General features: G+C 40.5%; 1 protein-coding gene across 1 annotated transcript; it reads right to left on the bottom strand.

The window, feature by feature from the left end:
• Window positions 1-80,201: 80,201 nt before the first annotated feature.
• EFHB (EF-hand domain family member B) lies at window positions 80,202-136,534 on the bottom strand. The gene is made up of 13 exons (XM_075828616.1): window positions 136,173-136,534; window positions 113,625-113,687; window positions 112,693-112,836; window positions 112,274-112,454; window positions 110,863-110,973; window positions 108,243-108,372; window positions 107,769-107,852; window positions 92,813-92,880; window positions 85,990-86,144; window positions 84,380-84,566; window positions 81,931-82,089; window positions 81,603-81,784; window positions 80,202-80,424 (listed from the first exon to the last, which is right to left on the bottom strand). Exons 1-13 carry the CDS (start codon window positions 136,248-136,250, stop codon window positions 80,293-80,295), a joined length of 1,674 nt encoding a protein of 557 aa, XP_075684731.1. The 5' UTR covers window positions 136,251-136,534; the 3' UTR covers window positions 80,202-80,292.
• Window positions 136,535-144,179: the final 7,645 nt, after the last annotated feature.

The raw sequence follows: 144,179 nt of genomic DNA, 5'->3' as shown, positions 1-144,179 counted from the left end.
GTTGACACAACACTGGCAGTGAAAATTTGGGGAATCACTCTTCATTTATGAGTGATCAGGATTCCACCTCTCCTCAAACACAGATAAGTTTGGCGAGCATGTGGAGCCGTTTGGAGGTTTTGTTAAAAACACTCCTCTTGCTAATGCACATCTTATCATGCGCATAAGACTCGTCCAGCAGTGTGGACCACAGCATTCCTGCTGACTTGTATGCAGTGGGTGATACTAGGTTGAATGAACTATGTTTAGCAAGTCGTTTGAGTGTGGGGAAGTCCATACTCACTCTATCAGAAGTCATCTTGGTCAGTGTTGTCCTCCTTGTTCCTTGCTGCATGAAAAAGGTTATTTTACGCCGGAACGCTTTTTCCCAACCAGCTGGATTTCACACAAAGGACACAGATGTCGATACTGCTGAAGACTCTAATGTGTTGCACGATCGCCCGACGATTCGTCGCCGTAGAGCAGCACACTGCAAAGCAAAATAAAAACATTAATACCTTGGAAAAAAAATAAAAAAAATAACTAGGTTCGCTGTTCTCAATTGTATCCTGTATTAAGCCTTAAATAAAACTGCGTTACTCATCCAAACTTGAAGGTCTAGTCGCACAGTATAACACAACACTTCACCGTGTATGTATGTATGTTATCTGTCCACGCCTCTTCGCCTATCTTAGTTCACGTTTTAACAGAATTTTATTGTACAAAACACAGAAATAAATTGAAAACAGTTCGGGCCTTCGCTCCTCATATGTTAAAGGACTGGTATGATAGCGGGGTTCACCTACTCATGTCACCCACTATTACTACCTCCTTTATAATCAGGGTCACTAGAGTTATGCCTAGTTCCCCTACCTTTTTCTTGTATTAACGTAGTCTACTTGCTTAGCTACTAAGTAAGCGTATAAGACCGCATAGTAAATACAATTGTATAGTAAATAAAGGGTAATATTTATTACTAACAATAATCACACTTACACATAATACGCCAAACACAGAACACAGTAACTGATCACAGTATAGTATCAGTATACCCCAATACATATAACAAGTTAATATATACTGAGTATACTCACAATAAATGTAGTACAGTATTACAATCCTACTTTATACCACCACCCACTTACCTAAACATACAGTGCATTCACTCATGTTTGCTTCTGTGAGGCCCTCCTCCACCTGGCTCTAACTAAAATGCATAGAAGTTACGTTACAATACAATACACATGCTCACTGTTTCTGTTCCACTTCCTCCTAGCAATAACTGTCCCTTTGCACTAAAGGGTTAACATGGGATAAGGAGGATAAAGGGTTAACAAGGGGAATGGGTTGCTGTGTACCAGGGGATAGCAGGTAAATGGTGGGAAAGGGTTAAACAGGTACCAGGGGATGTACAGGTACCAGGAGATATGCAGGTAAAGGGTTGAAGTAAGGAGGGGGGAGAGGGTTATGTGTAGCTGATGCTACATGTGGATACTTATAACACCAAAACAAGAACCCACGGAGTCTATAAGTCAAATGTAAAAACACAATCTTTTTATTCCATAAATTACATATACACAATATTAAAAATGAATCACAGATAACAAGAGGATTGCCAAAAAAGAGTAAGTGTTCAGCAGATATTTGATTATACCAGAACAGATATCAATATGGGCGACAAAAAAAAAAGTGCATAGTGCAAAGGAGAAGTCAAGCATAGTGTGCATACTCTAAACTCTGTATATGGGCTTGTATTATTGGCAGTTACTATAGATAGTTGAATATAGAACCCATACTACTGATTCCATTGAATTTACAACTACCGATCATAAAGTGCTAAGTGCAAAAGGTTTTCAGGGGAATGCTAAAGTGGAGAATAGAGTACTGACCCATGTGGCTGGAACTCAAGAATGGTGACCTGCCCCTGTGGATACTTAGTGGTTTATGTGGTCCAAAGTTGGTGAGTTGGTGTGTCTTGAGGGAGGCAGGAACAAGAGGGAAGAGACAAGATACAGAAGTGTGGGACAGTTTGTCCTTTTAAACCCTCCTGTGCACATATGTGTGACATCACATGCAAAAAAGGAAAAATAAATGATCCAGCGCTGTGTGAAGTTTGTGTCTTTTGTGTTAAAATTGTTTGTTGTATATTGAAGAGTGTCTTCATGGCTATGTGTGCCTGTGCTCTTTCTTTGCTTCGTTGGTGAAAGACCATACAAATGGATACTACAATTTTTTTTACATGAATTTATCAGTGACAGTCCCAGCATCTACTCTATGCATATTTTTCCCTATTTTGGTCAAATTATTATCAAAATAATTCTATACGTATTAGATAATATCAACAAACCTTACTCACTTTTGAACCATACGGGGCCACTCCTTTACTAATGACCTTCACCAATCACTGACGTCCAATTACCAACCCGCCTCAATCACCAATGATGCATATAAATGAGACAGACACATAGGGTTCTCACATTCTTTGCCATGAATAAGAACACTGCACGTGTTCGAAACGCGTAGGCTCGGGTTCCAACCTGCACTACTCTCCACCTTGAGACTGCGTCTCTGCTCTATTTTTAATTATTTTTCTGCAAATAAAAGTGGGAACAGAGTATCCCTTTTAACTTCACACAGCGCTGGATCATTTCTTTTTCCTTTTCTCCATTACTTACCGTGGGCCGTCGCGGGGATCCAAGCGAGGTGTTTTGAGACACAGAACCGGTGAGCTGGAGGTTTCCTCCCTTTTCTACTTTCTCCATGTGACATCACATGCTCATGCATGTGCAAGTGGGGGGAGGCCATGTGACTGTTTATGGCTCCCCCCATGGAATCTCCTTACCTGGTGAGGGGGGAAGGACAGGCATTGAGAATGCATTGGATGTGTCCAATGTCTTCCCCCCTCCCCCAGAGGGCAGAGATACACACATAACTAATATCTGACATAGAAAACACTTCCCTTTACACATATATATGCCAATACATACATGGCATACTGGTTTTTGTCTTCCATCTCATCATCCAATGGTGCAACTTCATTAAAACTGTCCTTTTTTTAATTACTTTACTATATTTATGCATCATAATACTTCTGTTATTTACTTCTGCATACATTAGTGTCATATTTCTAATTAAACTAACCTCTACGTAAATTGGATTAATGTGGAAGGAAATGAACTGTCATGTGTCCTTTGCATTATACTCACATGGCAACTATATGCAAAATTATGAACATTTTATGCATGCATCAAAACAAACAAAATAAAGTCCCATGGCATAAATAACAAACCTTTTGACAAAACTTGTTAGAAGCAATAAATCTATAATGTTGACTGACACAGAGTAGGCATGCAAATACTAAAAGATTTTACAAGCTCATTGTATCCCAGTACAAACCTTATTTGTATGCAACGCAGTTTCTCTGGATGTAATGATGAATCTCTGGGGATACAAGCAGTTAGTAAGTTTAATGAAAATCAATTACAAAGACAAGAATTCAAAACATAATTCTCAGTATTAGGGTCCTGTTTTAAAACACATTTAGTGGCATTTATAAAAGATCATGTATTTAAAATTATCAAATAGATAAAAAGTATCAAACCAAGTAAAACATTTATAATAGTAATAGAAACATTTTTTGTAGGTAGGGATTTGTTGCAAATATTTTTATGGGCCTTAGTTTGTTTTTACAAAACTCACTTACAAATTTACAAAAAAATACCTTATTTCTGCACTACTAATTTGCAGTATATTAGAAACAATGGAAAAATTCTAAAACATAATATTTTATTTAATACATCTAGTAACCTAAGGGTATGTTCACACGATGAGAGGCATTTACGTGTGAAAAGACAGACTGTTAACAGCTGCCTCGTTTCACACGTAAATGCTCCTCCTCGCATTTTGCGAGCCGTCTGAGACGCTCGTAAATCTTGAGCTGCTCTTCATTGAGTTCAATGAAGAACAGCTCAAATTACGTGGCAAAGAAGTGTCCTGCACTTCTTTGCCGAGACAGTCCATTTACGCGTCATCGTTTGACAGCTGTCAAACGACGACGCGTAAATTACAGGTCGTCTGCACAATACGTCGGCAAACCCATTCAAATGAATGGGCAGATGTTTGCCGACGTATTGTAGCCCTATTTTCAGGCGTAAAACGAGGCATAATACGCCTCGTTTACGCCTGAAAATAGGTCGTGTGAACCCAGCCTTACACTTATTTTCAAAGGTATACAAGAGTACTGTCATCTAACAATTAACACTGTGGTGTATTGATTCTGACATTTCTGTATAAGTATTGCACCATAACTAATGTTAGACCGTGCAGTACTATAATAGGCCGATAGAAGGGGAATGTATCTGCAGTACGCTATGAATACAGTAGCTCCTGTATTGGTTAAAAAGCTGCATCAGTGCCCCACCCCCACATGTTTCGCAGTGGAACCGGCATCTTCAGGGGTACTGGGCAATGCACAGTGAGATGCCGTGACAGTAGCTTATAAGACCTCGGATTACGTCACAACAAAGGATTTCCCTACCGCTGACCAATCAGCGTACTCATCTAGAAAAATAAAATTATTGACAATAGGTTTTTTTTCAAACCTCATGAGATAATGTGCCACTTTTTTTATTAAAGTGTCCAAAAAGCATCTTTTTGTGACGTCATCCTCATGTCATCCAGTCACATACCATTTTTATGTCACCTCTTTTAAGTTGTTTATAAGTCCAGATTTAAACATTGATAATCTATTCTTAAACTTAATGTATGATTGATGGGTGTTTGTTCCTCAGGAGGATCTCCAACAATCACCATAGCAAAGAGTCGTGCTGTTCAAACAGTGATTTTCTTGTCTTTGTGGCTGCAATCTACTACTGTTGCTCAACCAGGGCTGTGTCAGCTACTGCGGTGAAAGGGCTCCTTCCGACTCCCGGGAGCCCCACCAATCACTCATTGATGGACTATTAATGTTAGATGGCATCAATGCTGAAGGTGTTTAACGATCTTTAAAAATTATGTGCAGATGGTTTAACTGCAGAGATTAGTCACTAATTCATGTGATGTTTGTAGCTGAAAGGCCATTGTAAGCCAGTCACATAACTATGCTACTGGTGTTTATCTCCTTCTTTTGTGGAGATCCGCACACTCGACATGTCACACATCCTATGCCTCTTATCTTCACTGCTTCCTGCTCTACACCCACCTCTGTCTCTGGAAGGATTGTGTTTCACATGCTGGGCAGAGCTGTGTCTCAGTAGAAAATAGTTATTACTGCATTACCTTGCAACCTGTAATAGTGGGATATGCAGGCAGCTGTAAATTTAGGCAAAGTCTAGGTTAGGGTAGAGAAAATATGGGACTGTAATCCTCTACATAGCAATCCCACCCACAGAAAGCACTGACAGCATCAAAACAGAGATGCTGTACAGAGCTGAGTAAGATAATGAAAATTAACCCCTTGCCGACGTTAGTTTTTTAATTTTCGCTTTTCTTTTCTCCTTGCCTTAACTTTTTCATTTTTTGTTGAGCCAACAAAAAACTATGAGGGCTTGTTTTTTGCGGGATGGGTTGTGGTTTTTATTGGAACCATTTAATGTACCATATAATGTACTTGGAAACGGAAAAAACAAATAGTTGGTTGGAATGAGAGAAAACAGCTAATCCTCCATTGTTTTTTGGATTTCGTTTTTGCGGTGTTCACATGCGGTTAAAAACTGTATGACTTTATTCTGCGTGTCAATATGATTATGGCTATATACGATAATATAGTTTTTTTCTGATGTACTAATTTTATAAGGAAAAAACTATTTGTAAAATAAGATTTTTTTGTGTGTCTCTATTTTCTGAGAGCCATAACTTTTTTATTTTTCTATCGATAGAGCAGTGTGAGGCTTCTCTTTTGAGGGTTGAGTTGTCATTTTTTTCGGGTACATATGACGATTTATGGTTTTAAATAAAGATATATTGTAATAATTCAAGGCTTTTACGCATGCGGCGATATTATGTATATTTTTTATATTATTTAGGGGAAAATTGTAAAAGTTTTTTTTTATCTTTAATATGTTTTATTTTTTTGGACGTTACTTAAAACTTTATTTAACTACTTTTTTTTAAAACTTTTTCTAGTCCCTCTGTGGGCCTTGAACTAGCGATTGTTTGGTTGCTGGTACAATACACTGCAATACCTATGTATTGCAGTGTATTGTAATTTTTTACAGGCTCCTATTAAGTCCTGCCTGTGGTAGGGCTTAAAGGGGTTTTCCCACGAGGGACATTTATGACATATCCACAGGATATCCTCAGAAAAAGCATGGTTTAACAGCAGCACACGTCTCCCAAATTTCAATCAATATGTTCTTTTATTGGTCAAACATCCAGTAAAAAATAGCAACGTTTCAACCCGTGACAAGTGGAGGGTCTTTCTCAAGGCTTGAGAAAGACCCTCCACTTGTCACGGGTCGAAATGTTGCTATTTTTTACTGGATGTTTGACCACCAAAAGAACATATTGATTGAAATTTGTGAGACGTGTGCTGCTGTTAAACTATGCTTTTTCTGAGGATTACATTACATCAGACTGGGTTTGTCTGATTTTACAGCGTGACATGACGTGACGTGCGCCGCATGACCTACTCGGCTACTCCGGTAAGTCACATAAGGCAGAGCGGAGAGTGGTAGCGGTAGGCTACCGCTCACCGCTCTGTTTACAGTGTGGCACTAAGTACAAGGGGAGAGTGTGGCGCTATTTAAAAGGGGAGAATGTGGTGCTATTTACAGGGGGGGAGTGTGGCACTATCTACAAGGGGGGCTGTGTCGCGCTATGTACAAGGGGGGCTGTGTGGCGCTATCTACAACAGGGGGCTGTGTGGCGTTAACTACAAGGGGGCTGTGTGTGGCGCTATCTACAGGGTGCTGTGTGTGGCCTCTTTAATTTATTTTATTTTAATTTATTTTTATGTTAACTACGTTATATAACAATATCGCTTCTAAAATGTAGAAATGCTTTTATGCTCAAGTTACATAAAAAAAATTGTGAAAAAAAAATTGCACCTCATTGATTGGTAGAGAAAGCAAACATGGCGAGGGGGAAGGAGATGTCAAGAAATGAGTTTGGGGGGAGCGTCAATCTGAATCTTTGCCCCGGGTGCAGGAAAACCTAGCTACGCCTCTGCGCAGGATGCTAAGACAGCGTCACGGGCAGGCCGATTGGATGACAGAGAAGTTCCCCCTCTTTCTAATTGTTTAAATGCCGCAGTCGCTTTTGACTGCAGAGTCTATGTGGCTAAACGGACAAGATCTGTCTTATTGATCCCGGCCATTTCGTGGTTAAGCGGCTTAAAAATCTGACTCAAGCTCATATTAGAATGAGAGAAAAGCAAAGTTCCCAAAATTAATTTTGGGTCCGATTCGGTCGAACCGGCCATTAGATTAGATTTGATCAGAATAATTTTGGCGCAAATTGAAAGTGCCCCAATTGCACAAAAAAGTAATGTATGACACTCTGAGGTCTTCTAGGACTGTATCCAACCACTTTCAAGCTCTTTAAAGCCAAGACAGTATTAGCAATGTGGAAGTGACTGCAACATATAAGGCTAAGGGTAAACGGAAGGTAGTCATTGTCTGATTTTTTTTCTGCTTTTTTTAATTAAAAAAATGGTCCAAAAATTATCCCTTTTGTGGAAGATGCTGGCAGTGTTTATTAACACACGGTGGTATCAGAAGAAGCAATGGCTTTTTAACAATCTGTCCAAAAATTATTCCTTTTTGGGGTCAAATGCCTGTTGACGTTTATACACACACACACACACACACACACACACAGTGTTATCGGAAGAGGCAATGACTTTTTAACAATTTTAGTGTTATTTCGAAAAAAAAAAGTATATATATTTATATATAAATAAATAAATATATATATAAAATCCACCACTTCCACCGCCGCAACTACATGCTTCCTCCTCTCCTGCTCTGGGCCAGCAGGGATCACGCGCATGCTCTTGCTGTGTCTTAAGAGGCCATCGGGCACCAGTAAAAGTGTCCCCAGCCTATCCCCTACTTTATAAGTAAGCCTGCCCTCTGTCCCAGTGCCAGAGAAATGTTGGACAAATCTTGTGTTATCCTGCGAAAGTTCCCGTATCCTGTTTCCCGTATCATTTGTCTGTTACCAGTAATCAGGTATTGGCCTGTGTCCAATAATCCGGTTCCATTCCGTATCCAGTAATCCGGTTCCTGTCTGTGTGCAATAATCCACTTCCTGCCTGTATCTAGTAATCCGGTACCAGCCTGCATCCAATAAACCGGTTCCTGCCTGTAATCAGTAATTTGGTTCCTGCATGTATCCGGTGTTCTGGTTCCTGCCTATATCCAGTAATCTGGTTCATGCCTGTATCCAGTGATCCAGTTCCTGCCTGTATCCAGTAATCCAGATCCTGCCTATATCCAGTAAACTGGTTCCTGCCTGTATCCAGTAATCCGGTTCCTGCCTGTATCCAGTAATCCGGCACCGGCCTGTGTTCAGTAATCCAGCACCAGCCTATATCCAGTAACCAGCACCAGCCTGTATCCAGTATTCGTGCTACCAGTTGCCTGCCCGTATCCTGCGACCAGCTACCTGCCTGTGGCCTTTTATCTGCTGCCAGCTGCTACTTTCATCTGTGGAGTAGTCCAGAGGGTCCACAACCCAGTGGACGTTACACTTGTCCTGGTATCCTGACAAGTGAAGAAGCAATGGGTTTTAATTCTGTTTATTTATTAAAAAATGTTACTCGGACACAGATTGATGAATAATGGCGCTGTATAACTGCTTGACGCAGATTAATACACCAATTTCACATGGCACTATTATTAGGAATTAGATATATGCAAAACAATGAGTGACATCACGTCCATGACATCTATATCAGCAGGCAGCGGCATGCTTTAAAGATTTAAATTTAAATTAACATCTATAAATTTGAAAAAAAAATTGCCACTTGGACAAAGACTGAAGTATAACGGCACTGTATAAATACTTGACGCGGAACAATATGCCAATTTTTGGTAGCACTATTGGATATATGCAAAACAATGAGTGACGTCACATCTGTGACGTCTGTTTCAGAAGGCAGAGGCACACTATCAGCACCAGGATTAATATTATTGAAGAAGATTTCTGAATGATGGGATGAAAATTGGTGATTTACAAATTAATATAAGAATTGCAGCAGAACTCACAGCAACGGCTGACTCATATCTCTCTAAAATCTATCTCTCTATCAAATTATTGTAAATCTAACTATCTAGTTTATTCTTCTCTCTATGAAACATACTCACTGACACTAATCCACTGTCTATCTCTATTCTGTGTTTTACCATCTCTCACCCTCTGTCTGATGTCCTCTCTCTTCTCTGTATCCCCATGGGGCACCAGCATTTCTTGGTTGGGCTGTTTATAGTGGCTATGACTCATATGACTGTCATCCACTGATTCATCAGTGACACACACCTATATCCCTCATGATTGACTGTGCTAGAGGGTGGACTGCCTGCAAGGCATTATATGAAAGCCTGCCGTGCTGCCTGCCGGGCAGCCGCCCGTGGTCATCAGATCCTTCTTTTGTGTCTTCTTCTGATCTGCAAAATGGCACCTGCCATTTTGAGTGATTCGAGCGGGACAAATCACATACCCCTAAATCACATACAGCAGTCCATGGTATCTAGGCAATGTGTGTGTATTTTTTTAAATAGATAAAATGTTACAGTATCTTGAAGTAAACAAGAAAAAAATAAAACAATATAATATTTTATTTTTGACAAATACCAAAACAGTTCTTGTTTTGACATTTGACTTTACTACTATTGACTTGTCCCATATGGTTGTAATGTATGCCTCTTTTCAAATGACTTCCTAATGGGACATAAAAAGCTCAGTGGCTGTGACACCCCCAACTGCTGCCGCCTGTTTTTGTAATTTACTCTAAGCAGCAGTTCATTCTGAAAGTAACTGCAGTGCCAATAAATGTGCTGGTCTTTTTTCCTAACAGAACCAAGTTTTATGCTATTCCTGAACAAGATCAGTTCAAAAAGCAAAACAAATAGTATCGATGTATGTAGGAAAATGATACAAATGTGTATCGAGTATATTTCTATAGTATATTAATTGTGTCTGTCGGGTGTGCCCCCAAATCCACTTCTGTATATATGTTAAGCACCTAATGTTATGTTATGTAATGCAACTGGATTTGTATTAGGAGAACAGGTTCTTTTCCATAGAGCATTATATATTTTGCATGAACGGGACTCTGTGAAGGCGGATTATCGTCAGAGGTCAGTTGTGGCGTGCAGCCCCTTTTAAAAAAATGGGAGGAGCCTAGTCTTAAAAAAAGAATAACTATTTTTTTATAGTGACAGTTGGTGAGTGATGGAGGAGAGAGACAGAAAGAGTGGCATGTGTGGCATAAACAGGAGAGGGAGAAAGAAGTCAGTACAAATTGGGTGGATTTGCCGAGTGGGGCGTGAGCCGTTGTTTGATAGCCGGGCAGGGCGAGAGCTGCCAGATTGTATAGCCGGGCATGGCGAAAGCTGCCAGATTGGATAGCCGGGCAGGGCGAGAGCTGCCAGATTGGATTGGCAGGCAGGGCGAGAGCTGCCAGATTGGATAGCCGAGCAGGGCGAGAGCTGCCAGATTGGATAGCCGGACAGGGCGAGAGCTGTCAGATTGGATAGCCGGGCAGGGCGAGAGCTGCTGGATTGGATAGCCGGGCAGAGCGAGAGCTGCCAGATTGAATATCCGGGCAGGGCGAGAGCTGCCAGATTGGATAGCCGGGCAGGACGAGAGATTGAGAATGCCAAGTAGGGCGCAAGATACCAAGTGACTGATCCACCAAAAAGACTCTGTATTGCTAGGCTGACTGGCGTATCGCTAGCTCAGCACTTCATATGAGAACAAAGATCCCCTGCACCACAAGTTTAACTTGAGACTGAACCATTAGCCAACATAATGTCCCGTTCCCACCAGTTAAATCAGAAACTGCCAAGTATAGAGCCTATTTATTAGTGAGACCGTCAAGCTTAAGTTCCAAATATTGTAACCATGAAGATTGTGCCTCTGTTGGAGCAAAGTTCTGTTCAGGATCTTATACCTGTGTCGTCTGAAGTTCTTGCTGTGAAATTTTCTCTGCGGGGCAGTAGCCATAACTAAACCTTCTCCCACCTGTTACATGTCTTTGTACTAAAAGTTGTTTGTTTTTTTGCTTTACTTTCATTGTTCTTGTTATATGTAACACAAGTTATTGAAAAAATAGAGTTTTACATGATTAGTAAAGAGAATTAAAAGAAAGTCCATCTAACTCATCTCATCGTAAGTGCTGAATTCTGCCTGTCTGAAAGAGTATGAACATTGCTGGTTTATAAGAGGAGTCAATCAGTTAACTTGTTTGGTCCTATATCTGGTGCCTATGGCTAAATGACTTTTGCTACTAGTAGCCATAATAGACTATCTGTAAAGTTAGGGTTAGGGATACTATATAAATGGTGCTGATTATATGGAGGCATGCTGGCAATACAGGTGTATGTAAAGTTGTATGTAAGGATAAACTGTAATTGAGGCAAAATTAAAGCGTACCTAACTTTTCAGGGGACTTTTCAGAATAAGCTGCCATATGTGTGTACATGAGAAATAACACTATTTCTGGTCATTATGACTTGCATTTTGCATTTTTAGCAGTTTTCCCATCTGCAGGCTCTATCTCTAATTCTCAGTTGTCATAAAGCTAGTGGGCAGAGCCTAATGGCCATCATGTCTTCTATAGCAGCACACATAGTAGAGGAGAATCCTTCTCTCCTATCTCTATCTATCACATATAAAGAAGCTGCAGCAGCATGGAGGAGATTTTACAGCAGTAATGAGCAGTGTAGCTGAGAACTCAGCACTGGGGTGATGTAAAAATATTTCCAGCAGCCGGCAGCAAATTCTCGGTGAGCTTCTCACAGTGCTCCTGTTCCTCCCCCTCCATAGACTTACATGCAGCGTGTGTTGCTGAGTTACACTCTCTCTCTCTCTCTCTCTCTCTCTCAGCTCCCTCCTCCTGCTCCCCCTCCCTTATATCCAGGCATTGAAGAAACACACCCTCACCTTCTGTAGCCTGTCTGTAACTAGGGATGGTCAATGCTTGACAACAGGGGGTGGACAGCAGATTACAGGAAGGGAGACACCTAGTGGCAGTAACTTCACACAGAATTTGTATGGATAAAACAACTGAAATTAAGCAGTAATTAAATTACAAAGTTGTTTTATATTAGGTATACTATTAAATCAGCATAAGTTGTTTAAAAAGTTAGTGTCCATTTAAGTATTCCTGGATAAAGCTCTTGAAGACCTATAAGTCGATATTTACCATGAATCAGTGGCAAGTATCGGTGGTATTGTGAAATTAGAAAATGATGGAGTTTTGCTGGGTCAGGCATCCACAAGTATCTATTAATAGAAATATAACAAACTATGTATGAACAGCACAGAAGAATAAAGGAAATGTATTACTTTTTACTTACACACAATGTAGCTTGCATTAGCAGATAAAACTATCCCTGGAGACCTTTTTCTCTCCATTGGTTTGATAAAGAGCTTCACATCCCAGCTGACAAATGATCATTACATGGCACCATGCTTGGCATCCAGCGCAAACAGCCATATTGTGATCCTAGTGTGACAAGAAATGTAATTAGTACTGTTGTCAGCATTCTGTGCGTTATAAAAGGAACCTGCTATACTCTAAAAGCCTCTGAACTTGATGTGATGATTCTTTAATATAGAAAGAAACTTAAATACCAATGATTCACCAGGGAGTGGGAGACATTATTACTGCCATATTCATCTGCCCTGTTCAGTTCAATAGTGTAAAAAGTATCAAGGTGGCACTGATGCTATTAATGTTAATTAAACTCAATTTTCTCCATTTTACGATTGAATGCAAATTGTCATTAGCATTAGTATATTTCAGTCAAAACTTAATAACATGTTACATTTGCCAATTATGAAGATTTTAGTTCTATTTTGTATCAAATGTATTATCTAAAATTCTCCTCTAAAGTGCTTGGTCAACGACTGATCACATATAACCTTGCCAGCAGCTAAGTGAATAAATAAAGATCAGTGAAAAAAATACCATTATAAGTTGTAGTGCTACATAGGGGTGGAAATATTTGTACCTACTGCAAATACATAAATACGATGTTAAAATGGAAACAGTGAAAATCAAAGGGTTGTTCCATGGGTCCAAGTTTATAAACTACAAAGGGCCATACATATAAATTGATTTGGCTGACTATGGACAGGCCAGGTCCACCAGAGCAGGAGATGTTCTTTTTTAGCAGCTCTCCACTCTGGCTAATATGGATGGGGCCCGAGCAGGGGAACTGTCCTCTTATAACGTCTATATGCCCTAGTAGAGCATATGGCAAGGAGATGTCTTCATGAGACAACCCCTTTAAATTATGCTTATTATTACATTCATATGATTGTCTACAAAGGCTAATGGTTATTATCATATTGTTTTGAACTTTAGAAAAAGATGATACATTTTCTACCTTTTGAACATTAGTCGGACCTATTCACATACATGCTTCGTTTTTAACATCCGTACAGTATCTATATATAAATAGTAATACCCTTACATCCTGACTAGAACATGTTCTCCTGTGAGTACAAACATTTCTATCCTGACAGTTCATTGCTGTTGGTGATGTGTCATGTCCTGGCATTATGGCGCCCATTGCATTCATGCCAGGAATACAACACATGACCACTGAGCTCTCTGATTGGCTGCTGTGGTCACATGCTGCCTGTATGTAAACTAACCCCCGAGGACCGCAGGCGCATCAGTGCTGGATCGCCGGTGGAAAAAATAGGTGAGTATTGATTGTTCTTTTATTTTGGGACATTTGCAGGTGTTTGATTTTTTTTAACAAACCATAAAAACCCCTTTAAAAATATTGAGTAGATACAAATCATCATCCACATCGATGTCCACATACTATGTGTTTTTAATAGTTGTATTTAGAATGTGGACATTGACATGGATAAGGATTTAAATCCACATAATGTCCCAATGATAGCTCTGAACTACGAGGGTACAGGATGCATTGTCATGAGGATGATGAACGAGGGTGATGCAGGCTTTGGGCCCATAAGTTGTGGCATTTGATTTTCATGAAATCACGGTAACTTCAAAATGCTACAATGGAGATTACAACAGCTACAGGTGTTGCCACATCTACTGATATTGCCATAACGTCAAAGAATTGCTTTTTCTATGGGATATATGTGGAGGTGGTAGATGGTAGAGATGCCTGATATAACAGGTCATCACATCGTCCTGTATAAAGTAGGCGGACATTGATTGTTTTACTAGGTACTGTACTTTGATGTATTTATTTACGCATTTCTTTATGTATTTTGCATTAAAGACCATATTCTAACTGTTAGGCTGGATTCACACGAGCATGTTCGGTCCGTAAAGGACGGAACGTATTTCGGACACAAGTCCCGGACCGAACACACTGCAGGGAGCCGGGCTCCTAGAATCATAGTTATGTACAATGCTAGCAGTCCCTGCCTCGCTGCGGGACAACTGTCCCGTACTGTAATCATGTTTTCAGTATGGGACAGTATTTCCACGGAGAGGCAGGGACTTCTAGCGTCGTACAAAACTATGATGCTAGGAGCCCGGCTCCCTGCAGTGTGTTCGGTCTGGGACTTGCGGCCGAAATACGTTCCGTCCTTTACAAACCGAACATGCTCGTGTGAATCCAGCCTTAGGGTCAGTTCACGGCGCTTTTTTTGACACGGAGTTCGCGTCGGAATGAGGACCAAAAAACACCCCAAATTGCCTCCCCATTGATTTCAAAGGGAGGCAAAGGTATTTTTTTCTCAGGCGGCTTTGGACCACTCGTGGGGAAAAAAAGCAGCATGATCTTTTTTGTAGCGGTTTCCGTCTCTGACCTCCCATTGAAATCAATGGAAGGCAGAACATTTTGAAGTGTTTTTTTGGCATGGTTCTTATAGTTTGATTTGTTTAACCCCTGACCAACCCCTTAATGACCAGGCTATTTTTTAAGTTTTTCCATCATCACGTTCCAAGAGCTATAACTTTTTTTTTTTCGACATAGCTGTATAAGGCCTTTATTTTTTGGGGGACAAGTTGTGTCTTTTAATAGCACCATTTTGGGGTACATATAATTTATTGATTAACTTTTATTAACTTTTTTGAGGGGTAATGGAAAAAATTTAGCCTCACTATTTTGCATCTTAGATTTGCACCGTTTACTGTGTGGTATAAATAACATAATTACTTTATTCAGTGGGTCATTATGATTGCAACGATACCAACTAAATATAGATTTTGTATGTATTACTACTTTTACACAGAAAACACACTTTTTTTTCAAAATTATTTGAGCCATAATGTTTTTATTTTTACGCCGATGCAGCTGTGTGAGGGCTTGTTTTTTGTGGGATCACTTCTAGTTTTTATTGGTACCATTTTGGAGTACATGCGACTTTTTGATCACTTTTTATAAAAAAATTTAAAGGTAGGATGATCAGAAAACTGCAATTCTGGCATTGTTTTTTAATTTATTTTTTACAGTGTTCACCTTGCGGGTTAAATAACATAATAGCTTTATAAGTGAGGTCGTTACGGATGCAGCGATACGAAATATATGTAATGTTTTTTTAAAAAAAATAGTTTTTTCATATTAAAGTATTTTATAAGGGAAAAGGTGGGTATTTAATTTTTCTTATTTGGGATTTTCATTTATTTATTATTAACTTAATTAAACTTTTTGATATCTTTATTTTTAATCCAACTAGGGGACTTCTGATTGCTTTTATAATACACTGCAATACTTCTGTATTGCAGCGTATTATTCCCTATCAGTGTAAAACTGACAGGCACCTGCTGGGTCATGCGTCAGGCATGTCCTAGCAGGCATTCACTACAGGCAGATCTGGGGGCCATCGGCACACTGGAATTGCAATTGCAGGGTGCCGATGGGGTGAGAGAGCACCGCATCTAAGAGGTTAAATGGGTGAGATCAATGTTGATATCGATCCCGCCCATTAGAGCAGGTGCCCGGCTGTCTTAGACCGCTAGACACCTGCTTTAGCCAGCACAAGACACCGGTGCCGGGCTTATGTCAGAGCGCCGTGAAAAGGCGGCGCTCTAGCACCAGTACCCTTAAGGGCCGCCATGAAAAGGCGTATTTGCAGTCGTTAAGGGGTTAAAAAAAAGCCTAACAAAAACTGCGACAAAAAACGCAGCAAAAAAAGCAGCAAAAAATGCTGGCATTTCAAGATCTGCCTCCAAAATCCTGAAGGAATTTTGAGGCAGATTATTTCTGCCTAAAAAAATCCTCCAAGTGAACTGACCCTTAAATACAATAAAAAAAAAAAACAGAACTGGAGTTACGCACGACAGCAATATATTACTTAAATATTATTCATGTTTTCAATGCTTTCATTTTACAAATTGGTTTTACTTTTTAAGTCTTACTCCTGGCAAAATATGTTATGATTTTTTTAAGTAGTAAGTCTGACTTTTTTTGTTCATGTATTTTGGCATCATTATGCAAATATTCACAATTGTACCACAGAGAAATTAACATGGAACATTACTTTTTCTACCCGCTATTAATTGGACTTGTCACTTTGTGTTTTAAAAGAAAAGGCAAGAATGCTGTTTTATAAGATAATTTCTAATTTATGCTGTTTGATAGGGTAAACATTTGCATTTTAGCAAAGAAGAGTGTATGTAGCATTATGTTATGTGTCAAATTCAAGATATGTGAACAACAGCCCCTCCTCCCTCCCTAAGCGTCCCCAGCTGGCTTGAAATTAATATCCTACATACTTGTTATATACTAGTCCTTCTCAATGAATTAGAATATCATCCAAAAGTTAATTTATTTCAGTAATTCAATTCAAAAAGTAAAACTCATATATTATATAGATTCATTACACACAGAGTGATCTATTTCCAGCATTTTTTCTTTTAATGTTGATGATTATGGCTAACAGTTAATGACAACTCAAAATTTAGTGTCTCAGAAAATGTTAATATTATATAAGCCCAATTTCAAAAAATTATTTTTAATACCGAAATGTTGGCCTACTGAAAAGTATGTACAGTATATGCACTCAATACTTGGTCGGGGCTTCTTTTGCACAAATGACTGCATCAATGCAGCGTGGCATGGATGCGATCAGCCTGTGGCACTGCTGAGGTGTTATGGAGGCCCAGGTTGCTTTGATAGCGGCCCTCAGCTCGTCTGCATTGTTGGGTCTGGTGTCTCTCATCTTCCGCTTGACAATACCCCATAGATTCTCTACAGGGTTTAGGTCAGGTGAGTTTGCTGGCCAATCAAGCACAGTGATACTGTGGTTATTAAACCAGGTATTAGTACTTTTGGCAGTGTGGGCAGGTGCCAAGTCCTGCTGGAAAATGAAATCAGCATCTCCATAAAGCTTGTCACCAGAGGGAAGCATGAAGTGCTCTAAAACTTCCTGGTAGACGGCTGCGTTGACTCTGAACTTGATATAACACAGTGGACCAACACTGTTGCTCAGTGGTCCAAAGTCCTGTTTTCAGATGAAAGTAAATTTTGCATTTCATCGGGAAATCAAGGTCCCAGAGTCTGGAGGAAGAAGGGAGAGGCACTCAATCCAAGTTGCTTGCGGTCCAGTGGGAAGTTTCCACAGTCAGTCATGGTTTGGGGAGCCATGTCATCTGCTGGTGTTGGTAGTTCGTGTTGACATTGGCAGAAGTGCTGGAGTACCGAGGCAGTGCATCAGCTCGGAAACTCCAGCAATAGGAAACCCGTGAACCGACCAAATATGGACGTCGGGAGCAGGGCTGGAGTCCCGAGCAAAGCGCTAGCTGATGCTCTGCTCGGGACTCCAGCAATAGGCAATGTGACAGCCCCTTGCTGTCATGTTCACGAACAGCACATGAAGCAAGCACTCAGTCACGTGGGGCCGAGTTGGAGCGTCATCATTATTAGAAAAGCTCCAGCACTCCCGGGAGCAATTCACGAGGTTTGAACTGCACCATTCAGTATAGAATTTGATATTAAAGTAAGGTATGTTGCTTCATTTCAAATAAATATATTATTGCAATGCAATTTTTGCTCCCCGGATAACCCCTTTAATGAGATGAACCCAATGATAAAACAGCATTCAGTAAGCTCCTTCTATTGATGGCTGCAGGGAGCCAGAATGTTATGTTTTAGCTCTATGTCTATGCAAGTGATTTGGAGCTCTGACCACTAGAAATATTTATTAAGCACAGCATTTCAGACCTAAAAACGATATAGTGTTAAAAAGTATAGAGTCGCTTTAAGAGCCACATACTTGAGTTTGTCCCCTTTGCCAAATTTTACAAGTCCACCACTGTTTTCCTTTTAACATAAACTTAAGCCAGTTGCTTTGAATATATTAAATCTTTTCTAAATCTAGTCTAACCAACTTTTTTTGGGGGGAGGGGTGGAGGGGAGTTGGAGCTCATTCAACCGGTTACCCTAGTATGCCTGAAGTACGCCATAAATGTACAATAAAATCTCTATAGAGTATTTCTATACCCGTGTAGTTAAGACTTGTTCTTTTCTAGCTTAAAGAGGCTCTGTCACCAGATTTTGCAACCCCTATCTGCTATTGCAGCAGATCGGCGCTGCAATGTAGATAAGAGTAACGTTTTTATTTTTAAAAAATGAGCATTTTTGGCCAAGTTATGACCATTTTTGTATTTATGCAAATGAGGCTTGCTAAAGTCCAACTGGGCGTGTTTAAAGTAAAAGTCCAACTGGGCGTGTATTATGTGCGTATATCGGGGCGTTTTTAATTCTTTTACTAGCTGGGCGTTGGGAATGGGAGTGTATGATGCTGACGAATCAGCATCATCCACTTCTGTTCGTTAACGCCCAGCTTCTGGCAGTGCAGAGACACAGCGTGTTCTCGAGAGATCACGCTGTGTCGTTACTCACTTCCTGCCCCAGGTCCTGCATCGTGTCGGACGAGCGAGGACACATCTGCACCAGAGGCTACAGTTGATTCTGCAGCAGCATCGGCGTTTACAGGTAAGTCGATGTAGCTACTTACCTGCAAACGCTGATGCTGCTGCAGAATCAACTGTAGCCTCTGGTGCCGATGTGGCCGACACGATGCAGGACCTGGGGCAGGAAGTGAGTGACGACACAGCGTGATCTCTCGAGAACACGCTGTGTCTGTGCACTGCCACAAGCTGGGCGTTCTGAAGAGAAGTGGATGATACTTCTCGTCAGAACGCCAAGCTAGTAAAAGAAGTAAACACGCCCAGATGTAACACACATAATACACGCCCAGTTGTACTTTTACTGTAAACACGCCCAGTTGTACTTTAGAAAGCCTCATTTACATAAATATAAAAATGGCCATAACTTGGCCAAAAATGCTCGTTTAAAAAAAAAAAAAAACGTTACTCATCTCCATTGCAGCGCCGATCTGCTGCAATAGGAGATAGGGGTTGCAAAATCTGGTGACAGAGCCTCTTCAAAGGGTTTTTCCAGCCGATAAAAATTGATGGCCAATCCTCAGGATAGGCCATCAATAGCTCATGGGTCGGTGTCCGACTCCCGGGACCCCCGCTGGTCAGTTGTTTAGAAGGGGCCGCAGTGCTCGTACTGCTTCCCCTTCATTTCTTCCTGCTCACTGTGAATGTTCGACGCGCATTTAGTGGTGATTAACAGGTATTGCAGTATTTTCCCCCATTGAAGTGACCGGTAGAAAAAGCTGCAATACTTGTGAATTGTCATAAAATTTGTGTGTCGAACATTCACAGTGAGCAAGAAGAAATGAAAGGGGAAGCAGCACTCGTAACGAGCGCTGCAGCCCCTTCAAAACAGCTGATCAGCGGAAGTCACAGGAGACGGACCGCCGACCCATCAGCTATTGATAGCCTATCCTGAGATTTTTATTGGCTGGAAAAATGTGCTTTTCACGTCTAACCCACATCTGGTAAGTAACAAACGAGGGAAATGTTGTACATTTGTCACCTTTACTTAAATAGATTTTAAAAAAAAGTTTGTTTGAGAAAGCCACAAGACAGAATAATGGTACATGTGATTCTGGGGCAGCGCTTTTACATTTTCACAATTTATACTTTTTGGCCAAAAAAAACGAAAACACAAAAAATAATTAAGGAGCGGACGAGCCGCATGTTGTGTCAGAAACGCACATCACATGACAAGGCTTGTGATCTAGAGTAGCTGAGTTAAAGGAAGCTCCAGGTCACATACAATAGGAACTGATTAGGCTTCCATTCTGAGACATATCCATAGCTAGAGGAAGAGCAAGATAATAATGACCTGTCACAAACTAACAGGCTGTCATCATGAGGTAATCCCAGATTAAACAGTACAGATACAGTATCACAAGCTCATAAAAGGACAATGAATCCGCCAAGCTTTAAGATTTGGAATAAAAGTGTTGTGGGAGACACAATTAACTTAAGAGTCTGCCATTTATCCTTCAATAACGGATAATTTAATGATAACATTAATATCTTGTAATGCTATTCTATAATGATAAAGAATTCTCAACTGAACATTCTTTAGAAAGGGACATGTAGTGGGTGGAAGTAAAGGAACATGCTCTCCTAGGTGACAAATGTACATGTAATACCAGAATATCTAAGTAAAAAAAGAATGTGCAAGGATATAACTATCAAAGTTATACTGATATACCTACAGACAATATTTTTTTTAGTATGTCCCAACAAGGCAGGTACTTTATTTCAGAACAAATATCTGAGCACCATTAGTTTAGTATCCGTATGGCTTATAATTGTCTAAAAAAGCATCAACCCTATTTTAAGGCACATAATTAGGAGAAAGTCTAATCTGCAATATAAATACATTTTTTATTTTTTATTTACCTATTTACAGTAACCGCATCCATCTCATTGATGTCATCCAGTTTTACCACTTCTCCACCTCTCGTCATAGGAACACTTATTTGTCACATGAACACGCAATTAAAAGGTTGGGTACAACAGTTTATGTATATACAGTATAGAGGGTCTTTTTACTCAACATTGATGCAGTAAAAAAAACAAAAAAAAAAACTTGCTAACAACACTAATAAAAAAGGCTTCTATATTCTTCCATATTTTATTGGACACATTAAATGACCTTTTCCCCTTTGTGAGCTTAATCTAAGTGAACAATTTGTGGTAGGTAAGGAGTATGCTGTGAGGTAGAAGAATTCTCATTACTCTCCTTTTTCTACAACTGACACCAAGCAAGCGTTTGCTTTCTCTTGCATTTAATCTCATTCATTTCTAAGTAAAGTGTGACTTTAAAAGGGTTATTACATTTTGGAGAACTACTTCTAAATTGTTCTTTAGACATTTCCACCTAATGGGTAAGCTAATTTCAACTTGTAATCTAACCACTGCCTAGGGTACCATTCTGTGGCTGACTTGCAAAACCTGACAAAGCCCAAAGCAGACCTTTTATTCTAATTACAGACAACCCCTTTAAGTTGTACCTCCTCTTTTAAAGGGTAACTAAACTTTCAAAAAACTTCTGACAGTTCATAGTGACTTGCCAGAAGTTGTGATTGGTGGGGGTCCGAGCACTGATACCCTCCACTGATCGCTAAAACAAAGCGGCAGAAGCATACCGGTGAGCGCTGAGCCGCTTAATTTTTGATCGGCTTTTCTCGGAAAGCCAGGGGTTATTGGTGTACAGGCCCAATAGAATGTCTATGGGTCCCCCACCGATCAAAACTTCTGACATGTCCCTATGACATGTCAGATGTTTTTTGAAAGTTTAGTTACCCTTTAAGCACATCTTGGGTTTAATGCAAAATTTTGAACAATATTTAATCTAACATGTGATACACAAACTTTAGAGCTTGAAATTGTTAATATTTCATTTACCTTGAGGGTTATTTATCAACACTTGCTAAAAATCCAATTGTAGAATATTGCATTATATTTATCAAAAAGAAAAATACCACTACTTTAGGTTAAGTAATGTTTCACTGGTAGTGAGGAAACGTGATGAATGCCCTAGAGAGAGGGCTGCATATATCAGAGCAAACAAATGTTTTTTGTGTACAGTGTACTGCTCTGTTTTCTGTTTCAATTTCCTACATTTTTTTGGCAAAGTAATTCATTGAGTTCCAGGGAACGTTTAACTGTAAACAAAAGAGAAAAACAGATGATGTATACAGTAATTTTTATAATTTTTCATTTATTCCCTCATTCCCTTGATTCCTACAGAACACAGACATTCCCCCTACACTAATCTACTAATGTGTTTTTGCCACCCTTAAACAGTATATACAGTGAAGGAAATAAGTATTTGATCCCTTGCTGATTTTGTAAGTTTGCCCACTGTCAAAGACATGAACAGTCTAGAATTTTTAGGCTAGGTTAATTTTACCAGTGAGAGATAGATTATATTAAAAAAAAAAAAAGAAAATCACATAGTCAAAATTATATATATTTATTTGCATTGTGCACAGAGAAATAAGTATTTGATCCCCTACCAACCATTAAGAGTTCAGCCTCCTCCAGACCAGTTACACGCTCCAAATCAACTTGGTGCCTGCATTAAAGACAGCTGTCTTAAATGGTCACCTGTATAAAAGACTCCTGTCCACAGACTCAATTAATCAGTCTGACTCTAACCTCTACAACATGGGCAAGACCAAAGAGCTTTCTATGGATCTCAGGGTCAAGATCATAGACCTGCACAAGGCTGGAATGGGCTACAAAACCATACGTAAGACGCTGGGTGAGAAGGAGACAGCTGTTGGTGCAATAGTAAGAAAATGGAAGACGTACAAAATGACTGTCAATCGACATCGATCTGGGGCTCCATGCAAAATCTCACCTCGTGGGGTATCCTTGATCCTGAGGAAGGTGAGAGCTCAGCCGAAAACTACACGGGGGGAACTTGTTAATGATCTCAAGGCAGCTGGGACCACAGTCACCAAGAAAACCATTGGTAACACGTTACGCCGTAATGGATTAAAATCCTGCAGTGCCCGGAAGGTCCCCCTGCTCAAGAAGGCACATGTTAAGGCCCGTCTGAAGTTTGCAAATGAAAATCTGGATGATTCTGAGAGTGATTGGGAGAAGGTGCTGTAGTCAGATGAGACTAAAATTGAGCTCTTTGGCATTAACTCAACTTGCCGTGTTTAGAGGAAGAGAAATGCTGCCTATGACCCAAAGAACACCATCCCCACTGTCAAGCATGGAGGTGGAAACATTATGTTTTGGGGGTGTTTCTCTGCTAAGGGCACAGGGCTACTTCACCGCATCAATGGGAGAATGGATGGAGCCATTGACCGTCAAATCCTGAGTGACAACCTCCTTCCCTCCACCAGGATATTATAAATGTCTCGTGGCTGGGTCTTCCAGCACGACAATTACCCGAAACATACAGCCAAGGCAACAAAGGAGTGGCTCAAAAAGAAGCACATTAAGGTCATGGAGTGGCCTAGCCCGTCTCCAGACCTTAATCCCATCGAAAACTTATGGAGGGAGCTGAAGATCTGAGTTGCCAAGCGACAGCCTCGAAATCTTAATGACTTACAGATGATCTGCAAAGAGGAGTGGGTCAAAATTCCATCTAACATGTGTGCAAACCTCATCATCAACTACAAATAACGTCTGACCGCTGTGCTTGCCAACAAGGGTTTTGCCACCAAGTATTAAGTCTTGTTTGCCAAAGGGATCAAATACTTATTTCTCTGTGCACAATGCAAATAAATATATATAATTTTGACAATGTGATTTTCTGTTTTTTTTAAAATATAATCTATCACTCACTGGTAAAATTAACCTAGCCTAAAAATTCTAGACTGCTCATGTCTTTCACAGTGGGCAAACTTACAAAATCAGCAAGGGATCAAATACTTATTTCCTTCACTGTACTTTTAACAGTCATCTGAATTCTGAAAGTGTTTTGTAATGACACTGATACAAAGATAAAAGAGTGGAAAAAGTCTGGCAGCTTGTTCTTTTCACTGATAAGACCACCTTTCCCCATAAATTTATTTTCCGGTCAAAAGTTCTTTGTTGAACATTAATAAATATAAGGATCCCTTAACCCAGATGCATTGTTACCTTGAGGAAAAATAGGTTTTATTTAACAAGCAGCTTATGGCTTCGTTCACATCCGCCTGCTGCGCTATTGTTTCCAATTAAACCATGGGCATACCAACGGACACCCAACGGAACCCCTTAAAGTTAATTCAATGAGTTCCACCGGCTGCGAGTGGCCATCTCCAAGAAGATATTAGGTGACCAAAGAGGGAATACAAATTACAGTATGATGAAAGGAATGAGGTTGAGGACACATTGAAGTATATATGTGGACAGCGATGTCAGGAGATTCCACAAAGTCCCGGAGCAGAGCCTATACTAGCGCTCTGCACGGGACTCTGCTCTGGGGAAGACCCTGACAACACTGTCCCTATTTGGACAGCGATGTCAGGGAATTCCACAGAGTCCCGGAGCAGAGCCTGCACTAGCGGCTATGTGTCCCGCGGGCCGCAGATGACAGCCCCAGGGGCCGCATGCGGCCCGGGGGCCTTGTGCTTGAGACCCCTGCTCTATAACATACACACACAATAAATATTATGTCATAGAAGACCTAGCCAAATAAAATTTATCTTTATGTTAAAACATACAATAGTCAAAAGCCAAAGCTAAAATAAAATAACATTAATATGTTTTAGAAGAGAGTGAACTGGAAAACCACATAAGTATAAAAATAAAGAAATAGAAATGACTTCGAAGAGATGCAAAAGAAAAAAAGCAAAGCATCCATGCAGATTAGGCTTTAAACAGACACTGACAAATGCAGTACGTTGCTATGTCTGGAATGAATTATGAGGCCGGAAGCCATTGAAATAGCATGGGAGGACAGCTTGAGACAGCAGACACAGATGGAGGAAATGGATCAATGAAGTTATGAAGTTTCTGAAGAGATTATTTTAGTTACTAGTCAATAAAAGTATTCAGAATCCTGACACTTCACTAACGTTTGTGTGAGATTTACAGCAAGGCAAGCGTAATCTTGTTTCAAATGACAGTTTACAGCATAATCTCGCGAGATTACACTTGCCTTGCTGTAAATCTCACACAAACGTTAGCGAAGTGTCAGGATTCTGAATAGACATCACGTACTGGCTTTTAGTGATGTCTATTCACTGTCAGGATACTTCAGTAACGTTAATGTGTGTGTACGTGGCTGCACATAGTGATCTAGCTAGATCCCTATGTGCTGTGTAAATGAATGGAAAGAAGTGTATGACGCTGATTGGTCACTGATTGGTCAGCGTCATACACTTCTCTCCACAACGCCCACTTGGTCAAAAAGTAAAACACGACCAGTTGTCCATTAAGATAGTCATTAGCATAAAGCTAAAATAGGTCATAACTCCATCAAAAATTATCGTTTTTCTAAATAAAAAACACTGCTGTAATCTACATTACAGCACCGATCACATTATATACAAGATAGGGCTCTGTCACATAATGGTGACAGAGCCTCTTTAACCAAGGTTCTTGGTAGAGCACATGTATATATCAGAATACACAAATGATTAATAACATTACAAAATTAAAGGGGTTGTTCATTTTTTAACTTAAATTGATGAGTGTGTCCTGCTGCTGGGACACTAAGCCATAAGATGACATCTGTGGGGGCACCTGCTAAGGGTTTAAGTTTCCTATAATGCCAACACAGGGGAAATTAAGCATTACACAGTTCCCATTCAAATCAATGTGCTGTCCATGTAATGCACAGATGTGCTGATCCTCCAGAACAACAAATGTTCTTTGTACTGTAGTCATTTTCCACTCTGGCTAATGGATGGTAGACCACTCTATTAACTATTTCCAATGTATCTTATGTTTATACATTATTGATCAAAAAAATATATTACATTTTTGTTTATTATCAACAGGAAGTTTGTTTAAATTCACATGATCCCTCATAGTCAGACAGCAGCTCTGAAAAGTATTATGTGACATACACTACATGACTCCTTAGAAACAGGACACAGACTGCATCATATGATTCTTTTTATAGAGCAACTGATTTGCTAAGAGGGATCATGTGATGCACCATGTGATGCCACAGAACCAGGAAGTGCTTTTTTTCAGCCCCTTTATTTGACACTTTGAGGGGCTGTTTAGTGGGTGTAATTGTGTTCACTAGTATAACTACATTAAGGCATTAAGCTGATGTTTTATTTTAATAGGTCTGACATAGTGACGGGGTCTATTTTACCCTTCCCTCCTTCTTCTTCGAAAAAACAAAATACACATATTTGGTATCACCGCCTCTGTAAAAAACTGTAAAATGATCACATTATTTATCCCGTACAGTGAACTTCATAAAAAAACAATCCCTGAAATACAATGTCAGAATTGCTGTTTTAGGTTTATTTCGGCCCCACCCCACACAAAAAAAATTAATCAAAAGTGATCTAAAAGTGTATTTATTGTGCAAAAGTAATAATTGTACTGACCTGCAGATTAAAGTTAACATGTCATTTAAACAACATGGTGAATGCTATAAAAACAATACCCAAAAAACAATGGCATCATTGATGGTTTTTTTTCTTCTACCTTCCTTCAATTTTTTTTTATTAAAGGTATACAAGTATATATATACACACACATATATATATATATATATATATGTCTTGCAAAAAGAAAAACTCTCAAATATTGATGTAAAAATCAAAAAGTTATGTCTCTTGCAATACAACGATAATGCGTCCCTAAGGGGTTAAATAGAATAGAAATTAATAAAATGAATCTCTTGGTCATATGAAGATATTTTAGATTTCAAAGGCTCACAATTTTTTTCCAAGTATAACAATTTTTATCTGTAGCATGAGAAAAATTGTGGTTGGGCCCTTAGCTACGATTGATCTTATCAATGTAAAATACCAGCTGTTCTCTCCTACTCCCTGTATAATTAATTGACCACAAGTTTGATAAATGGAGACAATAACTTGTTTACTATTTAGCAGGGTATGTATCTGTATGCCAGTGTACCGTAAACATAAGAGCCAACTGACATGAGCTGAGAATAAATTGTCAATCCTACATTAATATGAAACGGAACAGCATGATAAAAGTTACTTTTCAAATCAAAACAGATGGTGAATCACATCATTAAATGTAAAAAGTGCATTTTTTATTTTTTTGGGGATTGATGCGGTTTGGATGACCTTCAAATCACATTAAGTTGGGCAAAGAATTAAATTCAAAACCAAATCTAAGCCTTGATCATTAGAATCTGTTAGACCAGAGGTATCCAAGCAAGAATATTTGTTTGTAATTCTTCAAAATTGTCAGGATCTGTAAATGTTCAAGTACATTATACTGAAATATTTTGTATCTAAATGAAAAGCATAATAAGTGAAACCTCTCTAAGCCAACCACCCAATATTGCATCGAAAAATTATCTCAAAGAAAAAAGTACACAGACTGCAGGTTAAAGTGTGTAATGCAGTCAGCACACAAATTAAAATCTTTCTCATTCTTGGTCTCCAAAATGGCTCCCCTTCTCACTCTTAGTACTTAGCATGGCTACCCTCTCATTTGTACTCTCCAGTATGGCTCAATTGTTATTCCTAGTCCCCAGCATAGCTTCCCTCTCATTCCTAGTCACCAACATGGTTCCCCTCTCATTCCTAGTCCCCAACATGGCTTTAATATGGAGTTGGATCCTGACCCATCAGCAATTGATGGCCTATCCAAAGAATAGGCCATCAATTTTTAGGGGCTGGACAACCCCTTTAATGTTTTATTGCAGGGCCTGAAAAAAAATGCAAATGATAAGTGGTCCTCAAATGCAATTTGAATGACGGCTTCAGCGCTTGGTAAGCAGTCCATGACTTTTAAAGGATTTGTCAAGTATTAAACAAAGCATCTGCTGTTTTTTTCTAAATAGCACCATGTTTGCCCCTTGGATGTGTCATGTATTGCAGCTAAGCCCCATTCCCAAACTCTCCTCTCCTCCCTCCGACCTTCTACACAGTGATCGGCAAGCTGCTGTAAATGCAGACACACAGCAGCCAGCCGTCAGTCGACGCCAAGAGTCGGGGGAGCGCTCTCCTTGTGAATGTACCAGACTCATAAATATGGTGTCACGTTGGGTGCGTGGTCCCACTAGGCTATACCGCCTTAACGGTATGGCAGCTGGCCAACAGGACACAGGTCAAAGACTATAGTTCAATAGGTGTACCTGTGGCAACTTCGGACAGCAGCAAGACAGGCTCGGATGAGACTTTGGCAGCAGGGAGACACCAGGCATGGTGTAACAGGACAGGCGTAGTACTTAGCACAGCACGACTCCAACTCTATACGGCACTTGGTTCTGGATAGCACGGGACACAGGATACAGGAAGCAGGAACGGGAACACTGGGAACTAGAAAACACTAAGGGGCCATTTGCAGAGACAAACATAGGTAAACGACAACAACGCTCAGGCAATGTGGGAAGGGGCTTTTCTTATAGTCCAGGGTGCTCATGGGCTAATTTGGTACTTTAACCCTACGGGACCCGGCCGAGTGAAGCGGAAGTGAGCGCTGGCGTCTCCTGAGGAGGAGATGGGGACCAGTGCTCACTGAACCATGGCTGCAGCCGACAGGAGGTAAGTAAACATGGCGGCCCGCGGCCATGGGTATTACATATAGTTGCTCCTATTAGCCAAAGAATGCAATATATTTTGTGCTGCTTTGGCTAATTGGTGGATGGACCTCTCTTTGTACGCTCAACCATATTTACTAACTTATTACTCCCTTTTTGGATCCCCTGATACCAATGTACCAACATGATGACATGTCTATAAAGTAATTTAGGGAAAATATTTCCAGCAAAATGCCCAGGTAAAGGTAATGACATAATTTCAGGATGATATATAGATATATATGATGATTTTACACATATACCATATTTTTCAAACTTTTAAAAATGTTAATAGTTTCTTTTTATCGGACAAACCCTCAAAAAGTGCTCCGTCTGATCATAGAGAGAACTATTATGCTGTTAAATCACAGCTGCTCGGTCTCCTCTATCCTTGCTTGTCAGTGATCTGTAGGAGCACTTCGCATTCAGCTTCCTAAGCTTCAGGCCTCTAGTTAAAGTTGCATCAGTGGTAAGTGACTGAAAATCAAAGTTAAACTGGCTTAGTTGCCCATAGCAACTAATCACAGCACAGCTTTCATTTTCAAGAGCCAAATTTGAAATATGCTGACAGAAGATGGCGACATCAAAGCAAGAGAAATCTTTTTGCGCTTTGGAATTTGCAAGAACAGGGTCTGTTGTGAGAATACAACGAAACTTTCAGAATAAATTTAGTAAATGTGCTCGGCATAAAAACTGCATTTCGCATTGGGTGAAGCAATTCAAAACTACTGAAAACCAAAACGCTGTGACTTTTACATATTAAAGGAGTGGCTTATGCCACAGATAAAGGAAGATCCGCCAAACATAGTCTATCAACAGGATGGCGCACCTCCACATTTCCATTTGGATATTTGCTGATACCTGAATGAAACTCTACCTGAAGGTTGGATCGGCCGCGCCGGAAACAACGATTCACCAATGTTGCACTGGCCTCCACGATTGCCAGATCTAACACCCTGCAACTTCTTTCTGTGGGGCTACATCAAGGACTCAGTGTATCTACCCCCCCCCCCCCCCCCCCCCAGCCACAGGATCCGAACGACCTGGGACAACGCATCTCTAAATAGTGGAATCCATATCTGAGGATATGCTGGTACACGTCTGGGCAGAACTGGACTACCGCCTAGATAACTGTCGTGTCACCAATGGAAATCACTTTGAAGGTTTGTAGTGTATAGATAAAACTTGGATAGATAGTGTGTCTTTTCATGTTAGTATATTGGTGTTATGTCCTTTCGGTTATGAATACCGAAGCTATAATTTTGCGCCATCTTTTTTGAATCACCCTGTGTATATATACAAAAGAATAGTATGCAGTATGTTTGCTCTATTCTATTGTATTATATAAACCATTTGTCCTCCCAAATGTGTACAATATATATATGACCCTAATAGCTGCAAAATTGTAAGTAACTGAGATAGTATTGTAGATTATTTATATGTACACATTAACATGCATCCATATTATAATATTTCAAATGTAATAGTATTATCCCTACTTAATGTACCATGGCAAATTGTGTTTCTCTTTATTAGAGCTAATAATTGTGCAATTCAATTTACTGGATGAACAGTCTATTGGTGAGTCTAAAATGAATGTTCGCTCATCATAAATCTGTACTTTAATTTTTGTTAAAAATTGTACAGTAAATTAATGTAAACATTTCGTTTTTTGTTTTTTTTTCAAAACCATTTTGTGTGTACACGGTCCGTGATTGCGGACGGCCCGCGGATGACTCTCCGCTGCCCGTCCGTGCCGTAATCACGGACAGTGCACACAGCTACGGCCGTGTGCATGAGGCCTAGGTCTTGGCACTCAGAAAATATAGTATTGAGATTACAACAGGGGTTGGATTCTGATATGTTACCAGGATAGGAGGAGTAGTGTTAGGTGTGAAAACATTTCCATGCACTTCCATATTTCCATGATTGAGAGTCCTGAATTGCATATAACTATCTCTGGCACTCACTGTATCCCAGACACCTAAAGAAACCATACACAGCAAGACATGTTGGGGAAGAGGGCTCTGCGTGATTAATGTTTTAATCTCTGCTATGTAGATACCTAAGGCCTCATGCACACGACCGTATTTTTGTCCACCCGTAAATACTGGCGTAAATACGGGTCCGGTGTCACCCGTATTCCACCCGTATTTACGGGCACGTATTCTCTGCAAAATTACACTGCAGTAATCGGCAGCCCTTCTCTCTATCAGTGCAGGATAGAGAGAAGGGACAGCCCTTTCCGTAATAAAAGTAAAAGAAATTCATAACTACTCGGCCGTTGTCTTGGTGACGCGTCCCTCTCTTGACATCCAGTCCAACCTCCCTGGATGACGCGCAGTCCATGTGACCGCTGCAGCCAGTGATTGGCCTGTGATTGGCTGCAGCGGTCACATGGGCTGTAACGTCATCCCAGGAGGCCGGACTGGAGGAAGAAGCAGGGAGTTCTGGGTAAGTATGAACGTCTGTTTTTTTTACAGCTTTATCTATATTGTGATCGGCAGTCACTGTCCCTGGTGCTGAAAGAGTTACTGCCGATCGTTTAACTCTTTCAGCACCCTGGACAGTGACTATACACTGACGTCGCCTAGCAACGCTCCCGTAATTATGGGTGCACACACGTAGTCACCCATAATTACGGGAGGCCCATAGACTTCTATGGGCCTGCCCGTGCCGTAATTACGGCCTGAAATAAGACATGTTCTAAATTTTTCAACGGCACGGGCACATTCCGGTAAGCATACGGGGAGGTACCCGTGGCCAATAGAAGTCTATGGGCCCGTAATTACGGGACATAATTACGGCCCGTGATTACGGGCGTTTTTACGGTCGTGTGCATGGGGCCTACGTGTTAGGGCAATGGTATAATAAAAGAGTGAATTGGGCCTGGACTCCATATTATCTCTACATCATTTAGTGGCAAGTTAACAATCATAAATAGCAGAATATACTGCATAAAAATCAATTGCTCTAACTAGCAAACATACAGTTAGAGCATTTGTCCAAAGTATTTTAACATTGTGGGCACTGTGCGCTGGATAACCTTAGATAATTTAGATATTTGTGGTTAATTTAGATATTAATAAAATATCTATAACTTGACTTTTACAGAACGTGTTGTAATCTTATCCCATGATTGATAAATCATGAAATTGAGCCTTGTAGACAAAAGACACATAAGACATATAAGAATTGAGATTTTACACATACACATCACCCTATGGCCATGTTCACACGGCATATTTTCAGGCGTATTTCGGAGCATTAAATGCTCGTAATATGCTCCGAAATAAACTTCAAATATGCCTGCAAACAGTTTAAATAGGAAATACGCTGTGTACTTGCTATAAGGGGGAATTTTACGCTACTGAATTAAAACATGCCTCGGAAAACTATGCTTCGTAAAAAAAGAAGTGACATGCTGATTTTTCCCATTTCCACAAAAAAACAAACTGAAAAAAAGCCTCAAAATACGTCTCAAAATTATTGCAAAAATAAAAATAGAAACGCTTGGAAAATCAGCTCCTATAACGCCTGGTTTCGGAGGCTGTTTTTTCTTTAATTCAGCCTGAACATTTGCAGTGTGCAAATGTACTGTTTATAACTAGGGTTCTTGATCTTTGAATGTTCCCTTTCTCCTCAATGCAACAACAACTGAACATGGGACTTCTGTTGTGCCGGAGAAATAACATCAATCCATTAAAGAAAAGGTAGGACTCAATTTTTTTTAGACGCTATAATGTATTGTCTTTGCCTGACAAGTCCAATATTTCATCCTATTTGAAGATTTAAGCCTGAAGTCAATGACAGGCATATTCATTGTTCAAATGCCACATCTTTAAAGTTTGTTTCTTATAACTGATGAGTTGAAAAAATAATTGTAAGTCATTCCCCTCTCCTGACAGTAGTGGAGGCTAATAATAGATGTTGGTTTGGGAACAACATACTGAGCAGTAAATTATATCCCCTTGTGAAAAATACATATATCCAAAATCTTGTATGTACCACATCACTGTCACCTTAACAAGCCAACAAGATGATATGTCAGGACCCAAATGTTGTAGTTCTTATTAGTTCAGCCAATTAGTTATTTTTTTAAACCCTTCTGCGAGATTTAAATAGACATAATAATGAGAAAAGCAAACTATTTTGGAACTGGATACTTGCTATAAATTTACCTGTATTATGTGCAGACACATTTTATATATACAGCTTATTAAATATGCATATTCTCTTGTAAAATGCCTATCTCTTTCACTTTTATTGAAAAATATAGGTATACTATAATATGATTATGCCTGTTAAATAATAATAATTAAAATAATAATATTTATGTTGTTTTTTTATTATTATTATTATTATTATTATTATTATTATTATGAATAATAATAATAAATAAAGAGCTTCTGTATCCATGTCTGTTAGTTGAAATATATACGCATTATTTATACTATAAATATAAATGTTATTATAATTTAAAGTTAAACACAGGCTGTGATGGATGCCCCAACAGTGGTTTCTGTCACCGTAGACTATAATAGTATCTGTTTAATGGATAAGTCATGAACTCTCATGTCCCTTTTCATCACGTATCCGTTAAACAGATACTATTATAGCCTATTGGTGATGATGTAACCATATATTAAAATCTAAGAAACCACGGCACTCAGTATAGAAGGGTGCTCAGGTAGGGTTCAACTCCGTAGTATTTTGGAAGAAAACCTGGTAGGTTTTCTTCCAAAATACCATATATTAACAGTTATCAGTGGAGCCTCCCTGGAGTCCACAGCTGCTTTTCATCTCCGCCCGGAAAAGCTAGTCACTGCAGCTTCCTTGGATTAGCCCCCGTGCCGTATCTGTCCAAATATAATATCTCCAGGGGGTAGAGATAAACAGTCCGGGGACTCCGGATGCATCGAAGGTCTTTCTGGCATGGTGGGGGATAGTTTAGTTGTCATGCAGGTAGTAAATAGTGACCACGGGAGGTGTGTGCTGACCGCGGGTGTGGGTTTCTCTTTGTATCACAGTCTTGGGTAGAGCTTCCCTCCAGCAGTGCAGGACAAGAGGTGGGGTGGGGGCACAAAGGCCACGGCAATGGGTCCAAGAGAAACGAGAGGGCAGTCACATCTGGCTTAGGATCGCAGTAAGGCTATCCGGACTCCCTTTGCTATCGAGGAAGCTCAAGTATAACTGTCCATATTTAAAGGTACTGTGGCATCTTTAGCACACTTAGTGTCTCCCCAGAGCAAGAGGCTCCCATACCCCCACAGCAGCAATACTCTCCAGATGCAATTATCCTAGCTAAATTTCAGATCTTCTGGCTGTTGAACTATGTAGAGTTACGGAGGTGATCACAAAATCCCTCAAACAAGATCTTTCTGATATTGGCAGGTATTTTGACTCTCTTGTTAATAAAAGTGGATTATATCGCTTTATAGGTTATCAGAATTCAAAACTTGCAAATGAAAGCAACTTGATGCGGCTAATATGAAAATAAAATATTTAGAAAACAGATCCAGGAAAGAGAACATCGAGACGAAAGGTTTACCTGAGGCTATCACGCATATACCTGTGTGGTACGTGACTTATTGTAGCTGTTAATTCCTGATATTAATGGTTTCAATGGAAAGCCTACAAAGGAACATACAGTTGTGAAAACTCATTTCTACTCTATCAAGGAGATGGTGATAAAACTGCCCAGAGAACGTTCATCTATAAATCTTGTATGCCAGGAGATTCAGATCTATGCAGACTTTACTTCAGGAACAATTGAACAGCGGAGGGCCTTGAAGCACCAACTATGCAGTTTGCTGAAAAGGACGTTTGATTCTGATAGGCTTTTTCCTTGCGCCCATACTTTTCTTATAATAACAAGCCATATGCTTTCTCTATGTACATTGAGGGTTAATCTCTCCTCCACCTGGCGATACATTTTAAATGTCCGTCCTCCCCTACGGCACCCAACGTGGGAACAGACCAATGTCTCCCCTCTAGAAATCCTCCACAAAAGGAGGAACAGGACTCCCAACCTGACTTTCCTATTGCTGGATGTTACTGACCTGATTTCGGCCAATTGTTGCCCAAATTTTGAATTACTTCTTAGATCTTGCACCAATAGAGCAATAGTGCAAGACCAAAATATCATACAAATGGGTACATGGACTTTATTATTTCCAAAGATCATAAAATACTATTAAAAACGGGGACCAATAGACAGGTGGGTGCAACAGGGTTACATAATTCATCAGTAAATCTTTTGAGCATATATTTTAGAAATAATAAAGTCTGCCATTTACTTATGTAAAACATATGAGATTGTATAAAATGCTCATAGAGAAAGGAACAATATTATTACAACACATGCCTAAAGAAATATAGCAGCAACATTAAACATGTTAGATCATATACAAAAGACTGCATGTCACTCACCACACCCAACACTCAGGGTGGATATCAAGGCCTGTCTCCTTTTCAACACATATGATTCATCGAGATCCAGAGCATAGATTTGTTTAAGTGGTGGGGGCTCTTGACCATCCTCCCGTTTTCTTTCTTTACTATTATGCAACTAAATCTAAAACTATACCCTTCTACTGTAATCTTCTTGTTAGTATTGCATTCTCCGTGGAGAGCCCATTGATCATGTGAGGGGATTCTAATTTAGCATTGCACCCTTCCTTTGATAAATCAAATTTTTTAAGACCCAAACTGGTCACACTTAGCTGATCATGACAGAATATTTGCCCAACAGTAGCTGCTAAATCTCTATATAATACAATATCAAAAGGAGGTTTCGGATGTCCATATATTGCGTCTTATTATAAAGCATCATTACTAGAATAGGGCAGGCATTGGTGGCATACAAGGAATGGGTATCCATGGAATTTAACCCTTTCATGCCGACAATCTGTAGATACACGTCCTTTTCGCACATACCCTGTGCTGCCAGGGCGTGAATATACAGATCTCTGTTCCAGCCGGCATAGCGCTGTGAAAAGCGCTCGGCTGTGTCAGTGTCCACGGCTCCCCAGCAACCTGATTGGTTCGGCTACAGAGAATATGATCAACGTTATTAACTACCTCCTGACTGCCCACAGTAAATTCACATCGGCGCTTGCTGGGCTATGTGCAGCTCCAACATGAATTGACAGTGGATGTTAAAAGCGCGATCCGGGTGTCTCAGAGTAGTGCTGACACCTGGATCGCGCTGTTAACCCCTGCCTCTGGTCCAGGAGACATGATGCTACAACAAACTTTCACGAGGACAGATTGTGGGTGCTGCCGTAGAGGAGTAGTCCTCTAGCGTCGTGCGTTCTCCTATCCAACATCAACACATTGTCCTCTTCCAAAATATAAAACTCCTGGTCCTCATAGGCTTCCTGTCAGTGTGACTGTCAACGTCACACTGACAGTTTATATAACACGTTATACTACCTAGGTAATGTAATGCAGCAGCCATCAGTGCTGCAGGTCTTCAAGTAAAACAAGTAAAAAAAAAAAGTAATAAAAATGTTTTATACAAGTGTAAAAACAAGTTATAAGTTACTAAAACAAAAAATGATTTTTTTCCTATAATAAGTCTTTTATTATAGGAAAAAAAATAAAACGTTAAAAATGTACACATATTTGGTATCACCGCGTTCGTAACGACCCCAACTATAAAACTATAATATTTTCCCGCACGGTGAACACCGCAAAAAATAATTAAAAAACAATACTAGCATCACTATTTTTTTGGTCATCACCCCTCCCAAAATATAGAATAAAAAGTGATCAAAAATTTGCATGTACCCCAAAATAATACCAATAAAAACTACAACCCATCCCACAGAAAACAAGCCCTTATACAGCTTTTTTGACTAAAAAAAAAAAAATTATGGCTCTCAGAATATGGTGACACAAAAAAAAAATAATTTTATAGAAAAGTGATTTTATTGCGCAAACGCCACAAAACATAAAAAAACGATATACATATGGTATCGCTGTAATCGTACCGACCTGCAGAATACAGTAAAATGTAATTTATAGCACACAGTGGACTGTGTAGAGCAATGAGTTTGAAAGATCACTCATCCCTATACCTCATGTGAAAGTTTTTTTTTTAAAGTTTCTTGTATGTTTAACCGGACACTGCAACAACAGAGATTGTTGTTCCATATATATCTCAGACTTTCCTATATAAGGACAAAGTCATCTTCCACAGAGTAAGGACTAACCAGCTATATAGAGTGGCACAATTAGTACATTACATTAGTACATCTTACTTACAAGTCCAAGAAGTGTAACAGTTGTGATCCAGAGGAAGGAAAAAACATTATATACAGTGAAGGAAATAAGTATTTGATCCCTTGCTGATTTTGTAAGTTTGCCCACTGTCAAAGACATGAACAGTCTAGAATTTTTAGGCTAGGTTAATTTTACCAGTGAGAGATAGATTATATAAAAAAAAAAAAAAACTGAAAATCACATTGTCAAAATGATATATATTTATTTGCATTGTGCACAGAGAAATAAGTATTTGATCCCTTTGGCAAACAAGACTTAATACTTGGTGGCAAAACCCTTGTTGGCAAGCACAGCAGTCAGACGTTTTTTGTAGTTGATGATGAGGTTTGCACACATGTTAGATGGAATTTTGGCCCACTCCTCTTTGCAGTTCATCTGTAAATCATTAAGATTTCGAGGCTGTCGCTTGGCAACTCGGATCTTCAGCTCCCTCCATAAGTTTTTGATGGGTTTAAGGTCTGGAGACTGGCTAGGCCACTCCATGACCTTAATGTGCTTCTTTTTGAGCCACTCCTTTGTTGCCTTGGCTGTATGTTTCTGGTCATTGTCGTGCTGGAAGACCCAGCCACGAGCCATTTTTAATGTCCTGGTGGAGGGAAGGAGGTTTTCACTCAGGATTTGACGGTACATGGCAATCGGATGATTCTCCCATTGATGCGGTGAAGTAGTCCTGTGCCCTTAGCAGAGAAACACCCCCAAAACATAATGTTTCCACCTCCATGCTTGACAGTGGGGACGGTGTTCTTTGGGTCATAGGCAGCATTTCTCTTCCTCCAAACACGGCGAGTTGAGTTAATGCCAAAGAGTTCAATTTTAGTCTCATCTGACCACAGCACCTTCTCCCAATCACTCTCAGAATCATCCAGATGTTCATTTGCAAACTTCAGACGGGCCTGTACATGTGCCTTCTTGAGCAGGGGGACCTTGCGGTCACTGCAGGATTTTAATCCATTACGGAGTAATGTGTTACCAATGGTTTTCTTGGTGACTGTGGTCCCAGCTGCCTTGAGATCATTAACAAGTTCCCCCCGTGTAGTTTTCGGCTGAACTCTCAATGGTTGATAGGGGATCAAATACTTATTTATCTGTGCACAATGAAAATAAATATATATAATTTTGACTATGTGATTTTCTGTTTTTTTTTTTAAATATAATCTATCTCTCACTGGTAAAATTAACCTAGCCTAAAAATTCTAGACTGTTCATGTCTTTGACAGTGGGCAAACTTACAAAATCAGCAAGGGATCAAATACTTATTTCCTTCACTGTATAGTATTTGCCAATTGTCTCATGTTAGGGGGAAAATCCCTTTCTCGCTCCAACAAAACATTTACAATAAATCCATGAATCAATAACTCATCTCCAGCAAACTAACAGTTTAAAAATTATGTTTTTCCGCATGATCACAACTTTATCTCAAGTATCTCTTGTTCGAAGAACCTCGCGAGAGCACCGCCCCAAGCCTTCAAGCGTCTCTTCAAGTAATACTATGTGACACTACTTTATGACACTACTATCCTTCCCTGGATTACTGCTTGACTCTAAGTATTAATGTTGCTATTTGTAAGGAGTGGTGATGGTGTAAGATATATATTGATTGCTTGGGGCCCAATGAATTCTAGTTACATCTCTGCCCCATGGAACATTTACTTAGATACTTGTCAATTATATTCCCAGATTTTTTTAATAAGTTTTGCTGCCATAAGTTTTCGACTTTAGGCTTAGTGTTCCTAATAAAGCAATTACAATAAATTGAATGCTATATTCAGAGTTAACAATTGTAGTACAGTGTTCCGTGTATTTCTACCAATGTTATTAAAGATGAAATCTAAAATATAATTGTGGTGTTTTCAAAGCTGAGAGCAAAATAGCTGCATATGGTGGCAAGCCAATAAATATTATATCTATTTTTAGACGCCTTAAAGATAGGAAGCAACGATATCAGACATTTTGCTTAATCCCTTATGACTTTGGCTGAAAAATGGAAAGAGGACTGTCACAAAATTGTAATTCCTTACTTACTGGGAAAAAGAGATGCAATAATACGTTTGAGCAAAATTGATTAATATATGAAATCATGGGATAATGAGTTTAATCATCTTAGGAAATTCAAGGCCTGAGCTGAAACATTAATTTTGTTAAGGAAAAAAATAGGCAGTTTAAGTCTAGAATAATATCTGCTCCTTATAGATAGCCAAAAGCCAACTTGGCGGAATGCTCTGGGGAGAATATAGATATTCATTTATTCTTTGTAAATGTACAGCTGTCACTGCTCTGCTAGAGTTTGGCTGGGGGTTACTCTAAAAGGCATTATACATCAGTTAAGACCTGAAGGCAATTTCAATTTTAAATAAATGTTCTCATTAACAACTAGATAGATAGATAGATAGATAGATAGATAGATAGATAGATAGATAGATAGATAGATAGATAGATAGATAGATAGATAGATAGATAGATAGATAGATAGATGGATGGATGGATAGATAGATAGATAGATAGATAGATAGATAGATAGATAGATAGATAGATAGATAGATAGATAGATAGATAGATAGATAGATAGATAGATAGATAGATAGATAGATTAGGACACAGCCTGTTTTGGCCTTCAGGACACAGCCTATTTTTTCAAATCTGACATGTGTCACTTTATGTGGTAATAACTCCGGAATGCTTTTACCTATCCAAGCGATTCTGAGATTGTTTTCTCGTGACATATTGTACTTTATGTTAGTGAAAAAATTTGGTCGATAAATTCAATATTTATTTGTGAAAAACTTCAAATTTTAGCAAAAATTTGCAAAAATTTGCATTTTTCTAAACTTAAATGTATTTGCTTGTGAAACAGATAGTAATACCACACAAAATAGTTACTAGTTACCATTTCCTATATGTCTACTTTATGTTTGCATCATTTTTTTTCACGTACTTTTATTTTTCGAGGACGTTACGAGGCTTAGAACTTTAGCAGCAATTTCTCATATTTTCAATAAAATTTCAAAAGGCTATTTTTTCAGGGACCAGTTCAGTTCTGAAGTTGCTTTGAGGGCCTTATATATTAGAAAGTCCCCATAAATCACCCCATTTTGAAAACTGTACCCCTCAAGGTATTCAAAACCACATTCAGAAAATATTTTAACCCTTTAGGCGTTTCACAGGAATTACGGCAAAGTAGAGGTGAAATTTACAAATTTCATTTTTTTTGCCGAAATTCATTTGTAATAAAAAAAAATCTGTAACACAGAAGGTTTTACCAGAGAAACGCAACTCAATATTTATTGCCCAGATTCTGCAGATTTTAGAAATATCCAACATGTGGCCCTAGTATGGTAATGGACTGAAACACAGGCCTCAGAAGCAAAGGAGCACCTAGTGGATTTCGGGGCCTCCTTTTTTTAGGAATATATTTTAGGCACCATGTCAGGTTTGAGGAGGTCTTGTGGTACCTAAACAGCCGAAACCCCCCCAAAGTGACCCCATTTTGGAAACTACACCCCTCAAGGCATTTTTCTAGGGGTATAGTTAGCATTTTGACCCCACAGTTTTTTTGCAGACTTTAGTGGAATTAGTCTGTGAAGATGAAAATCACCTATTTTTCTGTGGAAACATAGAATTTTTTCATTTTTACAAGGAATAAAGGAGAAAAAGCCGCCCAACATTTGTAAAGCAATTTCTCCCGATTACGCTAATACCCCATATGTGGTCGTAAACTGATGTTTGGACCCACAGCAGGGCTCAGAAGGGAGGGAGCGCCTTTTGGATTTTTTGAAGCAGATTTTGCTGGATTGGTTTTCAGTGCCATGTCGGGTTTGCAACGCCCCGGAGGGACCAAAACAGTGGAAACCCCCCAAAAGTCACCCTATTTTGGAATCTACACCCCTCAAGGAATTTTTCTAGGGGTATAGTGAGCATTTTGGCCCCTCAGGATCTTTTTTAGAGCTAGGGTGACCAAAAAACAGCGATTTTGGCGCTTTAAATTCTTTATTTATTACAGCGTTCACCGTGCGCAATAAATTACGTTTTAATTTATTCTGCCGGTCGGTACGATTACGCCGATACCATATGTGTATAGTTTTTTTTAAGTTTTGCAGCGTTTGCACAATAAAATGAAGTTTCTATAAAATAATTTATTTTCTGGGACACGCTATTCTGAGCCGTAACTTTTTTATTTTTTCGTCAAAAAAGCTGTGGGAGGTCTTGTTTTTTGCGGGACGGGTTGTAGTTTTCATTGGTACCATTTTGGGGTAAATGCAACTTTTTGATCACTTTTTATTCTATATCTTGGGAGGGGTGGTGACCAAAAAATAGCGATGCTGACCGTTTTCAGTTTATTTTGTTTGCGGCGTTCACCGTGCGGAAAAATTAACATTATAGTTTCATAGATTGGGTCGTTACGAACGCGGCGATACCAAATATGTGTACTTTTTTTTAACGTTTTCATTTTTTCCCTATAATAAATGACTTATTATAGGAAAACAAAACCTTTTATTTTTACACTTTTATAAAACATTTTTCTTAACTTTTTTTTACTTTTTACACTTTATATTTTTGTTTATTAACTTTTTTTTTTACTTTTTACACTATCTTTTTTTGACCTGCAGCTCTGATCGCTGCTAGAATACATTACACTACCTAGGTAGTGTAATGTATTCCAACTGTCAGTGTGACGTCACAGTCACTCTGACAGTTGGTCTACGAGGATCAGCAGAGGCTAATCCTCATAGGCTGACATACATGGCAGACCTGGGGGCCGTTGTCTGGCCCCCGGGTGCCATCACAAGCATCAGAAGCCCCCACGATTGCATGGGGGCTGCTGATGCGCTACAAACCCGCTACATGCGGAGATCGCAATCGAGCCCCGCATGTAACGGGTTAATTGCCGAAATCAGCGGCGATGAGCCGCTGATCGGCAACACTGGAGAGTGTCAGCTGTCGGGGACAGCTGATCTCCAAGTTCCCGATGCACACTGTCGCCGACAGTGTGCATCGGGAACGGCACAGTGACTTTCTGTCACTCTGACAGGAAGCCTATCAGGACCAGCCGAAGGTTGGTCCTGATGGGCTTCTGTCCATGGCAGACCCGGAAGCCATTGTTTGGCTTCCGTTTGCCATACTAACTATCGGCAGACCCCGCGATTTCGGACGGGGGTCTGCCGATATGTTAGAAACCCCTAAAATTCGGCGATTGCACCCGATCGCCGAATTTAAGGGGTTAATGCGCCGAAATCAGCGGCAAAGGACCGCTGGCCGGCAAGAGGGGAGTGTCAGCTGTCGGCGACAGCTGACCTCCTGGTTCCCGGTGCACACTGTCGCCGACAGTGTGCACCGGGATTAACTCAGTAACTGTACGTCCTCGTGCGGGAAGTAACTTCCTGCAACGACGTACAGTTACGTCCTGGTGCGGATAGGGGTTAAGTCTAGAATAATATCTGCTCCTTATAGATAGCCAAAAGCCAACTTGGCGGAATGCTCTGGGGAGAATATAGATATTCATTTATTCTTTGTAAATGTACAGCTGTCACTGCTCTGCTAGAGTTTGGCTGGGGGTTACTCTAAAAGGCATTATACATCAGTTAAGACCTGAAGGCAATTTCAATTTTAAATAAATGTTCTCATTAACAACTAGATAGATAGATAGATAGATAGATAGATAGATAGATAGATAGATAGATAGATAGATAGATAGATAGATAGATAGATAGATAGATAGATAGATAGATAGATGGATGGATAGATAGAGGATGGATAGATAGATAGATAGATAGATAGATAGATAGATAGATAGATAGATAGATGATAGATAGATAGATAGATAGATAGATAGATAGATAGATAGATAGATAGAAACTTTGTACACTATATATAGTACATTATTTATTTTGTCATAACCTTTGTATATAATAAATAAATATTATAATATAATAAATATAAAATGATGCCTGTATGAAACAATCACATTTCTTACTGTTGCTATATAAATAACTATATGACATACGTTATTACAGAAAATATACTCTGGCTGATATGCCCTTCTACCCCCCCCCCCCCTTCCCTAAAAAAAGAAAAACTGTACGGTAATTATACTAGCATATTAAGTGCATCTGTCAGCAATTCTATGAGAAATGAACTATGTTCACAATATTATAAATATAGAATCAATGAATAGTTTTTAAAGAGTGGTTGTTATTTTTTACATTAACCCTGTAAGATCACAGCCATTTTTGGCCTTGAGGACAAGACACATTTTTTTTACATAACTTTATTTATTTATTTATTTATTTTAAGTCTCATATGGGGACTTAAATTCTATACTTCTAGAGTCTATATCTTTCTATTAACAAGGTAGCAATGATGAAAATGCTTGTCATGGTGAGGCAACTACACACATTGTTTGTCATGCTGTTAGAAAGTGTTTCATTGTCACCAACTTTTCAACAAACTTTGCATAAATCAATAGTACAAGTAAATATAAGAAACTTTGTAATATATCATACTAAAGGAAAAATGTCTCTTTCTCTACTCATCACCCCCACCCCCACTTCCTTACTGTTCACTCACGCTAAATCCATCTCTTTAAGACAAGACAGATTCTCAGCTCACTGAAGGATCAGGCAGCACGATGCCCTTAGAAGTCTATGGAGAGGGGAGTGGAGGAGACAGCTAAAGCAAAAGGGTCAGCAATTTAATGACAGCTTTGTTGTACTGCTGGAGGGATAGATATGGTAGGGTATTGGAAGGTACTGGGTCTCCTTGCAGAGATTCAGTTTGTGTAGAGGGTCTTACGGGCACTGATCCCTGTGCAAATTAGCTCCTCTCCAAAATGAAGAAAACTGTCCATCTAGTGACTACCCTGTAAATCAATGCCCGACCCATTAAAGAGCCTTTAAACATGACTAGGGTTATCAGCCAAACCAGAGACAGCCATGTGTAGACACTACTACTTTGAAGTATTTGCTGCTCAACAGTACAGAGTAGGGTACTGGTTGACTGGGTGAGATGCCTTAGATACAGTTCTTGGAAGGTACTGGTTCTCCCTGTTGATATCCAGCTGATATAGGAAGTAAGCTAATTTCTATATGGTCGGATAGTAACACTATAACCTATACACACACAGATACGGCTCTGCATGCATTTTCCCTGTCACTCCCTGGTCCTGTTAAACTCCATCACTTCCTGGTGACTGTAATAATCTTTAACATTTCTCTGTCAATTGTTCCTGTAACAAGAGTAAATTAGGTGCACCCTTCTCAAACTACAGCTTATGGTCTTTGAAACATATCCTTTTGTAAATAAGTTACCTGTCCCTCCGTCTGGTAGAGAAAATATATATATATTTACTTATATAAATTAATTACTTGTGAAGGCTGGAGATGTAGTGAAGCAGAGTTATCTAGTAAAGCATGATTTATAGCTTCTTTCTTGGTTTTATAGTTATGGTTTCTAAATATAGTTCATCCAAATGGGAACATATCAGAGGAAAACATGTTCTGATGCACTCTTGTCTTGATCTCATCTTTCTACCCAAGATCTAACATTTTTCAATCCATCTTACTGTTTATGACAAGCAGGATTTAGTAATTTTCATGTTGCACAAAAGCCTTTGCAAATTGATATGGAAGTTACTTTGTTCCTTGCTATGATTAATGCATTTATTTTATACATTTAACTTCTGGCTGTATTTCCATTCATGTTATTTTCAATATTCCAATATATTATATTGGATACTGTTCAGTCTTATTATATGATAAGGTGAAGTGCCACATTTAGAGTGACTTTTTAGCAAATAATAGGGTGTTACACTGATTCTTTAATATGAGGCTCAAATCAAAATTGCACTACAGCAATTTCATAGTCCCCACATCTTCCATGCATATCCATCAGCAGACTACAGAGTGATTTTTTAATCTAGATGAAAAATAAAGTAAATACAGAGAAACAACAAACAATAAGGTCCAGATAAAGCAAAATCAGCCAAGCCATGGGTAGATGTCTATACAGGTATGATCAGCGGGAATAAAAACCTGATAATTTCAAATGGCCTGGGACCAACCTCCGTCCCTACCAAAGATGCCCTGTATACTCAATACAACAACCAGAGCACCTGCTCCAAAAGGGGTGATCATGTAATGGAACTTTCCTTGTTAAGCCCTACAAGTTATCCCTAACAGTAAGTCCCAATGCGTTTCCCCAAAAACATAGGCGGTTCATTAGAGGACCAAAGGCAATTAGCCCAAATACAAATGGATAACAATTGTACGAAACATGAATGGCAAGATAATGCTTAAAAAGTTAGCAAGTTACAAGGATGCACAAAAAATCTTGATAGCCAGGCTTCTTATGGAGCACTTAATGTATCTACGTGCTTAAGTCTATGCCATCCACTAAGGTCAGCGACTCTAGCAGCAAGTATGTTTTTTCGTGCATTTTTATATAATTTAACTTTTTGATCTTAAAGTCACGTTCTAGATCACAGCTAAAACTTGGCTTTAAAATAAGATCAGGATTACAGATTTAGCCATTATCTAGCGCGAGCTAGAGTGGGTTAAAGTAAGAGCTGCATATACTTGCAGTCCTTTCTTCAGCTCATGATACTAAAGGCTCTAGCTGAGGCCAGTATGTAGCTAGAGCTGAAATATAGGTCGACAATCTTTGATTTAAAACTAAACAAGGATTGTGTCTTTGGCCAAAATCTAACCCAAAGTGAAGTATATACAGTATTTGCTGGTTTTTCTTCAGCCATGTGGATAAAGAGAGGGAGGCCCGGAAGATGTGCTGGTAGCATGCAGGAAGAGGAGGAGGATCTGTTATCGGTGATCCTTCTCCTGTCCCTGTATGGCTTCAGATGACCACAGGGGGAACTTTTGATGATATCACCCCCTCCCCTATTAGCCATCATAGAGAAAGCTTGCTCCAGAAAACAAGTGAGTAGATAAGCACTTGTCTATCTAACCACCCTCTGAACCTAATAAGACCATTTATTGACTCACTGTACAACCCAAATGTTACCAGCATCTGGATTGCAGCGTCAAATAAGTTGCATTAAGCACTCGCGTCACATCCGCACAAACACCAATTTTGGTTTATACATTTTTCACTGTCCCTATCCTGTTCGTACCCGATATTTTGCATAAAATCCACTAACCCCTTTCTCTAGTGATACCCATTACACACTACAGTCATAGCGATAATGATTATCACTAAAGAGGAATATTACAATTCTATTGGATGGAAATTATTTTCACCCACTGACGACAGCTATAAATCATCATATCCAACTAGTTCCACAAAAAAAATTAGATTAGGTTTAAGAATTTGTGATTAATCGATAGGGTTAGACTGTGTACACAAATTGCGGTCAATTTGTGATTTTCGTAGAATCGCTTCAAAATGGTGCGGTTTTGCTGCGATTTCTTGAGAAACGAAAAATTTATTTTGACTGCAACCTGTGAAGACAATCTTAGAGTTTGTATAGAGGGATGGAAAATTATACACCTATATAATCCCCAATTAGTTGGTGCATTCCTGCGGTTTTGGCGTGCCCCTGTGAATAAGGGCTCTACTTGAGAATACATTTATCCCCAAATTAGAATTTTCATGCAATTTTTGCTTATAATCCTAGTTTGATGCAATGTTGTGTCAAAGACATTTTTAACTTGTGGACACAGATTGCTGTCATAAACTTCTTTTAAGGCTAAACAGCTGCAAGCTGTATGTCTTGCTGAAAATAATGGGTGTCCTGTTTTAGTTTCTAAAAGTCCCAAGACATATGGTAATTGACCCAATAACCTTTAGACACATGTTAAACAGGTAAATAAACTCCTAGAGCATTATAGTAGCGGGCTAGGCAATGCTCCTAAAGAGGCATTCTCCCTCTTTCAATGCAAAGGCAACTCCTTAATAGACATTTTTTACAGAGAAGAAAACTTATATATTTGCTCTGGGTCTGCATATATGTATTGAGCTTGTTTCTGGTGTTGTATATATGTGCTGAGCCTGGTTCTGGAGCTGTATATATGTACTGAGCTTGGTTCTGGAGTTGAAATTATGTACTGAGCTTTGTTCTGTCATTATGAGTACTGAGCTCAGTTCTAGTGCTCTATATATGTGCTGAGCTTTGTTCTGGTACTGTATTTATGTAATGAGCTTTGTTCTGTAGCTGTATATATGTACTGAGCTTGGTTCTGATGCTGGATATATGTACTGAGCTTGGTTCTGGACTTGTAATTATGTACTGAGCTTGGTTCTGGCATTATGAGTACTGAGCTCAGTTCTGGTGCTGTATATATGTTCTGAGCTTTGTTCTGGTACTGTATTTATGTAATGAGCTGGGTTCTGTAGCTGTATATATTTACTGAGCTTGGTTCTGATGCTGTATATATATACTGAGCTCAGTTCTGGTGTGGTATATATGTACTGAGCCTGATTCTGGTACTGTATTTATGTAATGAGCTTGGTTCTCGAGATATATTTATGTACTGAGCTCAGTTCTGGTGCTGTATATATGTACTGAGCTTGGTTCTGGATCTGTATTTATATGAGCCTTGTTCTGATGTTGTATATATGTACTGAGCTTGGTTTTGGTACTGTATTTATGTAATGAGCTTGGTTCTGGAGCTGTATATGTGTACTGAGCTTTGTTCTGGTGTTGTATATATGTACTGAGCTTGGTTTTGGTGGTGCATATATGTACTGAGCTTTGTTCTGGTGGTGCATATATGTACTGAGCTTGGTACTGGTGTTGTATTTATGTACTGAGCTTGGTTTTGGTACTGTATTTATGTAATGAGCTTGGTTCTGGAGCTGTATTTATGTAAAGAGCTTGGTTCTGGAGCTCTATATATGTACTGAGCTTTGTTCTGGTGTAGCATATATGTACTGAGCTTTGTTCTGGTATTGCATATATGTACTGAGCTTTGTTCTGGTGTTGCATATATGTACTGAGCTTTGTTCTGGTGTTGTATTTATGTACTGAGCTTGGTTTTGGTGCTGTATATATGTATGAGCTTGGTTCTGGAGTCGTATATGTCAGAGCTTGGTTCTGGAGCTGTAATATTATAGAATTTATTTATAATAACATAATTGCAGGGCAGATGGAATTGTTTTCAATTCATTGTATATTTAAGGGGAACCTGTCAGGTAGTTTTAACCCCTTGAACTGCCACCATGCAGTAATACATGACCTGACAATATTTCCAAACATTCCCTTGTATCTTGTTTTGAGATGCAGGAAAATCCACAAAATCAATTTATAAACCGGCGCACACTATATGCTAATTACTCATTAAAGGGTCATGGGGCGGTGCCGTTATCCTGAAGAGTCAGACTCCTGCCTCCAAACCCAATTTTCCATGCTTGATTGACATCCGTCTAGCTGTTATACATCACTACCAGTCTCCTCCAACTTTCTCGGATGCGGCATTGCCTTGTACTACTTGTGCAGCGAGGTGTACTCTGCCCGACTGCACCACGCATGCCAGTACAAGGCAACGGCGCATTCGCAAGTGTTGGAGGAGGCTGCTAGTGATGTAGAACAGCCAAGGGGATGTCAATCAAAATCTGGGGGGCGCCATTTAAATTTTCGCCTCAGGCAGCAGAAAAGCTAGAATCGGCCCTGCGGACAGTGGTGAACACAAGCACCAACATTACAATAACTGCTGCCTCCTGGTGTTTAAAACCACATCTTTCAGAGATTTATTGCTGTGTACTCTGCAATGATGGGAAGGAGCACTGTAGAAATGAAGTATAGTGCTTGTTGGCCAAGCCACAGCTAATCAGCTCTAGACTTGTTTTCTGCACTGATGCCTCGCTCATTAGCGCACATCTCTGGCGCCGTAGAGGAAACGGAGAATCAGTACCTGCCCAGTCTGCATGTACAAATCAAACCTAACGCTGGTTGGCTGAGCATCAGCCAATCAGTGATGGGCTTGCTCTTTCTACTGCCCCCTGAGCACAAATATGCATTTGTTTGAGTTTTGTGTCTAAGGGTATGTTCACACGAGGGCGTCCGTTACGGCTGAAATTACGGGGATGTTTCAGCCTGAAAACATCCCCGTAATTTCAGCCGTAACGGCATGTGCAGGCGCTTGAACGCCGCGTCAATTACGGACGTAATTGGCGCTGCTATTCATTGGAGTCAATGAATAACGGCTCCAATTACGGCCAAAGAAGTGACAGGTCACTTCTTTGACGCGGGCGTCTATTTACGCGCCGTCATTTGACAGCGGCGCGTAAATTACGCCTCGTGTGAACAGACAAACGTCTGCCCATTGCTTTCAATGGGCAGATGTTTGTCAGCGCTATTGAGGCGCTATTTTCAGACGTAATTCGGGGCAAAAACGCCCGAATTACGTCCGTAAATAGGCCGTGTGAACATACCCTAAGTGTTATGTGAGGTATGTATTTAGCATTTGTGTGGTGTGTGCAGTATGTGTCTAGTGTAAATAGTGCATGCGGTATGTGTCTAGTGTGTGGTACGTGTCTCGTGTTTGAGTGGTATGTGTCTAGTATGTGAGTGGTGTGTGAAGCATCTGTGCCCGGTGTGAGTAGCGCGTGTTCAATATGTGTCCGTGTGGGTAGACAACATGCGGCATATGTCTTAGGTGTGAGTGACAAGAGTGGAGGATATATCCTAGGTGTGAGTGGTGTACATGCCCATGTGTCCTAGGTGTGAGTGGTGCATGTGCGGCATATGTCCTAAGTGTGAGTGGGGGATGTGTTCTAGGTGTAAGAGGTGTGTGCGCATGTGTCCGTAGGTGTGCATGCGCATGTGTCCTTGTTGTGACTGGTGTGCGTGCACATGTATCCTAGTTGTGAGTGGGGTGCGTGCGCATGTGTCCTAGATGTAAGTGGTATGTGTGCGCATGTGTCCTAGGTGTTAGTGGTGTGCGTGTGCATGTGTCCTAGGTGTGAGTGGTACGAATGCAGCATGTGTCCAGCTTCTGAGTTGCATCTATGCGTCATGTGTCCAGCATCTGAATGTGTGTGTATATAGCTAAATATAACATATAAATCATACTATTTAGTTACAGTATGGTGATATTTTAGCATTGTATAATGGTATAGTTTGCAATCTTTATACGTCAGTATTAGGCCATGATCACGAAATCAGGATTTGATTAGGACTAAGTCCCTGATTCCACACCTAAATCCCTTTCAAATCCACTATCATTCTGCATCCATCACAAGTGAATGGGCTATATTATATCCCATTCACATGCAGCAAAAATAAGTCTGCATGAATTTTTTTCCACTCCGCAAAAAACAATCCTCTAGAATAACGAGCATGTTCATTATTCTCGTGGAAAAGCAGTGGTTTTGTTGGAGTTGGAGATAACAGGACTATTCCTCTTTCATTTACTCCTGTTTTAATAAATCTCCCCATGTCTTGTATAGCTGAATGCCAAAACTGGTGGCTGTGTATGGCCTGCGGTGGGCCTGTGTGCTTAAAAATGCAGGGCTGATTTTAAGTCCCAGTCTGGCCCTGGTTGGTGGATTGTCAAACAGGGTGAAATATGTGGTTGTGGAGCTGGACAGGGTAAAAGGAGTCAGTATGGAGCTGTCGGGCATGGTGGAAGCTTCCATATTGGATTGGCGGGTAGGACGTAAGCTACCAAAAGAATTACCATCAGAGACGGAATATTGCTAAGCTGGGTGGCGAGTTGCCATTTCAGCATAACTATGTTCCAAAGTCAGGTGAACGAATATTTCATGAGCTGCGGGCTTATAAAAAGGCCGAAACCTAGCCAGCAAAGTGTCCTGCTGTTGCACTTACATATGTTATACTATGCACTTCTTATTCATATAGGTACACTCTGCCATTTTGGTAAATAGAGAAAGAGATATATACACATCAAAGCTAGCAAATGGTTGCTAGTAAATAGTTTTAGCAATACCTTAAAATTCAAATGTTTGCACTGATAATGTCTACAGTTTTATATAGTTTGGCATGTTAACACAAAAGTATTGCTTAATTCTTGGAATAAAAGTGAATTAATGTGTAATGACAGGGTAGGGAGACAGACAGGTGAGCCCTAATCTACCCGCCACTCAGTCCCTGCCTACTTGCAATGACCCGTCCTAAGCGACGGGGTACAACTGGGCGACGGTCCCTACGCTCAGTAAGTGCAAGACAGACAAACAGACAAGGGTACACAGAAGCTGGAGAAACGGGGCATTTGCCCAAGGAGACACCGTGAGCAACAAGAGTAGTGAACGAGCCGAGTCAAACCAGGAGAGAACGAGGTACAAAACGCTGAGCAGGAGAGTGGTCAGAAAGCCAAGGTCAATAACAAGCAGATGATGAGTAGTACAAGCAGCAGCAGCAAGCCAGGAAACAAGCATAGAAGGATCACAGGCAAAGGAGGAACAGGAAAGGCAGGTATAAATAGAGAGTGGGCGGGAGCTAGCTCCGTCTGGCCAGGCTGTGATAGACTCTCCCACTCCTAAGCCTGCCATCCTGAGTGGTGGAAGATGGAGTCAGTCTAACAGACATAGGAGAAGGTGCAGACTTATTTCCCACGGGCGTCGACACAGAAGCTGTGTCTGGCAAATCCTTTACATAATGCTGCTCACCAGGGCTCTGTCACCAGAATATGCTGCCCTATTTAAGGTCTACTGGGCTATAAGACCAAATTGCACAAAGAATATTGGGGCAAATTTACTTATGCTGTCTAAAAATTAAACAGAGTAAACTTAGAAAAGGCAGTCAGAAGATGCGCCAAATTTATCAGCTATATTGTTAGACACTTTTCTCTTTCTTATGTCACCTCTCGATTACCTTATTTTATGCCAGTTTTTTTGCACCCAAAAAAATATAACACGCCCATTTCCGCTATATCACACCTCATTTTAATCTAAGCCACATCCCCTTGTTGAGAGAGCCGCAAAAAGTGTTTAAAACAATTAATAAATGTGGTGCATTGCATGTGAATCAGAATTTTGGCTTGATTTGAGCAAGAATTCTGGCACATATTGAATAGTAAATGTCTTCCATTGTTTAGTTTGGTTAATAGCAGCTAAGAATTAACACAACAGACTCATAAAAGAGCCCCTCCCCAGCCCACCCATCAATGTCTAAGGGCTGCTGTGTATGCAGGCAGATTTAAAGCTGCCATCAATCATTGATGAGGGGACGAAGGCAAGAGTGGCAGGTGGAGTGCTCCTTTAAAGAATATTCTAAGTAATCTTTCTTCAATATTTATTTTGTGATGTTTGGTCTAATAGCCCAGCAGACATGTTATTATAATAAGCTGCCCTTTAATAGGACAACATCTCCTGATGACAGACCCACCTTAAACTCTATCAATAGAAAATTATGTTACATCCATTTAAGAAGTACTGGCACTTGAACAGAGAAAATTATTATTAAGGTGAGTATATTTAAAAGATATTTTTTTCACATTTTAATACATAGTTTACTAATATTATTATCTTCCCAGAAATAAAATCCTTTAAAAATTGACAACCAATCCCTGAAGTACTAAATGCATTATAACCCATAATTACCAACACGAACGTATCTGCGAGTTTTCAAAATGACCTTCACAGAATTGCCCAAAATATGTGGCTGTAGGCAAGGACTGACCCTTACCATAATGAGACATTTTACTATTCTCCATCCATCTCAGTAAGCACTGACTGCACAGGGATTGTTATTCAGGCCCTTACTACAATATCTTGAATAAGACATTTTTTTTACATAGACATAGCACCGAAAATTATTAGAATCATTCAGTCTTAAAACTGTAAATTATGTAACCGCAAGTAATTGAGAACATGATTCAAGACATATTACAAGATATCACCAGTATGTTTGTTATTTAAGGAACTGTAATCTCTTAAATAATAATGGATGTCAAATACTGAGTGATAAAATACATTGATGGCCAATCATCACACTTAAAGGTCTATGCTTTTTTGTGGCTTTATCCTGCTCCCTGCTCATGTGCGTTTGCCTTTTTAATGAATAACATTAATACTATTTTTATTCTTCAGGGTAAGTAAAAATTGTCGCCTTGGGGTTCGGCTTAAAACTTGACATTTTGTTTTGATGGTTTTAAATACTTTTCGTGAAGTTACTCAACAGCAAATAATATACCTGGCTCCAAGATATTCATTAAATTTGGCCCTCAATAAAGCTTTCTGCACAACCGCTTTATGTTCATTTTGAAGCAGTTATTACATGCATTTATTTTGCCAAAATCAGTCATATAAAGCTTTTCTACCTTTGGACTCTGTTCCTGCTTTTGGCTAAAGAAAAATGTACTTAAAAACTGTATCAAATTGGAAAGTATAAATTGGCCTTAAAGTGTTCCTTTAAACTCAATGAAAGCAGTAAAAGTATCTTTACAAAGAAGTCTGTGCAGTGCATTCAGAGCTCTATAGTAGCGAAATGGAGCTCTGAACAAAATAATTATTTAAGATTAACTTCTTATTCTAATTATGAAAAATGCTGTTGTTTATATAGCGCAAACATATTCAACGGCACTGTATAGAAAATATTATTAGAGCCAGACGAAGCCAGAAAATTTATCAGCTCTAGAGTTTAGCTGACCACAGACATTCACATTAGGGAAAAGTGGGCATCAATAATCTAGTATATGGGATCAGCCTGACTGTCCACTGATATCTGCCATAAGGGGAAACTAGGATAAGGACTGTTGGATTTCACTGGACATGCTAAGTGTGTGAAAGGTGTAATTCCCTGCCCCCTACTGCCGCATTCATGAAAGAAGAGCCTGGAGAGAAGAATGAGAAAGGCAGTGCTGGGTTGGCTACAGGAGGTTGAAGGGTGGTCAGATGAGAAAAGAGGAGGGGGGCCGAGTGGAAGATGAGATGGCTGGAGGCATGGACGGATTTAGGTTGCATAGTGCCCGGTGCAGTAACTTCTATTGGTGCCCCCATTATGGTGTACTGTCATACAGAGTACAAAAAAATGATACCATTCAGTGGTAAATAATCAGTGTCATACAGGATGGTGCTTAAACAATGGTACCATACATTAGCCATTAAAAACATACAGCCCAGTTACATTTATATTTTCTTTATCTTTTCAGTTGCATTGTTCAAAAAATGTAAGGAATAAAAAAGACAAGATGTGATATAATTTATTGGCTACCTAAAAAACAAATATAAAACAACATTTTTGGGGTTCTGTTTTTCTACCTCCATTATTCAATTATCTGTCTCATTGTAAACTATGATGTTTTAATAATATATGTTTTCAATGTGGAACAAAAAATTTAATGTATTCCTCTAAACCTGTACTGGCCGGGTCTCTATTATTAGATATATACGGTGTAAACTACCAAAATGAATGCCTATGCATAAATGTATAAGAAACTCATTATCAAGTTTAGGAAAAATGTGTTTCTATCTATTAGAACATTATTATATTTTGTCAGTTTTACTGCATTGTTACAGTATTTTTAGGAATGAATGAATAGAGAATGATTTAGAATATGTTACATGAATTCAACAACCTACCAGTGTTCTGCCTTATGCTTTCATTAATAGGAAGATTTTAGAAGTAAGGAGGACCTCAAACTGTGTCTTAAATTAGAAAGCTATTTATAAAAATGTATATTGAAATACATTATAAAGAGGATGATTCACTAGTATGGCTAGTAATAAATATGTTTTACTGATAATTAAAAAATATTATTTACACTGGAAGCAGAGAGAAGACACAGACATAGCCAAGGGTCTGGATCAGAGGTCAGCAGCCAAGACATCACAACAATAGAGAACAGGAACCTGGTCAGTAATACAAGGGATCAGAGATAGACCCAGGAACGAGCAGGACCAAATCAAAGTTGGTGGAGGTCCCTGGGGAAAGTATCTGATGATGCTTGGATATCTTGGGAATCACATAAACTTTAGATAAACGTTGACATCATCAGATCCTCTTGTTATCAACATAGCTAATGAGTATGATGACGAAAGCCCCACTGTCCTCGGGTGTATTTCCTGTTGGGGGAAACAAGGTACATTCAGGAGATAGGCACTGCTAGAGATATCTCGTAGCTGCTTATAGCCCTCTCCCAATGCCAAGACCACTAGTAATAAATATTAGCAAAGCTGCATAATCATCTCTTTTGCTACATATTAAAAAAAAATTATTGCTGTAGAGATCTTTTCATTATTTTCAAACTCTCATGTCCTGCTGGTGGGAGGAACTTGGTGGCAGAGGCCCCTTGGCAATTGCTCCCTTTGTCCTCCCCATCACCTGGCCCTGGATACCAGACAAAAAAGACACTCTGGTAGTGAGTATCAGAAAATGCAAGTGACATCATGGGGGATCAACACTTGCCACAGCAACATGTCACAGCCAACGGATATACATTAAAAGTGCCGGTGAGACAGCAGATCAATGAGGGGGATATGTAACATTATAAAGAGACAGATAGATAGATAGATAGATAGATAGATAGATAGATAGATAGATAGATAGATAGATAGATAGATAGATAGATAGATAGATAGATAGATAGATAGATAGATAGATAGATAGAAAATGATGTGCAAGCATAAGCATTTTCAAAAAAAAGTAATCGAATCACAGAATAAGGTGTTAACATTTTGTTTTATTATACAATCTGTCACGATCTGTGGGTATGTGGACCCACTAGGCCGCACCACCGTAAACTGCAGAATCTGGGCAACAAATATTGAGTTGCGTTTCTCTGGTAAAATCTTCTGTCTTACAGAAAAAAACGTATTACAAATTAATTTCAGCAAAAAAAAAAGGAAATTTGTAAATTGACCCTCTACTTTTCTTTATTTCCTGTGAAACACCTAAAGGGTTAAGAAACTTTCTGAATGCTGTTTTGAATACTTTGGGGTGCAGTTTTTAAAATGGGGTGATTTATTGGGGGATTCTAATATATAAGGCCCTCAAAACTACTTCAGTACTAAACTGGTACCTGTAAAAATAGCCTTTTGACATTTTTCTTGAAAATGTGAGAAATTGCTGCTAAAGTTCTAAACCTTGTAACGTCCTAGAAAAATAAAAGGACATTCAAAAAACCATGCAAACATAAAGTAGACTTATGGTAAATGTTAACTAGTGACTATTTTATGTGGTATTACTATCTGTTTTACAAGCATATCCATTTACATTTAGAAAAATGCTAATTTTTGCAAATTGTCTCTAAATTTAGGTGTTTTTCACTAATAAATATGGAATTTATCGACCAAATTTTTCCACTAACATAAAGTATAATATGTCACGAAAAAGCAATCTCAGAATCGCTTGGATATGTAAAAGCATTCCTAAGTTATTACCACATAAAGTGACACGTCAGATTTTAAAAAATTGGCTGTGCCACAAGGCCAAAACAGGCTGTGTCCTGAAGGGGTTAAGGCATTTTAAGAGGTGTAGTGAGCATTTTGCCCCACAGTTTTTTATTAAAATTAATGCGCAGCGGATGGTGCAAAGTTAAAATTGCAATATTCCGCTGATATGCCATTTTAGTGCACAATATATTGTGCCCAGTTTGTGCCACCAAAGACAAATATTATATAAAATGTTAAGCGGGTTCTCCCGGGTATGGCATGACATATATGTGGACGTAAACTGCTGTTTGGGCACACTGTAGAGTTCAGAAGGGAGGGAGCGCCATTTGACTTTTGGAGCGCAGATTTAGCATGGTGGTAGTTCTGTTTGCGATCTTACTGGTATTTAGTTTATAATGTGGGGGCACATGTAATCTGTGCGGAGTACATCAGGGTATAATAAGAGGGTATAATAATGTGGCAAATAATTAATAATTCATAGATATGTGGCCAGTGTCACACTGATGAATGGTGCCCGATCTTATCTGCTTTTGGACACTGCACAATTTGCGTCGCCATATTCTGAGTGCTAGAACTTTTTTATTTTTTTCTCCCCTGGAGCTGTGTGAGGGCTTATTTCTTGCGGCACAATCTGTAGTTTTCATTGGTACCATTTTGGGATACATGCGATTTTTTTTATCACTTTTAATTTAATTTTTTGGCAAGCAAGGTGACCAAGAACCAGCAATTCTGGCAATGTTTTCTTACAGTCTTCACTATTCACTATTCACCAGTGTTCTACGAATTACAATTTTACTTTATTCTGTGGGTCAATACCACACCATATGTATATAGTTTTTTTGTGGTTTTTTATTATTATTTTTTGTGTCACCATATTCTGAGAGCCATAACTTTTTTATTTTTCAGTCAAAAATATTTTTTGCGGGGCAGGTTGTAGTTTTTATTGGTACTGTTTTGGGGTACACCTGACGTTTTTATCACTTTTTGTTCTATGTTTTGGAAGGGGTGGTGACCAAAAAATAGTGATTGTGGCATTGTTTTATTTTTTTGTTTTTGTGGTGTTCACTGTGCTGGAAAAATAACATTATAGTCTTATAGTCTGGGTTGTTACAAACGCGGTGATACCAAATATGTGTACTTTTTTAACGGTTTGATTTTTTTACTATAATAAGAGACTAATTATTGGGGAAAAAAAGGCATCTTTTGTACAACGTTTGTTTTGACTTTTTTTAAACTTTTTTTTTTTTGTCCCACTAGGGGACTTGAAGGCCTGTGCCTCTGATCTTTATTTTAATGCATTGCACTACCCACGTAGTGCAATGCATTAGAGCTTTCAATCATTCACTGACAGCAAGACCATTACTGACAGCAAGACCATTACTGACAGCAAGCCTCCGGACGGGGCCTAATTGGCTTCCGATTGGCGATGCTGATTGTTTACAATCACTAAGATGCCGTGATCGCTTTTGATCGCGGCATCTAAGTGGTTAATGGCAGGGAGCAGAGCTATTTCCATTCCCTGCCTGTGCAGAAGGTGTCAGCTGTAGGCTGATGGCCTAGGCTCAGCTTCTGAGCCCACGCCATCTTATATTTGTGATCTGAGACCTTACAGGCCTCCATAATTGGCAGACAGGAGGCCATTGTTAGGCCTTCAGTTGCCAAAGAAGCTATCGGTTAGCAACCCCATAGATGCAGCTTCCGCCTGTTAACGCGATGCCATAATATTATGCCATAGGGTGTTAAGGGGTTAAAAACAAGTTATGCACTGTCGAGCACGGTGCAAAAGGTCTAGAAGACCATGGTAAACAACTAAAGTGGATGATCACAGAATTATTTCCTTGGTAAATAAAAACCCTTCGCAACATCTAGCCAAGTCAGGAACACCCTTGAGGAGATCGGCGTATCATTGTCAAAGTCTACACTCACGAGACTTCTTAATCAATGTAAATACAGAGGGTTTATCTCAAGATGCAAACCATGGTAACACTAGAATTATTCCGCCCAAACTAAAACAAAAGTGGCAGGCATTCAGAAATGTAAAGAAAAGACTGTCCACAGCAGGAATATCGTACTCCTCTATTTAACCTGTCAAACTCAGGGTTCTGTATCGGGACAAAGTTAGTTTCTTCTCCTCTAGTCAAGGGGCATCCCAATGGCTGTGGGCATATAACTTTGGGATACATTTCATAGCCCTAATATTGTATTGTTTATTTTCTTTCCAGACAGAGTTGGTTGGAGGTGGGGAGACATGAATTAGTTAGGAGGTTTATCGGTTTTCAGTGGACCAAAATGGGAGGGGTTAGGGTGGGGGACTGTGGGAGAGAGGACTGAGTTGGCAGGGGCTCCCTTTTTTTTTAAAATGTACTTTATATAATGCAATATGAATACCAGGATAATCCCCTGGAATATTAGAGAGATGATTGACAAAATGAAAAAGGCATGCAATCTTTGATCTGGTTAACAGGCATCTTCCTGCCACAGTTGTCTGATGGATACACATCTGATTAGGGAGAAAAAGTAACTATGGTAGTTCAAGGAAGATGGTCCAAGATTTCCACTCTTATCATACTACATACTCAAAGGGTATAAGCATTAATGTTCATTCCAAAATTAAATACAAACATATTAGACTCCCTGGGCCATTACATTTTTTTACATGGAGTGCTGGACAATGTTAGCTATGTCTTAGCTTTTGTATATGTTTCCGCTCCCTACACTGGAGAGGCTATGAATAATTTATTTAAATTTCTGTCTGAGCTGAGTAACGTTCCTATCCTCATTACAGGCGATTATAACGGTAATGAACCCAGTAATAGATCAGCTTAAACTTAATAGGGATGGGCTGAGAAACTGTGTCAGACTCCTCTGTTAAAGTTATGTAAAGAAATTGTGTTGATAGATGCATGGAGATTTAAGAACCCTCAAAAGCACAGAACTCTCTCCAGAATAGATCTCGATTTATGTAACAGCCTTTTCCTCCCTAAAATTATTGGTGTTACATATTAAGTTAGAAGTGTATCCGATAATAATCCCTTAACCATTATAGTAAAGCCAGCTCTCCTCCAAGACTTAATCAGAAAATGGTTAAAATGAATCCTCACTCACTTTCCTTCTTTAGGGAAAAGTGCAGAATACATACAGAATTAGAAAAAAAAATTCACTTCAACTTGTCAACAGCATTGCTGCAAATAGTATAGGAGTGTGATCAGGTCTACTTGAGAGGTATTTTATATAGAGAAATTGGGGTAATGAAAGACCTTTTGCAAAGAAAGAGAATGAAGCCAGGAATTTAGCCGGATTGAAAGATAGGGAATACTCATTGAACCCTTCGTTAACAGTACAGGAGGAATGGATAAGGGACTAAAACAACTTAGCAAATTAATTTCAAAGTAATTTCTTTTGGGCCAGGAATTATTTAATATCCATAATAAGGGTTAGCTTAGATCTGATCCTGAGATTATTAGGGCAGAGTCTATTGCATATTATACTAAGCTCTATACTTCATCAATTGACTATGAAGAAGAGGAGCTTGAATGGTTTTTCTCAGGTATTTCAATCCCTCCTTAAAAAGTCAGGGCCGACCTTAGGCTAGAGGGCGCCCTGTGCAGCAGTATTGTTTTGGCGCCCTCTCCCATATGACATACCTTCCACACAAATAATTCCACCATATACTGTTCACATAAATAACACCTGTATATCCTGTACGTATAAATAATGCTGCCATTTACTTTATTCATAAATAATAAGTTTGTAAAATGTATACATATATAATACCGCCATATACAGTACATACTAATACTGTACATATAAATAATACCCCCATGTACTGTTTGTTCGTGTATATATATATATATATATATAATGCTGCCATATATTGTACATATAAAGTTCAACATATGCTGTAAATATAATTAATAATCACTTTATACTCTACACATATATAACACCGATCTAAATTGTACACACATATAATACCACTAGATATTGTTTGTATAAAAAAAAATACTGCTATATACTGTACACATATAATACCATTATATTCACTGCACACCTATTATATTGCTATATACTATATTCCCATGTAATACCGCTGTCATGGCCATGGCCGCGGGTCGTCAGGCTCACTCACCTTCTGACGGCCGACACCATGGGTCTGCGAGCGCTGGCCCCAGTCTCCTCCTCAGGAGATGCCAGCGCTCCCTTCCACTTACCTCGGCCGGGTCCCGTAGGGTCCAGTACCCTGGACTATAAGAAGGGCCCAGCCCCTTCCTCCCATGCCTGAGCATTGTTGTCGTACCCAAAGTTTGTCTATGCAAATGGTCTCCAAGTGTTTTCCAGTTCCCAGTGTTCCCCGTACCTGTATCCTATATCCTGTAACCCGTTCTATCCTGGTCAAGTGCCGTGCTGAATACCACACCTGTCCTCCTACACCACGCCTGACGTCTGCCTGCTGCCTAGTCCCAGCCGAGCCTGTCTTGCTACTGTCTGAAGCTACCACAGGTACACTATGCGAACTATAGACTGTGACCTGCGCCCTGTTGGCCAGCTGCCATACCGTCAAGGCAGTATGGCCCAGTGGGTCCACGAACCCAAAGTGACAACCGCTATATGCTGCATATGCCTATAATATCGCAACAAATACTACGCACAAAATACTGCTATACAGTCTACACACACAATACCACTATATACTCTACACATCAGTTTTGCCACTATTTACACAAAAGCACAGCAAAAACTGTTTTTAAATCATTGCTGCAAAACTAAAATGTGTGAATATGCCCTTACAGTACTGTATGTACACGAGAATCATATATATCCACATGCACACAGATACACACTCACACACACACACACACACACACACACATTTACGCACTCGTACTGTAATGACGGGGTAGGGAAACAGACAGCCCCCCCTGTAGAGAACGCCACACAGCCCCCCCCCTGTAGAGAACGCCATACAGCCCCACCTGTAGGGAACGCCATACAGCTCCCCCCCTGTAGAGAACGCCAAACAGCCACCCCCCCCCCTGTAGGGAACACCATACAGCGTCCCCCCCCCCTGTAGGGAACGCCATACAGCGTCCCCCCTCCCAAAAAAATGCGACCTACAGTGTGTCCTACAAAATACATGTATCCCCTCTCCACAGGAGAGGGGATACATGAGTGATCGCTGGCAGCGATAGGGAGAACGGGGGACTGAAAGTCCCCTGAACTTCTCCATGACAAACCTCTGACTTTCGGCGTCTGCGCAGCTCAATAAAAATGAAAGGAGCGCTGGTCATGCATGCGCACAAGCACGACCGGCGCTCCATTCATTTCTACGGAGCTGCCGACACAGACCCCGGAAGTCCGAGGTTAGTCATGGAGAACTTCAGGGGACTTTCAGTCCCCCGTTCTCCCTATCAATGCCAGCGATCACACATGTATCCCCTATCCTGTGGAGATCCTGTGGAGAGGGGATACATGTCTTTTGCTTTATTTTGCGCCTTCAGGACCAGACACCGTTTAGCCATTTTTAGCACGTGTTAGTTAAATGGCTATAACTTTTTTATTTGTTGGGCTAACGACGTGATTTTTGCGATGTTTTTTCCGTAGATAATGCAGGTTTCTTTTTTTATCATTTTTATACACACCTTTTTTGCTATTTTAGAATTTTTATTCATAAAGTTTGAAAATAATAGTAAAAAAATAAGCTTTTTTACATTTCAGCTATTTTTTTTGGGGTAATAACATAGTTTTACCCTAAAATAGACCTTTTATTTGTGATCGCCATTGTCTACCGTAAATCTTTATATATTAGCGTTACAACAATGATTGGCGGGGGGGAATGTTTTTTTTGGGGTGGGTATTTTCTGTGTATTTATTATTAAAAAAATTTTTGCACTTTACTTTATTATTTTTTTATTACTATGGTCTGTCCCCCAAAGGTCAAAGAAGACCTTTGGGGAACTTTATATATATTTTTTATTTCTTTTACACCATGTTTTTCCACTGTAACTGGAGCTGCACAGCAGCCCCAGTTACAGGGGAAATCAGCCCTCTCATAGTGACGATTGTCACTAATAGGGCTGTGCTGGGTCTAGTAAGACCCAGCAGCAGCCTGCCACTAACGGCACCCGGCGATCATGTGACCTGTCACATGATCACCGGGAGGAATAGAGACAGCGCCGCTGCTGCTGTCTCTATTCCTGTACACAGCGCGCATTCAGCGCTGTGTACAAGTGATCAGAGAAGACAGAAGCAGCGAAAGCTGCTTCTATCCTCTCCTCAGGGTCCCCGGCAGTCACTGACAGCCGGAGACCCGACATTCAGCTGCCCGATCGCGCGGGCAGCAAGTTAAAACCCGAGCCGTAGAAAGTCTATGGCTCGGGTTTTAAGGACCCTGACCGCTGGCCGTAAAAATACAGCCAGCGGTCGGGAACCAGTTAATGGCAGAGCGGGGAGATACCTCCCTGCTCTGCCGTAGTGTTCAGTGGCGTCCCGCTGTAGCAGCCATAGCGGCTGCTAGCGGAGCCTCCGGCCATGGTGGGGGCCCGTGCCGGCGGGCGACACGGGCCCCCTCATGCCGCGGGCCCCGTAGCAGCCGCTACTGCTGCTACGGCGGTAGTTACACCACTGTTAAGAGGACAAGTCACTATCTTTAACGCTTTATCATATTCACCAAATTGCTCTTGAATAATTTTTGCAGTGTCGCATTATCCTGCTGAAAAAGCCCACTGCCATTATGAAATACCGTTGCCATGAAGCGGTACCTGCAACAATATTTAAGTAAGTGGTACAAGTCAAAGTAACATCCACATGAATGCCAGAACCCAAAGTCTCCTAGCAGAACATTGCCAAGATCATCACATTGCCTCCACCTGCTGACCTTCTTCCCATAGTGCATCCTGGTGCCATTTCTTCCCTAGGTAAGTGACACACTTGGCCGTCCACATGATGTAAAAGGAAACGTAATTCATCAGACCAGTCCCCCTTCTTTCATTGTGCCATGGTCCAGTTCTAACGGTCACGTGCCCATTGTAGGCGTTTCAGTTGTGGACAGGGCTCAGCATGGCACCTAGACCGGTCTGTGGCTACGCAGCCCAAAACACTGCAAGTTTCGATGCACTGTGTGTTCCGACACCTTTCTGATATAGCCAGCATGAACTTATTCAGCAATTTGTGCTACAGTAGCTCTTCTGTGGGATTGGACCAGATAGGCTAGCCTTCACTCCCCACGTGAATCAATAAGCCTTAGGTGCCAAAGACCTTGCCTTTCACCAGCTGTCCTTTCATGGCCCACATTTGCTAATTACTAACCACTGCACGCCAGGAACATCCCACAAGACCTGCTATTTTGGAGATGCTTTGACTTAGTTGTCTAGCCATCACAATTTGGCCCTTGTCAACGTCATTACTTATGTTTATTTGTTCTCATCATACGTACAAGTTATTCAGTAATGATAAAAAATACTCAATAATACCAACTTGGTTATATACCGAGCTAACAGAAGCATGAAATTGTTGACTTTATAGTTCACTATTCAGATTCCTTTGTTGCATTTGCAGAATGTTTGCTTTTTCCATTCTATTATGTCTGAAAGAATTTTATTAAAAGTTGCTAAATGTCAGATTCTGAGGGTGCAATTGAATTTAGGAGAAAATCTATGAGCTTATAGTGACCTAATCACTTGATAAAGAGACAAGTGACAGGCACTGCATGGGACCATAGACCTTTTTGGAAAGATCCATATACAGGAATCTTATGTTCATTTCAAGAAACGGTATCATAAGAAAGCTGTCAGTAATCATATTAAATGTCACAGACTTTTTGAATGAACATTGCACATCTTGTCGCGTGGGAAGTTTGGAATAAAAATCCTAACACTACCTGTGAATTTAGGTTGCCATTTGAAAGTTTAACCCCTTAATGACCAGCCTATTTTAGACCTTAATGACCAGGCCATTTTTTAAGTTTTTCCATCGTCGCATTCCAAGAGCTATAACCTTTTTATTTTTGTGTCGACATAGCTGTATAAGGTCTTGTTTTTTGCGGGACAAGTTGTATTTTTTAATAGCACCATTTTGGGGGACATATTATTTATTGATTAACTTTTATTAACTTTTATTTGGGGGGAAATAGAAAAAAACCTGAAATTTCGCCACTCTTTTTTGCGTCTTAAATCTACGCTGTTTACCGTGTGATATAAATAAGACAATAACTTTATTCAGCGGGTTGTTACGATTGCAACGATACCAAATTTGTATAGTTTTTGTATGTTATACTACTTTTACACAGTAAAAACGCTTTTTTTTCAAAATTATTTGTTTTTGTGTCTCCATGTTTGAAGAGCCGTAACGTTTTTATTTTTTCGCCGATGTGGTTGTGTGAGGGCTTTTTTTTTGCGGGAAGACTTGTAGTTTTTATTGGTACCATTTCGGAGTAGATGCGACTTTTTGATCACTTTTTATCAAATTTTTTTAAAGTCAGTATTCACAGAAAACAGCAATTTTTCCATAGTTTTTTATTACATTTTTTACGGCGTTCACCGTGCGGGTTAAATAATGTCATAGATTGATAGTCGGGGTCATTACGGACGCGGCGATACCAAATATGTGTAACTTTTTAACTTTATTTTGTTTTTTTTTAATAGTAAAGCATTTTGTAAGGGGAAAAGCTGGGTTTTTCATTTTTTTTCACATTTTTTTTAAAATTAACTTTATTAAACTTTTTTTTCACTTTTTTACTTGTCCCACTAGGGGACTATAATAATCGATTCTGCGATCGCATTTATAATACACTGCAATACTTTTGTATTGCAGTGTATTATTGCCTGTCCGTGTAACACGGACAGGCATCTGCTAGGTCATGCCTGCGGCATGATCTAGCAGGCATTCACTCCAGGCAGACCTGGGGGCCTTTATTAGACCCCCGGCTGCCATTGGAGACACAGACACTCAGCGATCGTATCGCCGGGTGTCGGTGAGGGAGCTCCCTCCCTCTCTCAAAAACCACTCAGATGCGGTGCTCGCTATTGAGCACCGCATCTGAGGGGTTAAACGGGTGAGATCGATACACCCCCATATACATTAGATGGTTGGTCGGTCCCGCAAATATCGTCTGGCTTGGCCGACATTCATCTAATATGTATGGTCACCTTTATACTAACAGGCAATCTATTAGACCATGGCCTAATAGGCTTACATCTATAACAGACTTGGGGACTTTTGTTAGGCTACCGACTGCAATTGTAACCCATCGGCACCCCGCAATCGTGTTGTGCCAATGGGCAGATCAGGTTTATTTTATCCCAACCATTACAGCAGGAGTCCGGCTGTCAATCACAGTATGGTCATCCTGTTTTACTGTAAATGTACGTTATGGTGCCTCTAGCTAAAGCAATCCATGACATACATTTATGTAATGGTGCATTAAGGGGTTAACCTAAATAATATAACTATACAGTGTTAAAAGAATACCACCATATAGTGATTAAATAATACAGATATACAGTACTCAAACAGTATGGTAATACAGAGCCCATATAAATAATAAATTATCCATATAGTATCTAGAGTATATTCTAAAAATCTTTTAAATCCAATGACTCAGTGATGATGTTGTCTTTGTATGCAGTAAATTGCATCCTCTTTCTATTGAATGTGTGCCAGACTGTCATGGAAGCTTCTTTTAGGCAAGACTTGCCTCTTCAGTTTACTGCATGGAAATCTTCAGAGACATGCTTTCGAAGCACCATCAAATGACAACACGTTCCCCTCCCTTCCCTCATTCCCCTTCTCCCATTCTGGTACCACATTACTCACCCTTAACAATTATCTGCTCAGGCAACGCATATTTTTTCAAATTCCCCATCCCCTCACTTGCAGCGTATTCTAACCACCCCAGTAACACATATTTCACCCGTTACTCTTTTTTCCTTCTTTACCCCTCTCCCGAGCTTCGTTTTCTAACAGCACATTTTCTCACTCCTATCCCCCCAGCAGTACATTTCTTGCCGGAAGTTTTGCTCACTTGACATACCCAGCAGCATGGAATGTCCGTGTCATCATTAACATTAACCAAGGGAGAAATATTTTAAATTAGTAATTCAATAAAAGCATGGATTTGATTTCTAATCTCAGAGATGTGTCTCTACAAACAGCCACTGGGTCAGAGGGCTTCCATCCCTAATTTACACATTTAGGAAAGTGTTATATTACACAACCCATCCTGAAAATTAGGACAGAGATGAAAAGGAAGCTGGCATACCATGGAAGTCCACACAATGTCTTTGCCCTGTTTCCATGAACCCCCTATAGCTACACACCAGACTGTAAGATTTCCTAGAAACAGATATAACTAGGAAAAAGCTAAATAGAATTGTTAACATCCTGATTCTTTGAAGGGGTTGTCCATGACCGGACAACTGATGGCCTAACCACAGGAAAGGTCATCAGTAAATGATCGGTGCGGGTCCGCCACCTGGACACTGCACCGATCAGTTGCTCCGGCTGGCCCAGGTGCCGGATATTTTGAACGGTATGCAGTAGTTTGAGCCAGAAGCAGATGGCTCCGACCACTGCATAGCGGCCGTTCTGAAGAACTGCAGCTCTGCTCCTATTCACTTAAAAAAGGAGCAGAGCTGCAGTAGTTGGCCACTATTCCGTGTCCAGAGCCATCTGCTTCTGGCATGGACGTCCGGTGCCCGAAGGCAGCCAGAGCAGCTGATCGGTGCTGGGTTCGGTTGTCCGACCCCCACTGATCATATACTGATGACCTATCCGCTGGATCGGTCATCAGTTGTCCGGTCACGGACAACCCCTTTAACATAAGAGGACTGGTGGTTTTAGGGGGAAATGCCATTGGTCTGTGTCACATTGCCATAATATGACCTCATACACTAGGACCCACTGAGATTATACTGAACCGACAATAGATCACCATAGAACCATTTGGTGATCTAAATATGGTCCAGTAGAACAGCGGGGACGACTGTTGTAGCCATAATACAGACGATAAAATGACAGCTTAGTTAGCAATGTAAGGTAAAAAATAAAAATATTTTCAAAACATTTTTTGAAAATAAAATCATTTTTCTAACATAATGAACTTGGCAAAAACGAAAAAAAGTAAACATCAAATATGTCTAAAAATACTGGTGAAAAAAAATCATCGAATCGCCGTACTATTAGCCAACACATTCAGCCACAAATTATCCTCATATATAGGTCACTGAAATCCTGTGTGCTTTTCTGAATGCTGATGCTTTAACCCATGCTGCAGGAATCCGCATTAAATTTTACACAAAGTATTACAGGAAACCATACTTGGATAATCCATCCACTCAGGTGTGATACATATTTTCTGACTTAGTTCTACTAAGTTGCTTTTAAGAATGGAATTAATAATTGATTGCCATGTTATGTATTATACATTACTTATAAAGGTTATGGGGCAGCTTTTTAAATAAAACAAGAAACTAACAAATTCAAGATTTGTGTATTTTGTAGACTGAGTTGTTTTCCTTGGATGTCATTATTTATAGCAATTTTGTCAACGTTGTCATTTAAGTTGTTGCTTGTCATTAAAAATATATCTTTTAATGGCTACCTAGCAACAAATCCCGTGTCACTGATGATGTGATCTGTCTCCGAGTTGAAAACAAAAGGTAGTGCAGGTGGTAGAAAGGATGCACCTGTCCTTTATTTAAAACAAACAAGTAATAAATCGAGGATCTTCTATCATGCTATACAAAATATGACTAATATTTCATAGTGTTGACAGCGGAAAAAAAGAACATGTCAAGATAGACACATGCTGTTCCATTCTAAACTATGTTAAGTCTGCTCTACTCTTTCTGCTCTAAATAAAAGGTATAGTTCAGTTTAAGCTATTTCTAGAAATCCGGAATGAATAAATTAGTTGAAGTGGAAGGCAAAACACTTCCTAGATATGTAACACATCTAAGGCAAATCATTTCCTAGATATGTTACAATGTTATCATTAAATATTGTAATCCTCGGGTAATGCATACTGCTTCAGATTTATCCTATAACAAATGTAGGTATGTTTTGTAGTTTCAAAATTCATTATCATGAAGCTCTGGTGCCCCCATCTGGTGAATTTGTAGAACAGCTAGTTTATTATTAACCAATTGGCAAAATAGTTTTATATCTAATGTAGTAAAAGTTTATTTCTACTAAATACATATGGGCCTTGCAATCATTTCAACAGAACTGCATTAGAAGTCTTTATGCATGACCCACAAAAATTATATTTGTCGCTCGATTTACGAAGAAGTGGAAGATAAAAAGACATTGACACCAAAGAAATGAAACAAAATTAATATTGCCAATTGAGTTGATGGCAGTCATTCGCCTTGCCTGATTATCTTTTGGTCTGCATGGAAGTGCCGAAGTAAGACCATCAAAACAACAGTGGGTTGTACTGTTGCTCTGGCACCATTTGTATCTTGCAATGTGCTTGATGTGGCTATGTCAGGCCTTTACAAAAGCTTATTCACAATGCAGGCAACTGTGGGCAATGGCATATTGTAAAGGATCTGCCAGACACAGCTTCTGTGTCGACGCCCACGGGTAATCAGTCTGCACCTGCTCCTATGTCTGTGAGACTGACCCCATCTTCCACCACTCAGGATGGCAGGCTTAGGAGTGGGAGAGCCTATCACAGCCTGGCCAGACGGAGCTAGCTCCCGCCCACTGTCTATTTATACCTGCCTTTCCTGTTCCTCCTTTGCCTTTGATTCTGCTCTGCTTGTTTCCTGCCTCTGCTGCTGCTGCTTGAACTACTGATCCTCTGCTTGTTATTGACCTTGGCTTACTGACCACTCTCATACTCAGCGTTTTGTAGCTCGTGCACTCCTGGTTTGACTCAGCTCGTTCACTACTCTCGTTGCTCACGGTGTCTCCATGGGCAGCTGCCCCATTTCCCTAGCTTCTTTGTACCCTTGTCTGTTTGTCTGTCGTGCACTTACTGAGCGTAGGGACCGTCGCCCAGTTGTACCCCGTCGCCTAGGACGGGTCGTTGCAAGTAGGCAGGGACTGAGTGGCGGGTAGATTAGGGCTCACCTGTCTGTCTCCCTACCCCGTCATTACACATATGTGGACTACTGCCAACCCACCTTTTTCCTGTCAGCACAATGACAAACACAATGGAGTCTCTTTAGACAGGTTGGTTGCTAGGGGGTTACACTACCTAACAACTACAGTTCTTCATGTGGGATTGTCAGTCTGTCTCCAACAATTACATTATCAGGTGAACGTTTTATCAATTGAGGACCTATTGTCACCTATTGCTGCCATATTAGTCAGATGAAGACAATAAATAAATACATTTACTCATAAATACATTTATACCTAAATACATATTTATATGATCAACCGTTTTTAATTATAGAATAATTATACTAGAACTGATAAGATTCTCACTGCCCAAAACATTAAAATGGCCATATAATAGTGCCTTCCATGGTGCTTATAAAATAGTACAAACAAATCACCGAAAAAATAGTACAATTTACAGCGCCAATACATTAAAATCCATAGTATACATAAAAATGGGCTAGCCACAATGTCCATGTAATAGTTCAAGCCATAGTGCCCACATATAAGTACTAAATAAAAAGTGTCAATTACAGTGCCCAAACTAATTTTGCTAGTGAATTCTGATTATAGTCGCCTATGTAGTTATGTTTGGTAGAAGTTACCCTTAGGCTTTCCAGCACACAGGCTGTTCTCTTCTGCAGCTCCATGTTCTCTCAGATGTCACACAGCAGGCTGCAGTGACTGGGAAGAACCATCTCAGCAGCAGAAAGGGAAAGATAACGGTCTCACACAGCAGGGGAGATGGAGACTACATAGTAAGTACCAAAATCCTGTTTGCTGTGATAAGACAGTGATCACACATGAGGGATATAGTGCACGTTGCACAGGGGAGAGATACTGGTGCACAACTCGCTCAGTTTGCCAGTATAATTCTGGAATCACAAATACAGCTTTAGTGGTGGTTTTGGTGGTAGCATTTGATGCCTCTTTTTGTGCCAATGCCAGGAGTGGATCCAGAAAGAAAGAACGAACAGTGTTAAGGTAAGACCGATACTCCTCCCCTCTTTCTTATCCACTCCTGTGTTTGGTTTTTAAGGTGGGGGCCTAAAATGGTGTACAGCCCTTGCAGGTTTGTCATAGAAGAGACGGAACAGAGACCAGTAGCTTGTGGCAACATTATTTTTTACTAAGCCCATGTTGACGGCATACCCAGCCACAGCAGGCAAATGAACACTTCTCAATTTGTGAGGCACAGTCTCTTACTGTTGCAGTTCAGGCAGGCAGATGATGGCTGGTACGCTCACTCTTTTGTCAGACAGAATCGAGGGAAATCCTCCCTGATACAGAGGATGTCCTACCAGACCACAATTGGGTGTACTGGCTGCTCTGCTTCACTGTCCCATGTGGGGAGTCCCCTGCCGTTACCCACCGACCACAACTCACACGATACTGCACACACTCAGGGACGCTCCTGCCCGAAACCCACAATCAGCTACAGGACCCACAGACTACTGTACTTCACCAGTTTGTGTTGTCGCACAACTCGCAGTTTCAACAGCTCACTCATCACAACAGGTTCCTCCACTTTGACCAGATCACTCTTGGCAGGAACAACAGCAGTTTCAAACAATAAGCGCCACCCACAGCATAGCCAAACTGCAATGACCTCGCGCTTTTATAGACCAGCAATACTTTAACTAAGATGCTGTTAACAGCATTTAGAGATATACTTTACAACAGCCACATGAACCATAGGAACCTGTAGACTAGAGATCAGTGGCGTAACTACTGCTGTAGCAGCCATAGCAACCGCTATGGGGCTCGTGGCTTGAGGGAGCCAGTGCTGCCTGCCGGCACAGGCCCCCCAATGCCCGGTGGCTCTTCTAGCAGCCGCTATTGCTTATACAGTGGTAACGATCCCACATTCAATAGTATCTGTGTCCTTAGGACGCAGATACTATTGAACACGATGGCAGAGCAGGGAGGTATCTCACTGCTCTGGCATTTACTAGGCTATAGGCTGTTTGGCCTGCAGCCTATCAGTTGTAGAGCAGCTCCGGTAAGGGCCCAGGTAAGTACAATGTTTTTGTTTAATTTGTTTGGGGGGCACTGTCTACAAGGGGGAGATGGGGGCTGTATGGTACTATCTACAAGGGTGAGGTGGGGGTAGTATGGCACTATCTACAACTTGGATCTATGGCACTGTCTAAAAGTGGGGTAGGGGCACCATCTACAAGGGGGGTCGACATTATCTACAGGGGGGCTATATAGCACTGTCTACATGGAGGCTATATGGCAGAATCTACAGGGTGGTGTATGGCATAATCTACGGGGGGCTGTATGGCACTATCTACAGAGGGAAGTATAGCACTGTCTACAGAGGGGCTGTATGACACAATCTACAGGGGGCTGTAGGGCACAATCTACAGGGTGGCTGTATGGCACAATCTAGATGGGGTCACTAACTACAAGGGACAGCTGTGTGTGGCACCCAGGAGAGGTGGCAGTCAAAAGTTTGCTATGGGGCCCAGTCTTTCCTAGTTACGCCCCTGCTAGAGATGTTTATTGACTGGAGAGTGTTGTAGGCATGGGTCATTGTACAGCGAGGGGGAGAAGAGGAGTGGTGTCCATTACCTATTATCAATGGTGGATCCAGTGTTAGCTGCCTTCAGCTTTAAAATATAGTTATCTTTCATATATTGCATATATTGATATGTATTTTATTAAATGTAGCTCTGGCTTTATTCAGTTTTCTTAAATGAAATGTTAAAGGTTATGTTTTAGCCTACAATAACCCCAGTTCAGGTGTTTTTCAGTGAAGGGTAGAATTAGTTTAGAAGTGGGAAAATATATGTTGTTATCTTATTGGTCAGTGAAAGGGAAATTAATCAATTCTATCACATATGCTAATTTTGTGTGGTTTTTTTTGACAAGTAAATTTGCGTAAATTTACTTTCTTTACTAGAATATGCCAACAGATCATAAGCGATCCTAGGGTATGATGTGCGTAAAAATATTCATGCCTTTCAATATTCAAGCATCAATATTTTCAAGGATTGGTTTCCCTGCACCAGGGTCTTCGGGTCTGACAAATAATATGGTGTGAACAAAGGGAAACACTGATAAAGTGAATGGGAATAAGGATAATGCTAGCTTGTGAATAAATGTACGGGAGCAATCATCCACTTTACAGGCAGTTCATTTATTAAAAGGTAAATAATGCATCAATCTGAATCCATTACACTCAGTGCTAAGGTCACATAGCCGTTATATAGCACTGATCCGTTTAACAATCTCTATTCATTACATTAAAATGGCCTATAGAAGTGTTTTGAAAGGGACAAAACTAGCAAACGTGTAATATACTAACAAGCCGTACTGCAGATTTGTGGTCTGAAATTTTATGTTTGCATAAATGCCAAGGCTTCACGCATAGAAGAACATGGGGCCTACCTGTACTTTTAAATCACCATTTATTTTCTGTCGAATTTCGCACAAATCTAGCAGAAAAGAAAACCATAGCAATGCTTTTAAAGGAGAATATTGCATACAGTACCGGACAGAGAAATGTAGAGCAGCACACAAAGTCCCGGCAGGATTCCATGTGCCACCGCACAGTCTCCCAGTCATGCGCATAAGGCCTTAAGCTTACACATGTAACGGAAGTGTGCCGCAAGTACTATGTGGTAGAACTTTACCGTGAATTGCCACCGTTTTGCAATGTAGTATTTGGTCATGCGGCTTGTTCCAATGTGTCCAGCTGTACAAGCCGTGCAGCCAAAAACCGCATTAAAAAATGATAGCAATTTACAATAAAACCGGTTGTGGTTTTCCTGTTTAGTTCATGGCCATGCGGCACAGTGCCACCAGTTGCTAAGCGTACGGGCACCCTAACTGTGTCAAGATATATTTATCAATAATAAAGGCTCAAGTCAGAATTACAATAATAATTTCAGAGGAAAATAGAAATTGCCCAAACCTAATGAATTCCGACAGTCTTCATTTGCATGCTTTTCAAAGGATTCGCTAACTCAGGGCTGTCGACTTAAATTAATTCACTTTTAGCATTATATTAGCGTTACAAGATGGAATGCGTCACCTATTGCTGTTTCATATAGAATGTACATGACAAGTATAATAATAAGAGATTGAACTGATTGCTTTGTTGTGCTTAAAGGGACAGTAAAGTGAAAAATAATCAAAAACAAATACATTAAAAAAAAAAAGCAACAGCAACCATTGACAGCCTATCTATGCTAGATCTTGTTCTTTTATGTGCCCGATCATAATCCAAGTGATATAAAAATAAAGTCTTCTATACATGTCCTTAGAGGTACCGGTTGTGTTCTCTTCCTTGGCTAGCAAATGTAAAACAGATTGTACGTAGGAAAAAGAGCTTAAGCTACAATCAAATGGGCCCATAAGAGCATACGAGGAACCTTCTGTGGACCTAGGCTCTAACACAATAATGGGATCAAAAGGTTCAGTCACTTTCCAATCACTTTCCACTAGAGTCCTTCTTATGGGTTGATCCATAAATAATCTCTTATCTCAACATATCCTAAAATGTGTGGACCAGCTTAAAAAACCAAAACAAAACACAATTTTGTGATACTCTGTCTCGAGATGTCTATGCTATATGTGTCTGTGTGGCCACCTAGTGGTTGTGATGTGAGCCGCAGCCAATAAACGGTGTTTCCAGCATGTTGCGATATTGTATTGAATTTGTTCCATGAGAATTTAGATTTCTTAACCAAATTCAAGCAAAAGTAAAAGTAGATATATCTGTAAGTCCAATGTTAGCTACACTGCTGTCTGCAAGGGAGACTACACAAGCTAAACGGTAACTTCAGTGAAAACCAAAGTTTCACATTGTAGGATAATTATGAAGTCATTCAATCATTGTCTAATGAATATATTCTAAGTGCAGAATATACTCCCAGTTTTTGCAACAATGAGTTTGGCTGGCTATACTTATATACACACACATAAATGCTACTATTCAAGGATAAAGATATAGCAAATTCAGTCATTGGTGCCAAAAGATCAATTATATTTCATATGTAATTAATATTACTAAATAAAATATTCTATTATGTACTGTAACAATATGTAATCACATACCTGGTAGGCATTTTGGTATTTTTCAAAGAGCTTCAGTCCATGGCGGATAAGTGAAGTAGTATCAAAAGTAGACAAAAAAAAGTCTTTAAAAGATCTGATTTACCTTCCCTTAAAGGTCATTATTTCTGTGAAGGGATGGTAATAGATCAAAGCTTTACAAATATTGCTGGGGCTTGGGAATTATTATACAGTTTATCCAAGATTACTCCAGGATTATCACTCTATGGATGACCTTGGCCCATAAATATGACTAGCATAGAGTTTGGTCATAGGAAACTATTCGGACTCTGAGACACTTAAATGTGTTCTAGCTCATCCCCATGGCCATGTCTTTAGCAACAGGTACCATCATATGACATCATGAGGTAGAATGCCTCTCACCTTAGCACTCTGATGTGCTTGCTGGACCGGCTTATCATCTGTGGCTATGTTGTCCGAGATTCAGTGTGTCCAGCTCCAGCTTTGTTAGTTATGCTATTCTGGTAGACTGTATTGGGTTTGCTTTGTTTCCTGGTCCTGATCCTTGTACACCCTCCGGTTATGCAATCTGGCTTTACTCGCCTTCCAGTTGCATTTTATGGTTACATCTCTTTGTCATTTTGATCCAACTCTTGTACAACTCCAGGTCAGGTCTTCAATTTTTTCATGCACATTCCACTTGTCTGCTGGATTCAGTCTGTTGCTACTCTGCTTCCTAGTCATGACACTGGCTAGATCATGAACTATCTCTTCAGCCCTGCATTTTTATATCAGAGACTAAAAAAATGTGGCCTGGGAATATCTTTTGCTTCAAACCCATTGCAAGAATTAAATGGGTTTTCCCCTCTGGAACATTTATGACATCCAAAGGATATGTCATAAATGTCAGATAGATGCGGGACCCTCCTCTGCGACCCGCACCTATCTCTAGAACGGGCCCCCTAAACCCCGTTCTACTGCTCTATGCTAGCGCTAAAGCGTGTGATCTCCGACCATATTAGATGAAAACAGCTGACCTACGCTGCTTCCGCAACTCCCATAGTGGCGAATGGCAGTTACAGAAACAGCGTAGCTCGCATGCTATGCGTCTTCCATAACTGCCATTTACTACTATGGGACTTACGGAAACAGCGTAGCTCAGCGAGCTACGCTGTTTTCATCTAACATGGTCGGAAATCCCACGCTTCAGCGGGAACACAGAGCAGTAGAACGGGGTTTAGGGGGCCCGTCCTAGAGATAGGTGCAGGTCCCAGAGGATATGTCATAAATATCCCTGATAGTAAAACCCCTTTAAACTTAAACACTAGCAGTTTCTTAGGCTCTGACCCACTTCGATCACAAATAGGTTTACGTTACACGTTGGTAACTTATTCAATACTGAGGCTTTGGCTTTTGGGTTAAGATGGAATTTATTAGATTCAACTTAAAGGGGTGTTTCAATTTTTTTTTCTTTTTCACTAAGTAACATTTTTATTGTTTGTTTTTTTTTTTCCTGAAACATAGACATAACTTAATAAAACTTATAACAGTACATTGGAGTCATAGTATAATCTTAAAGTGAATCATCTTATGGACAAAAGCCATAAATATTATTTCCGGTCTGGAGCGTGACAGAGATATCTAATGAACATTCCTAGTCAAACTGTCCAGTATAGGGAGGTTTTTTTGAGTAGAAGGTATACCATAAAGAGTTACTGATTATAGAACAATGCTAGAATGTGGTGCGCCATATAATTCATGTGAACAACCTATCTCTTATGAAGAAAAGAGGTGCAAAATCTGGGGTGTCCAACCACTTAGCTGGTGGGGACTCATCTAGCCAATGTTGGGCAATCAATCAACTTCCTGGCCATGTATAGCATGCGCCCTATTGCTAGTTTAATGTAGTCACCCACTAGTATATCTTACAGGTAATTTAAGACAGAAAAAAGGATTTGACAAAGAGAAGTATTATGAATTGAATTAATAAGATCTAAGATTTACTTCCAATAACTGAACTTTTTTGTATGGTGCTATTATAATCAGGGACACAGTGTATGGTTCTATTAGAATTAGAGTTGTAGTGTATAGGAATATTATATTTAGGGGCATTGTGTGTGGCACAATGAGAATTTTATCTTCATTTATAGGTGCAGAAATGTTTGAAAAGTTAGAAGCTGAAGACATCTGAGCAGAAAACTGCAGAAATGGGCCATGGCCAGGAGAAGTCATCACAGAGGTCTGGACCGGATGGAGACGTCACCTGTGAGTCACTTAATGTAAAGTACTGTACTGTAGTCACTGTATGATATGCAGCGAGATAATGGGTGGTATGATTTTATTTATTCTTTTGTGAGGCTGCTAGTGATGTAGAACAGCCATGGGGATGTCAATCAAGATCTGGGGGGCGCCATTTCAATTTTCGCCTCAGGCAACAGAAGTCTACTATGGGGTTCTATCTTTGAAATGCAATATCATGTCTGGCGGCTTAAACTTCTATGGTTCATTTACATTGAATGACTTTCTCCTTAATTAACCCGCATTATTATAAAAAATTTAAAGTACTAATCCACTTTTCTGAGTTTTCCACTAGAAAACAATTTGCTTGGAACTGGAAATAGAAGGCACAAGGCTTATGACAAATTAGTTTAAGGCTCCAATTTATATGCATACATTATGTATTCCAGAATTCTTACAGCACTTTCATTTCATAAAGTCTGTTAAATTCTGACAATGCTCTCTTATCTATGTGTCTGAGTGATTGCATTTTACAGAACTGTTTAGTACATATTGTGAGTCAAAGCAAGACAGAATTCAATAGCCTGTTCTGAGACATACCCATAATGGGTTTTAGAAAGATGAAAAGGCTGGAGAAGCATTGATTCAAGTTCACTTCAAATCTGACTTCAACAGGGAGCCTCTATTCACTCGGCAATAACAAACTGGCGAAAGGAATGAAGCTCTTTTTATTTAGTCCTCATTTTGATTTTTCAGACAAACTGTCTGAACAATGGTATTTTTCCCAGCACTGGAATTGGGAAGAAAATTTTGGCTGAAGAAAAATAAGTGAATGTGCCAATGTCCGCATAGATGAATGAGCTTCACACAATTCTAAGCAGCAGTGTACAAAATCCAAATGACAAAATAGAAAAGGTTTGCTCAGATTTGTTTTCCTCTTGATGTCTAAACATTTTGAAGAAACCAATACTAATTTATCTTGCATGGTTTACCCTTGGTATGCTCTCCATACAGATTATCAGAATCATAAATGTAACAGCTGTCAGTGAGTAACTAGGGTATTTTTCACAAAGAATCGGCAAACAGGAAACAAGAAGACGCAGATAAAACAGAAAAGTCAAACTTTGTACAGATAAAGTCTGGTTACTGACATACTGGCAAAATCCCCCCCCCCCCCCCCAGGCCAGTGCCAATTCAGCCTTTAGCTGGGTACCGGAGCACTTTGATATCGATTGCTTGGGATGCACTTCCTCACAGTACCATTTAAAAGGTATCCTGGTCCTAAAAAAGTGCTCATTCTGGGCTTAAACTCTGGGCACCACCTGAAGTATTCCACTAGTAGCATATCATGGCTTATTTACAGGGGTTTTCCCACAATAAACATTTATCACAACGTAGGTGATAAGTGATAGATCTTTGGGACCCCCAGCATACACTAGTAGAGTAATCCTAAGTTCCCCAGCTTTCACTAGTATGGGGGTCCTGAGTCCCCTGTTTCTCCTCACTGGCACAAATGTGGTGAGGAGGAGATTGTATGGAGAGGCAGGTGAGCCTGTGCCTTGCTACTCCATACAATCTCTATGGGAAATACAGATGTGGGCAGCACCGAATTAGGCAGGACGGACACTTTAGGCAGAATGGATAAACTTTGTAATGCTAAATGTAAGGCCTGAGGGGGTAGAGCATGACACTGGGATTCAAAGAAAGAGAGATTATCCATTACACATTTTTTTGAATGACCTTGTAGAGGGATTACACAGTAGAGTATACATGTTTGCAGTTGATACGAAACTGTATAAAGTAATGAACACAAAGGAGGACAATTTTCTTTTACAAATGGATCTGGAGAAGTTGGAGGCTTGGGCAAAGAAGTGGGAAATGAGGTTTAAAGCAGATCTGTTATCAGACTAGTTTGCGCTATGTAAGGGCAGCATAATATGGGGACAGGTCCGCTCTACTCTTAGCAAAAATTCTGTTTAGGTAATAGGAGAGATCAAAAACGACATCAGACTCATAGTTATGAGTTCGGTATATTTCTGAGGATTTCCCCCACCCCTCTGAGCAATGGTTGATGGCTGACTGCTGTGTATCTTTAAATTTTCCCACATGTATTTCTCTCAGATGATAGAAAACTTAACACTACTATAATAGGCACTGTGCCCTCTTAGCCATGTACTCTGGAAACAATAGAATAAATGTTTTTGAACCCTGCAAAAAAGTGCTGCTCCTATTGAGCTTGATGACCTCATTAAAAAGTCGTTTAACACTTTCTTTTCTAGGACATTTAGAGAAAACACATTAAAGGGTTTACCACTACTGCCTATGAATAATTTTAAGCACATCTGCCACCCATTTTTGAGCTATAATCAATGATACATTGCAATATATCCTCATGGGAGGTTTCAATAAAATGACATCTTACTTTTTTTTAGCTTGCTATTCAGTTGGCTTTAAAAAATGAAATGGACTGTCACACAGAAGGGAGTGGAAGGTCACAAGACAGGTGAAACATAGGGGAAACTGCTAAATTAATACTGTATATTCATGAGCAGAATTCAGGAAGATGACAGTGTGAGTTGTATGAAGACAATGACCTTCTCATGGTGAAGAATATATTTATTATACCATTCTAACATGATTTCTGCAAAAACATAGAGAAATAGAATTTTGTTTACCGATACTCTTTAAAAGAATAAAGAATAACCAAATGGGGCAGATTTCCATCACACAGAACCAATTGCTTTTAGTACCACCTTGGTGAACAAAACGTAAAACCCATGTGTTAACTTGGTTTTATAAAGTAACTTCCATATATGATGCTAACTCACCAGCAATATTCTAGCAGTTTAATTTGTTTCTTCCCAGCTTAGTTGTATCTATATATTTTGAACCCTTTCATTATGGGCAGCTTGTCATGTGATCTCAGTCTGACCCCCAAAATAGACCATTCTCTCATGTGTAGACAGGAGGTCACTCTCCCCTGTGTAGATCACACCCCGTGAACTACAGAATAACATCACTTATCAAATCTACAAGCAGTTGACTGAGAAAGCAGTGTGAAGCTGCATCACAAAGAAATACACTGAGACTCTGAAGTGTGAGGACAGAAGTTCTATGTCAATGATCACTTGCTGCGTGTGATGAGACTCCACCCCCTCTGCAAAGCCAGAGGCATCATGGTAAATGTAGACTGCATTAGAGAACCCATATCAAAGGGTAATAAGTTACCAAGATGGCAGACAACCCATAAATGACGCGTTTACTAAAACAGGTATACACAAGAGCCTCTACATTATTCTTTAATGATAGCCTGTGCTGCAATATATAGGCAAACAAGAATTGCTGGAGTGCTTCTTTAATAAACTCTCATAATGTATTTTCAGTGGGGGCTTCAACATGTATATCCATTATATCAATAATAACAAAATGCGCATTTAAAGAGAATTATATGAAATACAATTACCCATGCATATAACAATTTCCATAAAACGTATGTGAAATACCTGAACAATACAAAAATGAATCTTTGCAATGGCTCCACAATTTATTTCCAGGGTAATGATATATTTAATAAAATTCATTAAAGTCAAGCAATTGAGTATAATTTGGAGTTTGACTGCATTTAATCTAAAACACTCCTTATTGTCTCAATAGAAACTTCTCCTTTTGGATGTCTCTTTGCAGCCAATTTCCACAGCTCTTCAAAAGTGTTATCCGGAATATTTACACCAATATTGTGTAGAATCTGTGCAAGCTGCAAAATAATTTTCAATATTGGTGAATTAAATGTATAAAAATCTGTACAATGCATCACCAGCTCTAGAGAACTGCAAATGTGGATCTTTAAAGTATTCTACACTAATCGTAAATGCACTTCAAATGTGTTCTAACGGTATAATTTTTTTATTAAAAATAAGCTTGAAAAGTCAATCTACCCTTGAACACCAATTTAAAGTTTATATATGGAAATAAACTACATAAAAAAATTTAAGGGGTTTTTCTGTTTTATATAAGTAAAGCATAATCGTGTATGAAGTGATTCTATTATTCTTTGTGTTTCAATACCCCATTTTTCAGATATCAGTTTGCGGTCAGTGAATACAAACATGTTGTTTAAATTCAGAGGCAGCAAACCGGTACATACCTAGTCCTGCTCTCAACTGAGAAGTGGAGACAATTGCATCCAGGCTAGACAATGTACTGTGAGCTAAATACATCAGCAGCTGCTACACAAATTTAAAGTCAGGCCCATTTTATTAAAAGTTCACACTGACCATTTATCATCACGAATGATCATAACGATAATTGGCTAGTATGAATGCAAAAAAAGATAAACGATAATCAATAAAACTATTGTTTAACTTAGATCTTAATGGATCGTGCTACTGTACAAATCATTGTTATCAGCAGCACAATTTATAAATGTCAATTACGTTCCTCAGTCGGCTAGGAGAAAACTAATCCCAGCTGCGAAGATCATTAGGACGGAAATGTCCGTTTGATACAAAGGAACGATTTTTAAACTGATTTAGGCTAAGTCAAAACGGCGGACAACTCGGCAGAACCCGACTGACCCTATTGTAAGTCAATGGGTCTGTCGGGGCTGCTGGTATCCATCGGTACAAATGGAAGTCAAAACACAGATGTGAACAGAGCCTTACATGGAATGAAAAACCAGGATAAATCTCTCTCTCTCTCTCTCTCTCTCTACTGTATCTACAATATTGCATGCCACATCCCTCACTTGCTACAATAAGAGGCTCATGCACATGACCACATTCGGGACCCGTATAATACATATTTTAAATATGTTCCAAATGCTTTTCCATTGTGTGCATAAGGCTTAAATGTGCACAGTAATAAAATCAGTGATCACTAAAAACAATCAAACTAAAACTATTGCATAACAAAGCTATAACAGTCTACTATTACCTCTTCCTTTGGTCGTGATTTAAAAATATCACGTTCGTAGACCATGTGTTGAGTAAAGACGGATGGAGATAACAAACCAAAAGCATTTGATTCATCCCCATAATTAGTTCTGTCACTGATCCTGCGAAATCTAGGAGGGGCAAGATCTGATCGAATAGTGGGAATGCCACAGGTCGGATAGCCTGAGTAACAAAAAAAATGTGAAAACAAATCAATCTACTCATCTTGTAGTGTTTGTTTTTAGGTTTCTAAAGTCAATAAACTATGATAATGAGATGTTTGTATATACTCTGATAATGTGCAGGATTGAAGATTGGACTGGACTTACAAGAAGAACCTGGACCTCCAACAACTGCATCGATCATGGAAGATGATGTCTGGTAAAATTCAGGAACTTGGTTTCCCTTTGAAAGAGTCTGGATTGTCTTGTCCGATGCCCCTTCTTCGGAAGTGAGATCCTCAGGTTTCAGATAACCTTCAAGTGAGACTACAGAAATGTCCTGTTTAAGTTTTTAAAGAATCTATACAGCTTTTTATGTGTTTAATGGCAACATTACCCATATTATCCATATAGCTTAAATCCAAAAATCTTTAAAATAGGTGGTCGAGGCATGTTCATATACATTCCCATATAATTAACCAGAACCAAAAGACTTCACAGAAATAAATTTAAAAATGAGTGAATAATATAAAATGGTGGTGATTGACATTCAACTCCACCCATAAGAGGATAAAAAAAACAAGAGATTTTCACGCTTTGATGGTCTAGATCATGTGATGCAGCGGTTTTAAAAGGTTAAAGGAGATTAGAAAAGTAGAGCTGCTTTCTTCTAAAAACAGAGCCACTGTGGTCCACGTCCTGGGTCTAGTGTTACAGTTCAGCTCAATTCACTGGAAGAAAGCAGCCATGTTTTTCTAATCTCATACCTCCCCTTTGACATTGTTTGCTGTACATTTCTATCTGATTCAACTATGAGGACAGGTTGAGAGCAGCAAAGTGACTTACTGGTTAGTATCAGTGTTCCCTCTCTTGTTCACATCACGCTTTTTGGCCTAAGTTTAGAATATACACCGGGAAAAGCGCCCGACATTAAGTTAAACCTAGGCTGTGACGGATGCCTAACCGTAGCAGCCGTCACCAATAGACTATTATTGGATGTGTCTTTTTTATGATTTATATATTAAACAGATCCTATAACACCCTATAGGTGACAGAGGCCACTGTTAGTTATCCGTCACAGGTATCCGCCACCCATAGACTATTATGATAACCATTTAACGTAACCTCTTGAAAAGCTTGTGATGAATATATTTAACGGATGCCTTTGACATATGCCATACAGTGACATACATCAGCCATAAGCTCCTATGTTGAAAAAAATATATACTGTGTGGTATACTTTTTTTGCTGGATCCTACTGTATGGAATAGCATAGTCTACTATGCTATTCCAAACCTCAAAAAGAGGTATAATAATGTATGCCAGTCTGACAGAGGCCAAAAGGACAATCCTTTGGCCTAATGGAGTTTTTGGACACGTTTAGCGTGTAAGTCGCCAGCTAAACGTACATCACTTACATAATGAGAACAAGTCCTGTGTATGCTCTGGAAAGGAAAGAGCGAAAACGAAATGCTAATGATCCAGACTAGACAATAGCAGCTCTACCTGTCTGCAGGATGTTTGACATTAAACTGTATAATTTCGAGATCACACTGCATATAGGAAACAGTGGTTAGTGCTGTTGCCCTGCAAGTACAAAAGTCCTTGGTTTGGATCTGGCCAAGGACAAAATCTGCATGGAGCTTTTATTCTCTCCCTGTACTTGTGTGTGTTTTCTCTAAATACCCTCTAAAAATCTGACATCTTGTGAAATTGGCAAGTACTGATGGGAATTCTGACAGTCTCTGTACAGCGATGCGGAATATGTTGGCACAATATAAATAGCAGGAGCCAAATGTATAAAAAAGGTGACAAACTGAACACTTCACATGGAAACTAAATAGAATTGAGATGAATTAATCAAAATATTACTACTATGAACAGGTAAAAAGCCAAGACATCTTGAACACCACCCAATACCAGATAAAATAAAATAAAATCCCAGGGTAATATTTAAATTGAGAAACCACACAGCACAAAAAGAAAATAAGACCTGGTTAACCCCACTGGTTGGTATAATACAGCATATTTATTAACACCGATGTGCCGCCAGTGCTTCTAATAACAGTGCACACGCTATTTGATGAATGTGGAGCAGCTACGGGACTATGAAAGGTTGTATCTAGCATAGCACATTGTCACTTTCCTGTACAGCAAAGGGGCCACTATTAAATAAGTGGCACAGTGGGTGACTTGCAAGTCACAATTCTTTCTTTAAGAGACTTCACAAGTGGTGGGGGGGGCTTAAATATTCAGCCTAAACACTATTTCTTCCGATGCAATTGCATTGGTAAATATACCATAATATGTGCTCTGATAGATATGCACAAATATACTGTGTTGAGATATAGTGGTACCTACACTTTAGTTTTGTGTGTTTTGTTGTTGTTGTTGTTTTTTAAACCAAAAACAAACAAATATCGACACAAGGAAGAAGAAATTAACAAACTGCTTCCAATCCTTTTCTGGGATCTATTAATAAAGAAAGTATCTGTCCAAACGTAACTTGAACAAACCTTTGTCATTTTTGTTTTAAAGATACATAAATGTTAGTAATTTTATAAAAGTGCATCCACATAAATGTAAATAAATAAATACCGGAAATTTTTATTCTTACCTGGTTTTCCAATCAACATTTTATCTTTCCAGTTCAGAAAGTTTGCAAATTCTATGAAATTAATCAAACCATCTTTGTCTACATCACAGTATTCTAGTAAAGAGTCTAAAAGAGCAGCGTCCAAATCAAGGCCAAATTGGTCACAGGTCTTTTTTAAATCATTCTTATCGATTTTTCCATCCCCATTCTGAGGAAAAAAAATATATTGACGTAAATGAAAATTAGGACAAATAATTTAATTGTTACTATTAAGATTAATTGTATTTATGTAGATGCCCTGTGGCATGCACAGGATTTGTTAGGGCCTGTTCACATCAGCATTGGCTTTCCATTCCGGGGTTCCGTCTGAGGTTTCCGTCGGATGAACCCTGCAACGGAAAGTCAAACTGAAACCACAGCTTCCATTTCAGTCACCATTGATATCAATGGTGACGGAAACATTGCTTATGGTTTCCATTTGTCACCATTCCGCAGATTTCCGTTTTTCCGACTGAATCAATAGCGGAGTCGACTGCGCTATTGATTCTGTCAGAAAAACGCAAACCTGCTGGAATGGTGACGAACGGAAACCATTAGCAATGTTTTCATCGCCATTGATATCAATGGGGACTGAAACGGAAGCTATGGTTTCAGTTTGACTTTCCTTTGCGGGGTTCACCCGACGGAAACCTCAGACGGAACCCCGGAATGGAAAGCCAATACTGATGTGAACAGGCCCTTAGATGTAAAAGGCCCATTGGCAGGGTCCGGACAAGCTCTGTTGGTGTCAAAGGCGGTGGTTTCAGATGGCATCCCACTCCCTCGGTTCCTGAAGTTCAGCATCATAATTGTTAAATGAACAATCATTTTTTTCCAACTGTCCCCTGTGGCTCCTTTCCCACCAATCCCCAGTATTCTTATTTATGCAGGGAAACACTGATTAGTAAAAAAAAAAAAAAAATAAAGAAGAGGTAGAATATTAACTTTTTCGTTTTTAAATCCATACGTTTAACGCCCTAAGGGGGAGTTCACACAGAGTTTTCTGACGCGGAAACTGCGCCGTAAAACGCGCCAAAAAACAGCCGAAAATGCCTCCCATTGATTTCAATGAGAGGCGGAGCCGTTTTTTTTTCCCGCGAGCGGAAAAACCGGCTCGCGGGAAAAAGAAGGAACATCCCCTGTCTTCGGGCGTTTACACCTCTGACCTCCCATTGACATCAATGGGAGGCAGAGAAAGCGGATTTTGTGGCGTTTTATGCCTGCGGCGCTCAATGGCCGCGGGCGAAAAACGCAGCGAAAATCGTCATGCAGGCAGAGGAAAATCTGCCTCAAAATTCCAAACGGAGGCAGATTTTACGCCTGCAAAAAACACTGAGTTGAACTCACCCTAATAGTGCCCTAGGAAACTGTCTACTCTGTCTATTAAATCCGTAATATGGTGGCGCAATGAGGCACCATATAACAGCATACAGAGTTTCTTCATGCACGTGGTTCTGCGTAATAGTCTCTGCTTCTTACTTTGTTTCTTTATATGGACCTTCTGATGATATTAGCAATGTATAATTCTATACATATACATATATTATGCAAGGACACACAAATATTGATACTTAATCAGTACAGCAGCCAACCTTATCATAATGCTTGAAAGCTTCCTGTAATGAGGTAAAATGATGATGGTTTGCTTTCTTCAAGTGTTGCTGAATAGTCGCCAATATGGCCCTTTGCTTGTCTTTACCACGTAGATAATCTTTGGGGGTTCTGTAGTGAAGAATATCTCCAACTCCTGAATGAGAATCAGAATGAAACTACAGTTTTATTTAGACTTAAGGACTAATCATACATTTTATTCCAGCTTTAAACATAATCCCTTGAATTTACATACTGCTCTTACAAATACTTTTACTGAACCATCATTAAAGGGGTTGTCTCAGAGTAGATAAATGGGTCTGCTTGTTTTGCCAGGAATAGCAACACTTTTGTCTGCAATACCAGACACAGTCCATGGACAAAAGTGGCGCTCTTTTTTAAAAAAAAACAAACAAGTGGACCCTTTTTAAAAATCTCAGACAACCTGTTTAAGGGCTAGTTCACACGGCGAGTCCCGCCGCAAAATCCGCCATGGAACTATTCCTCACTCCTATTGATGTCAATGGAAGGTACAGGCAGAATCCGCCCGAAGAACGAGCAAGACGCTTCTTTTCCCCGCTAGCTGAAATAATCAGATAGCAGGAAAAAGAACCATCAGACTCCCATTGAAATGAATAATAGGAGTCCATATGCAAATTGCCTCTGTGTGAACATACCCTATAGGTAATAAAGTGTTGTTACTTTATAGAAATATATCATGTCCCTAACTTTTTCAGATCAGGGCAGACCCCCTTAGTCTTCTAATTGCCTTAGGATCTCTAATCAGCCTGTAGTTACCTATGTGTTCCATTAAGAAATTTCATGTGTCAGTCTCTTACTTGTTCTTTAACTTGCTGCTTCTATCGCTATATATATATATATATATATATATATATCACACTTGGGGTGCCGCATAGCAACAGTCTGAATCAGGCCATATGTCATCTGCAGGATCTGACAAAAGACCATAGGGGGAAAAAGTCTAATTCAAAATGTAGGCATCTGAGCTTTAGGGATTGCGACATTCCCCTCCCAGACAACTATGAATATAATAGATGCCCTTCAGAATCCTGCAGGAAAACGGTCAATGCAGGACAAAGTAATCCGGGTTAAAGATTACGTACAGGACTCATGAAAGAGCTCAGCTATCCAGTCGAGCCAAACGCAGCTCTCTGCAGCAGACTTGGTCCATCCTGTTATCAGATAAAGAATTGTGGATGAGGATGAGGAAGTAGAGAAGATCTTGTTCCATGTTAAAAAAAAAAAAAAACTACTTTTAAAAAAACTCATCCAGTCAGTGAACCAGGATAATGATCAAGGGGAAGCACGAGAATCTACCTCTAGGGGGCCTAGGGCCTTCAAAGTGGACTATACGCTTAAGAAAGCAAAGATGGCTGAATGGACATATCTGGAAAAGACCCAGTACTCTCCAAAAGATTTTGTGAATGTGTCCGTCACCTAAGAAGATATCCAACTTGTCTCGACACACCGTGGTTCCAACGGATGATGGATCAAATCTTCAGGACCCCAGGGATAGGCGGGTCAACTGTTCAATTAGAGGTTACAATGCAGCTTCTGCTCAGTGTTGCTGTCCCTACTGCCTCTAATGAAGTTGCCAAGAGGTTCCAGAAAAGTATTGTTCAAATCTAGAAGGATATTGACTCCAGAGTACACATAGATGATATTCAGGCATTGTGAACCTAGCTGCTGTAAGGCAACTTACCAACACGTTAAATTTGCGGCCAAGATGCTCTTTATGGCTTAAGCCCTGGGTGGCTGATAATGCCCCTAAATATAATCTTTCTGGCATCCTCTATAAGCCAGGTAGGCTTTTTTGGTTCAAGATTGATAAGCTCATGAAGGGTCTGGCGGATTACAAAGAAAAATCCTTTACTCAGTCCTTTTCAGGCAGAGGTATAATGTCCAGAAGACTCCGCTCTCCCCAGAAATTTCAACCATCCAGACCCCAGTTCAGAGAGGTCAAGGTTCCTAGAGAACTATTGCTAGGTGCCACAGAGGTACCAACAAGGACAAAAGACTCGAGTTCTGACCCCAGAAGCGCCCATCTAATTCTCCCGGTGTGACAAAGACCATTCCGACCGGAGGTCATCTTACTTATTTCTCAGACGCCTAGGTCCCATCCATTTCGGACCCTAGGGTCCTAAAAATCATATGCTCCGGATATTTCAAAGATTTTCAAAATCTTTTTCTAGACAGATTTGTCCTGACCAGCCTTCTTCCCTACAGGTAGCAAGCGTCTCTAAAAAAAATACATTTTGTATTTTCTCTAGAAAAACGTTCTGGAAGATGTTTGGGTGGCCGAAAAATGTTCAGGCCTGTACTTCCATGTGTCTCTTGTACCGAAACACTTAGAGAAGAGAGTATGATAATCGTCATATTTGGAAGAAGACATTCCGTATGGAGACAATTAAGTCAGTTATGTCTATTCTGGATCGGGAGATTATGTGCTGCCCCGGATTTGAAGGAAGCCTAATTTCACGTTCCAGTATATCAGATACACAGGAGATACCTAAGAATTGCTTTCTAACTCAAGGGAGTAGTCAGATGCCTGCAGTTCACCGCTCTTCCCTTTGGAATATTCTCAGCTTTTACAAAGGTGGTGTCGGCAATGGCAGCATCTCTCAGAACTTGACAGCTATCCATGCTTCCCTATCTGGACAATTGGTTCATAAAAGGCATCATCAGACGAATCTCTTCTAGACCATCTCCATTGCACTCTCTCCTATATCCAGCTAGGCTGGATCGTAAACTGGGAGAAGTAAGATGTGTAGCCAGCAGCAATAAAAAAAAAGAATTTGGGGTTAGTTATAAACTTGAAAGGCTTATGGTCTCCTCGTTTTGAGCCTCTTGAAAAGGTTTACCAAATATTCCTATTCCTAAAGGTGGTGACTTTTGTGCTAACCATAATGTCAACCAGACTAAATCCCTTCCTGTCTGCTATCCTGAGCTCTTCTATGATAAGCAGCGTAATCTCAATTTCCTTGACCTCTCCCCAAGGGTTTAAAAATCAACCTAGATAAATCTCGTGAGATCAGAAAGGTGGAGAAGCTTCTGATGCTTTTTTCAGGCAAAAATAAGGTAGATTTGAGTAGATGGACTAAGGAGGCTACAAAATTATCTTTTGTCTCAAGATTTGGAGCCACCCATGATTGTTAAGGCCCATTCTACTGGTGCTGTTTGAACACCATGGGCAGAAAGGTGTCTGATCCTGTTGGATCAGACCTGAAGTGCACCCTTGTTGAGCTCACACTTCACTTTTATCAACCATTGGATCAGACCTGAAGTGCACCCTTGTTGAGCTCACACTTCACTTTCATCAAATATTGGTTAATTACTAGGTTTTCAGATATCACAGCCTTTGGGAAGGTCTTTTCTAAAATACAGTTTTCAGGAGCGGTTACTTTTTGCTACATTCCCATTATTGTGCTGCTCATTAGGACATTAGGGAAGTGTTGATTTCCAATGTTAATCTGTTTTCCCTTAGTCCTAAAAGAAGCACATGTCGCTCGCCCCCCCCCCCCATACTTAATTTGTCATACATTCTTTATAATCAATACACCTATGTTGGGGTTGGCACTAACCTATATAGTACAGAGGTGTGGGTCTGTTAATTATTTTATTATTAAAACTTTGTCTGCCCTACTAGTATACAGGTACAGAAATACCCCTTTATTGTGTTACTGTTCGGAAAAAAGATTAGCATAAGAAGTCAATGCTTCTGAGTTAAAGGGGTTTTTCACATACATTGGTGTTATATTAATAGTAGTATAGTAAAGTATTGCTGGTCGTCCTATAACTGGGACCTATACTGATTCCTAGAGAAAATTCACCACAGTACAAAGAGCAGTTGCTCCTCCGGCTATTTCCCCTAGAAGAGTATGACTCACGTCCTGGTTTTGATGGCTGTTCCAATGGTAGGACCCCCACTGTTTAGACATTGATCATATATACTATAAAAATGCCATCAATGTCAGTGTTGAGAAAACCCAATGTAAGGGTAAAAAAGGTAAAAAAATAATATTAGACTGCTGTAAGTAATGAAGATGAAAAAAATTTAAGATTTGGAAAATTGCTTTATTAAGTTTGCTGTAAGCTTAGTATTCTGTAACACATTATTTCAATAATTGTGTGTATCCAGGAGTGACGTTTAATTTCTTTCTTGCATATACAGTGAAGGAAGTAAGTATTTGATCCCTTGCTGATTTTGTAAGTTTGCCCACTGTCAAAGACATGAACAGTCTAGAATTTTTAGGCTAGGCTAATTTTACCAGTGAGAGATAGATTATATAAAAAAAAAAAAACAGAGAATCACATAGTCAAAATTATATATATATGTATTTGCATTGTGCACAGAGAAATAAGTATTTGATCCCCTACCAACCATTAAGAGTTCAGCCTCCTCCAGACCAGTTACACGCTCCAAATCAACTTGGTGCCTGCATTAAAGACAGCTGTCTTACATGGTCACCTGTATAAAAGACTCCTGTCCACAGACTCAATTAATCAGTCTGACTCTAACCTCTACAACATGGGCAAGAACAAAGAGCTTTCTAAGGATGTCAGGGACAAGATCATAGACCTGCACAAGGCTGGAATGGGCTACAAAACCATAAGTAAGACGCTGGGTGAGAAGGAGACAACTGGTGCAATAGTAAGAAAATGGAAGACATACAAAATGACTGTCAATCGACATCGATCTGGGGCTCCATGCAAAATCTCACCTCGTGGGTATCCTTGATCCTGAGGAAGGTGAGAGCTCAGCCGAAAACTACACGGGGGGAACTTGTTAATGATCTCAAGGCAGCTGGGACCACAGTCACCAAGAAAACCATTGGTAACACATTACGCCGTAATGGATTAAAATCCTGCAGTGCCCGCAAGGTCCCCCTGCTCAAGAAGGCACATGTACAGGCCTGTCTGAAGTTTGCAAATTAACATCTGGATGATTCTGAGAGTGATTGGGAGAAGGTTCTGTGGTCAGATGAGACTAAAATTGAGCTCTTTGGCATTAACTCAACTCGACGTGTTTGGAGGAAGAGAAATGCTGCCTATGACCCAAAGAACACTGTCCCCACTGTCAAACATGGAGGTGGAAACATTATGTTTTGAGGGGTGTTTCTCTGCTAAGGGTACAGGACTACTTCACCGCATCAATGGGAGAATGGATGGAGCCATGTACCGTCAAATCCTGAGTGACAACCTCCTTCCCTCCACCAGGACATTAAAAATGGCTCGGGGCTGGGTCTTCCATGACCCGAAACATACAGCCAAGGCAACAAAGGAGTGGCTCAAAAAGAAGCACATTAAGGTCATGGAGTGGCCTAGCCAGTCTCCAGACCTTAATCCCATCGAAAACTTATGGAGGGAGCTGAAGATCCGAGTTGCCAAGCGACAGCCTCGAAATCTTAATGATTTACAGATGATCTGCAAAGAGGAGTGGGCCAAAATTCCATCTAGCATGTGTGCAAACCTCATCATCAACTACAAAAACCGTCTGACTGCTGTGCTTGCCAACAAGGGTTTTGCCACCAAGTATTAAGTCTTGTTTGCCAAAGGGATCAAATACTTATTTCTCTGTGCACAATGCAAATAAATATATATAATTGTGACAATGTGATTTTCTGTTTTTTTTTAAATATAATCTATCTCTCACTGGTAAAATTAATCTAGCCTAAAAATGCTAGACTGTTCATGTCTTTGACAGTGGGCAAACTTACAAAATCAGCAAGGGATCAAATACTTATTTCCTTCACTGTAATTAAAGAATTTTTAGCCAACCACAGAAAAAAAATAAGCAACCCTACTTGATGTGATTGGCTAAAGATTTGCCATTACAAGTAAATCTGAACAACTCTTTACTAGGGACCACTGCAAGTGTAGTTCACTTTGTCAGAAAGAAGTATAATGGGGCACCAATTTTCACATGTAGAGCAATTTTTTCTTTAAATCAAAAGATGTTCTCATAGCCTCAAAAATGTAAACTGCGCTATGTCTATTCTAAAGGGGTAAATGGGTCCTCTTTTAAGGGGATCACTGGGTCTAACAAAGACAGTTTATTAAAGTAAGAATACTATGTGCTTACACTTTATGCAGGAGTTCCATCCTTAAAGGGTTATTCCCATCATAGAATCTTGGGAGGATATGTCATCACTTTCTGAGTGTGGGGGTCTAACTATCAGTACCAGCAACCGTTCCTGACATTGAAGGGACTGCAGTGCTGCTTTAGTGCTGTGGCCCATTCGCTGTTTTTCCCTGCACTGCGGTAATTCCAGCCACCCACTTTGCAGGGAACTGCAGGATAACTCCATTCAATTGACTAGGGCCGTGCTGCAGTACCCTGCACAGCCAGTAGCAGAAAGTCGTGCTGTGCAGGGAAAAACATTTAAAGGGTTGCATTGCTGCAACAATTTCAATCTCAGGATCAGTAGCGATCCTTTTAGTCTGACCACCACCGATCAGAAAGTAATGGCATTTACTAGGGATATGTCATTACTTTCTGTGAGAATAAGAATGGGTACATAGAAGACTACGTAATTATTCCTTATATCTTTACTACATTACAAAGAAATAACACCTAATAAACTGTATTTGTTAGTCCCGGAGAACCTCATTAAGACTCAGGCTTGGAAAGCATGCTGTCTGACAAGTTCTATAATTATGTACAACCTTATTTAAGTCATGTACAATGTACTCAGACTTTGCACTTTGTTCACTCCACAGTTGTCAGTTTACTTAAACACATAAAAAAAAAAAAAAAGACATGAAATGTAAAATTATATTTTCACATTTAAAAAGATTTATTACCATATTTTTCAGGTTGAAGAAGAATTCCAAACGTGTGATCAGCAGGAACTTTTAAAGTGTCTGCAATCCTGTGAAGTATATAAAATATTGTTTTCACACCTAAGTAGGAAATATCACAAATGTAATAACAGTTCTATTATGCAGTCAGTGTAGTACAATGATTTCCTTTTAATTGAGGATATTTTAGATGTTGTAGATATTTTAACGCCTTAGTGACCACCAATACGCCTTTTTACGTCGGTCACTAAGGGGCCTTAGGCTAGGCTGACGCCTTTTTACGTTCGCCTAGCCTAAGTCCTGCACGGGTCTCCCGTGCAGCCAGGAGCCGGGGCTCTGCTGTCTGATGACAGCTGAGCTCCTGCTCCAACGCCCGCGATCGAAGTTTATTTCGATCGCGGCCATTTAACCCGTTAAATGCCGCCGTCAATAGCGACCGCGGCATTTAACTTTGTTTATAGAGGGAGTGCGCTCCCTCTGTCACCCATCGGCGGCCCGCGAATGCAATCGCGGGTCTCCGATGGGCTGTCATGGCAGCCGGGGGCTTGATAAAAGCCCCCAGGTCTGCCCTGGACATATGCCTGTTAGGACGCGCCGGAGGCACGTCCTAACAGATTGCCTGTCAGATTTACACTGACAGGCAATAATGCTCTGGTATACGAAGTATACCAAAGCATTATAGCAGCGATCGGAAGATCGCACAGTAAAGTCCCCTAGTGGGTCTAGTGAAATAAGTCATCAAAGTGAAATAAAGATTATTAATAAAAAGTACAGTAAAAAAATAAATAAAACCATTTTTTTCCATAAAAAGAGGTTTTATTTAGTAAAAGTGTAAAAAAAAAAAAAAGTACACATATGTGGTATCGCCGCGACCGTAATGACTCCATTAATAAAGTTAATATGTAATTTAAACCGCAAAGTGAACACCGTAAAAAAAAAACGCCAAAAACAATGGCGAAATTGCAATTTTTTTCCATTGTCCCTCAAAAAAGTCATAATAAAAATGAATCAATAAGTCCCATGCACCCCAAAACAGTACCATTCAAAACTATGTCTTGTCCCGCAGAAAACAAGCCCAAAAAATCACTACATTGATGGAAAAATAAAAAAATTACGGCTCTTGCAAAGCGATGATGCAAAAACAAATAATTTTAGTTCAAAAGTGTTTATATTGTGCAAAAGTCGTAAAACATAAAAAAACCTCTACATATGTTGTATCGCCGTAATCGTACCGACCCATAGAATAAAGGTAACATGTTATTTACGTCGCATAGTGAACGGCGTCAATTTAAAAACGCATAGAACAATGGCGGAATTTCAGGGTTTTTTTATAATCCCCCCCAAAAAGGTTAATAAAAGTTAATCTAAAAATTATATGTACCCTAAAATGGTGCTATTAAAAAGTACAACTAATCCCGCAAAAAACAATTCCTCATACAGCTATGTAGATGAAAAAATGAAAACGTTATAGCTCTTTGAATGCGACTATAGAAAAACGAATAAAATAGCTTGGTCATTAGGGCCTAAAATGGGCTGGTCACTAAGGGTAAGTACCAATACTCTAAAAAGTTATAAGATTTTTTCAATACACTTTCAGTCTCAATTCCTTGTGATTTTCCAGATCTCTGCTGTCAGTCATGTGTCAGGTCATGTAGTGGACACACCAGTACTCTGCTCATTACAGTTCAGTTATCAGAGCTCTCTCATGTAACAAACCATGCACCTATGCGAGTATCACGTGGGGATAGTTTTTGTTCCCTGGAGGTAAACAATGAAGGTTTCCATTGAATGTAAGCAGAGATCTTGAAAATCATGAGGCGTTGACACAGAAAGTAGATTTGAAAACGTTATCATTTTTTATCATACAATTAATATGTTTTATTTGCTGAAACTGTAATACCCTTAACCCCTTAATGATGCAGTCTAGTTTGGGCCTTAAGGCTCAGAGCCCATTTATAAAATCTGACGTGTCAATTTATGTGGTGATAACTTTGGAATGAATGCCTTTATTAATCCAAGCGATTCTGAGATTGTTTTCTTGTGACACATTGGACTTTATGTTAGTGGTAAAATTTGGTTGATAAATTCAGTGTTTATTTGGGAAAAATAGCAAAATTTAGAGAAAATTTAGAAAAATTAGCATTTTTCTGAATTTAAATGTATCTGCTTGTAAGGCCGGATTTACACGAGCGTTGCGCATCTCGGACGTGAAAAACTGCAGTTTTTTCACGTCCGAGGTTCATCCGTACTCTGCGCTGCGGCGCGCGATGTTACGCATCCTCCATAGATTAGAGTCTATGGAGGGATGCGTGAAAAAATAAGACATGTCCTATTTTCTCACGGACACTTCACACGGTCAGTTGACAAAACGGGCGTGTGAACGGCCACACTGAATTACAAAGGTCCGTCTGACGGCCGTTGTTTCAACGGCCGTCACACGGACTTTTAACAGGTTCATGTAAATAAGGCCTTATTTACACGAACGTGTTAAACGTCCGTGTGACACACGGACCTTTGTAATTCAATGTGGCTGTTCACACATCCGTTGTTTCACGTCCGAGATGCGCAACGCTCGTGTGAATCCGGCCTAAGGCAGATGGTTATACCACACAAAATAGTAACTAGTTCACATATCCCTTATGTCTACTTTATGCTGGCATCATTTTCTGAACATTCTTTTATTTTTATAGGACGTTACAAGGCTTAGAACATAAACAGCAATTTCTCATATTTTGAAGAAAATTTCAAAAGCCTTTTTTCATAGATACTAGTTCAGTTTTGAAGTGGCTTTGTGGGGCATATATATTAGAAAACCCCATAAAACACCCCATTTTAAAAACTAGACCCTCAAAGTATTCAAAACAGTATTTAGAAAGTTTATTAACCCTTTAGGCATTTCACTAGAATTTAAAGCAAAGTGATGGTGAAATATTAAAATTACATTTTTTCTGCAGAAAGTGCCTTTTATTCCATTTTTAGCAAAGAAAGTTTTACCAGAGAAACGCAGCTCAATATTTATTGCCCAGATTCTGCAGTTTTTAGAAATATCCCACAAGTGGCCTCAGTGTCCTATTTTGGGGCCTTCTTTTTATTAGAATATATTTTAGGCACCATGTCAGGTTTGATGAGGTCTTTTTGTGCCATAACAGTGGAAACCCCCCAAAAGTGACCCCATTTGGCAAACTACACACCTTATGGAATCTATCTAGGGGTATAATGAGCATTTAGACCCCCACATGTCTTTTGAAGAATTTATTGAATTTAGGCCATGAAATTGAATATCAACATTTTTTCCACTAAAATGTTGATTATTTTTTGCAATTTTCACAAGAGATAAAGGAGAAAAAGCAACCCAAAATTTGTAATGTAATTTCTCCCGAGTACGTCAATACCCCACATGTGGTCATAAACTGCAGGTTAGACAAGCGGCAGGGCTCAGAAAGGCAGGAATGCTATTTGGCATGTAGATTTTGCTGGATTGTTTTCTGGGCGCCATGTCGCATTTGCAGAGCTTCTGAAGTACCAGTACAAGAGAAACCCCTTAAAAGTGGCTCCATTTTGGAAACTACACGCCTTGAGGAATTCATTTAGCGGTGTAGTGAGCATTCACACCCCAGGTTTTTTAAACATTTTATTAGTGAAAATGAAAAATTTTATTTTTTCAAAACATATGCAGTTTTAGCTCCCAATTTTTCATTTTCACAAAGGATAATAGTAGAAAACTACCACACAATTTGTTACTCAATTTCTTCCGAGTACGGCAATACCCCATATGTGGCCCTAAACTGCTGTTTGAGCACATGGCAAGGAGCGCCATTTGGCTTTCGGAGCGCAGATTTTGCTGGATTGGTGGTGTTCGGGCACCATGTCGCATTTGCAAAGCCCCTAAGGTACCATAGTGAAGTGGAAACACAGCAAAAGTGACCCCATTTTGTAAACTACATCTCTAAAGGCATTTATTATTTTCTTGGATAATAACGCCAGAGCTCAGGAGTGAAAGAGCACCCTGCACATTTGAGGTCTATTTTAGTGATTTTAACACCATTGGCCCACAATTGCATAAGCTCTGAGGTCAAACAGTAAAACAAACACACAAGAAGTGACCCCATTTTGAAAACTACTCCCCTTAAGGCATTTTTTTAAGGGGTGCAGTGAGTATTTTGACCTAAAAGGGATTTTTTTTTTACTAGAAAATAATGCGCAGTGGATTTTCAACTGACATGCTATTTTACTGCATAATATGTTGTGCCCAGTTTGTGCCACTGAAGACAAATACCTCAAACTGTTAAGTGGGTTCTCCCAGGTGTGGGAATGCCATATATGTGGACGTAAACTGCTGTTTAGGCACGCTGTAGGGCTCAGGAGTGAGGGAGCGCCACTTGGCTTTTGGAGCACAGATTTTGCTTGGTAGTAATTTTAATTGGGGTTTCCCTGGTATTTTAGTTTATAATGTAGAGGCATATATAATCTGTGCGGAGTACATCAGGGTATATGTAAACTGCGGAATACATCAGGGTATAATAAGAGGGTATAATAATTGGGTAAATAAATAATAATCCGCAGATGTTTGGCCGGTGTCGCACTGATAAATGGTGCCCAAACGTAACCCCTTTTGGAACACATTCTGCACCTTTTGTGTCACCATATTCTGAGAGCCAGAACTTTTTCTTTTTGTTCTACTGAGCTGTGTGAGGCCTTATTTTTTGCGGGACAATTTGTAGTTTTCATTGGTACCAATTTGGGGTACATGCGATTTTTTGATCAGTTTTTACTCTATTTATTAAGGGGCCATGGTGACTAAAAAACATCAATTCTACTATTGTTCTTTATTCTTTTACAGAGTTCACCGTGCACTATAAATGGCATATTCACTTTATTGTGCGGGTCGATACAATTACGGCGATACCATATGTATTTTGTTTTTTGTGTTTTACAACGTTTCAACACTAAAATACTTTTTAACAAAAATAATTTTGTGTTGCCATAACCTTTCTTATTTTTCCATCAAGAAAGCTGTGTGAGGGCTTATTTTTTGTGTACATGTGACTTTTTGATCTCTTTTTATTCAGTTTTTTGGGAGGTGAAGTGAACAAAAAATAGCAATTCTGGTATGGTTTATTATTATTTTTGTTATACGGCATTCACCGCGCGGGAAAGATATCAAAATATTTTTGTAGTACAGGCCATTACGGACGCAGCGATACAAATTATGTATAGTTTATTTTTTTATTTAATATTTTTACTTTTAGTACTTAAAACGCTTATCCACCGGATAGGTCATCAGTATAGGTCATCAGTATATGATCGGTGCGGGTCTGACACGGTCCCCGCACTGCTCCGCCACTACAGCTGCCTCAGGGCAGCGGATGTTTTGAACGGTATGCAGTAGTTGGAGCCGGAAGCAGATGTTTCCGACCACTGCATAGCAGCCATTCTGCAGGAACTTCCGCTCTGCTCCTATTCCCTAGAATAGGAGCAGAGCTGCAGTATTGCAGCTCGGCTGATATTCTTTGACCAGAACCATCTGTTTCCGGAAATATCATCCAGTGCCCGGAGGCAGCAAGAGTGGCGGATCGGTGCGGGGTTCGGGTGTCGGACACTCACCGAGACCTATCTGGTGTATAGGTCATCAGTTGTCGGAACGTAGAAAAAAACCTTTAACCCCTTCACGCATTATCACAAACATGCACGTCACAGGAAGGGTCCCCTTCCCACATTCTGACATGCATGTATTTGATCGAAGCTGTGCCTGCACAATCACCACAGGAACCCGGCTGTGACAGACAGCCAGGCTCCTGCTGAAATGGCTGGGATTGGAGAAATCTCTAATCGCAGCCGTTTAAGCCCTAAAATGCCACGGTCAATAGCGATCGCTGCATTTAAGTGGTATGACAGAGGGAGGGTGCTACCTCTGTCACCCATCGGCGGTCCGCAAACACAATCACCGGCAGCTGATGCGTTGCCATGGCAACTGGGCGACTAACAAAAGGCCCAATGCCTGTCATGACTATGTGCCTATTAGGTGGTGCCACGGGCATAGAATAATAGACTGCCTATCAGTTATATACTGACAGGCAGTTATAGTGAGTATAGCAAAAAATTATATCAAGGATCAGAAGATCAAATTGTAAAGTCCCCTAGTGGGACAAAAAAAAAATATTAAAAAGTTAAATAAAGTTTATGAAAAAAGAAAAAAATTGTGCATAGTAAAAATAAAACCATTTTTTCCATAAAAAATGGTTACATTTTGTAAAAGTCTCGAAAATAAATAAATAAATATATATATATATATATATATATATATATATATAAACAAAGAGAAAAAGCAGCACCGTTCCTTCCGTAGGGGGTGCAAAAGATTCCCGTTCGGACACTTGACCAGTGTCTCAGTAACCAATAACCTCCAAAATACGAGACAGCACTCCGGTATATGTGAAAAAATAGGATCACTTTAATGCGACGTTTCAGCCCTGCTCCATGGGGCCTTTCTCAAGCAGTACATTTCAGTGAACAGTGCACATTTAAATACATGATTTGTCAAAGAGCATAATTAAACAATAAAAAATACAATAAACACAGTATTGTACAGTTCTCTGTTTCCAGCAAAGATTTATAATAAAAATAGTAACAGTGCTTTTCCATGTGATTCTAGTAATCGTTGTGTATCATAGTTATTATGAGGGCATAACACCCATAATGTGTAAAAAGATCTAAATAAGATCTAATTGAATAAGTGACTATTCATAAAGTGCAGGTGCATAGCATACATGATTATTAAAAAATGCTTTAATCAATATTATTGAGCTCACCCTCTAGCGGATCCCCTCACTTCCTCCATGCTGTTTCGTTGTCTCGGTAACTTCCGGGAGCAGGTTAACCATGTGACCATTCATAACATTCCAGCCTGAGTCATGACACGCACTCGTACATGGAACGCATCTCGCGCATGCTCAGATCAATGAATTACGTATGTAATTGAATAACCCCTTGTGTCCCTTTCAGGAACAACACATTGTGAGTCAAATTTATATATTGCTTCTACCCTCTGGGTTAGTTTAGAGGCTCAACCAGCGGTGACAGTCCCCAATAGAAACGGAGATTCTACACCCTTGGTGGTACATAACACACAGCCTGATCCGTTATACACAGATCGTGCCTGTGTAGGGGTTATTCAATTACATACGTAATTCATTGATCTGAGCATGCGCGAGATGCGTTCCATGTACGAGTGCGTGTCATGACTCAGGCTGGAATGTTATGAATGGTCACATGGTTAACCTGCTCCCGGAAGTTACCGAGACAACGAAACAGCATGGAGGAAGTGAGGGGATCCGCTAGAGGGTGAGCTCAATAATATTGATTAAAGCATTTTTTAATAATCATGTATGCTATGCACCTGCACTTTATGAATAGTCACTTATTCAATTAGATCTTATTTAGATCTTTTTACACATTATGGGTGTTATGCCCTCATAATAACTATGATACACAACGATTACTAGAATCACATGGAAAAGCACTGTTACTATTTTTATTATAAATCTTTGCTGGAAACAGAGAACTGTACAATACTGTGTTTATTGTATTTTTTATTGTTTAATTATGCTCTTTGACAAATCATGTATTTAAATGTGCACTGTTCACTGAAATGTACTGCTTGAGAAAGGCCCCATGGAGCAGGGCTGAAACGTCGCATTAAAGTGATCCTATTTTTTCACATATACCGGAGTGCTGTCTCGTATTTTGGAGGTTATTGGTTACTGAGACACTGGTCAAGTGTCCGAACGGGAATCTTTTGCACCCCCTACGGAAGGAACGGTGCTGCTTTTTCTCTTTGTTTATTCTGCTGACTTACAAAGCTTTGCACGTTCAATTTAAATGTCTACTAACAAGGATCACCACCGAGGAACTGAACAACCAGATGTCTTCTCATATACTCAGGCTGATGTGGAGAGGATACTGCAGGGTGCAGTGGGAGATGTTGCCTTTTTATCCATACCATCAATTAAGGAATTAAAAAGGAAATATGAGAACGAAAAGAAAAAAACCATCACCATGGGACTACATTTGTCCACTCTGACCGAGTACTATAGAGCGCATAGGATCCCTAGAGGTATGAGATCCCAGATGAAACCCAACCTTTTTTTCCATAACAACGATTTTTGTATTCGCTACACCCAAATCTCCAATAAATATGCACTGGATATATTATTGCTCAATATTGAATATTTACAGAAAGATCTATCGACTGCTGAGGAAAAAGTGTGTGCAGCAGACATATCATTAAAATCTCTATTGACGACGCAAGAATATGATGATTATATGACCAAACTGAATATCTATCTAGAGAGGTTTCGGTCTGGTCTGGAAGAAACAAAACGACAGAAGTGGCAGAGAGATGTAGAGGACTATGCGAATGGGAATATTTATAATTGGCAAATAGAACAGAAGAATTCCCGCCGATTTGTGGGGAATGATTATTTACAAAATAGACGCATACGAAATGACGAAAAACGAAGCGTCAATCCTATGGTGGAGAGAGAGGAACGAGATTTTTTAGGACAAGCGATGGACGGAGGACGGATGAAAGACACCAACGAAGAACTCGACGGGGGGGAAGGAAGCACTTCAGGAAACGTAAACCCCAAACAACCCAGGCTGCCCAAAACAGTGATGACCCGGACACAGTCTCTTCGCAAGATGGACTATCCACAGAAACACTAGTGGTAAATATTTCTTCTGTCATATTAACCAAAGCTCAATACACCGTACTCAATAAGGGATTGTCATTTTGCCCTACGTCAAAAACCGACTGGTTCGAATTAGAACTGGACCTATATAGGTTTTACCGTGCAATTAAATTGAAGGCATGGTTTGCAGAGCGAGAATACGCTCGCGACAATGATGGGATGGGGGAATTGAAGTTATGTGATTTCGATCTTTCACTTAAAAGTGATTTTGTGCCCTTTTGTAACTTACCAGCGATAGAAACATTTATTACAGCTGTGAAATTGGATATCGATAGTTTGAAGATGAAATCTAATACCCAGAGATTTAAACACCCCAACATGACTAAAGAAGAAATAGAGGCACTGGCAGAACTAAAAGATAATAATAAGATAACAATCAAACAAGCAGATAAAGGGGGAGCAGTAGTAATCATGGATACTGAGGGATACATTGAAGAGATTAGGAGGCAGCTGCAAGATAGACAGGTTTATAGAGAGTTGATATCTGATCCTAAATTTATCATAGGAGGAGTCATAGAGAGAACATTAGAGGAAGCTATGCAGAATAACATAATTGATAAAGATCTTAAACAATTTTTGACCGTGATACATCCAGTTACACCCATATTTTATGTACTCCCGAAGATACATAAATCTCTTGTGAAACCTCCAGGTAGACCCATAGTTTCTAGTATAGGATCTATCCTGGGTAAAATCTCAATTTTTTTAGATAAAGCACTGCGCAAGTATGCCATTGAGGTCCCCTCTTATATCCGTGATACCTCTGACTTTCTACTGAAATTACGGGATATTAATATACCAGCTACAGCCCTGCTGTGTTCGTTCGATGTAGTGAGTCTCTACACATCGATCGATCATGACAGAGGGATTTCATCAATACGTAAAACCCTGATAAACAGTGAATATACACCTGCCTGTATAGAGTTTCTGCTTTCTCTGTTGAATATTGTTCTAAGACATAACTATTTTCTGTTCCAGGACCAGTTCTTCGTTCAGTTGAGGGGTACGGCGATGGGAGCCAATGTGGCACCAACGTATGCCAATATCTTTATGGCAACTTTGGAGAGAGAGTCGGTTTATGTATCCCACCACTTCAGACGGGTTCTGAGGTGGTGGAGATACATAGACGACATCTTCTTCATATGGCTGGGGACAGTTGAAGAACTAGATTTATTTCATAAATACATGAATAAAATAGACAAGGATGTACAATTCACTTTGGTACAATCGAGTACTTCAATACAATTTCTAGACACCACAATCAGCAAAATTGATACAAGATTAGCGTCAGATATCCATACAAAAATAACAGATAGGAACAATCTTTTGAGATACGAGAGTAGCCACCCAAGGAGCTTGGTAAGGGCATTACCGTATAGCCAATTACTAAGGGTAAGGCGAATAGTTGATGGAGATGAAACAAGTAATAAGAGACTAGATGAAATGGGTGATAAATTCACTAAACGAGGTTACCCTAGGAAACTGATACAATACCATAGGGACAGAGTCACGAAGTCTAATAGAGATGAGCTCCTTTCCACACAAGGATCCGAAAAAAACAAAAAGGATAATAATAGGAGAATACCCTTTATATCTACATTTAATGAATCAAGTAAAGATGTAGCAAAAATAATCAACAGACATTGGCCAATACTTAACAGTAACTTAAAATATGTCCCTGAGTTCTCTGCACCTCCACTTTTGTCCTTTAAACGATCGAGGAACCTGAAGGATAGGTTAGTAAAGGCTGATGTTGGTACGAATAAAAAATCAACACAGACGTTTTTTGGAAGGCAGAGATTGGGGTGTTTCCCCTGCCTTAATTGCGTAAATTGTAAATATTTGGTCAAAGGAGAAATCTTTATTCACCCTGTAACTAAAGTAGAATTCAGAATTAAACACTTTCTTACCTGTACATCTGATTGGGTCGTTTACATGATACAATGTCCGTGTAATCTTTTGTATATAGGAGAAACCACTCTTGATTGTAAAACACGCATAAATAATCATAGGTTCACCATACGCAATAAAAGGATGGATTTGCCGGTATCCAAGCATTTTATTGAAGCGGGACATACTGAAAAGGATTTGCGTTTCAGAATTATAGATCATATTCCCAGACCTAGACGAGGGGGGGATAGAGTATCTTTTCTGAAAAAACGCGAGCTAGAGTGGATATATAGGCTAAACACACTACGTCCCTATGGACTGAATGCTGATTTTAAATTGAGTGGTATAGGATGAGAGACGGTCTGCCTATTTGCCCTGCTTTGTATTCTCCATTTCAAGCTGAAATATATATTAGACAGAATGTATACATTATTCTGTTTTAATTAATGATCTATCTTTTATGTTCTTTGTTTATTGCAGATCAACTGTGAAAACTCACCTAGCACGGATCCCCTCATTAGAATACCATGCGTACGACTAGAAGAATCGAGTAAATTGATCGTTAGTCCACTATCTATTCCAAATAATAATGTGATGATTATTCTTGATAGAACAGCTTTGAATTATAATTGAACCGTAAAATTTAACACAGAGTTTGAGTCTGGTATGGGACAAGAGTCCTGCTTCCAATCCCCATTTCTGAGAAGTTATCGAGGCTCTTTGTGGAACTACACAGGCACGATCTGTGTATAACGGATCAGGCTGTGTGTTATGTACCACCAAGGGTGTAGAATCTCCGTTTCTATTGGGGACTGTCACCGCTGGTTGAGCCTCTAAACTAACCCAGAGGGTAGAAGCAATATATAAATTTGACTCACAATGTGTTGTTCCTGAAAGGGACACAAGGGGTTATTCAATTACATACGTAATTCATTGATCTGAGCATGCGCGAGATGCGTTCCATGTACGAGTGCGTGTCATGACTCAGGCTGGAATGTTATGAATGGTCACATGGTTAACCTGCTCCCGGAAGTTACCGAGACAACGAAACAGCATGGAGGAAGTGAGGGGATCCGCTAGAGGGTGAGCTCAATAATATTGATTAAAGCATTTTTTAATAATCATGTATGCTATGCACCTGCACTTTATGAATAGTCACTTATTCAATTAGATCTTATTTAGATCTTTTTACACATTATGGGTGTTATGCCCTCATAATAACTATGATACACAACGATTACTAGAATCACATGGAAAAGCACTGTTACTATTTTTATTATAAATCTTTGCTGGAAACAGAGAACTGTACAATACTGTGTTTATTGTATTTTTTATTGTTTAATTATGCTCTTTGACAAATCATGTATTTAAATGTGCACTGTTCACTGAAATGTACTGCTTGAGAAAGGCCCCATGGAGCAGGGCTGAAACGTCGCATTAAAGTGATCCTATTTTTTCACATATACCGGAGTGCTGTCTCGTATTTTGGAGGTTATATATATATATATATATATATATATATATATACAGGGTGGGCCATTTATATGGATACACCTAAATAAAATGGGAATGGTTGGTGATATTAACTTCCTGTTTTTGGCACATTAGTATATGGGAGGGGAAAATTTTTCAAGCTGGGTGTTGACCATGGCGGCCATTTTGAAGTCGGCCATTTTGTATCCAACTTTAGTTTTTTCAATGGGAAGAGGGTCATGTGACACATCAAACTTATCGAGAATTTCACAAGAAAAACAATGGTGTGCTTGGTTTTAACATTACTTTATTCTTTCATGAGTTATTTACAAGTTTCTGACCACTTATAAAATGTGTTCAAAGTGCTGCCCATTGTGTTGGATTGTCAATGCAACCCTCTTCTCCCACTCTTCACACACTGATAGCAACACCGCAGAAGAAATGCTAGCACAGGCTTCCAGTATCCGTAGTTTCAGTTGCTGCAAATCTCGTATCTTCACAGCATAGACAATTGCCTTCAGATGACCCCAAAGATAAAAGTCTAAGGGGGTCAGATCGGGAGGCATTTCTTCTGCGGTGTTGCTATCAGTGTGCGGAGTGGGAGAAGAGGGCAGCACTTTGAACACATTTTATAAGTGGTCAGAAACTTGTAAATAACTCATGAAAGAATAAAGTAACGTAAAAACCAAGCACACCATTGTTTTTCTTGTGAAATTCTCGATAAGTTTGATGTGTCACATGACCCTCTTCCCATTGAAAAAATTAAAGTTGGATACAAAATGGCCGACTTCAAAATGGCCGCCATGGTCAACACCCAGCTTGAAAAGTTTCCCCCCTCCCATATACTAATGTGCCACACACAGGAAGTTAATATCACCAACCATTCCCATTTTATTTAGGTGTATCCATATAAATGGCCCACCCTGTATATAAATATATGGTATCGCTACGATTGTAACGTCCGAAACAATAACGTTCACACATTAATTAAATCTCATGGCAAAAAAAACAGAAGCAAGCATAGGGGGATTTTTAATTTTAATTTTAATTTTTTTATTTTAATGTACTGGCACATATCTATATATCAGTAAATTAGCCTGTTTACTGATAGTAATCAGGCAGTTGTTAGGACAGACCTAAGTTGCCCTAACAACAGGAAATATGGTCAGACAGCCCTGGGGTCCTTGAATGGATCCTAGGCTGTCTGCCCATACAAGGTATGTCCCTCAATTGTGTCACAGGGTTTCTTTTTTTTCCCTTTGAATACTGTGATCAGTTTTGATTGCGGCATTTAAGGGACTAACGGCGGAGATCAGAGGTTTCTTTGATCTCCGCAATTAAAGCAGGGCTGCAGCCATTGCCCCTCTCCTGATCGTATGCTTACTATGATGCAGCAACGTTCAGCAGCTCATGACGAGTATAGACGTCCAGCGTCGTTAACTGGTTAAACACTTACCAGGAAGAAAAAAAAAACATTTTATGGAAAAAAAATGGTTCTATTTTATTTACGCTTTACTCTTTTATTAAAAAACAATAATAATTTGTGTGCCATTCTTTTGTCCAAAATAGCATTTTAAAAAGCTCAAGTTTTTTAGTAAAATGGTACACGCATTTTTTTTCTTTGGTGTTTCTGGTGCCATTTTTTGCAAATAGTGTTTTACTACCTGTGGTTTTTTTTAGGTGGCGATTTTCACATTGCAAATCATAGGGTGTTTTAGATTTCTACATCTTGCTGCAGCATTTTTTTGCTGCTAACAACGAGGCAAAAGGCGCCATGAAAAATTTGGGTTTTTTCCAAAAGTGACTGTTGTGTGTGAATCCACCCTAAACTTAAAGGCTATGTACACCTTTGAGGGCATTTTTTTAAATAAATAGATCAGTTAGTATGATTAGTGTAAGGGCTCATTCAGACGAACGTGAATAACGTTCGTGTGCTGCGCATGGAAATCACGCGCAGCACACGGACCCATTGATTTCAATGGGGCTGTTCACACATGGAGGATTTTTCAGGCAGTTGAGAGTCCGCTGTGTGAAACTCACTGCATGTCCTATATTGGTGCATTTTCACGCATGTACGCGCCCATTGAAGTCAATGGGTGCGTGAAAACAACGCACCGCACACGGATGCGCATCCATGTGCAGTGCGTGATTTGCGCATCAATTCAATGGAAAAGAATTTAAAAAAAAAATGTGCTTTGCTAGTGCGTGAATAATGTATGCTACTCGTAAAGCATACAGATGCATAACGCAACACACACGGACCAGATTCACACGCGTTCTTCACGCGCGTGAATCTGATACGCTCGTGTGAATGTAGCCTAACTTTGTAAATAGTTTTTATTAAAAATTCATTTTACTTTTGGAGATACAGCTGCTCTGTATTCTCTATACAGAGCAGCTGTATCGTTCACTTTACACTGAATCCATCAGTCCCGCGGACCAGATGGGTTCAGTGTCGGCGGGTCCTGCGTGACTGACATGCAGGATCCACCTGTAATCGATCACATCTAAGTAGAGCAGTGTACTGTCGGATCTATATCAGAAGCAGCAGCCTAGCCAGCTATGTACATGAGCTGACGACTAAACAGCAACAAAATGGAAGACATTTTTTAATAAACACTCATTTAGAAAACTGCTAAATTTTGCATTTAGGAAGCAAATGAACAATAAAGAAAACTCAATCGAAAAGTGTATTTTAAGAGTCTCTAGAACAAGGTTTCTCAAATTCTGTCCTCAAGAAACCCCAACAGGCCATGTTTGAAATATTTTTTTTCTGTTCTAATTACTTAAAGAAATGCAATATTAGGGACATGTGTAGGATGATTCTGAAGGTTGATGGTACTTACGGGTCCAGAACCTTCCCAAGTTGATGCTGTGAGCGTTCTCGGAAATTATCAACTCTTTTCGAAACGATGTTAGCTGCTTCATTCCTAAAACATAGACATTTTTAAGTCATTATATTTCTAATCCATCATTATGCTGCTCTGTGTCAACGAGTTCCCAAAAGAAAAAAATAGAAAATTAAAGCATCTTATCGTTATATTTTCTAACTGCAGAACCCTTGAAGCAATAAGAGCCTAACAAAGAACTCCAAGAATAAGAATGGAAACATTTTTGGTGCAATTTCTTAATAAGTGAAGATTACTCAATATGTTTAGCAGCTATAGTGCACAAGGTAACCATCAAGTAAATGACAGTTCAGTTTACCAGCCTGTTCAAAATGTTTACATGAAATGGATTGTGCCTACATATTTTAATGATTTTCTCATAAAATGAAGACCAAAAACACATACATTTAAGTTCAGTGATGGAGAACCTACATTTTCATTTCCTGAAGCCACCTTAAGCTTCGTGCAACATTTCTGCCATCATTAAAGTGAGGTGTCTCAATTCCAAAACGGTTGTCCTTTTTATATTTTGTCCAGTCATATTTTCTATTTCTTATTTCACCTAGGACATAAGGATCCACATTAATATCTTAGTACAGGACTTAGGAAACCAATCAAAAAGTAGCAACTCAGTCAGTTTTTGCCCGTGGCACTCAATGGGCCTGCAAAAAACTCTGTGTGAACAGGGCCTCAGAATATTCACCTAATGTCTCAAGTTCTGGTCAACTTACATGCCCCATCACCCGGTTCCTCTTAGGCGTTATTCCTGCAATTGTGCAGGTCCGGCCAAAAAAAAAAAATAAGCATACTAGAAGCCAATGGACTTTGCAGGACCCTGAAGAGTTGTTTTTTTTCTAAAGCAGCCTTTATCTATTGTCTTCTTCACCTATTGGCACGACAGCACTCGGTCTTTGAGTGGTCTGAACTGTGGTCTGAATAGATTTATTTCATTATTTTTATTTTTGCTCTAGTCTGGGGTCTGAATTTTGGGATGTGTTCTGGATTTATTATGGGTCTGGTTTGGGGTCTGTATTTATTTTAAGGTGTGGTCTGTATTTATTTAGTGGTCTTGTCTGAGATCTTAATTTATTTCGAGGTCTGTATTTATTTAAGGGTCTGGTCTGAGGTGTGAATTTAGTTAGGGGTACGGTCTGAGGTCTGAAATATTTTTGGGGTCTGGGTTCTAAATTAATTTTAGTGTCTGATCTGGGATTTGATGCCCCCGTTTGTGATTTTTTTCACCCCTCTAGATTTCAATCCTGAATCGTCCCCTGGGTGCAGCACATCACAGCAGAGGGACAACTAGCCAGCAGAGCCTGCAAAGAAGAGCACGCCAGAGAGCAAGCCTGACAAGAGTGACTCCTCCTCAGCCTTCAGCCTCCACATCTTAATAGAAAAGAAGCGGAGGAGGAGGATGGACCGTGGCTGCTGGCACTGGCAGCAGCCACGGCAGCCGAATTAGACATAGAGCGACTGGGAAACAGTAGGGTATTAAAGGAAGGCGGCAGCAACAGGCAGACAAGCAGCTCAGGGACCCCCTCCCCCCCCTGTCCTTCTCCTACTTTCATCTATGGGTGTGCCCCTGCTAGGAATATCTCCTTCTCACATTAGGTGGATGTTTTGAGAAGACAATCCACAGAATTCCGGAAGGTGGTAAATAACAGCAATATTTATACACTCCTTTTACAACAATATTTTAAATTAATCAAATTGAAGAATATTTGTTGTGTGTGATCGAACAGGGAAATGTAATACTTAAATCGGGTGACAACCGCTGCCGGTAATTTAATACAGTATGTTTAATAATAATTTTTTTATTCACTTTTTTAAGAGATGTCAAAGTAGAAACATTCTGTACAATTAGCAAAATTGGGGTCGGTAACAAATTCGAATCTAGTACATTGGTAAAGATTACAATTTTAAGTGAAAATAAAAGTACATTATAGTGTAGTATAGGAAATCAGCAATGTGTGCATAGAAGGTAAGCGAAGAAAGATTTTGGGTTATATTGCTACCAAAAGTAAAATGACCATAGGGTAATCGAAAACCCAGACTAGAGTTATGAAGTTTTACACCTTAACGTGTAAGTGCCCAAACAAAGTGAGTTGAGAGCAATGTAAAGGCATCATCACAGCATGAGACACAGAGTTGGGAACATAAAGTCGGCCTTTAATATATGAAGCAACATAATGGAGGGGAATTGAAGAAGGAGACAAGAGCAAAAAAAAAAATTGTGGTATAGAAATTAGAAAGCAACGTGGTGTAGTCAATCACACAACTGGAGTCCCTGTAGCAGATTCAGGTACCTCATGACTGCGGATAGCTCCACATACATAAGAGGGTGTCAGGCCATCTTAGATCCCAGTGAGCCTAGCTGGCAAAGAACAGATGAATAAAGATCCTTCAGGGTAGGTCCTTCAGGTGCTGCTGGTGATCCATATGAGCAGATAAGGGACCTATCATACATGCGTATCATACATAGCGCTAGTAACACCCCTGGATCCTGAGCACTCGAACAAGAGCCCCAGACAGGAAGGCATCTCCTCCATCAGCCATCTTAGGTGAGCAGGACAGTGGCAATCTGGAAGCTTCTAGGTAACGGTAAGTTGCAGGGAGTCTTGAACAGACCTCCAATATCGGATAGCTGCTTGGAGGAAAGGTTGGAGCCGAGAGGGTTAGGGGATCAGCTGGATTCTGGCTCTCTGCAGAGAGCCGATCCATCTAGTCATAGCATAGAGAACGGCGTGAAGAAGAAGGTTTCCACAGGCCCAAACAGGTAGCAAAGGATTTCCAGTCCCACTGTAGCTGTTGCCCGAATGCATGAACCGCGCTTTGAGCCTAGCCCTCTTGAGAGAAAGATGAAGCAGTCTTGTAAAGTGTCTTATAGCAGAAAAAGTTAGATTTATATCCAGTAAAGCATTTGGTGAGCAGGAGCAAGTTAAGAACATGTCTCGTCTCCCGGTATTTGTAATAATTATAGAACAGAAATTAAACATGCTGCAAGTTCTGTGTTCTATTCAAGTCATAGCTGTAAAATATATAATTCACTCACCAATGTTATAATCATTATGCGTAACCACATAAAGATCATGTCCTTTGCGTGATTCTTCCTCTATTTCTTGAGAGCATTTAGAAGGATTAATAAGAACACCTGCTGATAAACCTTAGTGCAAAACAAGGGAGAGATTTTCTATAATTAATTTAGATTTTATTACCATTAGACTACAAAGGAGGGGGAGGGTTAAATAAGTAGAACACATTAATCCGGGCTTTATAATTACATCACTAAAACAGCAACACATTGAGTTTCTAATCTTGAAAATAATAAAAAATATACTTCTTTTACTTATTTTACCTATACAATTTATTCCACTCCCTTTCCTTCAGGACAGACTGCAATGTGGACAACGTCCTGTCTCAACATAAAGGTAAGTGATGTGTGTGTATATGTGTACTGGCTACAGAGTGTGTGAATATACTGGGTGGAATTTATAACTTAAAACTGGAATAGAAAAGATGCAAACGTATCGCCGACTGTCTGTGAGCCACTGAATGAAATCTATGCCAGCCAGAAGCTAGAGCAGATTTACGCTGGTTTCTGTCGTAAATTATAGTAAATATGGCAGGCCACACCTCTTCTGCTACGCTCCGCCCACTCTTGAAAAATGTCCAGAGCGGTGGAAACAACCCAAAAGTTGAAATTTGTTCAAATTTTGGGCAGTTTGAAATTGCCCCCTTTAAGCATTCACATATTATATCTACGGTCGCAAGAAAAAGTAAAGTGAATCCTTTGGAATTACCTGGATTTCATTATTGATTAATAATAAAGTGTGGTCTGATTATAGATCATCTAACATCATCTAACTAAACTAATAACACACAAACAGTTGTACTATTCATGTCTTTTATTAAGCACATTGAGTAAACATCCACAGTGCAGGGAGAAAAAGTAAGTGCACCCTTAAATTTAACAACCTGTAGTAACCAGCAGTGACCTCCAGTAAACATTCCTGTAGTTGCAAATGAGATTTGCACAACGTGGAGAAGGAATTTTGGGCCATTCCACATTAGTCCGCATTTTATTAGTAATCAATGCAAAAATCCAGGTAATTACAAAGGGTTCACTTAATTTTCCTTGCAACTGCATATATAAACTGTAGAATGCTGTTCAATGGTCCATACATCCTCATCAGTTATTTCTTATAAAAGTTCTATATCTAAGTGTTTTCTAGTTTTAAAGTATTTTTCTTCGTATTTGTGTTGTTTATACAACTAGAAGAACTTTAACTAGAATATTTTTGACTGTTTTTAGAACTTCACTGATTACAACTTATATCCTAGGCAAAAGAGCTGTGAATTGTCTCACATCATCCACAAGAGAAACATAACATAATTAGAAACAAATAAAACACAGGATATAATCTTCCCTAAAAAAAAATAATAATAATAAAACCGTTACTAACTGCGTTGATATTTTCGCCCAAATGTAGTGTCATTGAAGTTGATATTAGCTGGAAACGCCACTGCTTGATCGTAAGATTTCCCAAGAGGATTCCGCCTAGTACTCAAATATAGTGATTCTTTCTTCTCCAATAATTTTTGGTGAAACAGTGTATTTAATGGTCTGTTTATTAATGAACCAGCCTAAATTGTGAAAATGTTTTAAAAAATAAAATATCTTATTACAATGCTATATGAACAATGACAATTACAACATGCAAAATTCACAGTTTAAGATTAAAATTACATTTTATGTACAATCAAATCCTTGTGTATGACAAAAAAGTCTAAAGAAAATGTGTAAAATACACAAACTATGATTTCATTTTACTGTACAAATATATACACAGTATGTTCATATACTATTAAGATATCAACTTACACTTAATGAAGGACGGGTGCTCACACCGTGTACAATATAGTTTTCCTTTTTAGGGTCATTGGCTTTTCCGTAGAAAACAGTTCGCACACCTGGATTGGGGCGCCTTGAATTAAGAAACTTTTGTACAGCAGGAGGAGTAGTAGGCTGTAAAGAAATTAAACAAATATTTAACGATATGATGTAGTAAAAACAAAGCCATGTTTAAATGACAATAACAACAAAATCAAGAAAAACATCAAAATGTCATTAGAGGTTATGTACAACTTTGCACACTTTTTATTAGTGAAAAATATCTTACCATTTGTGTCTATATCTACTATGCAGATCTATGCATTTCCACGGTAACAGACTACAAACAAATTCTGCATAGTCTGATCTTGTAGTCATTCTCTTCTTGCGAACTTACATTTGCTAGCAGGGCTGATTCTAACATTTCTGCTGCCTGAAGCAAAAATTTAAATCAGTTTCCATCAGTGTTATAGCGTTTGAATGGAGCGGCAGGGCGCAACCTCGACCACCGCTCAATTCAACTCCTCCTGGCTGCGGGCTTGCGGCTGGGGAACACGGCACAGCGTTTCTGACGATCAGCAGGGGGTCCAAGAGATCAGACCCACACCGATCTATTAGTTATCACCTATCCAGTGGATAGGTGATAACATGTAGTAACCGGAACACCCCTTGAAGTAATTTTATATCTATATCTTAATTGTTTACGCATGCATAGCAGATTGTCTGTACAAGCAACTGTGCCTGGTACTACAACTCAGTCACATTCAGTTCCATTCAAGAAAATGAGAGGAGCTGCAGTACCAGACACAGCCGACCCTGTGGATAAGCCACTGTGCCTGTGTAAGCAATGTAGGTTAGTGGCGCTAATGATGATAGGCCTTACTGTTTAAATAGGAAAATTCCAGTTGATGATTTTTTCTTACCCTGCGGTGCATTTCAGCCAGACAGCTTGCGGCTCTCTCTCCAGTGGGGAATAGCTTTCCAGCCTACAACAGCAAGACCAAAGTTTATATACAGTATTTAGGTATGAAAAGGTAACATTTTAAATTATCTTACTGTATGGATAGAGTTTGCAGAATACTAAAGTCTCATATATTATAAGTTGTTGTCGTGGTTAGTTTACTTGACATTGTATTGTGTGTACAGGAGGGTTTTTTAACCCCTTGCAACTGCAGCCAATTTGCAATTTCCTGACAGAGCCACATCTTTAAAATTTTACTTTATGTGGTAACAACTTTGGAATGATTTTACTTATCCAAGCGATTCGGAGAATGTTTTCTCGGGACACATTCTACTTTATGTTAGTGGTAAAATTTGGTTTATACAATCATTGCTTATTTGTGAAAAACACCAACATTTGTAGAAAATTGTGAAATATTAGCATACCACACAAAATAGTTACTAATTACCATTTCCCATATGTCTGTATGACTGTAGTTTTTGAAAACATATTATTTTAGACCGTTAGGAGGCTTACAAGTTTTGCAGTCATTTTTCACATTTTCAAAAATAATTTTCATAGCCTTTTATTTTAGGGACCAATTTAGCTCTGAAGTGGCTTTGAGGGGTCCATATGTTAGAAACCTCATATCAATTATGCCATTTTAAAAATTGCACCCTTTAAAGTATTCAAAACAGCATTTTGCAAGTTTCTTAACCCTGTAAGCATTTCATAGGAATTAGAGCAATGTGAAGGTGAAATTTGAAAATGTAATTTTCTTACAAATATTCAATTTTAATCCAACACAGCAAGCGTTAACAGAAAAACGCAACTCAATATTTATTACCCTAATTCTGCCGTTTTTAAAAATATCCTATATGTGGCCCTAGTGTGCTACTCGACTGAAAACACGGACCTCAGAAACGAAGGAGCACTTTGTGGGTTTTTGAGTCCATTTTTAAGAATATTTTCCTGGCACCACTATAGGTCTGCAGAGGCCTTGAGGTGCCAAAACATAAGAAACACCCCGATAAAGCCATATTTTAGAAAATACACCCACCAAGGAATTCATCGATGGGTATAGTGAGCATTTTGACCCCACTGATGTTATAGATTTTAATAGAATTGGGCTGTAAAAACAACAAATTAAATTTTTTCCAATAAGATGTCGTTTTAGCACAAAAGTTTTCATTTCCACAAGAAATAAAGGAGAAACTGCACCCAACATTTGTAAAGAGATTTTTCCCAAGTATGGAAATACCACATATGTGGTCATAAACTGCTATTTGGACACACGTCATGGCTCAGAAGGGAAGACACGGTATTTGGCTTTTGCTGGATTGGTTTTTCGTCACCAAGTCACATTTGCAGAGCCCCTGAGGTGCTAGTACAGTGGAAACCCCTGAGAAGTGACTCCATTTGGAAAACGACACCACTTGAGGAATTCATCCTGGTGTATAGGTATAGAACCCCACAGTTTTTTTGCTGAATTTATTAGAATTGGGCCGTGAAAATAAAAAATTATGGTTTTTCCAATAAAATGCAGTTTTAGATAAAAAAAATTCAGTTCCACAAGAAATAAGAGAGAAAAAGCACCCCGACATTTGTAAAGCAATTTGTCTTATGTACGGGAATACCCCATAGGTGGTCATAAACTGCTATTTTGACACACGGCAGGGCTCAGAATGGAAGGAAGGGCATTTGGCTTTTGGAGCGCAGATTTTGTATTTGTTTCTGGGCGCCATGTTACATTTGCAGAGTCCCTGAGGTACCAGAACAGTGGAAACCCTTAAGTGACTCCATTTTAGAAACTACACCCCTCAAGGAATTCACCTAGGGTGGTTATGAGCATGTTGACTTCACAGGTGCTTTCTAGAAATTAGCGCGCAGTGAATGTTGCAGAAAAAAAAAATGGCAATTTTTCCATGCATATGCCATTTCAGTGAAAACTACAGTATTTTTCGGACTATAAGACGCACTTTTTAGCAAGAATCAATCTTGATAAAAAATCCCTGCGTTTTATAGTCGGCAGTCAAGGGGCCCAGCTGTGCCAGACCCCCGACCGTGTCCTTAATAACGCCTCTTGCCAACCATCGACGCGCCAAGCACATCATGGTGTGGGTGGGGGTGATGTTTGTAGCAGGTTCACGCGCTGAGCCTGCTCGATATACTGCAGGTGTCATCTGTATTTCATAGCTGACATGCTGCTCTAATGGCCAGGAACAGTGATCGCGTTGTTCCTGGCTATTTAACTAGTTAAATGCCGTGGTCAATAGCGACCGCGGCATTTAAACTGTTAGGAGGGGGACGGCCCCCTCCAACAGCCCAATGCCCCCCCCCGCAACTGGGGGGGGCACTGATGGTTGTCATGGCAGCCCAGGTGCCTAATGAAGGCCCTCAAGTCTGCCTTCTGACTGCCTCTGCTAAGCCATGTCTCCAGCAGGGATTAGCAGAAGCCTGTAAAAATGAAAATGCTCTACAGCAGAAGAATCGGATAAATTCATCCAACTGGAAGAGTTGGGTGGTTGATCCTTCTTTTTTCTTAGGGACTTTAGGGAATTCCTAACTTCAGCCCTCACTATATCCTTAATTATTGATTCTTGTAGATTCCATAGTCTTTTTTTTTAGGAAACGTTTTTCCCTTTAAGATTACCATGACTACTAGTCTATCTTCTGGGCGGTTCTGGTTTTAGTTGTTGAGCCTATTCCACTTCTCTGTCTTTCTTCCTATCAGATTGAAGGGTGGAGTATTTAAATCTGGGTTGGTTCTGTTTTCTTTGCTTGTGATTTTCCTTTTTTCCATGTGTTTGATCAAGATACTGACTATACCCTGTACCTTTGACTATATACACTTTTTGGAACTTGACCTCGGCTTGTCTCTGGATTACCCTTTGCTTACTGATTTTGGCTTTCTGGTCTCAGCATGTTTTGACCTCTGCAATCCCTGATATCCACTAGCTTTGTGATTTGGACTTTTACCCTTGGGCTGTCTTATCATCTGCTCTGGTATTGCCTGCATTGCATCTCTTATCCAACACCAAACTCTGTTAAAACAACCTGGGTTCTATGCTACAAAGTCGAACCTGCCTTGCAGTGGGCTCTGGCAAAAGCCATAGAGTAGCCTTAGATTCTGCTGATCAGAGTTATGACGAATTTGGGGTTGCAGATTTATTTGAACACTCATTTCTGATCGTCTCCAGCAGCCTTTGGGGAATCGCTCACATAGAAATTCCATAAACTTCCACCCTGGGAATTGCTCAGCTGGGGATTCCATAACACTTATTGTAGGAGGCTGCTAATTTCTTATTACAAACAGCACATTCTTTATTATGAGTTTTATCCAGTTTCTTCCTGGGACCTTCCCTGGCCTAAACATATGTGCAAGAGAAGGGGACAATATTAGCAAAAAAAAGGCCTAAATAGGCTGGGGAGGCCCTGTGCTTTGGACACTGAAGCCCCTCCTCCCCGCTAGGGCTGCCGGAACCACCACTTCCTGAAACGGAGGGAGCGTCACTCCGCCAGAAGTGTTGCGATGCCTGCGAACGGAAGTCAGAGTGCGCCGGAAGCCGCCAAACACCGGGACATGCGTACCAGCTCCACCCAGGGAACTGAGCATGACCCAGTGAGAACCGCTCTCACTCAGAGGAAGATCTCACACCATTGGACATAAACCACCTCCAAGGAGGGAAGTGATGGTCCGAGGGAGGAGGGAGTAACCATCCCCAGAGTTAAGATTGCTCCCTCCAGAGGAGACTTACACCTTACAGAGCATTCCTAGGGAGAAAAGGTAAGAACCTGATAGGGGTGCTTTTTCCAACAGCACAATCCCATCCGGAGGACAGGAAACCTGACTGGGTGTGTCGAGAGGAGTGTCCCTTTTTATATAATCAGGCTGCCTGTCCAACGCATGTGATGTCTCTCCAGGGGTCATAGGTGAAAGGGTAAAAGAGTAATTCCTGAATTCACAGCTGCGTCAGAGGTTTCACTAGGGGCTTCCATCACATATTCTGTTGTTTCTGACAGACGAAATAGTTCAGCATGCCACGCTGTTATGTCTGGCAAAATGACAGAAATCATGAGTGAGACCCGACCCATCGCCTGTTTCCATCATGTAACGGATACCAAGCTTCTGATATTCTTGATGTTCTGCTCCTATGATGGAGCAGAACAATGGAACCCAGAACGCAGATGTGAATAGAGCCTTAACACAAATCAAGAGAAGCTAAAAATTAACACATCTGTACTTAAAAACTAAATAAATACAGTAATAGAATTCTTGAACACGACTGAGGTCATGAAAGTAAAACAAACTAGTGCAACATATAAACTGACACTTACTTTTTTACGTTATTATATAATATAAAGGGTCCATTTTTAAACATCGAAATGAAGAAAAGACACTGGTAGTTGGCGGGCACTAGAACATCATACATGCAAAATTGCCACCGGCAAAGAACCCTATTTCCCAACTATCACTAAATGATTGTTGTTAACTTTATTAAGCTACATGAGCAAAAAGACGAACCACAAATATGTTTAAAAATAAACATGCATGCTGATGGAGGAGTAGTACCATAGGACAATGCCTATGTAGTATGTGGTACACAGTGCTAATGATGGCCGGCAGCTGCAGAACGCCAAGCCAAATCAACAGTGAAATGATAAGATCCAGCAACAAAACACGTTGTTTAAAAATTACTCAGAGCCCCCCCCCCCCCCCACCCCGACATGTTTAGTTACACATGTAGCGTCCTCAGGGGCACTGGGGCTATTGACGGCGCGCCATTTGCTCATGTAGCTTAATAAACTTAATAACAATTTAGTGACAGTTGGGAAATAGGGTTCTTTGCCGGTGGCAATTTTGTATATATCATATTTAAACATCAGTTCAAAGTTGTCATAACAAGTATGAGACTATTGTAGATCCAATGTTTCAGAACTGATAAATGTAACAAAGATGCCTTAAAAAGTAAAGCATGCCTTTCATTTTCCCTTTGTTTCCTCTGCGGTTATGTATACTTTACAGTGGTTACGTATAAAAGATTTTTCAGACTGCATAGTATTTGCCGGAGGCGTACAGTACAACTCAAAATAGTAACAATGTATGAATGATTCATCAATTAAAGTGTAACAGAGAAAGTGACCGCTGATGGGTGACATTTATCAACCTTATCTCTTTCGCTCAGTCTGCAGCAGGGACTACGTTTCCAGAGTAATTTGCTCCTTTTGTGGTTCTTGCTTTGTTCTCATGCTGAGGGCAATGTCTTGTTGCTTCAGTTTCATTAAAACAAAACCATGCGCTTTCAAATAAAAGTATATATACAGGCACGATCTGCACCAGTAGCGATTTGGGTAATGGGAGTATATTAGGGAAAGCAAACACATTTTCACACAGGGCATGCAGTGCTTTAACATCCTAATATATACAGATCTTTGTAGACCTTTTTTTATTGCAATGTACGCATATTGTGTAAAAAAAAAAAATTTCAAAAACATTTCAAATAGGTTTTTATTAAAAATGTTGAAGATTTTTCACATACATTGAGCACTGCTTTGTCCCATTCACAGTGAAATCCATCAGTGTAGTGCACTGACGGCTCCCTCTTCAGCTCATCTCTCTCCTCTTCTGAGCTCTCACAAATGGTAATTTAAGCTGAATTCCAAACAAATTCAGTCTACCTTTCATTACAAATATTATTTAGCTTTAAAATTGATATTCTAATTCATTGAGAAGGACTAGTATTAGTACATCATCAGAAAGTTAATTTCAGTAATTCACTGGCACTGCTGAGGTGTTATGGAGGCCCAGGTTGCTTGGATAGTGGCCTTCAACTCTTCTGCATTGTTGGGTCTGGTGTCTCTCATCTTCCTCCTGACAATACCCCATACATTCTCTACAGGGTTTAGGTCAGGCAAGTTTGCTGGCCAATCAAGCACAGTGATACTGTGGTTATTAAACCAGGTATTGGTACTTTTGGCAGTGTGGGCAGGTGCCAAGTCCTGCTGGAAAATGAAATCAGCATCACCATAAAGCTGGTCAGCAGAGGGAAGCATGAAATGCTCTAAAATTTCCTGGTAGACGGCTGCATTGACTCTGGACTTGATATAAAAACAAGTATGTAGGATATTAATTTCAAGCCAGCTGGGGACGCTTAGGGAGGGAGGAGGGGCTGTTGTACACATGTCTTGCATTTGACACTTAACATAATGCTACATACACTCTTCTTTGCTAAAATGCAAATGTTTACCCTATTAAACAGTATAAATTAGAAATTATCTTATTTGATGATATTCTAATTCATTGAGAAGGACTAGTATATTGTTGTATAGGTCAGAGATCTGTTTTCTCCATACGTAGTTAAAAATCCCACACTCCTACCATACAGCCTGCTTTCTTTTAGGGTAAAGCCCAACAGAGCAGTATTGATTATAGTATCGAAGGACAGCTGCACCCGCAGCCTGTTTGGCGCAATTGTCAAATTGCTCGCTAATGGCCAGGTGTTGCTGCGGATAAAATGTCTGTTTACCTCTACGTAATGCTACAAAGGGTGCATCTATTAACCTGTTGCGGATGCTTGACGTCTATGCTCGTCATGAGCAGCTGGACATTGCCTCACCATGACAAGCATAGATGCTGATCGCGCGGGCACAGCAAGTGGACAGCGATATGGACAGGGATGTCTAGGGCTTCCCCAGAGTTGGACAGTGATGTCAGAAGAACAGCTGCAGTCCCAGTAGGAGCGCTAGTAGTGCTCTGCCCGGGACTCCAGCTCTGAGGTTGCCCCTGACATGTCTGTCCATATATGAACAGTGATGTCAGGATCAGAGCTGGAATCCCAGGCAGAGTGCTAGAAGCGGATCTGCTACGGGATTCAAGTTCTGGGCAAGCCCCCGACATCACTGTCCATATATGGACTCTGATGTCAGTTGATTTCCCAGAGTTCCGTAGCAGAGCCTATACTTGTGCTCCGCTATTGGAAATCTGCTCTGGGGCAGCATCTACAGAGGTCACTGTGGCAGCATCTACAGAGGGCACTGTGGCAGTATCTACAGAGGGCACTGTGGCAGTATCTACAGAGGGCACTGTGGCAGTATCTACAGAGGGCACTGTGGCAGTATCTACAGAGGGCTCTGTGGCAGTATCTACAGAGGGCTCTGTGGCAGTATCTACAGAGGGCTCTGTGGCGGTATCTATAGAGGGCTCTGTGACGGTATCTATAGAGGGCTCTGTGGCACGATCTCAAAAGGGGTTGCCTAATCTTGAGATTTGTGTGTCTGCCAATGTAGTATTGTTATAGTAGTGTAGTATTGTTATGGTAATGTAGTATTATAGTAATGTAGTATTGTTATAGTAATGTAGTAGTATTATAGTAATGTAGTGTTATAGTAATGTAGTATAGTTATAGTAATGTAGTATTATTATAGTAATGTAGTATCGTTATAGTAGTGTAGTATTGTTATAGTAATGTAGTATTGTTATAGTAATGTAGTATTGTTATAGTAATGTAGTAATGTTATAGTAATTTCGTATTATTATAGTAATGTAGCATTATAGTAATGTAGTATTATAGTAATGTAGTATTATTATAGTAGTTCAAATAACTAATTGCTTAACAATAATTTTGTAATTTATCAAATTTGAAAGTAAAGCGGCCAGTCAACTTCACATTTTTTTCTATATGTGGCCCACTTACACGTTCGAGTTTGAGACCCCTGATCTAGATGGTTCAGAGAGTAAAATTTTCCTACTTGCTTGTTGTCTCCGGTGGCAAAAAGATCCATCAGAGGAAGACCCCATTTGGAGACAATCTGCAGAAAACTATCCCTGTTCAAGCACCACTCGCCTTGTGTGATTCTGACTCTGCTAAGGAAGTCTGCAACATAATTGTCTGAATAAATTCTGACATCCTTTTCCTGTAACAGGGTACTTGCAGCTAGGAGACCCTTCTTTATGGCAATCAGTTCCTTGAGATTAGAGGAGGAAGAGCTGGTCAAAAGATCCCATCTTCCCTGCCAGAGATCCCCCCCACAAGTGGGCCATTCAACCACATGGACTTGCGTCTGTGGTGAGGCTGACCAGGTTGTGAACTGACCAAGGCATCCCGGACTGGAGATTCTCTACCTTTGTCCACCACAGAAGAGAGTCTCACTTCTGAATAAAGGTGAAATTTGGTGTCCAAAGAAAGCGATTAACCATCCCAAAGGCTAAGAATCTCCCCCTGAAGTGGCCTTGAGTGATGCTGAGCCCACCTTATTGCTGGGATAGCTGAGGTCTGGTGGGAAATAAGGGAACACTGGTGGGAAATAAAGAGATCCATTACCCTGTTCCTTAGGGATAGGACTTCCTGAGGGGGGAGAAAGCACTTCTGACAAGTGGAGTCTAGTTGAATTCCCAAAAGAAAAACTTGACTTTGGAGGGGCTAGAGCTGATTTTTCCCTGTTTATATTCCACCCCAGGTCCCTGATGGTAGAGGAGAGGAGTTGACAGTGGTTGGCCAAAGATTGGTGACAGAACGAAAATCAGTAGAAAGTCATCTAGTTAGGGTACTAGAAGTAGCCCCTGGATTCTGACCAAGACCGCTATTTCTGAAATTACCTTTGTGAAAGATCTCAGGGCCTGAGAGACCTCAAAGGGAAGAGCCTTGTACTGGAAATGGAGAAGGCTTCCGTTTATCCAGATAGCCAGCCTTAAAAACCTCTTGGAGGACGCATGCATTGGTATATGGTAATACACATCCTCTAGGTCTAATGTGGCCATTACATAATGGGGAAACAACAGACTGATAGTTAAGGCAATAGTTTCCATTCTTAATCTTTTGTATGTTAAAAACTTGTTCAGGGACCTGAGGTTGATAATAACCCTGAACTTACAATTGGGTTTCATTACTAGAAATAGGGGAAAGTAAAAACCCCTTCCAATCATTGCCGGGGAAACAGGGACTAGCTCCCCCTTCTGAATCAAGGATTGGATTTCCTCTAGTAAGGCCTGTCTCTTGAAAATATCCCTTGGATTTTTTGTCGTGATACATTTTCCCCGGGGGAGAGAGAAACTCTACTCTGAAAACCCTCTCTTATACTCGCTAGTACTCAGGAGTTGGTTGAGATGTTTCCCCAGGCTTAAGAAAAAAAAAGGGCATCCCCCCCCCCCCAAACTGGAGGCCCGACGTCATTGATGGCTGGTTTTATTTTTTTATCCTGCTTGGAAAAAAATAAAACTTTTACCCTTTTTATTAAAGGGAACATTCCTTTCCCCTCAGGGTCTGGATATATTATTTCGAGGAAAAAAAACCTGATTCCAATGGGGGGGGGGAACCCCTTTTTTCTACCGGATGCCTTATCTAATATATCATCCAAACAGGAGCCAAAAAATAGATCTCCTTCACAAGGAATCCCACACAGCCTATTTTTGGATCCCTGATCTCCCATCTTCCATGATTTAACTCATGGAGCTCTGCGGGCAGAGTCAGACAAAGCCGCAGCCCTAGCTGATAATATTACTGCATCATCCGATACATCTGTCAAAAAGTCTGCAGCCTTTGCAAAGGGGGTCTTATCTATTAGGTGTATCTCTAACTGCCCCAAACAGACCTTCATAGACCTAGCCACACAAGTAGCAGCAATGATTGGTCTAAGGCTACCTGCTGCAGATTCCCAGGACCTCCTAAGGTATGTATCTGCTTTTCTATCCATGGGATCCCCTAAACTCCCCAAATCTTCAAAGGGGAGGGCCCCTTTTCTCGACACTTTAGCTACTGGAGCGTCTAGGGGCCTTATCCCAAGTAGCCGAGTCCTTTTCAAAGGGATATTTCCTTTTTATGGAGGAAGGAATGAAGAACTTCCTGTCAGGATTCTTTCCATTCTCTGTAAATGAGGGCTTTCACATTCAGATGTACTAGAAATAACCTCTTCTGTCTAGGAACGAATCCATCAAACATTAAATATGTCACGTATCTAGATGATTCTTTGACATCCTCTAACCTCATTGTTGTCCATAACTGCTTTTAGAAAATGTTCGATATTGTAACGTCCGTGGTCGCTGACCACGAACTCCTTCGATCCAGTCGACGCCCTTCTCTCCAGAGATGTCTGCACATATGGCCGTCTTGTTCCACAGTGACCACCAGGGTGCGCTCGCGAGCTCAGTCCAGACTTAAAGGGGTTTTGCAGGAATACATTTTATTTCAATTTTAACTTAATTAGACATATTTAATAACATTTCTAACATAGTGTCGTTACCTGTGCCAGCGTTACCCTGTTCTGATCTGCGGTGACCGCACCCAGGGTAAATTTTTTATTTCCTGTGACGTAGCGTGTCTTTGCTCAGCCAGCACTTCTGGCTGAGAAAGGCACGGAGCGTCATCAACTAGATTTACAGGCAGTGGGCAGGGCGGATGTTTCATGAGCTCTTCAGAGCTCCGCCTCCTCTGGTCCTGCTGCCTGTAAACCTAGTTGATGACGCGCCGTGTCTTTAAACAGCAGGAAGTGCAGGCTGAGCAAAGACATGGAGCGTCATCAATCATAGTACACGCCCCCTCCTCCTCCTGTCTCATCGTCCACGCCTCCTCCTTCTTCATGCTTGGAGCTCTCACACTGAAGTGCATGCGAGAAGGAGGAGCGGAATCCCTAATCCCCGGCCACAGCGTTGCCGAAGCTGTGCCCCGGGATTCCACTCCAGGAGAAGTCCCTCACTTCACTGTCCATATATGGACAGTGAAGTCAGGGACTGCTCCTAAAGCGGAATCCCCGGCAACAGCAGTCGACGATGTGGCCAGGGATTCTGCTCCAGGAGAAGTCCCTGCCTTCACTGTCCATATATGGACACAGTGACATTTGGGACTTCTGAAGCAGAATCCCCACAGCTGTGGCCGGGGATTCCGATCCAGGAGAAGTCCCTTACTTCACTGTCCATATATGGACACAGTGACGTCAGGGACTTCTGAAGCGGAATCCCCACCGCTGTGGCCGGGATTCCACTCCAGGAGAAGTCTCTGCCTTCACTATACATATATGGACACAGAGACATCAGGGAATCCTGAAGGGAATCCCCACCGCTGTGGCCGGGGATTCCAAGCCAGTAGAAGTCCCTCACTTCACTGTCCATATATAGACAGTGAAGTGTGGGACTTCTGGAGCCATCCCCTACAGGGGGGGTGACTATGTAAAAGGGGGCTGTGTGGCATTACCTACAGGGGGGCCGTGAGGCATTACCTACCGTGGGGCCATGTGGTATTACCTACAGGGGGGCCGTGTGGCATTGCTTGCAGTGGGGCCATGTGGCATTACCTACAGGAGGGCCGTGTGGCATTAACTACAGGGGGGCTGTGTGGCATTGCTTACAGGAGGGCTGTGTGGCATTGCTTCACTGTAAGACCCTGTTCACACTGAGTTTTTTGCAGGCAGAAAATTCTGCAGATTTTGATATGCCTGCACGCCGTTTGCCACGTTTTTCACAGCGTTTTTTGCCTGCGGCCATTGAGCGCCGCGGGCAAAAACGCAGCGAAAACCGCTTTCTCTGACTCCCATTGATGTCAATGGGAGGTCAGAGGAGTAAACGCCCGAAGATAGGGCATGTCGCTTCTTTTTCCCGCGAGCCGGTTTTACCGCTCGCTGGAAAAACGCCTCCGCCTCCCATTGAAATCAATGGGAGGCATTTTCGGCATGTTTTTTTTACACGTTTTGAAGCGGAAACCGTGTCGGAAAACGCGCCAAAAAATGTCCGAAAACGCCTCCTATTGATTTCAATGGGAGGCGGAAGCGTTTTTTTCCGGCAAAACCGGTTCGCGAGAAAAAGAAGCGACATGCCCCATCTTCGGGCGTTTACATCTCTGACCTCCCATTGACATTAATGAAAAACAGAGAAAGCGTTTTTCGCTGCGGCGTTCAATGACCGCGGACAAAAAAACGCGGCAAGCGGCGTGCAGGCTGGTAAAAATCTGCCTCAAAATTCAAGACAGAATTTTGAGGCTGAATTTTCTGCCATCAAAAAACTCAGTGTGAACAGGGCCTAATACAGGATTTCTTGGAACGTGCTGACTGGACTGTGTGTACCAAGATGTCTGATATAGGTGGAGTGGGCATACTTACATTGATCAGGATGTAAAAGGGGCGGGGGAGGGAGATGGGTGCCTGTACTTAGATCAGGGATAGATGGAGGCACAAAGGATAATGATGATTATTAGTGTGTGACACAGGGTGCAGGGAGGGAGCTGCCTCGAATTAGAGCAGGGAAGGACCTGTGAACGTAGAGGGGCGTGGCAGTATGCAAATATCTGAGATGCTTTGGAGGAAGGGGGATGCAAGCTGACTCCTCAGATGCAGCAAGGGATCATGGGTATGGTGGGTTACAGGACAGGAAACATCCAGGACCAGAAGCAAGGGATGTAAACAAACAGAAAGGGAAGCAGTGACGATGGAGATCAAACAGAAACTGGTTAGAAGTTTAATAGGGGGTATAAGGGAAGGCAAACCAAGGCTGGGGGACACTTTTTCGAAAAAAAAAATTCCTGGACAACCCCTTTAAGAAGCCAGAGCGCACACATGTGGGAGATTGAGCTGATTGCTCCCAGAGAACCCTGGGCTATGAGGGTTCCAGCCCCATCCTCCCATGCCTGAGCGTTGTTGTCGTATCCTAAGTTTGTCTTGCAAATGGTCTCCTAGTGTTTCCTGCTCCCAGTGTTCCCTGTTCCTGTATCCTGTAACCTGTATACGGATCTAGTGCCGTGCTGAGCTGTAGCCATGCTGTGCTGTATACCACGCCTGTCCTGCTACTCCACGCATGATGTCTACCTGCTGCCTAGTCCCAGCCAAGCCTGCCTTGCTACTGTCCGAGCTGCCACATGTACCCTATATGAACTATAGACTCTGACCTGTGCCATGTTGGCCAGCTGCCATACCGCCTAGGCGGTACGGCCCAGTGGGTCCACGAACCCTACGTGACAGGTATCTTCTGCCTGAAAAGAGGTACTACCAGACTGTTCTTCATTAGACGAGTCTGATTCAGAGACTACTTTGCCCTCATCTGAAGCTGAGCCATCAGCACTAAAGGGAGCAGAGTGTGCACCCGAGGCAGTAGCCTGAGAACTCTTCTTTTTAAAAGCTTCCAATGAGGAAGCCACTTCATCCTTCACAATTTGTTTAATACTGTCTAATAAAGGAGGTGGCTGCTCAGCAATGACCCTATCCAGGCAGACTTGACAAAGAGGTTTAGCGTAAGAGGATGATAAAGACTTTTTACAGATTCCACAAGTCCTGGCTTTACTAGAGCTGGAGCTGCACTTTTGACCACTTTAGTAGTCTATAAAAACCAAGGCATAGTGAAAAAATATTAAGATAATGGAAAAAGCATCTTACCAAATGTTCAGTGGATCCCATCATCCCACAGGACAAATACCGGACTCGGAGGCCTGGGGTCTTCTGATTGGTCAGCGCTTCTTGAATGAACATCACCAGCACCACGCATGGTGTTCAGGTCTCTGGTTTTACAGCTCACAGTAATTATAGGTTGAAACCCTAGTTTTTGCAAAGGACCTGCAGGAGCTGGCTGCCTCCCTGCTGCCTATTTATATAGCGCCCAGCAGTGCTGTGATTCCTCCCACCTGTTACTGTTGCACTTCATACGCCACCGGTAGTGACTTCAGCCAACCGGAAGTGCCGTCACGCAAACCAGAAATTCCTGAGACACATCCCAGACACTGTCCAAGAAGGGAAGGGTCGTCGGACAAGCACACTGCCCGACCTAGCCGCAGCAGACATGAATAGACAGAAGGCAGCACACTGAAGGCAAATTCATTCCAGCTTCCAGTCCTCAGCCCCAGGCATGAAGAAAAAATAAAAAAATTAGATACATATCTCCAATGGGAGCAGAAGCTCCCCAGGACAAACTATCCGGTGGACAGGAAACCTGAAACTGAGGTGTGGAGGAGGTGTGAACCTTTTTATCTCCTGAGGTATCCTGTCCTGGGATGGGTGGTATCCTCGCATGCGTGCTGTCACGGGTGATGGAAAAAGTGTTTTCCCCAAATTGTTCCAACAAAGTTGGAAGAATACACCGTGTTCCAAATTATTATGCACATTGGATTTAAGTGTCATAAACATTTAATTATTAGTTTTTCAATTAAACTCATGGATGGTATTGTGTCTTAGGGCTCTTTAGATCATTGTAATCAATCTCAGACACCTGTGATAATTAGTTTGCCAGGTGTGCCCAATCAAAGGAAAACTACTTAAGAAGGACGTTCCACATTATTAAGCAGGCCACAGGTTCCAAGCAATATGGGAAAGAAAAAGGATCTCTCTGCTGCCGAAAAGCATGAAATAGTGCAATACCTAGGACAAGGTATGAAAACATTGGATATTTCAAGAAAACGTAAGCGTGATCATCGTACTGTGAAAAGATTTGTGGCTGATTCAGAGCACAGACGGGTTCGTTCAGATAAAGGCATAATGAGGAAGGTTTCTGCCAGATAAATTAATAGGATTAGGAGAGCAGCTGCTAAAATGCCACTGCAAAGCAGCAAACAGGTATTTGAATCCGCTGGTGCCTCTGGAGTCCCGCGAACCTCAAGGTGTAGGATCCTTCAGAGGTTTGAAAGTGTGCATAAAGCTATTATTCGGCCACCCCTAAACAATGCTCACAAGCAGAAATGGTTGCAGTGGGCTCAGAAATACATGAAGACTAATTTTCAAACCGTGTTGTTTACTGATGCCGTGCAACCCTGGATGGTCCAGATGGATGGAGTAGTAGATGGTTGGTGAATGGCCACCATGTCCCAACAAGGCTGCGACGTCAGCAAGGAGGTGGCGGAGTCATGTTTTGGGCTGGAATCATGGGGAGAGAGCTGGTAGGCCCCTTTAGGGACCCTGACGGTGTGAAAATGACCTCTGCAAAGTGCGTAGAGTTTATGACTGACCACTTTCTTCCGTGGTACAAAAAGAACAACCGTGCCTTCCGTAGCAAAATTATCTTCATGCATGACAATGCACCATCTCATGCTGCAAAGTATACCTCTGTGTCATTGGCTGCTATGGGCATAAAAGGAGAGAAAGTCATGGTGTGGCCCCCATGTTCCCCTGGCCTCAACCCTATTGAGAACCTTTGGAGCATCCTCAAGCAAAATATCTATGAGGGTGGGAGGCAGTTCACATCAAAACAGAAGCTCTGGGAGGCTATTCTGACATCCTGCAAAGATATTCAAGCAAAAACTGTCCAAATACTCACAAATTCAATGGATGCAAGAATTGTGAAGGTGATATCAAAGAAGGGGTCCTATGTTAACATGTAACTTGGCCTGTTAAGTTTTTTTTGATTGTAAGAGCTTTTGATTTCTGTAAATATGACCTCCTGATGCTGCAAACTCAACAAATTACCATTTTAGTTCTCTTTACAACCTTTAAAATGTTTTGATCTCTGTTGTGCATAATAATTTGAAACCGTGCATTTTGAGCTTTTTACTTTCTAAAAAAAAAATCTGTTATGATTAGGAGATTTGTTCAATAAAATTCGCATTATACTCCAACAGTTGATGGCTTGAAGATTATACTGACTGTCATTTGCATCGATTATTTAGGAAAATCAGCGAAAATTAACATTTGCATATTAATTTGGAATGCAATTGTCCAAAATGTCTTGGTATGCTAAAGCATTAAGATTTGTCTTCCCTGGAACTAAGGGGCCTAGGCCAACCCCTGAAAAACTACCCCATAGCATTATCCTTCCTCCAAACTTTACAGTTGGCACAATGCAGTAAGGCGGGTAATGTTTTCCTGGCATTCGCCAAACCCAGACTCGTCCATCAGACTGCCAGATAAAGAAACGTGATTCATTACACCAAAGAACACGTTTCCACTGCTCCAGAGTGCAGCGGCGGCGTGTTTTACACCACTTCATCCAACATTTGGCATTGTGCTTGGTGATGTAAGGCTTGTATGAAACTGCTCGGCAATGGAAACCCATGCCATGAAGCTCCCGGCGCACAGTTTTGTGCTAATGTAAATGCCAGAGGAGGTTTGGAACCCTGCAGTTATTGAGTCAGCAAAACGTTGGTTACTTTTATGCACTATGTGCCTCAACACTCAGCGACCCCGCTCTGTAACTTTACATAGTCTGTCACTTCGTGGCTGTGGTTAGTAAATGCTTCTACTCTATAATAACACCACAGTTAAGCGTGGAATATCTAGGAGAGAAGAAATTTCACGAACTGAGCTCTTTAGAATGACACATTCTCTCACAAATGTTTATAAAGGCAGACTAAATGGCTAGGTGCTGGATTTTATACACCTGTGGCAATATGACTGAATGAAACATCTGAATTCAATTATTAAGAGATATGTCCCAATACTTTTGTCCATAAAGTGTATGATTCTACAGACACACACAATACACATATTCCCTTGAGTGACACAGAGCTGACTCTAGTCATAGACCTTTCCCCACCATCCTTCATTTACGGGTACCAGGAAGTAGCCCATCCTAATTTTGCTATATGTTGACTGGTAACAGTCAGGGAAACTGGTTCCACCAACTATTGTCATGGTTTAGGGCATGCAATCTGGGATTCAGGAGAAAAGCCAAAGGCATACATACAATAGAGACCGACAACACGGTTGCTATTGGGCCAGGGGTGGGATCCGGCCGGTTCACCCCGATTCCCCCGAACCGGTGTTTAAAATTACAGCCGGTTCTCAGAAATGCGGTGAAGCGGGAAACCGAAAACTGGTCCCCTGCACTCAATTGTATTCACGTCCTTAGGACATGGATACAATTGAGTTCACTAGCGCTGCCCTGGCAAGGCATGATGCCTAGCCATTCGGCGCTATAGTGATAATGCAGTCGGTGAGATTACGTCATCGCACCGCTGCGTAGTTCCGCTGGTGGACTGCGTCGCTGGAGGATGGCGCGGCAACGGGACAGGTAAGCATATAATTTTTTTTTTCCTTTATTGTGGGCAGTGTTGGGGTCCTTAACTATAGGGGACAATAACTACAGCGGAGTACTATATAGGGGACAATAACTAAAGGGGAGGACTATATAGGGGGCATGGACTAAAAGTAGAGGACTTTACAGGTGGCACCAACTACAGGTGAGGGCTATATAGGGGACAATAAACTACAAGAGAGCACTATATAGGGGGCACTAACTACAGGGGAGGACTATAGAGGGGGCACTAACTACAGGGGACACCACAGGGGGCCCTATCTATAGGAGACGCCACAGGGGGCCCTATCTACAGGGAACACTACTATCTACAGAGGGCGCTACCGGGATAACTATCTACAGAGGACACTATGGGGGCACTGTCTACAGGGGGCTCTATGAGAGGCACTATAGAGGGTTTTACACTGGGAAACTATCGGGCAGACCAGCGTTCTCAGAACGCTCGTTGCCGAGCGATCAGCAGATAAACGAGCAAACGCTCGATCATCTGCTGGTTGTATCGTCTTAAAAAAGTTAAATATTATCGTTGTCGGCAGCACATCTCCCAGTGTAAACAGGGAGATGCGCTGACAACATGATGGTAATGGATGGGGAAGAGCGATCGGATTAACAACCGCTCATCCCCAACCATAGCTCCGTGTGACAGGAAAAAACGAGCGCCGATCAACGATGTATCGTTGATCGGTGCTCGCTGCATCGGCTGAAAATCGGTAGGTGTAAAAGGGCCTTATCTACAGGGGGCTCTATGAGGTGCATTTTCTATAAGGGGCTCTGTTTGTGATGCATTACTTTTCAGTGTTTGACAAAATTTTATTCATGGCACAAAGTGTATAGTACTATTATATTCAGGAGCACAGCGTATAGTACTATTATATTCAGGAGTACAGCGTACAGTACTGTTATATTCAGGAGCACAGCGTACAGTACTATTATATTCAGGAGCACAGCGTATAGTACTATTATATTCAGGAGCACAGCGTATAGTACTATTATATTCAGGAGTACAGCGTACAGTACTGTTATATTCAGGAGCACAGTGTATAGTACTATTATATTCAGGAGCACAGCGTATAGTACTATTATATTCAGGAGCACAGTGTATAGTACTATTATATTCAGGAGCACAGTGTATAGTACTATTATATTCAGGAGCACAGCGTATAGTACTATTATATTCAGGAGTACAGCGTACAGTACTGTTATATTCAGGAGCACAGCGTATAGTACTATTATATTCAGCACAGTGTGTAGAACTATTATGTTCGGGGGCACAGTTTATGGTACTATTATATTCGGGGGGCACAGTGTATGATGTTATTAGATTTAGGAGCACAGTGTATGATACTATTATATTTATAAAGTGCAGCACCATGAGAATTTTATCTTCGTTTATAGGTGCGGAAATGTTGGAAAAGTGAGAAGTTGAAGACATCTGAGCGGCAAACTCTGCTGAAATTGGTCGTGACCGGGAGAAGTCATCATAGAGAACAAAGGGGAAAAAAACAACTCCAATCTGAGAAGTCGTCACCGGTGAATCACTAAATGTAAATGTTTATTCTCCCTGTGACTGATCAGTACTATCGTTCTTTTTTGTTAAACAACAATTCCCAGCATATCCTTACCATCATTCTGGTTATACTGGGAGCTGCAGTTTTATGGCGTACAAACTTATATGACAGGGGTTAAACTGAATTTTCAAATGATCTCTGTACTGAGCTGCATTTGTGCGTGTGCTATATTTATGTACTGAGCTTGGTTATGGTGCTGTATATATGTACTGAGCTTGGTTCCAGTGTTGTATTTATGTACTGAGCTTTGTTCTGGTGCTGTATATTTGTACTGAGCTTGGTTCTGGAGTTATATACATCATAACAACCAAGCTTAATAAATATAAACAGCACCAAAGAGAAGCTCATAACATATATACAACTCCAGAACCAAGATCAGTACATATCTACAACACCAGAAGCAAGCTGAGCACATATATACAGCTCCAGAACCAAGCTCAGTGCATATATACATCAACAGAACCAAGCTGAGTATCTGTGCGCTAGCCGGGAGAGTTGTCGCGGCTTACTGCGCACGACGCACTGTCCTCCACACTTCTCACAGTGCACACCCTAACTAAATGTGCTGAGCACGCTTAGGATATAGGTCTATGCGTAATGGGTGAGTTTAATAAAATGAGCGTCGGTAGGTAGGTATGTACGCTTATGTATTTATGAACATAGTGTGGAAATCCACACTAAAACATTCTGGACAGGGAATTTCTTTATTTAGAGTCCACTTTAATATAGGGCGTATTTGGTATATCGTAATTGTTTTATTTTATTATTAGAATCATTTTCCATGGTGCGATACACCGTGACCCCTCCCAAAGCATATAACTTTGTCTGCAAAACAGGGAACCTGTTAAAAATTTCAAACCCACCCCTGTATCGGGCCCTCAGCCCGTGGAGACAAGAAGCCAAAGCTTGGTCAGTCCCATCCCATTTGCTACTGGGTGGCAAGAATCAGTGCCGGCCTACTGTCTGCAGAGCAACTGCACTGTTAGAAAAGCGGTTGCCCAATAGCCATGGAAAAGGTGTGAGGGGGCAAACAAATACCAGACTCTTATGTCCTGGGGGGAAAAACCAACATAATGAGAGGCCCATTTTGATCTTTTCTATGGGGCTCCCTTTCTCCTAAGTACATCACTGGTACAAGCTTTAGGTGTCTGTACACCAGTGCTGAAAAGGGGGATTTGAGCTCGTAAACCTCCATTTCTGTACAACAGCGGGTGTATGTAAACAGGGATGCGTGAATAATAAAATTTAAACATCCAGTGCCAATGTGTGTGTATGACAGGTTTAAAGAGGATCTGTCACTAGTTTAGTAATGCCCAATCTCCTGGCTAATGTATTAGGCACTGTCACACTTATAATGCTAGTGAAAATTTACAAAACGTTTATTTATTTTTTTAAAGTTCTGAGTTTTTTCTAAATATGTAAATAAGCCTATACTTGACAAAAGGGCCTCAACAGCAGCGATTCTTCTGAATCGGAGCTACATCACAGCCTCTGACGCTGTCCTATCAGCATGAAGCTGCTTCATACAGTGGGACAGACTGAGGCTTTAGGGAAGGGGGATCACTTCAAATAGCTATATCTCGGGCTAAGGCTGGGTTCACACGACCTATTTTCAGGCGTAAACGAGGCGTTTTACGCCTCGATTTCCGCCTGAAAAGACGGCTTCAATACGCCGGCAAACATCTGCCCATTGCTTTCAATGGGTTTGCCGACGTACTGTGCCGACGACCTTTCATTTTACGCGTCGCTGTCAAAAGACGACGCGTAAAATGACTGCCTCGGCAAAGAAGTGCAGGACACTTCTTGGGGCGTAATTTGAGCCGTTTTTCATTGAATCCAATGAAGAACAGCTCCAAATTACGCCCGTAATTAACACCTCGCAAAACGCGAGTACGAGCAATTACGTCTGAAATGTAGGAGCTGTTTTCTCCTGAAAACAGATCCGTAATTTCAGATGTAATGGTCGTTATCGTGTGCACATACCCTAACAGTGGTTCTGGTGTCATATTAAAGATGAGATTCTAATTAACTGGAGATATCACCAGGTGAAAACACAGTCGGGAATGGAAGCTGTGTACTATATGATCACACTGTGTTGCTGGGCAGGGAAGAGGGGGAAGCTGTATGACGATTGGACAGCATCATAGAGAAAACACTACACCGCCCATGTGGAAAAGAGAGTCACCTCCCATTTGGCAAGTATAGCGAAAAATTACCATATTTAGAAAAATGCTCATAACTTTGCAAATAATAAACTCTTTTGAAAAAAAATCACACTGTGGTTATCAGCATCATAGCGCCTATTGGATTAGTTAGGAGATAGGGAATTAATAACCTGGTGACAGATCCTCTTTAATATATATATGGCAGTACACTGGACAGCTATCAGGAGTCAAAAAGCCAATGCATCTAGTACTGTTTGGGTTTATTTTTATAATGATTTTTATTATAAAAATTGCAAAATATTATTGCCATGCCACTAAAAGTCCAACAAGCTCTTATAGTCTACTGTACCATACAAAAATAACAGCCATAGAATTCCCCAGTAAGGCCCCGTTCACATGGAGTATTTTGCAGGCAGTAAAAATCTGCCTCAAAATTCCTTCAGGAATTTTGAGGCAGATTTTGACCTGCCTGTACTTTCTTGCTGTACTTTTCGCTACGTTTTTCAGATGCGGCCATTGAGCCATTGTTTACTCTGTTGCTACAAGACGCATTGTGTCGACAGCAGCCAATCACAAAAATCAATGGCAATGCAAACGGAAGCTACGGTTTTCATTTGGCTTTCCGTTCATGGGTTCCCCTGACGGAAAGGTCTCCCTGAACCCATGAACGGAAGCCTGACGCAGATGTGAACGAGGCCTAAGATAAATAGTGTTCAACTACCATCCAGATAAATAGTGCATATAGCACTCAGACATATGGTGTTATATAGTGTTCAGATAAATAGTGTAGTACAGAGTCGGAGTCCTAATGAATAGTACATACAGGGTCCTGATAAATACGGTCATACAGTATCTAAATAAAAGTTCAAACACGTCCAAATAAATCCTACTATGCAAAATGTCCGCTAATAGTGTCATAAAGTATTCAGTGAAAAAGTATATACAGAACTAAGATCGTTATATATATAAATATAGTATACAGAGTCAAGAGAAATGGTTTGATAAAGTGTTCAATGGTATTATTTACCGTCTAGATAAATAGTGCGTACAGGCCCCAGTAAATGGTGTCACATTGTGTCAGATAAAGTGATGTATGGCATCCAAATAAATAGTATATACCTTATAGCGTCCAGATATATAGTGTCACGTGACATCCAAATAGAACTCCGATAAATACCATATACAGCATCCAGATGCACAGGGCCCAGATAAATAGTACACATAGAATCCAGATAAACTGTATATAAGGAGTCCAGATAAAGCACGTACAGTGTCCACATAATCAGTGTCAGGCAACATCCAGAAAGATAATATACAGTATCCAGTCATAGTGATAAGCAAAACGTTTACAATTTTATCACCTGTGTTTTGCCGACAAGCAAATTTCCTATTATTATACATATATATATATATATACATACAAAACAGATTGAAAAACGTTAGCACAGATCCCTTTTTCAGACATGTCAGAAGCTTTCAGTCCGAACGCAATTTTATCAATGTACTCCAGAAAAAGGGTGTTAATACATTGATAAATCTGCCCCAATATTACTGAACATATCAATGATTTTTCATGGAAAAAATCATTTATATTATAGAAAATATCTGTTCATTAAAGGCATACCCCAGCCAAAAGCATTTATCAGGTATGCACTGTGTGAGAAATGCTTTTGGGTGGCCTTTCCCTTTAATGCTCTTTGTCCACACAAAAAAAATACCGTATATATTTTCGAGAATTGGAGTATTTTTGGATTTTATGCCATTTGTTACATTGCAGGTTGTATTCCACCTGTGGGAAGAAGAAATCTCTCGGCTGAGTAATGTGGAGTTATGTCATAGAGGACCGTGCTACGCATGTTACTCACGGAGTGGACGTGAGGAGAGCGGTCTAGAAATCTCCCCTGATAGATGGGCACCGGCGCCTCGTCCCTCTCGGCTCCCATTATACGTCCCGGTGGCCAATAATTTCACTCCCGCAACTTGAAGGTTCTACTAGCGCCCGGCAACGCCGAATGTGTACAGTCCGTTACCCGGCAACCAGTGACGTCACTCCGCACCGGCGTTCTCTTCCGTCCAGCACTGTGGTACATGCTGAGCCTTGTCCGCTTTCACTGCCCCATATCACAGCCGGCAACTGCCAATTGTAGATAGGATAAGGACACTGTCTTATAAAGAAAGTTTCAAACCAAATAATTATTATTATTTTCTTAATAAACTGTTGTATTCATGTTTCAAATCTTGCACCCATCTTTGTTTACTATGCTGCAATCATGACGTGATGTCACCTACAGGTGACCACGTGTGTCGACAGTGACATCACCACTGAAGCCAGTGATTGGCTGCTATCGAGACGATGCGTCTTGCTGCAACAGAGTAAACAAAAACTGGAGGGAGACCTGGGAATCGCCAACATGGGGGCAGCAGGGAATTTGAAAGCACAATGGGCCTTATATGAAAACTGTCTAAAAGTAAAACGGTCTTTGTTACCCATAGCAACCAATCAGAGCTCAGCTTTAAGGCCTCATGCCCACTTCAGTTTTTTTCAATGGATAGTACCCTGACATATTCATTTCAATGTTCATTTTAACGGAACCGTGCGGCCGTTCCGTCAAAAGTAGTGCAGGTCCTACTCCTGTCCGTTTTTGACGGAACAGTCTCGGCCTTTTCATTCAATTTGGTCCGTGAAACAACGGACTGCACATGGAATCCATCCGTGTGTGGTCCGTGTTTGACGGAACCATCATTAACGGCCGTACAACGGACGACGGAAGTGTGCATGAGGCCTTAAGGGTAACTAAACCTTTAACAAACTTCTGACATGTCAGAAGTTTTGATTGGTGGGGGTCCGAGCACAGAGACCCCCACCAATCGCTAAAACTAAGCTGCAGAAGCGCTCATATGAGTGCTGTGCCGGTTAGGTTCTGTTTGGCTTTTTCCGGGCAGCCGATGTAGCATTGTTCCAGCCCATTGTTACAGCGTGATTGTGCAGTGAAAGAAGCTGAGCTGGAACAATGAGAAGTGTATGACGCTGATTGGTCACTGATTGGTCAGCGTCATACACTCCTCTGTACAACACCCAGTTGGTAAAAAGTAAAAACACGCCCAGTTGTCTATTAAGAAACGAATTAGAATAAATCTAAAATTATTCATAACTTGGTCAAAAATGATCATTTTTCAAAATAAAAAACCACTGCCGTTATCTACATTACAGCGCCAATCACATTATGTTGCAGATAGGGCACTTATAATCTGGTGACAGAGCCTCTTTAATATCTCAAGGAACCATTTCTATCTGTCGGTTTGACATAAAAGTTCGTAATTAAATAAGCATTTTGTATATATACCTTGGTGTCTAAGAACTGTATTTTTTAATACACCAAGGTGAATTATTGTTCTTCATTAATGTTGTTCATATAGTTCAACCAATTATTGCGACATTCCTCTGTACCTGACCAGACAATGAATATGTCATCAATGTACCTCACCCAACCCTTCACAAACTGGATAGGGCAGGATGAGTATACAAAGTCTTGTTCAACAATCTCATACAGATATTGGTGTACGTAGGGGCCACATTTGCTCCAATCGCATTGCCCCTACGTTGAATAGAGTAACGATCTAAAAACATGAAGTAATTTCCACGTAACACTAATTCAAGTAATGATAGAAGAAAGCTTCTTCCATCTTCATCAAAGCAGAGGTTGACAATATCTGGTTAACAGAATCAATTCCCTTGTCGTGGTCAATACTTGTATAAAGACTGACGACATCGAACTAAACCAACAGGCACTCCTCCTGAACATCCAAAGATTGTAATTTTAGAATAAAATTGGTTGCATCCCTGACGTATGATTGAGCCCCTATTGCAAACTTCCTAAGTATTTTATCCAAGAAAGTAGCTATTGGGGTAAATACTGAACCTACCCCTGAAGCAATTGGTCGTCCCGGTCGGTCTCTTATATCATTATAAATCTTCAGGAGATTAAACAATATAGGTGTAATAGGGTAGATTGAAATAAAAAAAGAAAATCATGCAACTTAATGTCAATTATATCCATAGCAAAAGCATCATCCACTATCAATTTGAATTTGCGCATGATGTCAAATGTTGGATCAGAGTACACTCTCATATACATTAGTGTCGTTCAATTGTCCCTCTATCTCAGAGATATATTATATAGTGTCCATAATGACAATAACACCGCTCTTATATGCAGATTGTAATGTCCATGGCCGCGGGCCGCCAGGTTTACTTACCTCCTGATGGCCGCAGCCATGGATCAGTGAGCGCTGGCCTCATCTCCTCCTCAGGAGACGCCAGCGCTTACTTCCGCTTCACTCTGCGGTGTCCCGTAGGATTGAATTCTGAATTAAAGACCAAATTAGCCCATGAGTACCCTGGACTATAAGTGGGGCCCTACCCCTTCCTGCATTGCCTGAGCGTTTCTGTCGTTACCTATGTTCGTCTATGCAAATGGTTCCCTAAGTGTCTTCCAGTTCCCAGTGTTCCCCGTTCCTGCTACCTGTAACCTATATACTGTGTTATCCTGGTACAAGTGCTGTATTGAGTTGGAGTTGTGCTGTGATGAGAACTACGCCTGTCCTGCTATACCACGCCTTGTGCCTGCCTGCTGCCTAAGTTCCATCCGAGCCTGTCTTGCTACTGTCTAAAGCAGGGGTCTCAAGCACGCGGCCCGCGGGCCGCATGCGGCCCCTGGGGCTGTCATCTGCGGCCCGCGGGACACAGAGCCGCTAGTATCGGCTCTGCTCCAATACTCTGGAATTCCCTGACATCGCTGTCCACATATGAACAGTGATGTCTGGGGCTTCCCCAGAGCCGGAGTCCCGTGCAGAGCGCTAGTATCGGTTCTGCTCCGGGACTCTGTGGAATTCCCTGACATCGCTGTCCATATATGGACAGTGTGTCAGGGTCTTCCCCAGAGCGGAGTCCCGAGCAGAGCGCTAGTACAGGCTCTGCTCCAGGGCTCTGTGCAATTCCGTGACATCGCTGTCCATATATGGACAGTGTGTCAGGGTCTTCTCCAGAGCGGAGTCCCGGGCAGACCGCTAGTACAGGCTCTGCTTCGGGACTCTGGAATTCCCTGACATCGCTGTCCATATATGGACAGTGTGTCAGGGTCTTCCCCAGAGCGGAGTCCCGGGCAGAGCGCTAGTACAGACTCTGCTCCGGGACTCTGTGGAATTCCCTGACATCGCTGTCCATATATGGACAGTGTGTCAGGGTCTTCCCCAGAGCGGAGTCCCGGGCAGAGCGCTAGTACAGGCTCTGCTCCGGGACTCTGGAATTCCCTGACATCGCTGTCCACATATGAACAGCGATGTCTGGGGCTTCCCCAGAGCCGGAGTCCCGTGCAGAGCACTAGTATCGGCTCTGCTCCGGGACTCTGTGGAATTCCCTGACATCGCTGTCCATATATGGACAGTGTGCAGGGTCTTCCCCAGAGCGGCGTCCCGGGCAGAGCGCTAGTATAGGCTCTGCTCCGGGACTCTGTGGAATTCCCTGACATCACTGTCCATACGTCGACAATGATGTCAGGGGCTTCCCCAGAGCAGGAGTCCCAGTGATGTCAGGACCACAGCTGGAGTCCCAGGAAGAGCCTACTAGTGCTCTGCCCGGGACTCCAGCTCTGGGGTTGCCCCTGACATCTCTGTCCATATATGGACAGTTATGTCAGGGGCAGAGCTGGAATCCCAGGCAGAGTGCTAGAAGCGGCTCTGCTCAGGGACTCCAGCTCTGGGCAAGCCCCTGACATCACTGTGGCAACATGTACGGAGGGCACTGTGGCAGCATGCACGGGGGGCAATGTGGCAGCATGTACGGGGGGCACTGTGGCAGCATGTACGGGGGGCACTGTAGCAGCATGTACGGGGGGCACTGTGGCAGCATGTACGGGGGGCACTGTGGCAGCATGTACGGGGGGCACTGTGGCAGCATGTACGGGGGCACTGTGGCAGCATGTACGGGGGGCACTGTGGCAGCATATACGGGGGGCACTGTGGCAGCATGTACGGGGGGCACTGTGGCAGCATGTATGGGGGGCACTGTGGCAGCATGCACGGGGGGCACTGTGGCAGCATGTACAGGGGGCACTGTGGCAGCATGTACAGGGGGCTGCCCAATCTTGACATCTGTGTCTGCCAAACGCTGCCAACTGAGCCTCCGGACTGCATTTAGCGACACATAAACTGGAAAACTGGATTGTTGAAATAAGCACGTGGAGAAATCTCTCAAATTTTAAACCTAGCGGTATTATTATAGTAATGTAGTATTAATTTTATAGTAATGTAGTATTATAGTAATATAGTGTTATAGTAGTTCAAATAAGTAATTTATTAACAATAATTTTGTATTGTATCAAATTTGAAAGTAATGCGGCCCGTCAACTTCCCATTTTTTCTATATGCGGCCCAATTACCCGGCCGAGTTTGAGACCCCTGGTCTAAAGCTACCACAGGTACACCTATACGAACTATAGACTTTGACCTGTGTCCTGTTGGCCAGCTGCCATACTGTTAAGGCGGTATGGCCCACTGAGTCCACGCACTTTACGTGACACAGATCTTATCGTAAGGTCGGGGTTCTCGCATCATTTTTTTAAAGATTTAATCTCTGATCCCAAAAGATTAGGTTTAAATGAATGTTTAACTGTCCTACGTTTAAGCTCCGCTACATCCTTTTTTACCAACGATATATAGGTCTCAATTGCATTATGCGTAGTTGGAGGCTGAAAATCACTTTTTTATATAGGCCAACCTTACTTAATGACATCATAGCAGAATCACACTGCTCAGTGGCACAGATCCTATTCCCACCATCTTTTTCTTTATCAAAATAGTCGCAATAGTCTCAATCTCCTAAAAAAATCATGCAAATCAACCTCACAATTAAACCAATCAGTATCAGCTCCTGGGCAAAATGAAAGTCCTCTATTCAACAGACTAATATCAGCGGGAGACAATTCGATAGAAGAGACAGTTAGCACTTTTTTTTTTTTCGGCGTTCCCCGTTTGTATTGATCTCTCTCTGGACCCATTCTCATTTGTGTATCCATACCTGTGGCTAACCTCTTTGATCTGGTCAGTCTGTTTTTTCCGCCGTCTGTGGTGCTTGCATCCGCCCCGTCTGTTACGTCTGGAGTTTTCTTTTTTGGAGCCACTCTATGTCCTAAAAAAGAAGAGCTTCCACTTGGTTCATCCGATGATTCAGTTTCCAAAAAGTTGACCACTGGATGCTTCGATTTCCTATGTGGAAATTTCTTCATCTGCCGAGTCCCCTGTTTTTCAAAGGACTATTGCCAATTATAGACATAACCTTTGTTGTAGTCTTCAAGGTCTCTGTACTATTTTTGTCTTTTCGTCAACTCAATATTGGAGCGATGTTTTAAAAGACTCACCAATACCTTCTCATATTAGATCGAGAAATCCTGAGAGGGAAACATGGATTTTAATAGTTCCTCTTGTATCTCAATTCTCCTCATACCTTCAGAGATTTCTTTCAGTAGGAATTCCAAATTTAAGAGGATAATGTCCGTAGAATATCTGTTGGAGATATGCTGGAATTTTTCACAAAACATGGTATCGTTAGGGAATAAAATCGGTCTTAAGTGTGAACGAAGCCCTTTTCGGTATTCTTTGTGCTTTATAGTACAGGGTGGGCCATTTATATGGATACACCTAAATAAAATGGGAATGGTTGGTGATATTAACTTCCTGTTTGTGGCACATTAGTATATGGGAGGGGGAAAACTTTTCAAGCTGGGTGTTGACCATGGCGGCCATTTTGAAGTCGGCCATTTTGTATCCAACTTTAGTTTTTTCAATGGGAAGAAGGTCATGTGACACATCAAACTTATCGCGAATTTCACAAGAAAAACAATGGTGTGCTTGGTTTTAACGTTACTTTATTCTTTCACGAGTTATTTACAAGTTTCTGACCACTTATAAAATGTGTTCAAAGTGCTGCCCATTGTGTTGGATTGTCAATGCAACCCTCTTCTCCCACTCTTCACACACTGATAGCAACACCGCAGAAGAAATGCTAGCACAGGCTTCCAGTATCCGTAGTTTCAGTTGCTGCACATCTCGTATCTTCACAGCATAGACAATTGCCTTCAGATGACCCTAAAGATAAAAGTCTAAGGGGGTCAGATCGGGAGACCTAGGGGGCCATTCAACTGGCCCACGACGACCAATCCACTTTCCAGAAGCTGGCACATTCCCTGAGTTTTTCCAGCAAGATGGTGCACCACCACATTATGGGTGTCAGGTCCGAGCATTCCTAGATGAACAGTTTCCTGGAAAGTGGATTGGTCGTCGTGGGCCAGTTGAATGGCCCCCTAGGTCTCCCGATCTGACCCCCTTAGACTTTTATCTTTGGGGTCATCTGAAGGCAATTGTCTATGCTGTGAAGATACGAGATGTGCAGCAACTGAAACTACGGATACTGGAAGCCTGTGCTAGCATTTCTTCTGCGGTGTTGCTATCAGTGTGTGAAGAGTGGGAGAAGAGGGTTGCATTGACAATCCAACACAATGGGCAGCACTTTGAACACATTTTATAAGTGGTCAAAAACTTGTAAATAACTCATGAAAGAATAAAGTAACGTTAAAACCAAGCACACCATTGTTTTTCTTGTGAAATTCTCGATAAGTTTGATGTGTCACATGACCCTCTTCCCATTGAAAAAACTAAAGTTGGATACAAAATGGCCGACTTCAAAATGGCCGCCATGGTCAACATCCAGCTTGAAAAGTTTCCCCCCTCCCATATACTAATGTGCCACAAACAGGAAGTTAATATCACCAACCATTCCCATTTTATTTAGGTGTATCCATATAAATGGCCCACCCTGTATTCACATGATGTAGATAAATGTAATTCAAACGTGATTAATTGCTTAGTTTCATATTCCCATTTACGACGGACCACATCCGCAGTTGGTTTACTCAGGAAAATACTATCCCCTGTTGCTTTACTTAAAATATCTGAAATATCATCATTGCTGTAGGAAAAGGTATTAGGTAAAGTCTTTTGTAACATACCGTTGCTTGAATCCATTTTTGTTGAGTGCAAGCTTTCAGGCCTAAATATCTAGAGAAAGAGATCAGTAGCACATCACAGTCCCAAAGATTTATGGAAATCGTTTTGTACAAGTAAAGCTTCCATCCGGTGCAAGCCGTGTCGAGTCGTAGCCAAACCAACTCCAATATAGGTACAGAAAGATAGAGAGATCGCAGCACTCGTATCGCTAAATGATTTCCTCGGAGATTAAGATGTCCTAAGGTCCGAGGTAAACGTATGGAATTGACATGCCTCTTTTAATATAAGCCTCTTCAAAGAAAAGCTCTAGGAATGTTTTCTAATTAATTATATTGATATGTACATGGTAACGTACTTGAGTATATTGTCATCATGGAGATGGAAAGCAGGACCGCTGTTCACTAAGTGTTTGGAGCGTGTAAACATGGAGCCGGGAACTAGCACGTGATGACGCGACACGCAGTTGGTTGTGGCGTCACGTGGACGTGGTAACTAAGTGACGGCAACGCTGTCATGACGTATATTGAGTTCTGCGCACGGGCAGTAGGGATAGCTGAACACCAGAACCTTATGAATAATGAATGATCTCATCCACACACTGCATAAATGCTGAGCGGAAAAACTACTCCGAAATTGACCTGCGCTGCAATTTTTTTTCAATCTGCAGCATGCCAATTATTTTTGCGTAATTGTTGCGAGTTTTCCCCATTGAATTCAATGCGCAACCCGCAAAAAATAGCAAATGTTGCGTTTTTTTTTGCAAGCAAAAAGCAGAAATTCCGCCTCAAAAATCGTAACTCAGAAAAAAAAAT

Source organism: Rhinoderma darwinii, chromosome 5 (assembly GCF_050947455.1).
Source record: "Rhinoderma darwinii isolate aRhiDar2 chromosome 5, aRhiDar2.hap1, whole genome shotgun sequence".
Classification (NCBI taxonomy): domain Eukaryota; kingdom Metazoa; phylum Chordata; class Amphibia; order Anura; family Rhinodermatidae; genus Rhinoderma; species Rhinoderma darwinii.
This window is presented reverse-complemented; position numbering and strand designations above follow the sequence as displayed.

Coding starts and splice junctions, on each gene's coding strand:
- EFHB (XM_075828616.1), bottom strand. CDS start 136,250: ATGGGAGCCGAGAGGGACGAGGCGCCGGTGCCCATCTATCAGGGGAGA. Junction 112,837..113,624: donor TGGCTGAAATGCACCGCAGG/GTAAGAAAAAAT, acceptor ATTTCTTTACAG/CCTACTACTCCTCCTGCTGT. Junction 107,853..108,242: donor TGGCTTCAGGAAATGAAAAT/GTAGGTTCTCCA, acceptor TCTATGTTTTAG/GAATGAAGCAGCTAACATCG.